Source organism: Salmo salar, chromosome ssa21 (assembly GCF_905237065.1).
Source record: "Salmo salar chromosome ssa21, Ssal_v3.1, whole genome shotgun sequence".
NCBI lineage: Eukaryota > Metazoa > Chordata > Actinopteri > Salmoniformes > Salmonidae > Salmo > Salmo salar.
This window is the reverse complement of record NC_059462.1, coordinates 20,868,362-21,012,540: the sequence shown is the minus strand read 5'-3', so window position 1 is coordinate 21,012,540 and position 144,179 is coordinate 20,868,362. Positions and strand designations below refer to the sequence as shown.

At 42.0% G+C, this 144,179-nt stretch overlaps 2 protein-coding genes across 4 annotated transcripts; one reads left to right on the top strand and one right to left on the bottom strand.

Annotated features, from left to right (window-relative positions):
• Positions 1-23,640: 23,640 nt before the first annotated feature.
• igfbp-2b2 (insulin-like growth factor binding protein 2 paralog B2) lies at positions 23,641-137,328 on the top strand. Of its 3 annotated transcripts, none has more exons than XM_014164311.2 (4): positions 23,641-24,038; positions 38,344-38,519; positions 39,950-40,090; positions 137,052-137,328. In XM_014164311.2, exons 1-4 carry the CDS (start codon positions 23,675-23,677, stop codon positions 137,184-137,186), a joined length of 816 nt encoding a protein of 271 aa, XP_014019786.1. In that variant the 5' UTR covers positions 23,641-23,674; the 3' UTR covers positions 137,187-137,328. The 3 variants fall into 3 exon arrangements, with proteins under 3 accessions (XP_014019786.1, XP_014019788.1, NP_001266089.1); XM_014164313.2 differs by lacking the exon at positions 137,052-137,328 and adding an exon at positions 41,241-43,666; NM_001279160.1 differs by lacking the exon at positions 137,052-137,328 and adding an exon at positions 52,743-52,922 and having other exon boundaries at positions 23,675-24,038.
• Positions 74,660-88,197, bottom strand: igfbp-5b1 (insulin-like growth factor binding protein 5 paralog B1). Its single transcript, NM_001279142.1, has 4 exons — positions 87,864-88,197; positions 75,277-75,500; positions 74,976-75,095; positions 74,660-74,797 (listed from the first exon to the last, which is right to left on the bottom strand). Exons 1-4 carry the CDS (start codon positions 88,195-88,197, stop codon positions 74,660-74,662), a joined length of 816 nt encoding a protein of 271 aa, NP_001266071.1.
• Positions 137,329-144,179: the final 6,851 nt, after the last annotated feature.

Here is a 144,179-nt window from a genome sequence, read left to right as displayed (position 1 = left end):
AAAATATTTTTTATTATGAAACAAACAAGAAATAAAACAAAACAACAGAAAATTTGAGCGTGCATAACTATTCACCCCCCAAAGTCAATACTTTGTAGAGACACCTTTTGCAGCAATTACAGCTGCAAGTCTCTTGGGGTATGTCTCTATAAGCTTGGCACATCTAGCCACTGGTATTTTTGCCCATTATTCAAGGAAAAACTGCTCCAGCTCCTTCAAGTTGGATGGGATCCACTGGTGTACAGCAATATTTAAGTCATTCCACCGATTCTCAATTGGATTGAGGTCTGGACTTTGACTAGACCATTCCAAGACATTTAAATGTTTCCCCTTAAACCACTCGAGTGTTGCTTTAGCAGTATGCTTAGGGTCATTGTCCTGCTGGAAGGTGAACCTCCGTCCCAGTCTCAAATCTCTGGAAGACTGAAACAGGTTTCCCTCAAGAATTTCCCTGTATTTAGTGCCATCCACCATTCCTTCAATTCTGACCAGTTTCCCAGTCCCTGCCGATGAAAAACATCCCCACAGCATGATACTGCCACCACCATGCTTCACTGTGGAGATGGTGTTCTCGAGGTGATGAGAGGTGTTGGGTTTGCACAAAACATAGCTTTTTCCTTGATGGCCAAAAAGCTCAATTTCAGTCTCATCTGACCAGAGTACCTTCTTCCATATGTTTGGGGAGTCTCCCACATGCCTTTTGGCGAACACCAAAATTGTTTGCTTATTTTTTTTCTTTAAGCAATGGCTTTTTCTGGCCACTCTTCTGTAAAGCCCAGCTCTGTGGAGTGTACGGCTTAAAGTGGTCCTATGGACAAATAATCAAATCTCCGCTGTGGGGCTTTGCAGCTCTTTCAGCGTTATCTTTGGTCTCTGTTGCCTCTTTGATTAATGCCCTCCTTGCCTGGTCCGTGAGTTTTGGTGGGCGGCCATCTCTTGGCAGGTTTGTTGTGGTGCCATATTCTTTCCATTTTTTAAAAGGGATTTAATGGTGCTCTGTGGGATGTTCAAAGTTTCGGATATTTTTTTATAACCCAACTCTGATCTGTACCTTTCCACAACTTTGTCCCCGACCTGTTTGGAGAGCTCCTTGGTCTTCATGGTGCCGCTTGCTTGGTGGTGCCCCTTGCTTAGTGGTGTTGCAGACACTGGGGCGTTTCAGAACAGGTGTATATATACTGAGATCATGTGACACTTAGATTGCACACTGGTGGACTTTATTTAACTAATTATGTGACTTCTGAAGGTAATTGGTTGCACCAGATCTCATTTAGGGGTTTCATAGCAAAGTGGGTGAATACATATACACGTACAAATTTTACAAGTAAAAAAAATACATTTAAACAAGTAATTTTTTTCATTTCACGTCACCAATTTGGACTATTTTGGGCATGTTCATTACATGAAATCCAAATAAAAATCCAATTAAAATTACAGGTTGTAATGCAACAAAATTGGAAAAACGCCAAGGGGGATGAATACTTTTGCAAGGCACTGTACTGCTTTCTCCCCCACTTTTAAATGCCTTATATGTTTTTGCTGTAGCATGACAATTAGAGGACTAGACTGCTGTAGACATTGCTGTAGCAGGATAAAAATTCAACTGTCCTCAAAAGAAGAGTATTGAAAAGTAGGTTGGAGGACCAAGTCAAGCGAAGTAGTGTAATTGTTGCTCACGTGCTAAGGCCATGTGGATCACAATAAGGCAGGTCAAAATAGTCTGTCGATTTTCCATCTGTCAGAAATAGATACTGTCCATAGTTAATCAAACAATGACAATTCAGTAATGGTAATACATCATGTTTGCACCTGAAACTACCTATCAGGTGTGCAGATAGTGCGTCCTACTGAGTATCATCACCATCAACATGTTGTTTCCCACCATTTGATCTTCTAGATTACAAGGCAAATGTAAAGTAAAGGTCTCTGGCCTCAGGCTGGCATCATTAAGACCACATGGTACACTAGCAATAGGGTTGAAAACCGGCTGATGCCAGAACCAGGCTACAGATGACTACATTACAGTCTGGCAAATGCATGCCAGCAACTGCTTTTACACATCATTTTCCAACAACTTGTAGCAGTTTGAAAAATTACTTATTAATCCATGCCCTGCCAGATTAACACCTCACTTCGCCCTCAATAATCAACAAAAAATGGCTAGCATACTTTCGGTGCAGATAAGAGTGACTCAAATGGGTAACGGCTTGTCATGTCATTTTTTTCTTTTAAAAATAGATGACTGAAGAGGGAGAGAGAACATCCGCTTGAAATATCAAGTTGCTTTGTATTGTTTGACACTAAACATTTGTATTTTTATCTCTAACAGCTGGTAAAAAGTGAATGGCCAGCTGTTTACTGAATATTTTCTAAATTAATGAATTTATCTCTTGGGACATGGGAGTCACTAAAAACAGATGTGGAGAGGAATGCAGACAAATGTACTATCTAAATGTTCTAATATACGGCTTGTGTCTACGTATACTGTCAAAACTGATACAGTGGTACAACCAGGATGGATTTGTCATTTAAAGCTAAAAGTTATACTGGGAGTTGTGAGTAGATATAAAAACACCAAACAATTAGTTAAAAAGTACAGCAATTGACAGCACCCAACCGATTTACTTAAGTAAAAGTAAAAAATAATATATAAAGCTATATATCATATTCTTTATATTAAGCAAACCAGATGGCACGATTTTCTAGTTTTTTAAATTTATGAACAGACAGGGGCACACGCCAGCACTCATTTATAAACACACTCTTTGTGTTTAGTGAATACGCCAGATCAGAGGCAGTAGGGATGACGATGTGTTGTATTAATAGGTGCGTAAATTTGACAATATTGCTGTCCTTCCTGAGCATTCGATATGTAACGAGTACTTTTGGTTGTCAGAGAAAATGTATGGTAGTAAAAGGTAAATATTTTCTTTAGGAATGTAGTGTAGTAAACTAAAGTACATATACACAACTACAACAACAAAATACTTAAGTAAAAATACTTGAAAGTACTAATTAAGTACTTTACGCCACTGGATACATTTTTTATTTATTTATTTCACCTTCATTTAACCAGGTAGGCTAGTTGAGAACAAGTTCTCATTTACAACTGCGACCTGGCCAAGATCATGCAAAGCAGTTTGACACATACAACAACACAGAGTTACACATGGAATAAACAAACATACAGTCAATAATACAGTAGAAAAAGTATATATACAGTGTGTGCAAATGAGGTAAGATAATACCTTGACTTATATCTGTAGATTAATTCATCTTCTGTCCCTGGAAGGTCACACGCAAAATCTGGAGCCCAGTCGGTCTCCTGTGAAGTAGAGTCGCTGCTGAAAACCAACTAACCGAGGAAACTTTGTTTCACGGATGCAGCGAACGAGAACCCCTTTGGTGATTCAGGGTCTTATCAGTCCGTGGGACTGGGAGTTGTGCTTATGCAATCTCCCAGCTCTAAACCACTGTCAGGCTGCTTCCTTTCCCATGCTTCTATATTTAAAACCCCATGCTCCGGCTATTCCCAAGTGAAACGGACAAGCATGCCTTAAATTTTGGTATGTTAAAATGTACAGTATATTAATGTTTGGGTGGGGTGGAGGGCCTAGATTGGGGAAGAAGGGATGGGGAGAGAGGGTACAGGCTTGGTGATCCGCTCTCTACCCCTAACCAGCAACATGTATTGGGATAACCGACACACACTGTACACCAGACAGACACAAACAGTACACATACAGTGACCACAACACATCCCTATTGTAGGCACACAGAAGTGCATACAGACACACAGAGATGCACACACATACACACACACATACAGACAGCATCCAATTAAATAGTTTTGTTAAGTTGTAAATTGATGACCCTAGTTCCACTAAAAAAGTCACCCTCCCCTCATGTCCATATTTTTTTTTTGTTTCAAGTATTGTATTACAGTTCTATATTACCTAAATAGATTGGACAGTAGGGAGAGGCAATAGATTTATCTGAGAGTAACACAGTGTCGAGTTTTCTCCCCCTACTGATATTTCCTGAGTAATTACACGCCATAAATCTGCTCCCAGACCTGCTCTTGACCCCTCTGTGTCTCCAGGCTAATAGCAAGCCACAAGACAATGGGTAGTATTGTTGTTGTGTGTCATGAATAAAACGGTGTGAATTGTGACGTGATTTCAACTTGAACTACATTTTATATGGCCTAAATAGGCCCAAGATCTATCTGCAGTAGTGGATGAGGAAAAATACGGTGTGTAGATTGTTCAATTCAATTTAACGCTACGACCGCCACCATCATTGCATTACCTTTTTATTCGATTGTCTACTATGAGATATATATTTCATGCACACACAGCATTAGGCAAGCTGTTTCTCGGCACACATACCACACTGACAGATATGGATAAAGTCCTATTACACACCCAAGAGTTTCTCAATCCTGATACTGGAAGGTACCAAATGCAACCCAATCCTACAATCAAGCAAAAAGTTTACTTGTAATTATAAAACCTTTTGTTTATCTCTCTGTAGTCAATATGCTCCAGAGAAGCCTTTAAAAAAGGGTTATAACTTAACCATGTAATTTATTTAGAAACTCTCAATAATATATATATTTTTTATTCTGTGACTTTTTAACTACTTGTTAAAAATTCTCATGTCCTATAACTTTTAAGACAACACTCCTGTCGTTGTTTTTGATCGACTACTATAGCCAAAGGAGCAGTACTGCTATGTGAAATAGCCACCTTTACTCATGAGCCTATGTTAATGTCCATGCCGGTCTGTCTCTTTCTTTACCTTATAAAACACTGAAAACCGATGTAGAGCTGTGTAAACAGAAAAGCTTTTAGATGTCCTGCAGACTGTGACACTCGCCTCTCAACACGTTGACAGGGCCCAGAGCCAGTGCAATAGGAGTGACTTGTAGCTATCACACCCCTATGGCATTGCTTAGTGACAGCATGTTTAAGCCTATAGTTGCCAGAGTGAGGGAGACATATTTATGGCTTGGCAGCCACTAGCACAATAATATAGTACCCTCTGTATGTAATGTATGTCAATGTTATTCTTAAATCCCAAAAGGTAATGTGATCTGTTTCATAAACTATGAAGGATATGAATTAAATTACAATCTGAAGTGTCCAAACAAGTTTGAAAAAGGCACTGTTTAGGGTTGTATGGCTGTGCCAGTAGTTGTTTCCTGGAGAGAGTGGTTGAACTTTTCCAAGTCTCTCTTGTTCTAAAAACATCTCGGGTCTCAGGACAATTTTTCTGGAATGCAGCACTGGGAATGTTCCCGAGATGGATTGAAGAATGGCAAGAGGCCTGGATTGCAGATCACAACTGTCAGAATGTTCTGATGAGCATCCAGCCCTACCACGGTAAGGCATGGACACACACGGAGGCTAAGACACACAATCACACACATATTTACTTACCTTTTTAATTCCTTTTTTTAAGCCTAATGGCCACTATTCCTCATGAAGCCTTTAGACTTGGAGGCCCCCACTTTCTTTACAAGCAATTAAAGCAAAGCTGGAAAATTTCACCCTCAAATCTTTCATCTCATCAGTCAAATGTTTTGTTTTGGGTGTTAGCTTTTGTCAAAACAGCACCCTTCTCTTCACTCTGCTCCTTTCAATTAAACTCAAGAATGAGCAATGGAAAATTTGAACACCATTGTGCGGTGTTTCATTTGCCTCGACTAGACGACCACTTGACAGATGAATCTTTCAGGAGTCCTGTGAAAATACCTTTCAGCACCCCCGTCATGTATTTTTTCCCTAAGTGCAAAATGTAATGATTCAATGATTTCGCTAATGCACATCCATCTCGAGCTGCTAAGCAACATACACATAATATAATAATAATCAATTAGCGACTTGTGAAATGTGCAGGAATGGTCATATGAAAACATTTCCATTTCACTTAGTTGTCTGCATAATATCGTTAGTGTCAGGGCAAACATACAGATGGCTCAGGGTCCGCACTGAAAATACTTGTTTGTGAAAGTGAAAAACTGTGTTGTTTGGACAGTGTCTTATTGGTGTAATGGAAAATGTTGCCTCAGATAGGTGCTGCTAGATGGGAAAGTAGAAACCATGGATAACCTGTACACCTGCCTCAAGAGAGAGAGAGAGTGCCTCATTCCAGGACCATGTCCAACACTGCAAACACTCCTTCAATATGAACGCTCTTCAGTCAGTCTTGTGTGCCCTGACCATGAAACTCCAGGATGAATCAACAGCTTGGAGCAGCTGTGGGTTCTCTTCTCCGAGGTTAAAGAGGTGCTTGTGGTGGTAGTCAGTGGCTACAGAGGCTCAGACACAAAACACTGCATCATGTGGCTTCTCTCTTTCGTCGAACATCTGGGCGCCATGAAAGAGACCGTTGGCGAGAAAGTGATAGTCCCTCTCTGCAAAAACATGCACGTCATTGACGAAGACGAGCGCACTGCCACTTCTGATTGGAATGTCCCTTTGACCTCTGACTCTTAACTTCTCTGGGATATCTAGCGTCCCACCTCGACAACAGCCAGTGAAATTGCAGGGCGCCAAATTCAAAACAACAGAAATCTCATAATTAAAATTCCTCAAACATACAAGTATTATACACCATTTTAAAGATAAACGTCTTGTTAATCCAGCCACAGTGTCTGATTTCAAAAAGACCTTACGGCGAAAGCATACCATATGATTATGTTAGGTCAGCGCCTGGTCACAAAAAAACATACAGCCATTTTCCAGCCAAAGAGAGGAGTCACAAAAAGCAGAAATAGAGATAAAAAAATCACTAACCTTTGATGATCTTAATCAGATGGCACTCATAGGACTTCATGTTACACAATACATGTATGTTTTGTTCGATAAAGTTCATATTTATATCCAAAAATCTCAGTTTACATTGGCGCGTTATGTTCAGTAATGTTTTGCCTACAAAACATCCGGTGATTTTGCAGAGAGCCACATCAATTTACAGAAATACTCAACATGAACTTTGATGAAAGATACAAGAGTTATGCATAGGATTATAAATAAACTTCTCCTTAATGCAACCACTGTGTCAAATTTCAAAAAAGCTTTACGGTGAAAGCACACCATGCGATAATCTGAGTACAGCGCTCAGCCACCAAAACAAGCCATACAGATACCTGCCATGTTGTGGAGTCAACAAAAGTCAGAAATAGTGTTATAAATATTCACTTACCTTTGATGATCTTCATCGGAATGCACTCCCAGGAATCCCAGTTCCACAATAAATGTTTGTTTTGTTCGATAAAGTTCATCTTTATGTCCAAATACCTCCTTTTTGTTCGCACGTTTAGTCCAGTAATCCAAATGCACAAAGCGCGCTCACAAAGTCCAGACGAAAAGTAAAAAAAGTTCCATTAGAGTTCGTAGAAACATGTCAAACGATGTGTAGAATCAATCTTTAGGATGTTTTTATCATAAATCTTCAATAATATTCCAACCGGACAATTCCTCTGTCATTAGAAAGGAAAGGGAACGGAGCTCGTGCTCACGGCCGCGCGTGCGGTCAACAACTCAAGGCTTTCAACCAGACCACTGGTTGAAACAGGTCTTATTCGCTCCCCTTTCACAGTAGAAGCCTGAAACAACGTTCTAAAGACTGGTGACATCTAGTGGAAGCCTTAAGAAGTGACCCCAATCTGACCCCATTTACACTGTATATTGGATAGGCAATCAATTGAAAAACTACAAACCTCAGATTTCCCACTTCCTGGTTGGATTTTTCTCATGTTTTTGCCTGCCATATGAGTTCTTTTATACTCACAGACATTATTTGAACAGTTCTGGAAACTTTAGACTGTTTTCTATCCAAATCTACTAATTATATGCATATTCTAGCTTCTGGGCCTGAGTTGCAGGCAGTTTACTCTGGGCACCTTATTCATCCAAGCTACTCAATACTGCCCCCGTTCCCAAAGAAGTTAAGGTCCACCCCCTACGTCTCTGACCAAGGTGGCCAATTAGCCCTTTGTTTTCCAATGCAGATGGCCTTTGATGTTTGTCCCTGGTCCAATCAAGGCAGAGAAGTTCAGTCTACTGACCAATGCTGATGGGGCTGAGTGGTTTGTCAAGGTTCAATGGCTTATAGCGGATATCCTCTATAAGAGCTCAAGGGCTGCCCGACTTGCCTACCAGTGGGTAGACCTGCACCAGCATTGACACAGGGGTAGGAGAACTGGGTGAAGTGGGTTGAATGCTATCCAGATATCCCCAGAGGTCTACCGGAGAGAGATGAGAAGGGAATGATGAGCATATCCTGGTTGTGAGGAGAAGGGAGGGAATGGCCAGAGATGCCCAAACCAGACTGAGGAAGTCTAGGAGGGAGCTTATGGCTTTGGCAGGGAAAGAGCAGTGGGTGCTAGCTCTGGAGGTGAGGTTACAGAAGGCCACCTACAGGATCCAGGACCTCCAGGCCAAGCTCCGACAGGTGAGGCTGATGTTAGAACATGAGGCCCAGCAGGAGGCCAGTGAGGTGGGGGAGAGGAAGGCAGAGGAGCTGGGCCTCAAACCGAGTCTGGAGCTTGAGAGGAGGTTGAGGATGGAGAGGTACCATGGGAGGAAATTGCTGGGAGACCTGCTGATGGAGCTTGAGATTCACCCAGTTCTCATACGCTACGCTGATATGGTGAGCAGAGAATTGAGACAGATTATTCACATTTTATCTAGCTAGTATCAAATAAAATACAATTGTATTTGTCACATGCGCCGAATCGAAGCAGTGACTTTACCGTGAAATGCTTACTTACGAGCCCTTTCCCAACAACGCAGAGTTAAAAAGTAAGAAATAAAAAAGGAAATAGTTATACAATAAAATAACAATAAGAATGCTATATACAGTATATGGTATCCATACAAGAGTAGCCTCAGAGTCATAATGAGGTGTCAACCTCTCAGGGAGTTGTTGACACTGTAAGCTTAAGCATCTGTCAGTGTTCTATTTTACTATGTTCAATGACTTTGAGGTGATGATCGGTGAGGACAGCAGGAGGAGACTCTACGGGCCATAGATGGCAGTAAGGGCTGCAGGTTCCCCCCTGAGGGTGCCCTTTCCAGCCTGCTAGTCTCAGCCTCTCCATCCAGTGCATCCAGCTCCTCTAGCCTGTTCTCCCTCAGATAGACATACAGCAAGAGGTTTTAATCTTGGAATACCAGTTCAGGTCCGTCTCCTGCTCAGGCTCCCTGGGTGGAAGGAGTCCTTTATCCCTGGACCTCCAGATCGATACCCAACCCAACAAATGGATTGTTGCCTGGGGGATGCCTCCTGATGAATCCAGGACAAAGCTCCAGCCTCACATAAGGCCCATATTTGATTTAGTTTCTAAAGCTTGTCTTTTTTTTCATTCCACCTAATTTAGTCAATGATGAACACACACACACACACATATGCATGTACGATTATATATTGTGTTTATTCCCGGTACAACATTTTTACGACTGAGACATTCTCTATGAATATTTAACTACAGTAGTGCCTGTCCTTAACCCAATTTGGTCAATAACAAAATACAAGAAAACAATGAATGTCCCATTAGAGCACAAACGCACTTTTGTGTCCTCCCCTTATGGAAAAAAACTCATGATTTCATATTTGAAATTTCACATGTGAAATCATTTGAAAACATGTTTTTGGTGAAAAGCATGAGGTGGCGCACCCCTAAAAAGTTATTAGAGGTGCTGACTAATGGCGAGTAAACTGTAGGCTATAAAAAGAGTCGCACACTCAAAGCTCCCAGTAATTTATTGAGTAAAACACCAAAGTTTCAGCATCCCTGTACCTTCTCCAGGGTAATATCATGAATGCTTGAACCAGGTTATGTAGACAAAGAGTGTAATACATTTTTATTTTAGCAGACAGTCTTATCCAGAGCAACTTACACTAGTGAGTGGACAAACTTTCATACTTTTTACAAAGTGGCCCCTGTGGGAAACGAAGCCACAACCCTAGCGGTGTATACACCATGCTCTACCCACTTGAGCCACATGATACACCAATGAGGGGTGTGTAGGGTGATGAGGGATGAAAAAGTGAAACTGTTAATAAAATACAATAATTTAAAGAATGTTTATTATATTAGGCTATTCTTTTGATAATCATATTGCAACATGATTAGATATTGTACATCAAAATGCATTATTATTTAATTTCATATATATATATCATATATATATATATATATATATATATATATATATATATATATATATATATATATATATATATATATATATATACTGCTCAAAAAAATAAAGGGAACACTTAAACAACACAATGTAACTCCAAGTCAATCACACTTTTGTGAAATCAAACTGTCCACTTAGGAAGCAACACTGATTGACAATACATTTCACATGCTGTTGTGCAAATGGAATAGACAACAGGCGGAAATTATAGGCAACAAGCAAGACACCCCCAATAAAGGAGTGGTTCTGCAGGTAGTAACCACAGACCACTTCTCAGTTCCTATGCTTCCTGGCTGATGTTTTGGTCACTTTTGAATGCTGGCGGTGCTTTCACTCTAGTGGTAGCATGAGACGGAGTCTACAACCCACACAAGTGGCTCAGGTAGTGCAGCTCATCCAGGATGGCACATCAATGCGAGCTGTGGCAAGAAGGTTTGCTGTGTCTGTCAGCGTAGTGTCCAGAGCATGGAGGCGCTACCAGGAGACAGGCCAGTACATCAGGAGACGTGGAGGAGGCCGTAGGAGGGCAACAACCCAGTAGCAGGACCGCTACCTCCGCCTTTGTGCAAGGAGGAGCAGGAGGAGCACTACCAGAGCCCTGCAAAATGACCTCCAGCAGGCCACAAATGTGCATGTGTCTGCTCAAACGGTCAGAAACAGACTCCATGAGGGTGGTATGAGGGCCCGACGTCCACAGGTGGGGGTTGTGCTTACAGCCCAACACCGTGCAGGACGTTTGGCATTTGCCAGAGAACACCAAGATTGGCAAATTCGCGACTGGCGCCCTGTGCTCTTCACAGATGAAAGCAGGTTCACACTGAGCACATGTGACAGACGTAACAGTCTGGAGACGCTGTGGAGAACGTTCTGCTGCCTGCAACATCCTCCAGCATGACCGGTTTGGCGGTGGGTCAGTCATGGTGTAGGGTGGCATTTCTTTGGGGGGCCGCACAGCCCTCCATGTGCTCGCCAGAGTTAGCCTGACTGCCATTAGGTACCGAGATGAGATCCTCAGACCCCTTGTGAGACCATATGCTGGTGCGGTTGGCCCTGGGTTCCTCCTAATGCAAGACAATGCTAGACCTCATGTGGCTGGAGTGTGTCAGCAGTTCCTGCAAGAGGAAGGCATTGATGCTGTGGACTGGCCCGCCCGTTCCCCAGACTTGAATCCAATTGAGCACATCTGGGTCATCATGTCTCGCTCCATCCACCAACGCCACGTTTCACCACAGACTGTCCACGAGTTGGCGGATGCTTTAGTCCAGGTCTGGGAGGAGATCCCTCAGGAGACCATCCGCCACCTCATCAGGAGCATGCCCAGGCGTTGTAGGGAGGTCATACAGGCACGTGGAAGCCACACACACTACTGAGCCTCATTTTGACTTGTTTTAAGGACATTACATCAAAGTTGGATCAGCCTGTAGTGTGGTTTTCCACTTTAATTTTGAGTGTGACTCCAAATCCAGACCTCCATGGGTTGATAAATTGGATTTCCATTGATTCTTTTTGTGTGATTTTGTTGTCAGCACATTCAACTATGTAAAGAAAAAAGTATTTAATAAGATTATTTCTTTCATTCAGATCTAGGATGTGTTGTTTAAGTGTTCCCTTTATTTTTTTGAGCAGTGTATATATATATATATATATATATATATTGTAGTGACCCGCACAGACAGCTGTGTGTTATGTGTATGCAGTTAGTTGGTTGTGTTGTACTGTCACGTCCTGGCCAGTAAAAGGGTTAATTGGTATTGTAGTTTGGTCAGGACGTGGCAGAGGGTATTTGTTTTATGTGGTTAGGGGTGGTGTGTTTTCTAAAAGGGTATTTGATTTATGTATTCCGGGGTTTTTGGGCACTGTTCCTTGTTTATGTAGTTCTATGTTTAGTCTAGATTATCTGTTTCTATGTTGAGTTAATTGGGGTTGGACTTCCAATTGAAGGCAGCTGTGTGGTGTTGCCTTTGATTGGAAGTCCTATATTAGGTGGGTGATTGTTCTGCGTTTAGCCTTATGCTTTGCCAGACTGTTTTTGTCGATCGTATTCCTGTTTGTTATTTTGGTGTTCATTTGGTACTTATTAAAACGTTGAGATGAGCATTCACATACCTGCTGCGTTTTGGTCCTCTTTAACCGACGACAAGCATGACATGTACTTACCAGTACCCAGTGTTCGCGAGGTCCGCCATGCCAGTCAACCTGCTATCTGCCAATCACGGGAATGCCTGGAATGTTCTGATGCCGGGCATCCTGGTGGTTGGTGGAGTGGCGGGGAGGGGAGGGGTTTGGCAGGGGGGTGGAGCATTGCAAGTTTAAGGCCATGTTTAGCCATTGTTCTCCCTCTTATGTCTGGTCTTCACAAGAGAAGGTCACGGTTGTTTTATACGGGTATCTTTCATTTATTTGGCGTGGGCTACGGTCAAACAGTAGCCTGTGTGGAGTTGGGTTAATAAACCGTGAATTCGTAAAGTCAATCCTCTGTCTGGACAATTGTTCCTTTATGATCTAGCCAGGTCATTACATTGGTGTCAGAAGTAAAAACGTAGATAAAAGTTAGCCAGCTAGCTAGCTGACTACCGTGGCTAGCTAACGTACATGAGAACGTACATGAGAACGGGGGTTGAAAATGCTTAGAGGGAATCTGAAAGTGAAGGTGGAGCTAGGGGACAATTATGGCCAATGAGGTGCGTGTGCATGGACATCGGAGGATCTGGCTGAGGAGATCAGGGCATCAGAGCACAGAGGCCGCTTGAGGGAGACCGCTAGAATGATGGCGGCTGAAGCGGGCATGAGTGCTCCGTTGACTGTGCTTCGAGTGGATTCTGGTGGGCAGACAGAAGGGGTGACGTCGATCCTGCGGGACAAGGAATTTGGGGCTCAGGTTGTAAACAAACATGCGGCACTCAGTTCCCGATTGCCTCCATATCTGTTAAGAAGCACTGAGGAGGCACTTCGGACAGTGTGTACAGCCTGGGCTGCTGCACTCAGAACTGAGTAATAGACGCAGGCAGCCTGGAGAGCCACTACAGGTGCTAGCTAATGACATTGAGAGCCTCTCTCAGCGGGCATATGCTCACATGCCCCCCTCCGTGCAGAGCGTGCTAGCACGGGACCAGTTCATCCAGGCGCTCTCTCCAACGGAGCTGCACATACAGACCCAGCTGGCTCATCCTGAGTCATTGCAGATGGCTTTGGAGAGGGAGCTCATTTGGGCTGGGGCTTCAGCTGGGACTTCGGTGGGGGTGCAGGGAGACAGACCCACTGGGATGGGGGGCAGAGCAGCCCAGAGCCGGAAAAGCCTGCATGGGTGGCTGAAATGACTGAACGTATTCGTGCTGTGTCACTACAGGCAGCACGACACACATGCCCTAGTATCAGGGTCTGCTGGGGGTGTGGCCAGTCAGGCCATCTGCGCCGGGATAATGAGGTAACCAGGAAGGACTCATACCTCATACCAAGTATTGGTGAGTTGCTGGATGTGGTTACGGGGTCCACCTAGTTCTCCTCACTAGACCTCCGCAGTGGCTACTGGCAGGTGCCCCTCTCCCCAGAGGACAGAGCCAAAACTGTGTTCTCCACTAAAAGGGGACACTGGCAGATCAAGGTCCTGTGCTTCGGCCTGTGCAACGCTCCAGCTGCTTTTGAGCGTTTGATGGACAGGTTGCTGGATGGCATCCCCCGACAGGAGTGTCTGGTATACCTCAACAACATCCTGGCCCATGGCAGCTCCTTCCAGTCAGCCCTTGGGGGCGCTATGGCGTGTGCTGGACAGGGTGGCTGCTGCAGGCCTGAAGCTCCACCCCGAGGAGTGCCACTTCCAAAGGAGAGAGGTGTCCTTCTTGGGCCACCGAGTGGGGAAGGAGGGTATCAGCACCATGGAGGACAAGGTGGGGGGCTGTCCAAGACTGGCCCATCCCCACTGACCAGCATCAGCTGAAGAGCTTCCTGGGCCTGGCGTCGCTGCTCCCCTGAACCGACTGCTGCCGAAGGACAAGGCCTTCACTTGGACAGTGGGGTGCGAGGAGGCCTTCAACACCCTCAAACGTGCACTGATCGAGGCCTCTGTGCTTGCCCCCCTGACCTTACCGTGCCCTTTATCCTGGACACAGATGCGAGCAAGGTGGGGCCAGAGGGGGAGAGAGTGTTGGCATACTTCAGCAAAACATTCAACAAACATGAGCGCCGCTACTGTGTCACCCGGGGGGAGCCCCTCGCTGTTGTGGCTTCAATCAAACTGAGCCACACGTACTGGTCCCATGTGGCTCAGTTGGTAGAGCATGGTGTTTGCAACGCCAGGGTTGTGGGTTTGATTCCCGCGGGGGACCAGTGTGTGAAAAAAAATGTATGAAATGTATGCATTCACTACTGTAAGTCGCTCTGGATAAGAGCGTCTGCTAAATGACTAAAATGTAAATGTAAACACATCAAGTACTACCTGGGTGCCCTGCCCTTTACTGTAAGGACTGACCACTCTGCTTTCCAGTGGCTCATGTCTTGCAGAGAGCCAGAGGGTTGGAGGAGCTTCAGCCATATGACTTCACACTGGTGCACAGGGCAGGAGCACACCACTCCAATGCCGATGCCATGTCCCATCGGCCCTGTACTGCAGATGACTGCTGCCACTGTGAGTGGAGAGAGTGCTGTGAGAGAGAGCTGTGTGTGGAGGAGGGGGGTCTGTGCCACAGTGTGTTGGGCAAGCAGGCCTGTCTGCTGTGAGCTGCAGACTGTCGATGTGGCTGAATGGGGGCAGCAGCAGGGACGGGACACAGACCTACAGCCAGGGCTACAGTGGGTGGAGGTGCAGCTGAGGCCCCCATGGGAAGAGGTGGCAGCACTCTCACTCATGACCAAAGGGTTGTGGTCAAAGTTTGAGAGACTGTGGCTGGCTGATGGTGTGCTACAGCGGGCATGGAAGGAGTCAGCTATGGGAGAGGAGACGTTGCAGATGGTGGTCCCAAAAGCACTGCGGGAGGCTGTGTTCCAGAGCACTCATGGGGGACTGGACACTTTGGGGTCACAAAAACACTCTGCCTCCTCCGTCAGGGCTTTTACTGGGGAAAGCACAAGAGGACTTTTGCCGCCGCTGTGACAACTGCACAGCGAGAAAGGGCCCTCCAAGCCGCTCTCATGCTCAGCTCCAACAGTTTCCTGTTGGGGCTCCCATGGAGAGGGGTGGAGTGGATGTAGTTGGGCCATTCCCCACCACAGACAGTGGAAACTGCTGGGTTCTCACGGCCATGGACTATTTAATAAATGACCCGAGGCCTTTGCTCTGCCTGACCAGGAGGCAGAGACCATAGTTGACGCCCTGACAGCAGGGATGTTCAGCAGGTTTGGAGCTGTGGAGTCCCTCCACAGCAACCAAGGCAGAAACTTTGAGTCCTGTGTGTTCGTCACCATGTGTGAGAGGCTGGGTATACACAAGACCCGCACTACTCCTCTCCATCCTCAAAGTTATGGCCTTGTGGAGCGCTTCAACAAAACGCTTGGACAGCAGCTGGCCATCGTCTCTGCCAAACCCCAGCATGACTGGGACAAGCACCTGCCTATGGTCCTCATGGCATGCCGCTCCACTGTCCAAGACTCCACCTCCTGCCCTCCTCATGCTGGGGAGAGAGATCCGCACCCCTGTCATTGAACTTGCCTGTGCACATTGGGGCTTGTCATGCTTAATTAGATGACTCGGGGGTGGAAAGAATGTGGTAATGACAAAACGACCCTGACAGTGAGAACAGACACAGTCGTTGGATATCCACAGGGGCTCCATAGCCTGTACTGGGACTGCTATAGCACTCTGTCTGAGTATATGCAATTACCCCTAGTTGTTTGTTTCCCTGTCTAATGGTTAGGGTAAGCTATTCAGGAGGGTATAAGCTTATTCTATACCTGTGCCTCTACACTGAGGTTATTATTGTAGAACCTCTTGGAAGTCTCTTCTGTCATGTGCGTTCCTAACTGTTCCTATAAAAGGCCTTTTCACACTGCAATGTTCTTAATGTGCTCTGTTTTCGTCCTCAGATGGAAGGATTAACCTGTTAGGGCTAGGGGGCAGTATTGACACGGCCGGATAAAAAACGTACCCAATTTAATCTGGTTACTACTCCTGCCCAGTAACTAGAATATGCATATAATTATTGGCTTTGGATAGAAAACACCCTAAAGTTTCTAAAACTGTTTGAATGGTGTCTGTGAGTATAACAGAACTCATATGGCAGGCAAAAACCTGAGAAGATTCCTTACAGGAAGCGCCCTCTCTGACAAGATCTTGTTCTTCTTGTCTCTGTTTATTGAAGACTGAGGAGCTTTGCTGTAACGTGACACTTCCTACGGCTCCCATAGGCTCTCAGAGCCCGGGAAAAAGCTGAATGATATCGAGGAAGCCCCAGGCTGAAACACATTATCGCGTTTGGATAGTGGCCGGTCAGAGTACTCTGAGACTCAGGCTCGTGCACGAGGGCACGAGATGTTTTTATTTTCTCTCGCTTTGTACGTATACACGCTTTCCCGGTCGGAATATTATCGCTTTTTTACGAGAAAAATTGCATAAAAATTGATTTTAAACAGCGGTTGACATGCTTCGAAGTATGGTAATGGAATATTTAGAAATGTTTTGTCACGAAATGCGCCGTGCTCGTCACCCTTATTTACCCTTTCGGATAGTGTCTTGTCTAGGCGTTGTTCTTGTTTTACACTGGCTATTTTGGCACCAAGTTTCTGGGGCTAACCGCGAAAAGTCGGTGCTAACCATATCCCTTAACCTCTTACATCTAGACGTTCCGCTAGCGGAACACTTGCTCCAATATCCAATGATAGGCGTGGCGCGAATTACAAATTCCTCAAAAATACGTTGTCCGATTTCAAAAAGGCTTTACAGCAAAAGCAAAACATTAGATTATGTTAGAGGAGTATATCGTAAAAGTAGCCACATAGCCATTTTCCGACCAACCACATGCATCACAAATAACCAAAAACAACTAAATGCAGCACTAACCTTTTACAAACTTCATCAGATAACACTCCTAGGACATCATGTTACACAATACATGCATTCTTTTGTTCGATAAAGTTCATATTTATATATAAAAACAGCATTTTACATCGGCGCGTAACGTTGACTAACTATTTTCCCTAAAATGCATCCGGTGAAACAGTGCTACAATTTACTAAATTACTATTCGAAAACATTTTTTAAATGTAATATTGTCATTCTAAGATTTATAGATGAATATCTCTTGAAAGCACCTGTAATGCCAGATTTAAAAATAACTTTACTGGGTAATCACACTTTGCGATAAAAGGGGATGCGATACTCAGAACAATAGGCTAGCAATAGCAATAGGCTAGCCATCTTGGAACAATCGCATATCACATCTAGTCTTGTATACTATTGTCAATAATCCCTTACCTTTGATTATCTTAATCCTTAGGCACTTCCAGGAATCCCTGGTCCACAACAAATGTATTTTCGTTCGAAAAAGTTCATCCTTTATGTTCCATTAGCTTGTTGTTGTTAGCGCGTTCTGAAGGCTGAACCAAGAGTTCCGACGTGCGCGGGACTACTCTTTCAACAAAATGCATTTTTTTCTTATTTAGGTTCGTTCAAACATGTCAAACGTTGTATAACATAAATCTGTAGGGCCTTTTTCAACGAGAGCTCCAATAAGATTCGAGGGGGACGATTGCATTGTGTTTCAAAACGTTTCGAAAGGGGAGGGTAACCAGGCGCGCCGGCGTCATAATGGTGATGGCCCTCTCCGTGTGACCACGTTCCACAGCGTGTCATTCTGTCAGTTTTCACAGTAGGAGACTCAAATCACTTTGTAAAGACTGGGGACATCTAGAGGAAGCAATAGGAAGTGCTCAATGAACCATAGCTCACAGTGTGATTAATAGGCAACGTGATGAAGTTGAGTTCGCAATTCAGAATTCCACTTCCTGTTTCGATCTGTCTCGGGGTTTTGACTGCCATATGAGTTCTGTTATACTCACAGACACCATTCAAACAGTTTTTGAAACTTTAGGGTGTTTTCTATCCACAAGTATTAATTATATGCATATCCTAGCTTCTGAGTTTGAGTAGTAGGCCGTTTAAAATGGGCACGAATTTTTTTCAAAATGCGCTATCCCTATCCTAGGCGACCGTCAAGAGGTTAACCCAGGGCTAAGGTGGCTCTTAGCCCTGGGCTAAGTGTAGTGGGAATGTGCCAAAAGAGTAACCACAGCCAAGACAGTATATCCATGGCAGACCTGGGTTCAAATTATGTTTTCTTTTGAAATAATTTACTTGATTGAGCTTGACTGGCACAATGGAACCAATGCACGGAATAGTCCCAAAAGTGTAGATCCTGCCCATCTGCGCTCTAGGGAGACTCAATCAGACGCAACTATTTGAAATAAAACAAATGCTATTTGAACCCAGGTCTGATCCACAGTGGCCGCTGGGTGTTAGGGTAGGGAACGACAGACATGGTGACAAGAGAATGGATGGACAGACATACATTACCTCACATGCCGGGCCCAGTGGAGGCCTCCCAGGCTGGTGGTCCCATGTCGCGGCACACAGAGGCATGACAGGTAAGGCTATTCTGTAAGCCGGAAATTCCAGTGCTCATTCCAGGTCAGACGCAGGAAGGTTGTTTAAGTGTGGAAAAGAATGTCAACTGGAAAAGGTACACTAGTGTTCTCCCTCTCACCTGGTGTGCCATCCTGCAAATATGTTGTGGCTATCCTCAGTCGTGATCATAATTTAACCATACACTCATACCTGTCTACAAAGATATGATCAATTACTTAACTATAACAAATAGCGTAAACCCAGCCCTCAAATGATTATTTGAGCCCTCAAATGATAATGTATCATTGGCTCCTAGCTAGAGTTCCCTTGCTTGCCACGTGAAAGCTAACGTTTACATGGGTAAATTACATTTAGTTTCATAGGTGTTTGAGAGATCTCATATATATCTCATATTATCAATCCCATGGTAGGGTGGTCATCAAGTGTAATTAATGGACTATCCAAACTAGCCTTTAAGCTTCCTCCACTACCCTCTACGATTCATTACAGGTAGGCAATCCGCTGACCATATACTGTTGTCACGGTTGTCGTAGGAAGGAGCGGACCAAAGTGCAGCGTGATTATCGTTCCACATTTTATTTTCACTGTGAAACTATGCCATACATATAAATAAACTGAATAACAAAACAAGCCGTGACACAGAGTTGAAACATACACAAACTCAAAAACAATCTCCCACAAACCCAGGTGGGAAAAACACCTACTTAAATATGATTTCCAATTAGAGACAACGAGGACCAGCTGCCTCTAATTGGTGATCATCCCAAACAAAACCCAACATAGAAATACAAAACTAGAACATAACAACACCAGAACCTTCTCATCCCGCGGATCCTCCAGCAGAGGAGGCGGCTGCGGATCGGGGCGTAACCCTCACTCCGCCCGCTGATCCCTCCGCTTTTGTGTCACCGGACTCTGGATCGTCGCCGAAGGACCCGGACCGTGGATCATCACCAGAGGTTCTGGACTGTGGACCGCGGATCATCACCGGAGGTTCTGGACTGCGGGCCGCTGCTGGAGGTTCTGGACTGCGGGCCGTCGCTGAAGACTCTGGACTGCGGGCCGTCGCTGGAGGGTCCAGACTGCGGGCCGTCGCTGGAGGGTCCGTACTGCAGGCCGTCGCTGGAGGGTCTGGACTGCGGGCCGTCGCTGGAGGGTCCGGACTGCGGAACGTTGCTGGAGGGTCCGGACTGCAGACCGTCTCAGGCGGTTCCGGGCTGTAGGCCGTCTCAGGAGGTTCCGGGCTGTAGGCCGTCTCAGGAGGTTCCGGGCTGTAGGCCGTCTCAGGAGGTTCCGGGCTGTAGGCCGTCTCAGGAGGTTCCGGACTGTAGGCCGTCTCAGGAGGTTCCGGACCGTGGACAGTCGCTGCAGGCTCCATGCCATGGATCATCACTGCAGGCTCCGCGCCATGGATCACCACTGGAGGCTTTGTGCCATGGATCATCCCTACAGGCTCCGGGCCATGGATCATCCCTACAGGCTCCGGGCCATGGATCATCACTGGAGGCTTCGGACCATGGATCATCACTGGAGGCTTCTTACGTGGAGCCGGAACAGGTCTCACCGGACTGGGGAACGTCGCTGGAGGCTCCGGACTGGGTGACGTCGCCGGAAGCTCTGGACTGGGAACTGTCGCCGGAAGCTCTGGACTGGGAAGACACACTGGAGGCCTGATACGTGAGGCTGGCACAGGTGGCGCCAGACTGGTAACACGCACCTCAGGACGAGTGCGAGCAGCAGGAACAGGACACACCGGAAAGGGCAGGCACACTGGAGACCTGATGCGTGGGGCTGGCAAAGGTGGTGCCAGACTGGTGACACGCACCTCACGGTAAGCACGAGGAGTTGGCTCAGGTCTCCAACCTGACTCTGCCAATCTCCCCGTGTGCCCCCCCCAAAAAATATTTTTGGGCTGCCTCTCGTGCTTCCCTTGTTGCCGTGCTCTCGCTGCCTCCACCTGTTCCCATGGGAGGCACTTTTCTCCTGCCCCTAAATCCTCCAAAGCCCTGGATATACTCCTCCTTATCTCCTCAATAGTCCACTGGTCCATACCACGCTGCTTGGTCCTTTGGTGGTGGGAGATTCTGTCACGGTTGTCGTAGGAAGGAGCGGACCAAAGTGCAGCGTGATTATTGTTCCACATTTTATTTTCACTGTCAAACTATGCAATACATATAAATAAACGGAATAACAAAACAAACCGTGACACAGAGTTGAAACATACACAAACTCAAAAACAATCTCCCACAAACCCAGGTGGGAAAAACACCTACTTAAGTATGATCTCCAATTAGAGACAACGAGGACCAGCTGCCTCCCTGTCATGCCCTGACATACTCTACCATAGAAAATAACAGCTTTCTATGGTCAGGACGTGACAACTGTACAGTATATATACAGTTGAAGTCGGAGGTTTACATACACTTAGGTTGGAGTCATTCAAACTCGTTTTTCAACTACTCCACAAATATCTTGTTAACAAACTATAGTTTTGGCAAGTCGGTTAGGACATCTGCTTTGTGCATGACACAAGTAATTTTTCCAACAATTGTTGTCAGACAGATTATTTCACTTGTAATTCACTGTATCACAATTCCAGTGGGTCAGAAGTTTACATACATTAAGTTGACAGTGCCTTTAAACAACTTGGACAATTCCAGAAAATGATGTCATGGCTTTAGAAGCTTCTGATAAACTAATTGACATAATTTGAGTCAATTGGAGGTGTACCTGTGGAGGTATTTCAAGGCCTACCTTCAAACTCAGTGCCTCTTTGTTTGACATCATGGGAAAATCAAAAGAAATCAGCCATGACCTCAGAAAAAAATGTAGACCTCCACAAGTCTGGTTCATCCTTGGGAGCAATTTCCAAACGCCTGAAGGTACCACGTTCATCTGTGCAAACAATAGTATGCAAGTATTAACACCATGGGACCAAGCAGCCGTCATACCGCTCAGGATTGAGACGCGTTCTGTCTCCTAGAGATGAACGTACTTTGGTGCGAAAAGTGCAAATCAATCCCAGGACAACAGCAAAGGACCTTGTGAAGATGCTGGAGGAAACAGATACAAAAGTATCTATATCCGCAGTAAAACGAGTCCTATATCGACATAACCTGAAAGGCCGCTCAGCAAGAAAGAAGCCACTGCTCCAAAACCGCCATAAAAAAGCCAGACTACGGTTTGCAACTGCACATGGGGACAAAGATCGTACTTTTTGGAGAAATATCCTCTGGTCTGATGAAACAAACATAGAACTGTTTGGTCATAATGACCATTGTTATGTTTGGAGGATAAAAGGGGAGGCTTGCAAGCCGAAGAACACCATCCCAACCGTGAAGCACGTGGGGTGGCAGCATCATGTTGTGGGGGTGCTTTGCTGCAGGAGGGGCTGGTGCACTTCACAAAATAGATGGCATCATGAGGAGGAAAATGATGTGGATATATTGAAGCAACATCTCAAGACATCAGTCAGGAAGTTAAAGCTTGGTTGCAAATGGGTCTTCCAAATGGACAATGACCCCAAGCATACTTACAACGTTGTGGCAAAATGGCTTAAGGACAACAAAGTCAAAGTATTGGAGTGGCCATCACAAAGCCCTGACCTCAATCCCATAGAATATTTGTGGGCAGAACTGAAAAAGTGTGTGCGAGCAAGGAGGCCTACAAACCTGACTCAGTTACACCAGCTCTCTCAGGAAGAATGGGCCAAAATTCGGCTACCCGAAATGTTTTACTCAAGTTAAACAGTTTACAGGCAGTGCTACCAAATACTAATTGAGTGTATGTAAACTTCTGACCCACTGGGAATGTGATGAAAGTAATAAAAGCTGAAATAAGTAATTCTCTCTACTATTATTCTGACATTTCACATTCTTAAAATAAAGTGATGATCCTAACTGACCTAAGACAGGGAATTTTTACTAGGATTAAATGTCAGGAATTGTGAAATTCTGAGTTTAAATGTACGTGTTTAAGGTGTATGTAATCTTCCGACTTCAACTGTACATGCTTTAAAGTAAGAAGGCACCCACAAAGGCAAATAAGCTTCATTAATATCTGCTAACGTAGGCCCCTGCAGGATATCTTCCTACAGTGGCTGTGCTATCTTTGGACCCCTTGAGTCAACAAACATTGCTCTCCGCGGTGGCCAAGAGACACAGATACCCTGTATGATTTTACAGAAGCCTGCTTGCTGGATAAGCACAACAACCCCTACTCGCTACCAATAAATCAATGGGACATATGGGGGAGATCCATTTCGGTCCTTGGGACAGCTTTAATTGAGTGTAAATGGAAATGCGAGAAATGGAGTGGTCATGTCAGAGACACCCAGCACACGCTGTAATATTCCCTTGGAAAGTTATGTTTCTCTGCTCTGCTGCTTGTTGTTTAAACATACTCTCATGAAGAGCAAAATGATCTTGACATTATGGCTGAATCAGATATTTTAATGCTTAGGGTCCTTTTTCACTCAGGACAGCAGTGCAGCCAAAGATAATATATAAAATGTTCTAAGTAAAGATAATATAATTTGAAAGCACAAAGCAAGCTCTTGCTATAGTGGAAGCATGGCTATTCGAGCATATGCACATATTTATTCAAATATTGACATTTGATCATTTGTTCCTTCAATAATTCGTTATCTATTGCACACTAAGGTTATGCAAGAGACAACTCACTACAAGCTACATGTAGTTAATTACCTGCCTTTTTGACATACAATATCAGAAACATGACAGTTGATAGGACCCTGCAGATTGCACCACTGGGTCTCCCACTTGTTTACTATGCTAACACAGTTGACAGTTCCACTTTTGGGCCCAAAGTTTACATCCTTATCTATTCATGTTACTCATTATTAGACAGCACAGCTAGAGGTAGAATGGTGCTATATTACGGCTGCAGTTTGCTGCTGCTTACATTCCTTGCTCTGCCGGGTCTATTGCTTGGGGACTTGGTATTCCATTGTCCAAGCTGTGCTGCGGAGCGCCAAGCTGCATGTCCTAAGCTTGCTACAACATGTACTGAGATAGTCAGGGAGCCCGGCTGTGGCTGCTGCCCAGTGTGTTCCCGGTTAGAAGGCGAATTCTGTGGCGTCTACACACCGAGGTGTTCCACAGGGCTGCGTTGTTATCCTACTACAGATTCAGATTTGCCCTTGGAGCAGCTGGTTCAGGGATTAGGACGATGCTCACACAAAGTAGACCCGGTACCCATCCTCACTCAAGAGCATCAGGACAAGAGTGGTAAGTAACTAGACTGTCGCTAAGAGAAGGTTATCATTATTGTAGGGTAACAAGTATTCTGTGTTATACATGTCTTTAATCGGCCACAAAGGAGTCCACAATATTGAAGTGCATGGCATCTGCTGAATGTCATAGGCTGGTATACTGGAGATCTATTGCTTCTCTATATGTTTCCATTAGAAATCAGTACCCCAAGACGTCCCCTTATTAGGTGTAAATGGCAAAACATATATTTAAAAATAACAATGGGTCATTATTGATTTCTGGGAATGAATGTTGACATCCGTGGTGTGTTTGGACTAACTGGTAGATCCAAATGCTAGTCATCTATTTTTGTCAAACTGCTAACCATGTTTGGCTGAACCTATTTCTCAGTTTTTTTAAACAAAAGTAAGTGCATGACAATTTTCCCACTGTTTTTAATGCCGAAAGCACAGGTCAAAGATTAATGCTGCCGGGAGTAACTTGGTGCCATCTCACATACAGCATCCCCTTCACATCAGATTTCCATTTCATGAGCCAGTCAAGTGTAAAAGAGGCACTATCAGGTGCCATGTGTCTTGTAAGCTTGGGGCTCTCTAAATGATCTTTAATTAGGTAGCATGTCAGCTCCCCCCTCCACCCTCCATCCATCTCCCTCCATCATGTGTTTGTTTGATAACTGTTGCTGTTATTGGCATTACATCACATCTTGGAGCAATGGGAAAAGCTGTACGAACTCATGTGCTTTCGTACCAAAATACACACACAAAACTTCAGAGTACATACAGTACACTCTTGACTCATTGGATGAACTCATCATTTTCAAGGGATTCTGTGCTTGGGTGGATGTTTGAAGGTTTGTCCTCATCTGACTGAGCACACATTGCATAGGCTGGAACTGCATTCAGTCTCTCAAAAACAGTGGGTTCTGACAAAAAGATTCCCAGATTGGGAAGAGCTAATAGTGACTGTATTAGGTAGGTCTGTTACAACTTTTTGCCTATTTATTGTCTCCTACTTCCTCACTTACTCCTCCTTCTCTATGCGTTGTCTGTGAACTGAGATTGCCCTTGTAGCCCTGCAGGTAATGGTGTGCTCAGACTTGGTGTGCTCACACCCCTACAGGTGGTTAATTACTGCATGTGAGTGATTGATTGATTGATTGATTGATTGATTGATTGAGTGAGTGAGTGAGTGAGTGAGTGAGTGAGTGAGTGAGTGAGTGAGTGAGTGAGTGAGTGAGTGAGTGAGTGAGTGAGTGAGTGAGAGTTACAAATATAGGATCTTAATTTGACCAGTTTCTCACAGCAGGAAAATCATGTGAATTATTGTGTGGCTTCTAATTAAATCAGACATTATAAAGTGGAAATTACAAACTTTAGAAGCCTTTTTAAACCTCAAAACCCTAAAGGTTTGCATTTCTAACTGTGCAGTACATTTCCTGTAACAATAGGGTGATCACATTAAGATCTAACATCTGTAAAGATAGAGAGGGTGCGCTCTGGGTGGCAACTGCATGTTAGTACCTTTATTTAACCCCATTAGCATTAGATTTAACCTGTTCCGAAAGGAAAAGTTATGTGCCTGGAGAACTCTGAAAATTCTGAGCCTTTTAGAGGTCAAAACGGGATGGACACTAGTTGAAAAGGTCAATTTCCAAACGAATCAAATATGATATGAAGGCAGAGCTTGCAATAGTAGCTGTACACTGTAGCAACTTGTTAGCATTAGTTAGTCAAGTTATGCACATCATAATCTTGTTCACCAGACTTCCTCCCAATGCTCAGAATGTCTGGTAGACCAAAGCTTCAAACACAGTCTTCGCTAGCCCAGTGGCAAGTTCTGGAAAAAAATCCAAATGATAATAGAAAGTCAGGGAGAAAGTTCAAATGCATATCCATTAAAACCTGTTGTGGATAGGGGGCAGTATTTTCACGGCCGGATAAAAAACGTACCCGAGTTAATCTGGTTACTACTCTTGCCCACAAACTACAATATGCATATAATTAGTAGATTTGGATAGAAAACACTCTAAAGTTTCTAAAACTGTTTGAATGGTGTCTGTGAGTATAACAGAACTCATTTGGCAGGCAAAAACCTGAGAAGATTCTATACAGGAAGCGCCCTGTCTGACAATTTGTCGTCCTTCTGTAGCATCTCTATTGAAAATACAGCATCTGTGCTGTTACGTGACATTTTCTAAGGCTTCCATTGGCTCTCAGAGGGCGCCAGAAAGTGTAATGGGTGTCTGCAGTCTCTGGGCGGCGAAGTACAGCAGCTCTGTTTGTGAGTGGTCAGGCTGGGAACAGTGACACTGATTCCGCGTCCACGAGACTACTCCATTTTGTTCTTTCAGCCTTTGAATGAATACAACGTCGCCCGGTTGGAATATTATCGCTATTTTACGAGAAAAATAGCATAAAAATTGATTTTAAACAGCGTTTGACATGCTTCTAAGTACGGTAATGGAATATTTTGAATTTTCTTGTCACGAAATGCGCTCGCGCGTCACCCTTCGGATTGTGACCTGAACGCACAAACAAAACGGAGCTATTTGAATATAACTATGGATTATTTGTAACCAAACCAACATTTGTTGTTGAAGTAGAAGTCCTGGGAGTGCATTCTGACGAAGAACAGCAAAGGTAATCCAATTTATTTTATAGTAAATCTGAGTTTGGTGAGGGCCAAACTTGGTGGGTGTCAAATTAGCTAGCCATAATGGCCGGGCTATGTACTCAGAATATTGCAAAATGTGCTTTTGCCAAAAAGCTATTTTAAAATCTGACACCGGGATTGCATAAAGGAGTTCTGTATCTATAATTCTTAAAATAATTGTTATGTATTTTGTCAACGTTTATCGTGAGTAATTTAGTAAATTCACCGGAAGTTTGCGGTGGGTATGCTAGTTCTGAACATCACATGCTAATGTAAAAAGCTGGTTTTTGATATAAATATGAACTTGATTGAACAAAACATGCATGTATTGTATAACATAATGTCCTAGGAGTGTCATCTGATGAAGATCATCAAAGGTTAGTGATTATTTTTGGCAGGGTACTCTCCTGACATAATCTAATGTTTTGCTTTCGCTGTAAAGCCTTTTTGAAATCGGACAATGTGGTTAGATTAACGAGAGTCTTGTCTTTAAAATGGTGTAAAATAGTCATATGTTTGAGAAATTGAAGTTATAGCATTTTTGAGGTATTTGTATTTCGCGCCACGCTCTACCATTGGATATTGGTGAGGCATTCCGCTAGCGGAATGTCTGTCCCTAAAATTAAGTTAGCTAGAGATAAAAGGTAGCTAGCTAGCTACAGCTAACTAGCTACTCTCAAGATTGGGGGAATGTTTTTGCTAGCACACAACACGTTTCTTATTCAGAACCATGCCTCACAGTCATGTAATTCGCTTAGATCAAATAATGACAAATACTTAGAGGAGCTGAACCAAAAACAAAACTACTTCTCTGGTTAAAAATGTTCCATGTGGAATTGATAGTAGTCGCAAACATCAATTGTAGTCCCAAAATTTACAAAAGAAGTGTAAAGTTGGATAATTTATATTGTCAGTATTTTCCAAAATTAAGTTTTGCGAGATTTTTGGAATAAAGGATGTAAATATTTTTCTTGTGTTGGGTTTAGATTTCAGTCCTGCCCACATTCCCACTAACGTGGGACCACTGCCTGTTAGCACCCAAATCATCTGAGCACAGCTGCACGCAATCCAGTTGTAGCAGCAGAATCAACCTATAGCACACCCATTCCTTTACAGACAGTATAACTACCCAATGAGACAACAAACAAGACATAGCTACAATACATCATCATTATGTTGAAAGAACAAGACTTGTTCATTATCAAAGGCTTGTTTTATTCCCCAACTCAAATATCCACACATTCGTGAGTCAACATTAGCATCCCAAACACAACTGTCATTCCTTTAGCCAATTTCATAGATAGCATGGTGGTGCAGGATGTTTGGGGTTTGGGATAACTCAACTACGGTAAGTGAAGAGGAACAAACAACAATACCTGCCAGGGTACAATATATTGATCATAACACATACATATACACATCAAACCACACCCTCAAGATACGGATCTAGTTTTTCTTGAGGAGGAAAAAACCCCAGGTGAAATCAGTTCAGACCCCCATCAGGTTTATTACCACAAAGGCCAGATTTGAGTCGTTGGTGTTTATATGCGCAATTAGCCTGGGGACGATGTTAGGCACATCATTACTATTCCATGATGAGAATTTTCGGACTCTTTATATCTCTACTTGTGAGTTGTTGCTAGTTTTTAGCATAAGTTAGACACATTGCAATTGATACAAAATCTATGGAGGTTGACTGATATGACACTTTTGACTGTAATTCCTTTTGGAATAAGTGCTAAGTCATCAAACACAAGACTAGACGTCATGCCTTTTGGAAGCAGAGAACTTGAGTTGGAAGAGGAAGCAAACCATCATATTTTTGGGCTCCCTGCTTTGACAAAACTTACACAATTATTTGACTGTTTGCCAACTGAACTTGTTTGAAGAGGTTTAGCCTCAAGTGGAAGGAACCATCACAAGGTACGGCCATTATCTTGGCAGAAGAAAAAAGGTGTGATTTGCAACCTATTTACTGCATTTTGAGCACAGTTATACTGTAAATGACAAGCAATGTCCAAAAGAACTGTACCATTTTAATTGACATTGTAAATACTGTATATCACTAATTCAGACAGCTGTGAAAGCATGTTCAGTAGTATTCTCAAAGCCAAGGTTCACATAACTTTCTAACATGCAGTTGCTATGCTGCCAAGATGGGATCAACACTCGTGTTTCAAAGTGAAACTAACAAGCTGACTGTTGTTGGCTGAAACTTGTATAATTCTTCTGAAATTTAGAATTTCAATAGCTACTGCCACAAAGCATTCAATCTGTCCAGAACTCTGAACACTATACTCTCTACTGCTGTGGACATTTTAACCAGAGTGGACAGTAAGCCATTCCTGACATTTTTTTAAATAAAAATACATACAAAAATAGATATGAATACCCCCTCTCATTCTCTCTCTCTCTCTCAGTGACTGTACTCTGTTTGAATACCTTCGTCAAGTCATCGGGTTGCTCTCCCTCCTGGGAGTGGTTTACTGTCTTAGAGCTGCATTCCTCTGTTTGTGCCTCCCTAATTACAGATAAGAGTTAGTGGAGTGAGACACAGAGACAAACGCACAAACACACACACGCTCACACAGTGCCCCCAGGAGGTAGTTCACCTCCACTGAGAAGGCAGGCAGAAAGTCCTTACTCAGCAAGAAAACCAGGCTAAAAATGCTTCCATACTATTCCGTGCTCGCTTCCCATGATAGGTAGTAATGTTCTGATCCGTAGTCAACAATTCTGCACCAGTGTTCTCTATAAGAATAGCAAAATTCAGCTAAGTTATAAACAGCGTTTCTGGTTTTCAAAACTGAGTGATTAGGAAATGAGTGTAACTATATCAGAATGTAGATGTTTTGTAATTCTGAGCCCTCCTGAAAATACCCCATATCCATTGTTGGGCCAATTCAGCCTGATTTTAGTGAACCGAGCGATGCTACAAAAGTGTAGTGTGAAAGACAGTGTAACTGGGACAGCATGGTACAGCTTGTGTTGTAATACAGATAATGCTTTGCCAAAGATTATAAAACTTCAGGTGGACCAAACAAAGATTAACAGTTGGGTACAACTTTATCCACCACCACAATTGTTTTATTTTTTATAATTTTAAATTTTTTAACAGATAGAAGGGAAACAGTGTAAAAGACAGGTGGGACCGGGATTCAATCTCTCTCAGCTAGAGGCTCATATACAGTGCCTTTATAAAGTTTGCATACCTCTTGACTTATTCCACATTTTGTTTTGTTACAGACTGAATTCCAAATTGATTAAATATATGCTTTTTGTCACCCATCTACACTCAGTACCACATAACGACAAAGTGAAAACAAATGTTTAGAAATGTTTTTGTGAATTTTGTGAAAATGAAATACAGAAACGTCTAATTTACATAAGTATTCACACCTCTGACTGTCACTTCCTGACCATAGAAAGCTTTTATTTTCTATGGTTGAGTAGGTCAAGGCGTGACAAGCGGTTTTGTCTAGTTTATTTATGTCTATGTAGGGTTCTAGTTTCTGCATTTCTATGTTTTTTGTTGTTGTTGGGATGATTTCCAATTAGAGGCAGCTGGTCATCGTTGTCTCTAATTGGGGATCATATTTAAGTTGTTGTTTTCCCCACTAGGTTTTGTGGGAGATTGTTTTGAGTTAGTGTATGTTGCACCTCTTCGTCACGGTTTGTTGTTTTGTTTATTAGTTTATTTGTATGTCTTGCATAGTTTCACAGTTAAAATGTGGAATGATATACACGCTGCACCTTGGTCCCATTCTTCAGACAGCCGTGACACTGACTCAATACATGTTAGAATCTTTGTGGGTAAGTCTCTAAGAGCTTTGCACACATGGATTGTACTATATTTGCACATAACTCTTTAAAATTATTCAAGCTCTGTCAAGTTGGTTGTTGATCATTGCTAGACAGCCATTTTAAAGTCTTGCCATAGATTTTCAATGAATTTAAGTCAAAACCGTAACTAGACCACTTAGGAACATTCACTGTCATCTTTTATGGGCTCCTAACCAACTGTGCTATTTTGTTTGTTTTTTCACATTGTTTGTAACTCATTTTGTACATAATGTTGCTGCTACCGTCTCTTATGACCGAAAATAGCTTTTGGACATCAGAACAGCGATTACTTACTTCGAACTAGACAAAGATTTTTTCTTTAATGAGTCCGACGCAAAGGATATACTGCTTTGTCGAGACAAGGCCCAAATCCCCGTCATCCGCGTGAAGAAAAGACAGAGAAAAAGGGGGAGGAGGGCGGAGTGCCTTGTAAGAATTTGGTGACGAGTAGGTAAACCACCACTACCCTCCGTATTAATTAAAGGTTAAATAAAATAAATAAATAAAGATGTACCTAGAGCGTTTTCATCTATATTTCTCGTAGTTGTCTATTTACCACCACAAACCGATGCTGGCACTAAAACCGCACTCAACAAGCTGTATTAAGCCATGAGCAAAAAATAAATGCTCATCCAGTAGCCGGGGACTTTAACCTCTCTTGCGTATGTACTCAACAGCCAGTGGAATCCCGTGGCGCGATATTCAAATACCTTAGAAATGCTATTACTTCAATTTCTCAAACATATGACTATTTTACACCATTTTAAAGACAAGACTCTCATTAATCTAACCACACTGTCCGATTTCAATAAGGCTTTACAACAAAAGCAAAACATTAGAATATGTCAGCAGAGTACCCAGCCAGAAATAATCAGACACCCATTTTTCAAGCTAGCATATAATGTCACATAAACCCAAACCACAGCTAAATGCAGCACTAACCTTTGATGATCTTCATCAGATGACACTCCTAGGACATTATGTTATACAATACATGCATGTTTTGTTCAATCAAGTTCATATTTATATCAAAAATCAGCTTTTTACATTAGCATGTGACGTTCAGAACTAGCATACCCACCGCAAACTTCCGGTGAATTTACTAAATTACTTACGATAAACGTTCACAAAAAACATAACAATTATTTTAAGAATTATAGATACAGAACTCCTTTATGCAATCGCTATGTCCGGTTTTAAAATAGCTTTTCGGCAAAAGCACATTTTGCAATATTCTGAGTAGATAGCTCGCCATCACGGGCTAGCTATTTTGACACCCACCAAGTTTGGCCCTCACCAAACTCAGATTTACTATAAGAAAAATGGGATTACCTTTGCTGTTCTTCGTCAGAATGCACTCCCAGGACTTCTACTTCAATAACAAATGTTGGTTTGGTTCAAAATAATCCATAGTTATGTTCAAATATCCTCTGTTTTGTTCGTGCGTTCAAAACACTATCCGAAGGGTGACGAAGGGTGACGCGCACAACGCGTTTCGTGACAAAAAAATTCTAAATATTCCATTACCGTACTTCGAAGCATGTCAACCGCTGTTTAAAATACATTTTTATGCGATTTTTCTCGTAAAAAAGCGATAATATTCCGACCGGGAAACCCTGTTTTCGTTCAAAGACGAAAAAATAAAAACATGGTGTCGGCTCGTGCACGCGCCCCCAGTCTCATTGTTCTCTGATCGACCACTATCCAAATGCGCTACTGTTTTTCAGCCAGGGGCTCCAAAGTCATCATTCAACGTTTTGCCGCCTTCTGAGAGCCTATGGGAGCCGTAGGAAGTGGCATGTTACAGCAGAGATCCTCAGTTTTCAATAAAGAGAGTGTAGAAGGCCAAGAAATGGTCAGAGAGGGCACTTCCTGTAAGGAATCTTCTCAGGTTTTTGCCTGCCATATGAGTTCTGTTATACTCACAGACACCATTCAAACAGTTTTAGAAACTTTAGTGTGTTTTCTATCCAAATCAATTATATGCATATTCTAGTTTCTGGGCAGTAGTAATAACCAGATTAAATCGGTACGTTTTTTATCCGGCCGTGCAAATACTGCCCCCTACCGTAGAGAGGTTAATGCAGGGAAACTTTAATCCGTTTTACCTCATTTCGACAAGCATGTTACGTGTGCAACAAGACGGGGAAGAAAAATCTAGTCCACATTTACTCCACACAAGAGACATGTACAAAGCTCTCCCTCGCCATCCATTTGGCAAATCTGACCATAATTCTATCCTTCTGATTCCTGCTTACAAGCAAAAACTAAAGCAGGAAGTACCAGTCACTCGCTCAATACGGAAGTGGTCAAAGGACGCAGATGCTAAGCTACAGCACTGTTTCGCTAGCACAGACTGGAATATGTTCCAGGACTCATCTGATGGCATTGAGGAGAATACCACATCAGTCACCTTCTTCATCAATAAGTATATCGATGCCATTGTCCCAACAGTGACCGTACATAAAGTACATACCCCAACCAGATGCCATGGATTTCAGTCAGCATCCGCACTGAGCTAAAGGCGCTTTCAAGGAGCGGGACACTAATCCGGACACTTATAAGAAATCCTGCTATGCCGTCAGACGAACCATCAAACTTGCAAAGTGAACCATCAAACAGACACCGGCTCTGACGCCGAATGTTCTTTATAAATGTCCTTTATGCTCGCTTCACTGAAGCTTGCATGAGAGCACCAGCTGTTCCGGACGACTGTGTGATCACGCTCTCCGTAGCCAATATTAGCAAGACCTTTAACCTCTCTGGGGTATGTGGGACGATAGCATCCCACTCACCAACAGCCAGTGAAATAGCAGAGTGCCAAATTCAAAACAACAAAAATCTCAAACATACAAGTATTATACACCATTTTAAAGATAAACTTCTCGTTAATCCAACCACAGTGTCCGATTTCAAAAAGGCTTTACGGCGAAAGCATAGCATTAGATTATGTTGGGACAGCACCTAGACAAGAAAAACCACACAGCCATTTTCCATGCAAGGAGAGGTGTCACAAAAACCAGAAATACAGCTAAAATCAATCACTAACCTTTGATGATCTTCATAAGATGGCACTCCCAGGACTTCATGTTATACAATACATGTATGTTTTAATCGATAAAGTTCATATTTATATCCAACAACCCCATTTTACATTGGCGAATAATGTTCAGAAATGTTTTGCCTCCAAAACTCCTGGTGAATGAGCACATCATTTTACAGAAATACTTATCATAAACGTTGATAAAATATAGAACTGTTATGCATAGAATTAAAGGTAGACTTCTCCTTAATGCAACCGCTGTCAGATTTCAAAAAAGCTTTACGGCGAAAGCACACTTTGCAATAATCTGAGTACAGCACTCAGCCACCAAAACAAGCCCTACAGATACCCGCCATGTTGTGGAGTCAACAGAAGTCAGAAATAGCATTATAAATATTCACTTACCTTTGATGATCTTCAACGGAATGCACTCCCAGGAATCCCAGTTCCACAATAAATATTTGTTTTGTTCGATAATACCATTTGGTCCAAATAATGGTGCAAATAAATGGTCCAAATACCATTTTGTTTGTGCGTTAGGTTCACTATTCCAAATGCAGAAGGCGCACGCACAAAAGTCCAAACGAAAAGTCAAAAAAGTTCTATTACAGTTTGTAGAAACATGTCAAACAATGTGTTGAATCAATCTTTAGGATGTTTTTATCATAAATCTTCAAAAATATTCCAACCGGACAATTTCTTTGTCTTCATAAAGGAAAGAGAACTGAGCTCATGCTCATGGCCACGCGCGTAACTAAAATAATGGCCGACTGCCAGACACCTGACTCAAACAGCTCTTATCCGCTCCCCATTCTGAGTAGAAGCCTGAAACAACGTTCTAAAGACTGTTGAGATCTAGTGGAAGCCTTAGGAAGTGCAATATGACCCCATAGACACTGTATATTGGATAGGCAATCACTTGAAAAACTACAAACCTCAGATTTCCACACTTCCTGGTTGGATTCTTTCTCAGGTTTTTGCCTGCCATATGAGTTCTGTTATACTCACAGACATCATTCAAACAGTTTTAGAAACTTCAGAGTGTTTTCTATCCAAATCTACTAATTATATGCATATTACAGCTTTTGGGCCTGAGTAGCAGGCAGTTTACTCTGGGCACGCTTTTCATCCGGACGTGAAAATACTTCCCCCTACCCCGATGAACAGGTCAACATTCACAAAGCTGCGTGGCCAGAAGGATTACCAGGACGTGTACTCAAAGCATGCGTGGACCAACTGGCAAGTCTTTTCACTTCCATTTTCAACCTCTCAACTGAGTCTGTAATACCTACATGTTTCAAACAGACCACCTGCCTAAATGATTACCGCCCCGTAGCACTCATGTTGGTAACCATGAAGTGCTTTGAAAGGCTGGTCATGGCTCACATCAACACCATCATGCCGGAAACCCTAGACCCACTCCAATTCTCAATCGCACTCCACACTTCCCTTTCCCACCTGGAGAAATGGAACCCCTATGTGAGAATGCTGTTCATTGACTAGAGCTCAGCATTCACCACCATAGTACCCACAAACCGCATCACTAAGCTAAGGACCCTGGGACTAAACACCTCCCTCTACAACTGGATCCTGGACTTCCTGACGGGCCTCCCCCAGGTGGTAATGGTAGGCAACAACACATCTGCCACGCTGATTCTCAACACTGGGGCCCCTTAGGGGTGCGGGCTTAGTCCCCTCCTGTACTCCCTGTTCTCCCATGACTGCGTGGTCAAGCATGACTCCAACACCATCATAAATTTTGCTGATGACAGTGGTAGGCCTGATCATCGACAATGAGGAGACAGCCTATAGGGAGGAGGTCAGAGACCTGGCAGTGTGGTGCCAGGACAACAACTTCTTCCTCAATGTGAGCAAAACAAAGTGATTGTGGGCTATAGGAAAAGGAAGACTGAACAGGCCCCCATTAACATCGACAGGGCTGAAGTGGAGCGGTTCGAGAGTTTCAAGTTCCACCAACGAACTATCATGGTCCAAACACACCAAGACAGTTGTGAAGAGAGCATGACAACACCTTTTCCCTCTCAGGAGACTGAAAAGATTTTTAATGAGTCCCCAGATCCTCAAAAGGTTCTACAGCTGCACTATCAAGAGCATCCTGACTGGTTGCATCACCGTCTGGTATGGAAACTGCTCTACATCGAACCGTAAGGTGTTACAGAGTGTAAAGCTTCCTGACATCCATGACCTATATACTAGGCGGTGTCAGAGGAAAGCCCAAAAAATGCTCAAAGACTACAGTCACCCAAGTCATAGACTGTTCTCTCTGCTACCGCACGGCAAGCAGTACCGGAGATCCAAGTCTAGGTCCAAGAAGCTTCTAAACAGTTTCTACCCCCAAGCCATAAGACTCCTGAACATCTAATCAAATGGCTACCCAGACTATTTGCATTGCTCCCCCTTTTTACACTGATGCTACTCTCTGTTATTATTTATGCATAGTCCCTTTAATAACTCTACCTACATGTACATATTACCTCAATTACCTCGACTAACCGGTGCCCCCGCACATTGACTCTGTACCAGTACCCCTGTATATAGCCTCCCTATTGTTATTTTACTAATGCTCTTTAATTATTTGTGACTTTTATTTCTTATTCTTATTTTTGTATTTTTTTGTATTTATTTAAAAAATAAATAAATTGCATTGGTGTTTAGGGCTTGTAAGTAAGCATTTCACTGTAAGGTCTTGTATTCGGCGCATGTGACAAATACAATTTGATTTGATTTGAACTCCAGTGTATATTTGGCTTTGTGTTTTAGGCTAATGTTTCTGCTGAAATGTACATTTGTCTCCCATTGTCTGGTTGAAAGCAGACTGAAGGATTTTGCCTCTGCTTAGCTCTATTCCGTATATTTTTATAAATAAAAAAACTCCCTAGTCCTTGCCAATAACAAACATACCCATAGCATGATACAGCCACGACCGTGCTTTAAATATGAAGAATGGTACTCGGTTATGTGTGGAGTTGGATGTGCCCCAAAAATCACACTTTGTATTCAGGACATAAAGTTAATATTTTGCAGTTTTACATAAGTGCGATATTGCAAACATCTGTCCTCAGTTTTCTCCAATCACAGCCATGTTTTAAAGTCACCATTGGTTTAATGGTGAAATCCCTGAGCAGTTCCTTCCTCTCCAGCAACTGAGTTAGGAAGGGCGACTGTATCCGTGTAGTGCCTGAGTGTATTGATACACCATCCAAAGTATAATTAATAACTTCACAATGCTCTAAGGGATATTCAATGTCTCCTTTTTATTTTTTATCCATCTACCAATAGGAGCCCTCCTTTGCAAGGCATTGGAAAACTTCCCTGGTTTTGTGGTTTAATCTGTGCTTCAAATTCACTGCTCGACTGAGGGACATTACAGATTATTTTAAAATGTTTTATTTAAACAATTATTTTATTTTTTAACTAAGCAAGTCAGTTAAGAACAAATTCCTATTTACAATGACTGCCTACCCGGCCGCACCAATGTGTCGGAGGAAACACTGTACAAATGCCGACCATGTCAGCGTGCATGCGCCCAGCCCGTCACAGGAGTTGCTAGAGCGCGATGGGACAAGGACATCCCAGCCGGCCAAACCCTCCCCTAACCCAGACGACGCTGGGCCAATTGTGCGTCGCCTCATAGGTCTCCCGGTCGGAATCGGCATCAACACAGCCCGGGATTGAACCCGGATATGTATGTGTGGGGTACAGAGATGAGGTAGTCATTCTATTGCAAGAAGAGTGAGTCCATGCAACTTATTATGTGTCTTGTTAAGCATATTTTTACTCCCGAACTTATTTAGGCTTGCCATAACAAAGGCAATGAAAATACTTTTTGACTTAAGATATTTCAGTTTTTAATTTCAAAATAATTTGTATAGATTTTAAAAACAAAATTCCACTTTGGCATGATGGGGTATTATGTGTAAAACATATATACATGTGATCCATGTAACACAATTTTTTGGGGGAAAAAGTCAAGGGGTGTGAATACTTTCTGAAGGCACTGTATGTGCTGAGGGCTTTGATTTTAACCACACAACCAATCTTAGGCACCATCTCTCATCATTATTTACAACCTGTAGTACATACAAACTGTCACCAATGAGATTATAGTCCCGACCACTTCTGAGACTCACTGCCCAGCAGGAGAAATGACATCAGGTTGTAAGACACAGGGTGTAAGACACATACTGTACCAGCAGGATGGTGCCTTGAGGGAGCCAATGTGAATCTTTGTCTTCCAAAGATAACACATTGTTTACAGAAACCTGTCATTAGAAACATAGTGCTTTGAAAGCTCCTTTGGGATTAATTAAAGGAGAGCAAACAATTGTGTGTGTATCTATGGGTGTGGGTGTGTGTGTTCTGTCGACCCTGAGAGTCTATAAAGGGAACATTTTCTTCAGCAATCATTTTTTCTTTGTTTGGAACGAGTTTCCGGTGCATATAAACTTTTTATGTGCAGATGTCCTTGTTTGTATTCGGGGCATGTACACTCTTAGAATAAAACGTTCCAAAATGGTTCTGTGGCTGTCCCAATAGGATAACTATTCTTGGTTCCATGTAGAACTCTCTGTGAAAACAGTTCTACAAGGAACCCAAAAGGGTTCTAATTAGAACCAAAAGGGGTTCGTCATAGTGTTCTCCTATGGGGACAGCCGAAGAACCCTTTTTGGTTCTAGATACAGTACCACATTTTTTCTAAGAGTGCACTAAGTCTTTGTTTGTGTGTGTGTGTGTGTGCGTGTGTGTGTGTGCGTGCAGGACCTATAGTGGAGCTGCAGGGCACTGAGGGTCCCGCTCAGAAGAAGCCGACCAAAGATGCCAGCCCCTGGATGTGGTCCAAACAGAAGGCTGTGAGACAGGCCCAGAACGAGCTCAAGAACAAGATGAAGACCAACACCCGCCCTGAGGAACCTAGGACCCAACGGCCCACTCAGGTCAGGACAAACCCTTCCAAAACTAAATAAAAATCCATCTTTGTTCACATCCGCTATCCGAGAGATACAGTTCAGAAACTTGATGAGCAATTAGTATTATGACACTACATAGCTTAGAATGGCTAAACTTAGGGCCTCCCGAGTGGCGCAGCGGTCTAAGGCACTGCATCGCAGTGCTTGAGGCATCCCTACAGAACCGGGTTTGATACCGGACTATCAAATATTGGCAGTATTTTCACCATCAATAAGTAGAAATATTCGAGCTAAGTTGAATTGCGTTAAATTTGCACACTGCCAATAAACAGCACTCATTCAACAGTGTTTATATGCTTCATTCAAGATCACGCGGCTTACAAGGACAACCTTGTTATTAGTTGACTAACACAACCCTAGTTAGCCCTACATTCATTTCCCAAACAACCCATTGTCGTCCGGTTCATGTGAACTTTGTTTAAAGCAAAAATATGTGGCATGCTAATAAGCGTGGCCCCCGGGGCCCACAGAGAAGAGCCATAAGTGTTGCGACCTAGGAAACAATCATATACATGCCCAGATCTTCTCCCTCATTTAACTCTATGTATTGCCACAAAACAAGAGGGGAACACAATTGATGAGACCATTAGAGACAACAATGGATATACTAATGCAGTAAATGGGGGTAGGCAAATGGGGGAGTCAGTTCTGGGGGTTGGTAAGTTGTGGGTTGTGGAGGGACAATTAAAATGACAGTTCAAAAATGTTCCAGCCTGGGGTTTGGTGAAATGGAGTGTTAAAGATGTGTTTTCTGTTAATGTGAGTGTTTGGAGTATGACGTAGATATAGTGAGATCATTATTTACTCCAACTAGAGATGAGAAGTCTTGCTAAGTTAAAAGCTTGCTTTTTCTACATCCTCCTTCCCTCAATAGAATGTGTGGGAACTTAGCATCCATATGTTATTGTAAGGTCCAGATAAGAACCCTGGCGGGTCATGCCCCCCTCTTGTCCCAGACCAAACCGTTGGAGGACACACTGATCCACTTTGATAGCTGTCGTACACTCCTGTATAGTATAAATAGGCCGGCAAAACACAGCCTTCAGCTCTGTCACGCTGTGCACCCGTCATACAATTCAATCACTTATGTAAGGAAAGGAAAGGAAAGGGTAGGGGTATACCTAGTCAGTTGTACAACTGAATGCCTTCCGCATTTAACCCAACCCCTCTGAATCAGAGAGGTGCGGGAGGCTGCCTTAATCGACATCCACGTCTTTGGCGCCCGGGGAACAGTGGGTTAAATGCCTTGCTCAGGGGCAGAACGACATATTTTTACCTTGTCAGCTCGGGGATTCGATCCAGCAGCCTTTCAGTTACTGGCTCAATGCTATGTACTGGGTGGTGCTGAGTTTAATGTGTATTAGTTCAACAGTCAGCATTTTGTCTGTGCTTTTCAGAGCCATTGTCAACAGGAGCTGGACAAGGTGCTGGAGGAGATCTCCAAGATGACCTTCCATGACAACAGGGAACCGCTGGAGAATCTGTACGAGCTCAACTTCCCCAATTGTGACAGATGGGGCCAATACAATCTCAAACAGGTGAGCCTCAAATCATTGATATGGTTAATGTAATATACTGTAGCCTCACAGCATATTGGCCAGTGTTGATTTTTCAGTGTATCATTTCTAGAAGAAACACAGTGTTGATGCTAATAACCAGTGTTGACTGTGAGATTGTGATTGTGTCTGTTTTACTCTGTGGAGAGTAAAACATTTCTATCAAAACTATGGCCATCATTATCATTATCCCCAGCATGCTCTACTGCAGCTCGATTTTTCCATGTACATTGATTGATTCATTAATCTTATGCTACATGAAGATAAATAACTAACTACTATCAGTTAGGTAGATTTATTGCACCCTTTACCGAAATGGTTGTTCTAGTTTAAATGTTTTAGGTAGTCCCCTTTATCAATATTCCTAACTCTGGGTGTCATTAAGAAATGCAGGTTGTGGTTGAATAAAAATTCCAACTGTTGGATGTCATAGCTCTGTCTGGATTCCAATAGGAATCTATTGGATTCCTATTGGACTCACTTCGCAAGTCAGCATAATGTGACTTGCAGGCCTGATGTGGCCTGTAAACCAGTAGGTTCCTAACACCCCTATGTTGGGGTAAACATGGGCATCAAAGTAAGGCCTTATGATATTATTCATATGTAGATTTTGGTTGAAGCTCAATGTTAAATTAAAATCTACTTACATTCATGGCTATGCCAATATTGTCGATGAAATTCGCAAATCACCTTGATTGTAGGTACACACTCCCTGCCCCTCGTCATGAGCCATCCGGCCATTTCCAAGAACTGGATTTTTAACAGGCTTGTTAGCATTAGGGAGAACCCCCCCACCTAGCTCAATATCGCGCTGTTGGATAAGAACGAGACTACAGCATCCACCGTGACTATTAGACTTGCCGCCATTCGGACTGAATACATTTTAGGGGCAACAGTTTTGATTCAATTTATAATTTATCGGTTTCAAGTGCCAATAGATAAGCAATGATGTACTATATTTTTGTAGCATTTCTGACAATACTGATATATTTTTCAACCGAATCTCAGAATTCTAACACTGGATGGAGCAACTCGGTTGCTCAGCAATAACACAGCTGCTCCTTCACCAGGCGGCCAGTCATCAGAAGTGTATTTATTTGTTTATTTATTTGTTTATTTGATTCTCCATTAGCTTTTGCAGAGGCTGCAGCTATTCGTCATGGGGTCCATAAAAAACACAAAACATGAAAAGTAACACTGATATGGCCGAAGACAACTTCCCTCGAGGGACACCGCATTGTATATGTGATGTTAGAGAAGCTTCCATTGAAGAACACTTTGGGTTCTATTGGATAAATAACTCTCCAACCATGTGATGGCAGGTAATGTAAAGCCAAAACAAGTGAGTTTTTTCAATACCAATGTATGATCAAAAACATAAAACGCAGCACTGTAATCTAACAATACAGCTCCAAATATAATCTTATTATCAATTTATTTTCACTAATCATCTGTCATCTGAGACAGTCAGTATAAGTTGATTGCCCTTCTCTATGTGTATGCTGAAAGTCAGAAGTGCACTTGTTCTCTGAAAAATAGCATTGCATTTGGTCAAACACATTTCTCTCCTTCTGTTTACTAAGAAGAGGCAGCAAAATGATTGGGCAGCTGTTAAAGCCAGCAAAGGGTGCTTTACTATTTTTAGGCAGTGGGATTACTTCAAATCAAATTCTTCCACCTCTCCCACACTAACTTGACAAAATTCAAAACAGCAATCCTTCTCTTTCATTGTTAGATATTTTTTTACCAAAATATGATGGTTCATCGTTCGATGTTGTGATTTCACTTCTGAGTTTTACCACTTTACTAATGAAATAGTAATTGAAATGATTGGCAATAGCTAAAAGACCCATTAACTTCAATGAACGATGGAAATGAATTGGGTTTTCCTCCCATGGTATCATTCAAGGTACTCCAAAGTATTGTTAGATTGTGTTTTATGTCATTTATCTTAGTTCTGTAATATAATGTATTCTTCATTTTGGTAAGTTTAGGTACAACATTTCTCCATTTACAGTTTGTTAACCAATCAGCTGAGCAGCTTGACTTGTTTGCCACCTCTTTTCCATAATTTCTTTGAACCATACAATTTTTATTAATCATCAATCCAGAGGGCTCTAAGAGTTCTTAGCCCTCTAAATCTTTTCAGGGTACCTAAGTCTACATTTGTGCCAAATTGGGTGTGTCAAAATAACTGTATATTGTATTACCGTCTGTGGCCATTTCATAAGACGACTGCTAAGGCACTCAGGGGCCAAATATGTCTTGGCTCCATATCTTTTAAAAAAGTCCTTCAAAACATTAACATTTTATTACCAACAGTGGCCATTTTGTAAAATGGCTGCTACAGCCCCAAGGGTGTGAGTCCATATCTACATCTTTTGAGGCTACATAAACACACCTAATGTGGTACAGAGGTAGATTTATCTAAAAACAGGCATTCAGAACATTAACAGTGTATTACCAACATTGGCCTTTTTTGTAAAATGGCTGCCACAGTCCCCAGGGGCCAAATCTGTGGTGGATCCATATTTAAAACTTTTCAGGCTACATAAATGTACTTCTGTGCCAAATGTTGTGTGTTTATCTCAAAATAATCCTTCTGGATTGTAAAATAGTGTTATAAAATGTGGCCATTTTGAAAAATGGCTGTCACACCCCCCAGGGGCCAAATCTCTGGTGTTTCCATATTAACATCTTCTCAGGGTCCATAAACCTATCTCTGTTCCAAAGTTGCTGCCTTTATCTCTAAACAGTTCTTCTGAATTGTGAAATAACGGTACCATTGGTGGCCATTTAAAAACAAGATCTGTCACACCCCCCAGGGGCCAAATCTGGGGTGGCTCTATATCTGAATATTTTCAGGGTACTTAAATCTACCTCTGTGCCGGATTTGGTGCTTTTATTGCAAAATGTATGATTTTTTTCCAGATTTGTTTGTTTATAAGCTTGATGAGAAGATACAATTATTTAAGATTTGTTGTAAATAACAACCGCCATAAGACCTGTAACAACATCTGGTTTGTTGTTAGGCATAATAAAGACATCTCAAGGAAGACGTCTTAAAAGGTTCATAATTTGGTCATATGACGTCGAGACCAGAATATACCCAGACTAAGACGTCAAAATGATGTTGTGTGCCCATTTGCAAGTGGGTGACTGAAGCATGCTTCATTGATGTGGGGCACATGGGTCCCCCCCCTCTTCTGCTCCCATCAATATCTGTAGTTGGTCGCATTTCCTAAAGCCTAAGTTATTCACTTTTACGTGATGTCATATCACATTTTGTAACTTTGTATAGTTTTTTTTCAAGCATTCAGATAGGACATGAGTGTTACAAATTGTACGAATCATTGGGTCCTGCACACTGGCTGAAATGTTTTAAAATGTCAAATGTCTCACCATTATTTCTCATGAGTGTTCATGTTGATCAATATTTCGGCTATGCTGGCCTATTATAAATGATCAAATAAATGTCTGATCAATAGATACAATTCTTAACATTTTGTCATTTATAATGCTAATGTAGAGGTACCAATAAATTGTCCAGTAGACTTATTGTATGCTATTTTCATGTATGTTCCCTTATGTCTAAGCTTCTAAGGTGACTCCTGCTTTACTAATTATTGTGAAGAAGTGAACCAACCATATTCTGTAATTAGTTGCAAAACAATAGAAATGCAATTGTGTATTGCTGCTGTTTATCTGATGTCTAACAGTCCATGATCAGGTCTGTTGATCATGAGAGCATTTAGCAGAGAAAATGAGTTGAGACATACTATTAGCAGTGTTGCATTCGAGACCACCTAAAGTGAGACCAACTCAAGACCAAGACCGCAGCAAATCGAGTCCAAGTCAAGACCGAGAACTGGAGGGGAACGAGGGATCCGACACTGTCACGGCTGTTTGAAGGATCGGACCAAAATGCAGCATGTTCGTAGTTCCACATATTTTATTTATTGTGAAACTAAATGCAATACATAAAAAATACTTGAATACATAAAAACACCAAACCGTGACGCAGCGAGGAAAACACACTACTCAAAAGATAATAACCCACAAAACAGGAAGAGAAAAACCCCCTACTTAAATATGATATCTAATCAGTGGCAATGAGGATCAGCTGCCTCCAATTAGAGATCAACCCAAACAATCCCAACATAGAAATAGAAAAACTAGAACTTAAACATAGAAATAGAAAACATAGAACAACCCAAAAACACACCCTGCCCTACTCTACTATAGAAAATGACATCTTACTAGGGTCAGGACGTGACAGACTGAGCAAGAGAGAGACCAGAAAAATGTGAGTCCAAGTAAAGACCATGAATGTAATTTTCTCCAATTGCCACCATAATAAGAGATCAAAATGTCAACTGTTTCTGTGTTCATATTTCAGAAGAACTCTTTAGACATTCAGAATGGTGTCGTTTTAAAATGTACATTTCGTGTTAATTTCTATTGAATCTTTTCAATAATATTTTAACTATATTATTATTTTCAATTATATTCTGATTTAATCTCTTCAGTTTTTGTTGGAAAGGAATGTGTGAACACTGAAGAGAAAAAAAGATCCAGTGAGGATTTTTCTTTGGTGGTCTCTGGGGAGATAATTCTAGATAGCTAAATCAGCCATTTGCTAAGCCATCAGAAGTTAGATAGAAAGTTATCTGCTCCATGCAACCTTGGTGTCCGGAAGTAATTTAGCCATTCATTATAGCCATTGCGATCTGTCGGGTTTCTATTTTCTCTAGTTTGTCTCATGTCAATTAACTTGTGACATTTAAACAACAAATACAATAGTCAGTTGAAAAATGTTAAGGGTACAAGACTGTTAATGACTGGAGCGGCATGAGTGGAACAGTATCAAATACATCAAACACATGGTGTCCAGGTGATTGATGCCATTCCATTTGCTCCGTTCCAGACATTATTATGAGGTGTTCTCCCCTCAGCAGCCTCCTGTGCTGTGTACATATCTGTCTGTGTTGGCAAAGTCACTACATATCCCATCAAGCCAAGCGGGGAGAGGCTGCTCGTTGTCACAGTTCCAAGACCAGTCAGAAACGTCCAGCTAACTTGGATCTGCGGTTGGAATTTGGGGGTGGTTGGAATTTACATAATTATTACCGGAGGAAAATGGGGGAGGGTCATGCTTTTTCAATTTCAGTCAGGGGGAGGGTTTACAACTTTTTTATTTAGTTCAGGGGAGGGTCATCTAGTTTGTACTCGGTTAACAAACCTAACTCAATGGTAAATCTAAGCGTTGGCGGTAGCACTATAGGTTTGGTGGAGTGCCAGAAATATATTTGCTATTTTCACAACCAAAATAATCAGTGCAGTGCTGGTGGTGGTGGTGGGAAAAGGCTGGGTTTGATGAATAAACCAGTTGTGTCAAGGCTTAGCCCCTCATCAAAATGTGCTCCATGGCTAAATATGTGATTGCTTCAAGTTGTGAATTTAGGGTATTTTATGTGTTGCCTTGGAATCAATTCAAATTCCAATGTTAGTCCGTTATAGATTGTTAAACAGTTTACAGAAACAAAATAACAAAATGTAGACCCATCCCATCTTTGCTAAATACGTTAACTTGAACCTGTTTGCAGTCAACATTGTTCTAAGTAATTGCATGACTTTAATGTGGAAATATATACAGTACAAAGCATTCACACTGATATAGGGGCTAGGCCTACTGTAAATTGCATTATGGCTGAGCATGGACATGCCAAATGTTGTTGATAAGCAAGATACAATTAATTATTGATAAAGCCTTTATTGATAAAGCAGGTTTTCATCAAGGATCTCTCTGTACTTTGCTCCGTTCATCTTTCCCTTGATCCTGACTAGTCTCCCAGTCCCTGCTGTTAAAGAACATCCCCACAGCATGATGCTGCCACCACCATGCTTCACCGTAGGGATAGTGCCAGGTTTCCTCCAGATGTGACGCTTGGCATTCAGGCCAAAGACTTCTATCTTGGTTTAATTAGACCAGAGAACCTTGTTTCTCATGGTCGGAGAGTCCTTTGGGTGCTTTTTGGCAAACTCCAATCGGGCTGTCATGTGCCTTTTACTGAGGAGTGGTTTCCGTCTGGCAACTCTACCATAAAGGCCTGATTGGTGGAGTGCTGCAGAGATGGTTGTCCTTCTGGAAGGTTAGGGTTAGGAAGGTTCGCGCTCCTGATTGGCATAGCGGTCTAAGGCACTGCATCTCAGTGCAAGAGGTGTCACTACAGTCCCTGGTTTGTATCCAGGCTGTATCACATCTGGCCGTGATTGGGAGTCCCATAGAGCAGCGCACAATTGGCCCAGCGTCGGCCATCATTGTAAATAAGAAATGGTTCTTAAATAACATGCCTAGTTAAATAAAGGTAAATAATAAATAAATAAAAAAGGTTCTCCCATCTCCACAGAGGAACTCTGGAGCTCTGTCAGCGTGACCGTTGGGTTCTTGGTCACCTCCCTGACTAAAGCCCTTCTCCCCCAGTTGCTCAGTTTGGCCAGGCGGCCAGCTCTATGGAGAGTCTTGGTAGTTCCAAAATTCTTCCATTTAAGAATGATGGTGGCCTCTATGTTCTTCAGGACCTTCAATGCTGCAGAAATGCTTTGGTACCCTTCCCCAGATCCTTGCCTCGACACAATCCTGTCTCGGAGTTCTACGGACAATTCCTTCGACCTCATGGCTTGGTTTTTGATGTGGGACCTTATGTAGACAGGTGTGTGCTTTTCCAAATCATGTCCAATGATTTTAATTTACCACAGGTGGACTCCAATCAAGTTGTTGAAACATCTCAAGGATGATCAATGGAAACAGGATGCTCCTGAGCTCAATTTCGAGTCTCATAGCAAAGGGTATGAATAGTTATGTAAATAAGATATGTTTTTTATTTTTTCATACATTTGCAAAAATTCTAAAGAACTGTTTTTGCTTAATCATTATGGGATATTGTGTGTAGATTGATAAGGAAAAATATGTATTCAATACATTTTAGAATAAGGCTGTAACATAGCAAAATGTGGAAAAAGTCAAGGGGTCTGAATACTTTCCAAATGCACTGTCTAGTAGGGTAATTTAGCTCAGCAGATGCTCTAATATTCACATTTCCTATTTACAGTCAACACAAGTCAATTTTGTAACAAGAATATCATGGAATAAAATAGAACAATAATAATTTCCAGAATGTAAAAAGTTACAAGTGCATATATGCCTAACTGCTGTGTTAAAAAACAAATGGCCTTTTCTTGAATAGATTTATGATCAGATACTTCAGTTGTAACTGGTTTTGTTGCTCTACAATTTTTTTCATTGATAGTCTATATTTGGAACAGTGCTGAAGTTGTCTATCCTCTTTCTTAACAATAGCCTATATAGAAATCACAACCTCTTTGGTGCTACAGCAGGCACTCATTCGTTGCCATGCTCTGTTGTGGTATTAAAAGATTCTGCTTATCTCCAGTCATGTAAAATTATGTAGAATTGCATTTATATAAAGCAATTTTTTCTCGCACCGCAAATAAGATGATAGATTCATGCAGTGCTTTTATTATAATGGAGATATTTTCCCCCCTTCCCTTGTCAAAGGTGGAATGTGACTCCACAATCTCCTGGCTACTTTGCCATGTAGGCTAATGCTTACAAAACGAAGAACAGTTTCTGTTATGGTGTGGACACTATATAAATAATTACATTGAATATGTTATTGTACTTACCTGCAGTATAGTATGATTACTATTCATGTGTTCATGGTTATTATTGGCATTGGCTTTGACTGTGACCTTTCCCCTTTGATGATGTCATCACCCAGAGTTGGACCTGTTCAATGCAACTCTACCACAGGTTGAGTGGGCTGTGTCGCTTTGCTGTGTTTGTACCGCTTGTACATGTCTGTACACCTTTTATTTATTAGGTTGAAAGTAAAGGAAAGTAATATTGAATTGCGTGTGGGCATTCCTTGTCAAGTTACTACAGTTTCTAAAACAGCATATCTAAATGCTCTGGTCTGTCCTAGGAGTGTGGGTAAATGGTAGGCATGTTCTCTGGGTATAGGGGACGGTCACTTAGGGGACGGGTTTTTTTCAGACATTCAGGGAAGGTCAGGTAAAAATATACATTATTTTACTGAAGGGAGGGCCGTCTATTTTCATTTCAATTTTTCTCCCGGTATCACAAATTTTAAATAACATAGTAGCGATACTATCCTTCACCACCATCGAACCAGTCATGACTATTCAACAAAACAATAAAACAATACACCATTTTCAAGTTTCTTTTCAGAGTATTTCTTAGTTACATAATTGTATAACTACCAAATGAGTTTTGAAGTTGAGGGTGCAGTATTTATGAAGTTTGGCAATGAGGACAGCTAGCCAGCTAGTTTAGCCAGGGAAAAGCAGGGATAATGAGCTCGGGCCTAGTGGGCATGTGAGCCAGCCTAGTGCGCATCTGCTCCCAGCTAACTCAGGAGACAGATTGCAGTTTTTATGCCCTGATATCAGGAACTGGCGGTGAAAAGTTTGATTAAACAATTCAGAGACTGAAACGAATGAAACAGATGACTTATATTTAAGGAGAGCAAATCAATATACAATCCCAAAATCAGCTGTAACTGTCAGTAGTTAAACAAAGCTTAAATCGATGTTTGAGTGAACCCTTAATACAGAAAATAAATGATGGATTTTCTTCCGGACACGATAGACTCATCCTCAACTCTTTTTTGGGGTCAGAATTTGGGAGTGACAGTGGAATAAACTGGTAACACTTTACTTGACACCCAGTGTCATAACATGTATAACACATAACACGTTATGACATGGTCATAATCATGTCATAATGTCATAACAGCTGACATAACATGTCATAACCTGTCATAATATGGTCATAACACTGTCATGACATATATTTACACCTGTTGTGACATATTCCGTTATTTTATAGCTGGTTATGATACATAGATAACATGGTCAAAACCCACAAAACCTATCAAACAAGGCAAAACATTCCATTACACCATAGCCTACTTGTCAACAGTATGTTTATGTTATTACGTTTTCTAAAATGTACCATATTAAAGTATCATTGTAATTGCGCACACAATGATGTCAGACATGCACCTTCCCCAATGCTCTGTTTCTGATGACTAAGATGAATGCAGGAGCAGATTTCAGGAGCAGGACAAGACACCCTCTTCATGTACGTGATAGGCCTATCTGGTTTGTATGAATATGATGGTCATAATGCTTCTTGACAGTCCAAGTAAAGTGACACAGGATGGTCATAATGTTCCTTGACAGTGTCATAAAATGCATTTTCTTTGTCCAAGTAAATTGACACAGGATGGTCATAATGCTTCTTGACAGTGTCATAAAGTGTATTTTCTTCAAGTTATTTAAAATATGATGGAAAAAAATATGACTGTAAAGAATTCATTACAACATCAACAAAGAATGTGGGTTTTGACACTCTTATGTAGGTGTCATAACCAGCCCTAAAATAACGCAATATATGTCACAACAGGTGTAAATATATGGGTCATGACAGTGTTATGACCATATTATGACAGGTTATGACAAGTTGTCAGCTGTTATGACAAATTATGTCATAATGTGTTATGACGCTGGGTGTCAAGTAAAGTGTTACCAATCAACCAATCACATTTTGACTGGGTGGTACCGTTTTTACAAAAACGTATGAGAACTTATGCCTCCTCGAAGGCCGACAGGTCACTGCACAATAGCGAGCAGTAATTTTCCCACAGTCTAGCTAGCTAGCTTTTTTGTAGGCTAGTTTGCAGCGGCTGCAGCAGGTGTTATCAAAGAGGATATTGCTGCTCATTTGTTAGGTTTGCCTTTTTCAAGATGAACTTTCACAAGAAGTTAAGTTTCAAACTATCATCACCTGGTGAGTGGAACTGTGGTTTTTATTGCAGCTCGCTTGCTGTTGTTAGCTATCTCTTTAAAAATGGCTTGCATTAAACTTGTTGCATTTAAACTTTGGATCACCACTTAATTTGTGTGCTGAAGATAAAAAATATGTTTGCAATGCGAAGGAAGAGTTATACATTTCGATTGGGAAATCCTATGCCTAATGGTTGTGTTTTTGTATTGCTATGATTGGGACCTACTGTACTGGCTTATTATGTCTGAGTGAATAGGCTGCTTATCCTTTATCATCATGCTGTGTGTGAGTGATGTCTTTCTATTGGCCCCAGCTATGTGTTCTACAAAAAGTGCACTCACCTGCATCACAAGCCTGTCACACACAGCCTTTGATGTGTCACTGTTGTCACTTTTGGTGATAGTGTGATAGTGATGGCGTTAGTCTACCATAGGTTGTGTAAGCAGTGTGGTTGTTGTTGCTGGTAGTATTATCCGTGCAGGTACTGTCTCTGTGTGAGTGGCAGCCTGAAGCTTGGCTCAGCCTCAGGCCTGTTTGATTCATTTCGGCGCATTAAATTATGCTACCTTTCTTCATATTTGAGTTTGGTACAACGTGTTGGAAGATTTATTTTTCTCCAAATGAAGTTCCAGTAGCGACGGTTCTCCACTGCGCAAACATGTCTATAAAATACATAAAGACTGTTACAACTTCTCACGGTCTTCCTTTACTAATAGTGAGCGTTCAACTTTCAAACAATTTCCCTACTCTTCCAAACCAATGAATCAAGGAAATTCTGATGATTGCGACAAAGTTTGAGGATTTTCTTAAACGAATGGACAGTAATGTTTGAGTAAAGTAGAAAGCCCAGTTTCAATAAGCAATAAGATATTAAAGGGATACTTCTGGGTTTTGGCAATAAGGCACTTTATCTACTTCACCAGAGTCAGATGAACTTGTGGATACCATTTTTATGTCTCTGTGCCCAGTATGAAGGAAGTTATAGTTAGTTTCGCTAGCCAATTCTAACTAGATTTAGCAAAATGACTGTAAGTCTATGGGTATCTGCTAGCATGCTAGTAGATACCCATAGACTTCCAGTTATTGTGCTAACGATAGTTAGCATTGGCTCTCGAAATTACCTCTAACTTCCTTCATACTGGACATCCCAAAGTATCCCTTTAATGATTCATGATATAGCCTGGTGAAGTGGTTTTATACACTCACTGAATGGAAGCTGATAATTATGATTTTTTTACTCTGCTAGTCTTGGAAAGAAATTATGAGTTCTCACTGTCCGAGACAGAGTCAAGGCCAAGTAAAAAGATCAAGATCAAGACATTCAATATGTGGTCTTTAGACCGGACTCAGGTACAACAACACTGATATTTAGGCTTGGAATGACATGTGGCCCATTGTTTACCTTATCATCAATGACATGTGGCCCATTGTTTACCTTGTTACCTGGCAACCACAAGGCCGTTTCAAAGAGCTGGCAGTCAAGGCGAGCTCATGATTATACGCTCCCTGCCCACTCAGCCTGTTCGTTCAGGCTTCCTGACAGTTACAGATAAGAGAAAAGTTACAATTTCTTCAATTCTGAGCATTTAAATAGCATACAAATATTATGGGTGATGTTTAGGTAATTTAAAGGTTATTTTTACTTTGGAAATAAGATGACTGTGCAGGACCATTAACTCAACTCATACTGTTAAAAGGGGTAATATAATCTGCACGCACACATTCTGTACACAAGCACACACACACGCACGCATGCACACACATTTATTTTCAAGAATGCCTTGAAAAGCAGAGTCAGTGGGTAGAGAGGCCCAGCAGGAAAGTATGACCCCTTATCCACCACCCTCCCTCACACACATTCTCACCCGCCCCATGCCCGAGAATGGGGCGATTTTTGTCAACATGGGGGCGACAGCGTCTGTGTCCAGAGTTACAAGGTAATAAAACTGTTCTCAGGCAGACCTTGGGAAGATTTCCACACAAAGTCGAAACAATTTTTCCCAATGAGGCTTTTCCCAGTTTCCTCTGCAAACGTGTCTTTGCTGCTGGAAGGACCCACTTATTTTTAGAATGTGGTCAAAACAATGATATGACATATCTGCATCCTGAAAATACTTCATCTAGGCATCTGTGTGAGGTAAAATGAGGACAGGGGAGAAAGAGAGTGAGAGAGAGAGAGGCAAATGAGGGCATTGTTTTGATGACAAAACTCTTCGGTTCCCAGGGCTCAAAAAACACTGCACCTCCAACAACACTTAATCGTTCGGTAATCATTTTGTTCCTCTTGCAATTACTGTAACTGTCACTTTTTGTTCTTTCTCATTGAAGGAAAAAATGGAAAGTGTTTTTTTTTTCTCTCTCGTCCCCTAAGGCCCTGTCACCGTGGTCCTTTCTTGCGTGGCCTAAGAAGTGTCCAGTTAAATCAGTTCAATTATAACCTCATTCTCGGGATAGGGGGGAGGGTCTCAACGGGGGGTCCGAGGCAAGCTACCATGCTGGAGGGGACAGCGGGGGGATGGGGGGTTGGGGAGGGGGGAATGTCCCGAGGATGGGCTGTTATTGCGGGCCAGAGCCCTACCCATCCACCTCATCTCAGCCAATCCAAATGCAAACGCCCTCTTGTTATGCCGCCTACGCCCCCCCAAACGCCCCATCTCTGACTGTATCCAGTGCCTCATTAACCCCCACCTCTCCCCCCTCACCCCCCACCCTTCTCTCTCATTTCCCCCTCGTGTGTTCCAGTGCCACATGTCCACCCACGGTCAGCGGGGCGAGTGTTGGTGCGTTAACCCCTTCACGGGTGTCCAGATCACCCAGTCCACGAAGGTGCGGGGGGACCCCAAATGCAGCCAGTATGTGGAGGAGCAGGAGATGGCGACTGGGACACTGCCCACTGTCGTCCTGCATATGGCAGAGATATAGCAGCACTTCACCCACATCCAGATATCCCCAACGGTAGAATGGTCCAAATTGACTGACAGCTGATATTGTTGTCATGTGCATGGGTTTCTTTCTATGTAGCCTACATGCTTTTGTTTAAGTGTGTATATAGGTGGGGTGTTGTCTTTATATGTTTATGTGTGTGTGAAAGGGACAGATAACGAGTACTACTCTTGTCTTAGGACAAGTCTCCCTTGTGAAAATGATTTGTGTAAATCAAGATGTTTGATAAAAGGGGTGTGAGAGCAAGGCAAGGACATTATCCATGCTACAATTCAAAGCAGGTTTCATGAATATGTATTTACTGTGTGGGCATATGCACTGTACCTGCGTGTGTGCCTGCCTGCTTGCTTGCTCGTGTGTGTGCGTGTGTCTGTATATATATATGTGTGTGTGTGTGTGTGTTTGACTGGCTGTGTCCCCTGCTATTCATAGGTTAGGTGCTGCGAGTAGCATGGATGCCGGAGATAACACTATGCTAATCACGGGGCTGTCACTGCATCTGGTTCAATTGATGTATCAGGCGGCATATAACCTCCCATTTATGCAGCTGCTTGCCTTCCATGCCACGTTCCATATCTATTTATTCAACCTTTCTCTCATCACACTAAGTCAATATGTGTGGTGGACTAACAAAGCCTCACATTAAGCCCTTGACATATAGAAGATCTGTACCAAACTAACGAACCATGGGTGACGCTTTATTTTGGTGTCTACATACAATACACACTAATCTGTTATTAGTGCATCATTCCAATGATGATGATGTACTTACATGCTAATGCTAATTTGAATTGTTGGAAACACTTTACCTTTTAATAACCTATACCGCCACACTCTATTAAACGCTATTACATAGCAGTTCCTATGTAACTACAATGCTGTCACTACAGTTACTACTGTGTAGTTACATAGGTAGGCTACAGAAGCCACTTAAGGTACTGTGCTACCAAATTGTTTCATGTTAATCGAAGTGTTCAGAGATTTCTGTAGGGTAACTGTAATGTAAATTATTTGTCTTCTTTAATACACATTTTTCTGTCCTCTTCTCGTTCTGATAAACAGTCTCATGTTTTTGTTATTGATATAGCTCTGTCCTTTAAAGATATTGAGAGAAATAGCCTGTGCATGAATGTATCCTGTAGGCCCCTCACATCAACAAGGTTAGGTCATTTACGTTCAGATAACTTTCATCTTTTGAGTATTCCTTGATTAGTCAATCAAATGTAGGTACATCTCTTGTTGAATAAAATGTCTGAAAAAAATTTACCCAACGAAGCTCTGTCTCTCTCTCTTCTAATGTTTTCTACTCTGCCTTCTTCTTTATCCTTCACCTCATTACATTTTAGTCATTTAGCAGACACTCTTATCCAGAGCAACTTACAGTAGTGAATGCATACATTTCATTTCATTCATTTTTCTTTTTTTTGTACCGGCCCCCCGTGGGAATCGAACCCACAACCCTGGCGTTGCACACACTATGCTGGCGTTGCAAACACCATGCTCTACCAACTGAGCCACAGGGAAGACATGTGGACACCTCATGTGTCCTCTCCCTCTTGTTGATCCTCCAGAATTCTGACCCCCTCCTCTCTCCCTTTCTCCAATCTATCCATCTTCTGCACTCTCTTCGTCCACTCCTCCCACCTCTCTACCAATGTTGTTCCATGATGACACCAGTCTGCAGTGGAATTTGGGTGGTGGTTTGTGTGTGTCTCTTTGCCCTCTGGTACTGTCATGCATCCTGCCCATGTGGTGACGCCCCTGGGCAAAGGGTGGTGGGGGTGGTCGAAGGGAAAGGTATATGGGGATCGGTGGTGGTTTGTAGAAGGGGGGTGTTGGAGGAAAGGGTGAATGTGGGTCGGGTCGGCGGGTGGTTTGAAAAAGGGGGGTGTCGGGGGGGTGTTGCGGGTTACTAATGAAGTGTTGACAGTGGTGAGAGATTAGAACCCAGGGCTGACATTGACAAATGTGATACTAAGTGGGCTAAAGTGTCTATAAATAAACACAGGTTCCCAAATGTATGTCCGCTATGCCAACGCTGAGGCCTGGCTGCTACACCTCCAGTCCACACGCTGCTAGGCAGAGAGCGAACAGAGAGAAGGGAGGTAAGGGTTGGTGGGAGGAGGAGGAGGAGGGTCTTGCACTCGTGTGTCCTATCCAACCCTGGAACTGGATTTCCCATACTTTTCTATGGGCTCTTTCCACAATGCTGAGAGCCAACCACTGACTGTCTTAGATGGCCCACTGACCGAATGAAGATATGAATACAAACATGCAAGCACGTCATATCAATGTATCAATGATTTACAATTAAAACATTACAAAAAAGGACAAACTAACATATGAGACTGTCGTTATGGAAAAAAACACATTCATTTTAGGTGATCACGTGAATGGGTCCAAAAACACGTTTTCATATGATCACATGATCTTATTTAAAGTAAATGTGATAACATGTGACAACATGTAAAGCAACATGTGATAACATGAAACTACATGTGAAAACGTGATCACATGTGAAGTGTTCCAAAAATACATTTTCACATGTGAAGTCATGTGTTTTTTCTGTAAGGGTGTGACTGGGCTTTGACCTTATGACCTTATGTGTTGCCAGTCTGCCAGCAAGGTGCTAATCCAGTCACAATGCATCATCAACCATGCCACTCTCCATGTGGAACTGGAGCTAGTATTTTCATATTTCCTTTTTGTTACTGTTTTCGTAGAGTAAATTAGTTGTGCTTAGTATGATTTCAGTGCTTTGAGGATGTTGGCAGTTCGTTTCCTGTATAGATCCCCCTGTACCCTCTGGTATTGCACTAAATTTAACGGTAGTTTGAGGCTGGCCTACTTTGAAAACAAAGAGAAACCAATCCCTGTGGTTTTTGGGTATATTGATTTGTCAGAGTGGGCTAAAGTGGGTGGTGTGTGTGTTGATGGAGTGTGTATGCCGGTGTGTGAAGAAGGGGTAGGTTTGGCTAAGAGTGTGCATATGTATGTGATCCTGGGGGGGAGTGGTTTAGCACAGAGTGGAGTGAGTGTTTACCATATGCTGCAGAGCAGGTCCTTGTGTTTGGAGAAGCTCACTCTGGGTGACAGAGGGAATTCTCTGAAGCAAAGCAAAGCACCATGTGCTCTGCCAAGAACATTCACCGGGTGTTCTCCCTCCTTGTTTTTACTTCATGTTTAATTTTAAGGTAGCACCTTCTAGCATTCTTTCTGATTTGTGTAAGCTATACTGAACCAAACTATAAACGCAACAAAAACGAATTTCATATAAGGAAATCAGTAAATTGAAATACATTCATTAGGCCTTAATCTATGGATTTCACATGACTGGGACGGGGCGCAGCCATGGGTGCGCCTGGGAGGGCATAGGCCCATCCACTTAGGAGCCAGGCACACCCACTGGGAAGTCAGGCCCAGCCAATCAGAATTAGTTTTTCCCCACAAAGGTCTTTATTGCAGACAGAAATCGCTCCTCAGTTTCATCAGCTGTCCAGGTGGCTGTTCTCAGACAATGTCGCAGGTGAAGAAGCCCGATGTGCAGGTCCTTGGCTGGTGTGGTTACATGTGGTCTGTGGTTGTGAGGCCGGTTGGACCTACTGCCAAATTCTCTAAAACGACGTTGGAGGCGGCTTATGGTAGACAAATGAACATTCAGTTTTCTGGCAACGGCTCTGGTGGAAATTCCTGCAGTCAGCATGCCAATTCAACGCTCCCTTAAAACTTGAGACATATCTGGCATTGTGTTGTATGACAAAATGGAACATTTAAGAGTGGCCTTTTATTGTCCCCAGCACAAGGTGCACCTGTGTAATGATCATGCCATTTAATCAGCTTCTTGATATGTCAGGTGTATGGATTATCTTGGCAAAGGAGAATTGCTCAATGACAGGGATGTAAACAAATTTGTGCACAACATTTGAGAGAAATACATTTTTTGTGCGTATAGAAAATGTGTGGGACCTTTTATTTCAGCCCATGAAACATGGAACTAACACTTTACATGTTGCGTTCATATTTTTGTTCAGTATATATGCAGTATTTTATAAACTGTTGATGTGGAATATTGAAAGATGTGGAACATCGTGCTTCACTGAATGTGTTAAAATTAGGTTTTGTTTTCCACCCGAGTGGCGCAGTAGTCTGCGGCGCACAGTTGGCCCAGCATCGTCCGGGTTAAGGGAGGGTTTGGCCAGTTGGCATATCCTTGTCCCACCACGCTCTAGCGACTCCTGTGGCGGGCAGGGCGCATGCACGCTGACATGGTCGCTAGGTGTACGGTGTTTCCTCCGAAACATTGGTGCGGCTGGCTTCCGGGGTAAGCGGGCAGTGCGGCTCGGCTGGGTCATGTTTCGGAGGATGCACAGCTATCGACCTTCGCCTCTCCCAAGTCCTTATGGGAGTTGCAGCGATGGGACAAGCCTGTAACTACCAATTGGATACCACGAAAAAGGGTTACTTTTTTTTGGGGGGGGGTTGTTTAACATTTTCACTATAACATCTCACAACAAATCATTAACCCGACTCTGACTGTTTTACTCTAGGACGAGATTTGATCAGATGTTCTGGGATTCGCAGATGTTAATCATACAGGACCAGCATTGGGGGATACAGCACTTTAAAGGAGTGTTTTGCTTTATTACAACTAAATCTACATTTTTTATGCAAATGGTGTGTTATATACTGCTCAAAAAAATAAAGGGAACACTTAAACAACACATCCTAGATCTGAATGAAAGAAATAATAGTTGAATGTGCTGACAACAAAATCACACAAAAATAATCAATGGAAATCCAATTTATCAACCCAAGAAGGTCTGGATTTGGAGTCACACTCAAAATTAAAGTGGAAAACCACACTACAGGCTGATCCAACTTTGATGTAATGTCCTTAAAACAAGTCAAAATGAGGCTCAGTAGTGTGTGTGGCCTCCACGTGCCTGTATGACCTCCCTACAATGCCTGGGCATGCTCCTGATGAGGTGGCAGATGGTCTCCTGAGGGATCTCCTCCCAGACCTGGACTAAAGCATCCGCCAACTCCTGGACAGTCTGTGGTGCAACGTGGCGTTGGTGGATGGAGCGAGACATGATGTCCCAGATGTGCTCAATTGGATTCAGGTCTGGGGAACGGGCGGGCCAGTCCATAGCATCAATGCCTTCCTCTTGCAGGAACTGCTGACACACTCCAGCCACATGAGGTCTAGCATTGTCTTGCATTAGGAGGAACCCAGGGCCAACCGCACCAGCATATGGACTCACAAGGGGTCTGAGGATCTCATCTCGGTACCTAATGGCAGTCAGGATACCTCTGGCGAGCACATGGAGGGCTGTGCGGCCCCCCAAAGAAATGCCACCCCACACCATGACTGACCCACCGCCAAATCGGTCATGCTGGAGGATGTTGCAGGCAGCAGAACGTTCTCCACGGCGTCTCCAGACTCTGTCACGTCTGTCACATGTGCTCAGTGTGAACCTGCTTTCATCTGTGAAGAGCACAGGGCACCAGTGGCGAATTTGCCAATCTTGGTGTTCTCTGGCAAATGCCAAACGCCCTGCACAGTATTGGGCTGTAAGCACAACCCCCACCTGTGGACGTCGGGCCCTCATACCACCCTCATGGAGTCTGTTTCTGACCGTTTGAGCAGACACATGCACATTTGTGGCCTGCTGGAGGTCATTTTGCAGGGCTCTGGCAGTGCTTCTCCTGCTCCTCCTTGCACAAAGGCGGAGGTAGCGGTCCTGCTGCTGGGTTGTTGCCCTCCTACGGCCTCCTCCACGTCTCCTGATGTACTGGCCTGTCTCCTGGTAGCACCTCCATGCTCTGGACACTACGCTGACAGACACAGCAAACCTTCTTGCCACAGCTCGCATTGATGTGCCATCCTGGATGAGCTGCACTACCTGAGCCACTTGTGTGGGTTGTAGACTCCGTCTCATGCTACCACTAGAGTGAAAGCACCACCAGCATTCAAAAGTGACCAAAACATCAGCCAGGAAGCATAGGAACTGAGAAGTGGTCTGTGGTTACTACCTGCAGAACCACTCCTTTATTGGGGGTGTCTTACTAATTGCCTATAATTTCCACCTGTTGTCTATTCCATTTACACAACAGCATGTGAAATGTATTGTCAATCAGTGTTGCTTCCTAAGTGGACAGTTTGATTTCACAGAAGTGTGATTGACTTGGAGTTACATTGTGTGGTTTAAGTGTTCCCTTTATTTTTTGAGCAGTGTAGAAGGGTCCAGGCACTTTTTTGCAATTTCACTTGTGTTTGAGAACATTTCCCCAACCAACAATTAATTTCCTCATCCTCGTTGTACAGTACGGGGGCTCCGAAAAAAACATGAACATAGGCTCCAGAAAAGCCCAAATAAGCACAAACTCTCAGTATAGTGATGCAGGTCTTTGTTGTACACATGAAATTGTGTCATTCAGAACTTTATCTGCAACGTTGTATTCCATTTTGTTGCGACTGGAGCGATACCGCTCTGTCCATTCTAGCAGCGGGCTACACATCGAATTGAACAGCTCGATAGGGAAACTGTCTCGAGTCGCACAAAATGAAATATCGCGTTGCATATAAAGTTTGGAATGGCACAATTTCATGTGTGTAACATGTAAAGACCTGCATCACTATACTGAGAAAATATGTATTTGGCTGTGTTTTTGGGGCATTTGTAAAAAAAAAAAATTTGAGCCCACGTACTGCACAACGAGCATAAGGAAGTTAATCGCTGGTTGTGGTAAGTTTCTCAAAAACAAGTAAAATCGCAAAAAAAGGGTCTGGACCCTTCAATAACATGTAATTTACCTCAACAATAGAGATTTGGTTGTAAAAAAGAAAACTCCCATGCTGCGCATTCCTCAATTCTCCTTTCATCTTTATTCCAAATGGAGAAGAACCCCTATTACCCTTTGAGAGATGGAGAGAGTAGTACATGTAGTAGAACACAAGCAGTAATTTGGTATTTGTAGGTCTTGTAGTAAAGTATGGGGTGATTAAAGGCATATTACCTCCAAGGTCTGTGTTTCATTTGTGTTGAAGTTATTAATTATGTTTTCGACTCTCTTATCTATGCATATCACTATGTTCTGAATTTGGGATGCTCTCTGCAGAGTGAGGCTGGTTTCGGATTGAGTAGTACTGAGGAATTGAGATTAAATCTGTTTATTCATTCCATCAGTTAGTAGAACGTTATTCAATATTGCTAGGCACATTTTAGCAGACCGACATTATATACGTTTCACAAAACTCCCTGTGCGACTTTGTGGGCCGATAAACCTTTGAAACCTCAAATACTTGGCATAAATCACCTTGTTCTAGGACAGGTTTGGTGTAGCGAGGCCCATGTTGTGATTATATGTAGCCATCCATAATTGTTGGCCTAATACTGTAATAAAAGGGGCATGAATGCTTTGAAGCCCTAAGTGCACTTGTCAGTTTCTTTGAAGGCAATAGTAATTGTCATGTTCACTATCTCACAAATCAAATCCTCTACACATGTTCCTTCTCCACAGAGTCTACCCGGCTTCCCTCTTATATTACTGATGCCTTGATCCGACTATACAGGGGAACAAAGTTACAAAGTCCTCCTACCTCAGTGTCTGTGTGCCGACGCTGCGTCAATCACACACATCTGAAGTTGGTCAAGTCCTACTGTCCCCAACATCCCTGTCTCGTCATGTTGTTTCCTGGAAGTCGTCGGCAAACAATTCCTCTTACGCCCTCTCCTTCTCCCCCAAAACCGAAAAAAGCCAGACTACCTTCAGAGGAAGGTGTGTGATAGATGAGCTCATAGTACCCTCCTCTTTCCTGTTATTGAGCCCAAAAATGTTCTCTCTCTCTGTGTGTGTGTGTGTCTGTGTGTGAGAGAGAGACAGAGAGCAACGAATTATAACACAGTTAAATAACTTTGTCCTTGGAAAACTTTGACTTGGCATAACTGTCATTTCTTCCATACACTGTAAGCCGTTTTTATTTAATCAGTAACTTACAATATTAATCAACAGTATGATACTGAATACAGTAGAATGCACAGTAAAATACTGTTCATTTGTTTTACAGCAAACTAAGATCCTTCTGTAATTTCAACAGTAAAATACTGTAGAATGCACAGTAAAATAACTATAGTGCATTTTGGGAAAAAGTTGTCAGTGGGGAAAGAGTCTCTTGCTCATTAATGTTGAGATGTGTCTGTTACTTGAACTCTGTGAAACATTTATTTGGGCTAGAATCTGAGGTGCAGTTAACTACTGAACTTATCATCTGCAGCAGAGGTAACATTTCCTGTGGCGGTCCTCATGAGAGCCAGTTTCATCATAGCTCTTGATGGTTTTTGTGACTGCACTTGAAGAAGCTTTAAAAGTTCTTGAAAATGTCCAGATTGACTGACCTTCATGTCTTAAACCTCTTGCATCTAGACGTTCCGCTAGCGGAACGCCTCGCCAAATATCCAATGGAAGAACGTGGCGCGAAATACGAAAACCTCAAAAATGCAATAATTTAAATTTTTCAAACATATGACTATTTTACACCATTTTAAAGACAAGACTCTCGTTAATGTAATCACATTGTTCGATTTCAAAAAAGGCTTTACAGCGAAAGCAAAACATTAGATGATGTTAGGAGAGTACACAGCCAAAAATAATCACACAGTCATTTTCAAAGCAAGCATGTGTCACATAAACCCAAAACACAGCTAAATGAAGCACTAACCTTTGATGATCTTCATCAGATGACACTCCTAGGACATTATGTTATACAATACATGCATGTTTTGTTCAATCAAGTTCATATTTATATCCAAAAATTGCTTTTTACATTAGTAATGTGATGTTCAGAACATGCATTCCCACCCAAAACTTCCGGTGAATTTACTAAATTACTCATCATAAACGTTGACAAAATACATAACAATTATTTTACGAATTACAGATACAGAACTCCTTTATGCAATCGCTATGTCAGATTTTACATTTTGCAATATTCTGAGTACATAGCTTTGCCATCACGGCTAGCTATTTTGACACCCGCCAACTTCGGGGCACACTAAACTCAGAATTACTATTAGAAAAATTGTATTACCTTTGCTGATCTTCGTCAGAATGCACTCCCAGGACTGGTACTTCCACAAGAAATGTTGTTTTTGTTCCAAATAATCCATAGTTATGTCCAAATACCTCCGTTTTGTTCGTGCGTTCAGGTCACTATCCTGAACGCACGAGCGCATATCGAGACAAAAAAATTCAAAATGTTCCTTTACCGTACTTAGAAGCATGTCAAACGCTGTTTAAAATCAATTTTTATGGTATTCTTCTCGTAAAATAGCAATAATATTCCAACTGGACAATAGTGTATTCATTCAAATAGGAAAAGAAAAAACAGCATGGTCGCGGGACAGCGCATCTCCAATCTCTTTGTCACCAGGCAGACCACTGACAAACTGGGCTAGTATACTCTGCCCAGAGACAGGAGACGCCTCAATCCGCTTTCTGAAGGCTTTAGAGAGCCAATGGAAGCCTTAGAAAGTGCTTCGTAACAGCTCAGATACTGTAGTTTCGATAGAGAACCAAAAGAAGAACTACAATTTCACAGACAGGCCACTTCCTACTTGGAATCTTCTCAGGTTTTTGCCTGCCATATGAGTTCTGTTATACTCACAGACACCATTCAAACAGTTTTAGAAACTTCAGAGTGTTTTCTATCCAAATCTACTAATAATTTGCATATTCTCATTTCTGGGCAAGAGTAGTAACCAGTTTAAATCGGGTACGTTTTTTTCATCCGGCCGTGAAAATACTATCCCCTATCCCAAACAGGTTAAAGTAATGATGGACTGTCGTTTCTCTTTGCTTAATTGACATGTTCTTGCCATAATATGGACGTGGTCTTTTACCAAATAGGGCTATCTTCTATTTACCAGCCCTACCTTGTCACAACACCACTGATTGGCTCAAACGCATTAAGAAGGAAAGAAATTCTACAAATACATTTTTAACAAGGCACACCTGTTAAATGAAATGCAATCCAGGTGACTACCTCATGAAGCTGGTTGAGAGAGTGCCAAGAGTGTGCAAAGCTGTCATCAAGGCAAAGGGTGGCTACTTTGAAGAATCTCAAATATATTTTGATTTGTTTAACAATCTTTTGGTTACTACATTCCATATGTGCTATTTCATAGTTTTGATGTCTTCACTATTATTCTACAATGTAGAAAATAGTAAAAATAAAGAAAAACCCTTGAATGAGTAGGTGTGTCCAAACGTTTAACTGGTACTGTATATCATAAAACAAATTGTTGTAATTACAATTATTTTGAAAACCAATGCGTACCTAACTACAACAACATTTTCAGTAACAGTTACAGAAACCTTTTAGTTTCTCTGATTTATCAACCTTGAAGGAACTGACTGTAAATTTCTAAGGACAACCTCAATACTGTTTACCCCTTAACAAGCTCTGCCACTTAAACATCCCCTCAATTTCTATGGGGGCTGTGACTAAGGGTTTCCCAAAGTTGGTCCTGGTCCCAAAAGAATCCCACCTTGTCTAGCGTATTTTGTTATGTCTGCATTTGGAGTTTACCAAATTTCATAGCACCTGGTTTATGACTGTGATGTCTCAACTAGCTATCTTCAGATGAATGCACTTACTGTAAGTCGCTGTGGATAAGCGCATCTGCTAAATAACAAACATTTACATTATTTGGCGTGTGTATATATGTGTGCGCCCATGTGTGTGGACCTTTGTTTCAGTGTGTGTGTGTGTGTGTGTGTGTGTGTGTGTGTGTGTGTGTGTGTGTGTGTGTGTGTGTGTGTGTGTGTGTGTGTGTGTGTGTGTCATATAAAGGTTAATTTTCCATAACATGATGGGGCTCCTTAGGCTACCCTTTCCCCATTTGAATAGCTAAGTTAGTGCCGCCAGAGTTCTCCCCCCTTGAAGTTAGTTCAAACCCCATGTTAAATGACTTCCTAGTTCCTGGGCAATATCTTTGATTTGTGTTGAAAACCAGGTGACTCGCCCCCCGGGCAAGCCTTTAATAAAGTAATATCCTGAATACTATTCTCATCCTGTGGGCCCTCGTCTTCACGTCTCTATCTTAGTCTGCAAGCGTTATTATTAACATGCTGATCATATTGGTCCACCCAATTATTTTTTTAAAGACCAAATGCTATCATCTTAAATAATCCACCTGTCTTTTACTACTGGTATGCTTTCCTACACACTTCTCAGTATTTGTTATTCAGATTTACCTTATTCAGTCTCATAACAAGCTCTGCAGGTGTGGCTACCTTGCGTGCTCTGAATACATTTACAGTGCCTTGCAAAAGTATTCATCCCCCTTGGCGTTTTTCCAATTTTGTTACATTACAACCTGTAATTTCAATGGATTTTTATTTGGATTTCATGAAATGGACATACACAAAATAGTCCAAATTGGTGAAGTGAAATTAAAAAAATAACTTGTTTTAAAAAGTTCTAAAAAATTCAAAATGTAAAATTAGTGCGTGTACGTGTATATGTATTCACCCACTTTGCTATGAAGCCCCTAAATGAGATCTGGTGCAACCAATTACCTTCAGAAGTAACATAATTAGTTAAATAAAGTCCACCAGTGTGCAATCTAAGTGTCACATGTTCTCAGTATATATACACCTGTTCTGAAAGGCCCCAGAGTCTGCAACACCACTAAGCAAGGGGCACCACCAAGCAAGCGGCACCATGAAGACCAAGGAGCTCTCAAAACAGGTCAGGGACACATTTGTGGAGAAGTACAGATCAGGGTTGGGTTATAAAAAATATCAGAAACTTTGAATATCCCACGGAGCACCATTAAATCCATTATAAAAAAATGGAAAGAATATGGCACCACAACAAACCTGCCAAGAGAGGGCCGCCCACCAAAACTCACGGACCAGTCAAGGAGGGCATTAATCAGAGAGGCAACAAAGAGACAAAGATAACCCTGAAGGAGCTGCAAAGCCCCACAGTGGAGATTGGAGTATCTGTCCATAGGACCACTTTAAGCCATACACTCCACAGAGCTGGTCATTACAGAAGAGTGGGCAGAAAAAAGCCATTGCTTATAGAAAAAATAAGCAAACACGTTTGGTGTTCACCAAAAGGCATGTGGGAGACTCCTCAAACATATGGAAGAAGGTACTCTGGTCAGATGAGACTAAAATATAGCTTTTTGACCATGTCTGGTGCAAACCCAACACCTCTCATCACCTCTAGAACACCATCCCCAGTGAAGCATGGTGGTGGCAGTATCATGCTGTTGGGATGTTTTTCATTGGCATAGACTGGGAAAACTGGTCACAATGGAATGATGGATGACACTAAATACAGGGAAATTCTTGAGGGAAACCTGTTTCAGTCTTCCAGAGATTTGAGACTGGGACGGAGGTTCACCTTCCAGCAGGACAATGACCCTAGCATACTGCTAAAGCAACACTCGAGTGGTTTAAGGGGAAACATTTAAATGTCTGGGAATGGCCTAGTCAAAGCCCAGACCTCAATCCAATTGAGAATCTGTGGTATGACTTAAATATTGATGGGATACCAGTGGAATCCATCCAACTTGAAGGAGCTGGAGCAGTTTTGCCTTGAAGAATGGACAAAAATCCCAGTGGCTAGATGTGCCAAGCTTATAGAGACATACCTCAAGAGACTTGCAGCTGTAATTGCTGCAAAAGGTGGCTCTACAAAGTATTGACTTTGGGGGGGTGAATAGTTATGCACACTAAATTTTTGTTGTTGTTGTCTTATTTCATGTTTGTTTCACAATAAAAAATATTTTGCATCTTCAAAGGGGTAGGCATGTTGTGTAAATCAATTGACACAAACCCCCAAAAAGCCATTTTAATTCTAGGTTGTAAGGCAACAAAATAGGGAGAATGCCAAGGGGGGTGAATAGTTTCGCAAGCCACTGTAATTAAATCACTGGCCAACAGAATTTCTCGTGAATAGGGTTTCAGAATTTTCATAGAATAGGGTTTTCAGTATCTTAATAACCCTATAAGTCTGGAGATTCCAGCAAAAATTGACTTTTCATTTATAGAGTGCATTTGGAAAGTACTCAGACCCTTTTACTTTTTCCACATTTTGTTACGTTACAGCCTTATTCTAAAATGGATTAAATAGTTTTTTCCCCTCACCAATCTACACACAATACGCCATAATGACAAAGGAAAAACTGCTTTTTAGAAAATCTAGCAAATTAAAAAAAATAACGGAAATATCACATTTACATACGTTTTCAGAGCCTTTACTCGGTACTTTGTTGAAGCACCCTTTGCAGTGATTAGAGCCTTGATTATTCTTGGGTATGACGCTACAAGTTTGGCACAAATGTATTTGGGGAGTTTCTTCCATTTTTCTCTGCAGATCCTCTCAAACTCTGTCAGGTTGGATGAGGAGCGTCACTGCACATCTATTTTCAGGTCTCTCCAGAGATGTTTGATCGGGTTCAAGTCCGGGCTCTGGCTGAGTCACTCAAGGAAATTCAGACTTGTCCCAAAGCCACTCCTGTGTTGTCTTCGCTGTGTGCTTAGGGTCGATGTCCTGTTGGAAGGTGAACCTTCGCCCTAGTCTGACGTCCTGAGCTCTATGGAGCAGATTTTCATCAAGGATCTCTCTGTACTTTGCTCTGTTCATCATTCCCTCGATCCTGACTAGTCTCCCAGTCCCTGCTGCTGAAAAACATCTCTTTAGCATGATGCTGCCATCACCATGCTTCACCGTAAGGATGGCGCCAGGATTCCTCCAGGCGTGACTTTTGGCATTCAGGCCAAAGAGTTGAATCTTGGTTTCATCAGACCAGAGAATTATTTTTTCTCCTTTAGGTGCCTTTTGGCAAACTCCAAGCGGGTTGTTATTTGCCTTTTATTAAGGAATGTCTTCCATCTGGCCCCTCTACCATAAAGGCCTGATTGGTGGACTGCTGCAGAGATGTTTGTCCTTCGGGAAAGTTCTCCCATCTCCACAGAGGAACTCTGGAGCTATGTCAGAGTGACAATCTGGTTCTTGGTCACCTCCCTGACCAATGCCCTTCTTCCATGAATGATTGCTCAGATTTCCCGTGTTTGTAGCTCAAACCATTCAAACCATTCAGACGCCACATAAATGTTTGTCTAAAAGACCCTCCCCCAGCCCTCTTCGGGATCCGTCCTTGTCTCAAAAACACCGCTCTGGCTCAGCCCCCATTAATCAATGGTGCAACCCAGAAGTATGTAGTTCAAACCCACAATGTTTAAAAGGGGTTAGATGAGTCCCAGTGTTAGAGTAGGACTCATTGGGTTAAGCCATCCCTTTAAATAACATGTACCCTTTAGTTAAGATTTTGTCAACAGACTAGAATATATTGAGAGGACGGGTTCAGAATATTAGGGATCAGTGAATGAAATATATTTAAATATATGCATATTCATCTCTGTTTCAGCACCAATTGGTAGATTTTAAAATACTCTGATTTTACAGATTATTTAGGTTTAGGAAAGTAGTCATGAATCATAAAAAACAAGTTTGGAGAACCTTTACGCATGAAAGAAAGAGAAACAGTGTTGTGATTATTTCAGAAAAATGCTACATTCAGTTTTTTTTATTTAATTAGGCAAGTCAGTTAAGACCAAATTCTTATTTACAATGACGGCCTACACCGGCCAAACCCAGATGACGCTGGGCCAATTGTGCGCCGCCCTATGGGACTCCCAATCACAGCCGGTTGGGATACAGCCTGGATTCGAACCACGGTGTCTGTAGTGAAGCCTCTAGCACTGAGATGCAGTGCTTTAGACCCCTGCACCACTCGGGAGCCCAAAGCCTGAGCTGTTGTTCAACCAATGGTAATGTTGGAAAATGTGTGTACATAGAATTACAATAGGGCGAATAGTACACTATACACAATAGTAGACTATACACTTGTCTATTGCCTGCACTAACCATGGAACTGTGTGATGACACAGCCAAGTAATGAACCATGCGTCGGGTTCAAACTGTTATGGCTTGGTCTGTGCTCGGCTCCATAACAATTTAATTAGCCTACTTGTTACTAATCATCCTCATCAATAATAAAATGTATTTCCTCAAATGGTATTGATATGAGATCTAAAAGTGTGATGGACAACAAACTGAGGAGTGCTGCTAATGGAAAAAGAATGGTTTCCACCTTATACAAGCTTGTTCTCCTCTCCTCCACTAACAACATCTCTACTCAGTTACATTGGGAACAGGATTTGTCTCACCGCACTAACGTGGGATGCATTATGGAAAAACATGACAGCAATGTCCAATTGTGTAAGATATAAAATTAATCAAATGAAGATCTTACATAGGGCTTATATTATACCACACAGGTTGAAAAAAAGGGATCAAAGCCTTTCAGATTTGTCTTGGCGTGGCTGTGGTGAGGTTGGTACACTAATGAGTATGTTCTGGAAATTTCCAGCTGTCAAAAGATTTTGGACTGAGGTAGTTGATATGTTGTCTGGAATTTTGAATCCATATATCCCAATATGTCCTGTAGTGTGCTTGCTAGGAAGTAGGGTGGACAATATCCAACCTAGAACCATGCAACACATAATTGCACTGGCCTTCCTATCAGTCAAACGAACAGTACATATGAATCGGAAAGAGTGTAAACCGCAGTGCTTCAGCATGGACATTTGACTACTGCCAGGTCACACAGGATGCCTGGCTTGCTGTGGTGGGGCTTGCTGGGTATCCTGTGTTTCCTGGTTGGACCCAGGCTACCTACCCTCGACCTCCCCCATCTACTGTTTATTGTCATGTTTGGATGTTTGTTGTCACTATGTTGTTGTTTTTGTTCTTTGTAAATGGAAAATAAAGTATAAATAAAAAATAAAATAAAAATAATGATCCTCAGCAACAACCACACAGCCGTGACAGCGTTTACAGAGGAAGTAAACTAAGCAATTTAATTAACTGGAATGATAATGTAGGCTATACCAACTGAAGGGAACAGTAAATTGGCAGTTGAATATGTGTGGTTATTAGGGCTACTGACGGTCGACACTCATAGTGGCTAATATATAACATGATAGAAATAGAAAAGAGAAAGTAGGGGTATGTTATAATTTAGACATTCGAGAGTGCCCTTGCAAGTTAAAAGGGTGGCAGGTACCCTAGTGATTAAGAGCATTGGGCTAGTAATTGAAAGGTTGCTGGTTTGAATCTTTGAACTGGCAAGGTGGAAAAATCTGCTGTTCTGTCCTTGAGCAAGGCAATTAACACCCCAACAACTGCTTCCAGGGTACTGATTTAAGCAACCCCTGCAGTGCAACTGACTAGGTATCCCCTTTCCCTAAAAGTCTATACAATTTAAATTATGGAGAATGGTGTTATATCAACAAAACCAAAAAAATTGCAAATGCTTTTTCCACTTGGAACCGGTAGGTACCCTAGACTAGGGTTTCCCAAACTCGGTTTTGGTTTTTTCCCTAGCACTACACAGCTGATTCAAATAACCAACTCATCATCAAGCTTTGATGATTTGAATCAGCTGAATCAGACTGAATTTTGGAAACCCTGCGCTAGACCTTATTCAAGGGTTTCCTCACAAGTAAAATTTGTGGAGTTATTAAAAAATGTAATCAAGGTCAGAATACGGCGCAATTGTAGACTCACCTTAATTTATTTGATCTCCACCTCGAAAGAAATGCGAGTGAATAGCATGCTATTCTCATGCTTAATTTAAGTTTAAGGTCAGAATACACAGTGGGAAAAGTGTGTAAAAAGGGAATTACGTTCCATTTACACTCGGTTAATTCGGGTCTTGAATCGTCCCCCAAGTCTTTACATTGGATTGTAATAGTTTGTATACAGTTAAGTTTATGGCATCTGATTAAATTTGCATCGACTGTATGGATTTATTCAGCCAGCCAGTATTAATTTGTACTGTTTATATTATGGGTAACCAGAAATGTAGTCTTTACAAACCCTGTAATACTTCTTGGCCTTAAAGCAGCAATCTGCAGATGCTACATCATTTGTTGGACAATCATATATAACCATTGATTCTTGAAAAATATAAGCAGAGTTCAACTGTCATATCCCATCAGAATCCAAAATATAAGCTTGTTTTTTTCTCCAATGTTTGTCAACAACGTAAATGTAAACATATACAGTAAAGCCTCAAAACATGGTTAAAACTATTTGATATCATGGACGGTCAGTCCTTGCATCCGTACTGTAGCTCTGTTTATACATTTCTCCAACCCCATCCCTCAGCTTTTTATCAAAACATTGGTGGGGATAACTTTTTCTCATTGTTTCAACTGTGGATTTCCCCTTTTAAATATAGATTGTATTCATCAGCATTGGGTATATATATGTATGTTATGGGATGGGGTATTGTGCTTTGAGTCATTTCCATGACTAGGGCAAGTGTGATCAATCCTCAGTCAAAAGTGATATCCCCATTGCAGTATACAAAAGCAAGACCACAATCATGCAGCTGATATCATGGCCAGTGTATGTAGATACAGTATGTCCTCATCATGTCATATCTGATCACCACACCCTTAGGCCCCATACACACTGCTCCTGGTAACAACATGGAAGTATTTTCATTGGTTCTAGCCGGCTTAATCTGGGGGTGTGTCGGCACAAGGAGTGAACTATTTGTATGGGCTCATTTGAATAGCTAGGATTACTCTGAGAACCTAAGTTGTTGTGGTCAGGTTTTTCAAACCTCCACTAACCCACATACAGTATACTCCCTATATATCCCTCTTGTATGGCTGTACTGTATTTTTGGTATATGACTATATGTTAGTGCCTTGGAATAGCCTGAATATTATTTGAGATAAACCATTTTTAGAAGTAGGTTTCGAGGTCTTGAGGCCACACTGCACATCAAAAAAACACATCACTACTAAGTCTTTAAATGAATACATAACTTTATTTAAATAAATGCTTTATCATAACAAAAAAGACAAAGGTTAAAAGAGTACATAAATTACAAGTTGAATAAATATTACACAGTGATATTCACTTTAATAATTTGAGATTTTTTGTCTTTTTTATATTTGTTTCATGAAGAGTTCCAAATGCTGACCATTTCTTGTAACTATCCTCCGGCACCAATGGGTCTTTTTTCACAAGCCAGTTAACACTGCATGTTATTAAGATAACCAATTGATTTTGTCTCGTTTCATCCATAAAAACGTTATGCATTCAGAAAAAAAAGCTGTAGTTACTATTGTAGTATGAACTGTATGAGTCTATAACCAGGTCGGAGACTAGGAATCTGAAGAAGACACTTTAAAATTCAACCTCTCCAACACCTCAATCTAATGCCATACCACAAAGAAAATGTATTGAGAATTTGCACAATTCGCAGCTTGGTTGAAATGTGTCAATTTGTTGATTAGACCTCAAATTATTCAATGCCCTTATCCATATTTTCTTTGAACCAGGATAGCCTTGGCAAATCTTAATTTTGAAAATGCCCAGTTAGACTGCATCATTATGGCTGGCCAAGTACTTCAATAGGCTTCTGATGGACTGCTCTTAAAATGGAAGGTGAACATTGAAGTTGGAGAGAGAGTCACATCTAAACATCTGCCGCTAGCTGCGTTCCTGTTCCTCAGATTCCCAGGTCTCCTTGTGTCTGTTCCTAACTGTATCTACTGTCATGCGATTGGTGACCCCTCTGGGATGGGGTGGTGTGTGGCTAGGCCCTGAACACGACCCCTGTCCATGGTGCTCTGTCTCTTGCTTTCGCTCTCTCACTCTGTCATTCTTTCTCTCTCACTCTCTGTGTGCTAGAGTCCATGAGAACAGTTAGATCAAAGTGGGACAGTTGTGTGGTTGCTAATGTATGGTACTGTGTGTTATTATCCCCTTTTCCTTATTGGACATCGGTGATGGTCCCAGGCATGGGCCACATAAGCCCCTGTCAACGATTACCCAGAAGGCCTTGCAGAGGCCTGATTCTGAATCACAGTAAATGTTTAGCTTGTTCTGTTTTTATACACAAGCAACACTATTACAGGACATTGTATGTCGGTATTAATATTGTAGTTGTTTTAAGTTCTATACAGTAAGTGCAAGCTGCTTTCTTTCAAAGTGGACTGGGGTGGAGGTGGGGAAGGGTGCCAAGCTGCATTGTGTATAGGAGGACCTAGTGATTTGAGATTTGCCACAGGGGCTGAATAGTTCACCTCCATGTAAGAAGGCATTTTGGATGTGAAGGGTATCAGGGTATAGTGACTTTTTTCCCACTAATTCTGTCTCATAGTAAATGAGGGTATAAAGCTATAGGCCTGAACGTATTGACCCCATTGTTAGTGTTACAGCATCTCGTTGCTATTATGAGCCATGAAAAACAAGAGTATCCTATCCATCACATCTGTATGTCCAAACGGATAATATTACGTAATGGTTGGTTCACAGACTCAACTGAGGCTGGAGTAAAAGCTCTTTCATTTGTTGTCTGCTGATGGCCTTTCCCCCTGCCTCCCACTCCCTGGCTAGAGTAACTATGACCACTTACGCTGTGGAATAGGATCTGATGGCTAGTAATGCCTTCTACATCTCTTCTCTGACTACTGGGAGAGAGAAGCAGCAGCAGTTTGCTAGTGCTAACTCGGTCACATCACTTGGCTTATATTTTCTGGCAATCGAATACATTGGCAGTCAACTTTGAAAGCAATGTTGTAGCTTATCAGTGCGTTTGAAAATAAGAGACAGAAGCGGTATTCTGGTCTGCCTTGCCCACAGAGAGGGATTAGCAACGGATTCATATGTGATTGTGACACGATTACAAGGGCTATGTCACATCCTATAGAGTTACCTTTTGTCTGTACTAGACCAAAAACTACTAATCTGGGTCCTCTCAGCATGAGCAGGGTTTCTGTCCCTTAGACAGCTACCACGTTGCATTTGCGTCACTATTCAAATGTGGATTTGCATGTAGGAAGGCACTGCGACTTGCACACAGACGGACATAAACTCTTTCAACTGACCCTGTAGGTAGTGTTCAAGGATGCCCCCTTCAGCGGAAGGTAAATTGCTCACCATTTCCAATGCAAGTAATGTTGTGTTGTGTTGAAAAACAAGTTGTCGAGAAGGAGGGAACAATTTTGGGGTGCGACATGCAAGCAAAGGGGGAAGGATATAGATAGGGTATAGCTTTTTTTTGACTGTCTCATATTCAAATAAGGATGATGTCATGGAACTATTCAAATTGTTTACAGGCTAAAATACACACGTCCTTTTCCAAGCACCAGTACATTGTAGTTGTTTGTTTAAAAAAAGAACATTCATTAATCTATAGGTAAAAGTAATACACCAAGGTTACACCGCAGCAGTGTTAGGGGACCACTTGGTTAAGGAACATGGCTCAAAAGTGGGCGGTTGTTACTTCACTGAAGGCAAAGAAAACAGTACAAACAAAACCATACAAGACTACACCCTCGAGCAACTGAGACACAAAGAGTAAACATCTAGCCTCACTGGTGAATGCAAGTCTACAACATGCTTTTTCCCCCTCGTTCTCCCAATTTTTGTCCAGACTTTAGCAATAAAATGCATTACTGCTGTTAGTTATTGGGGGACTGCATGATTGTTCAGCCACATTCAATATTCTTTAAGTCCAGGTAGTTGGACCAATGGAGTCTTGCTGAGCACAGCTCTGATCAGATGAGAGAATGGGCACTTTGTGGCAGTATTCCCTTCACCAGTAGGGGCAGTGTTCTCCATTAAGTTCTGTGTTACCCTGTATGGCAGTGTCTGTTAACAATAGGCACAGTTGGCATATCAGGCTAGCTACAGAGTCAAAGAGTCACTTACATAGGTTCGTCTGTAATGAGCTGCTTATTATGTCAAACACTCCATTTTCCCAGATACATAGGTTTCATAGGCTAGTGGGAGAAATCCATCCTCAAGACAACTTCAAGCACCAGCAATAATGCTTGTTATGTTGTTGTTGTGACAAGACGAAAAGAGAAAGAAAAATGACATTCTTGTGTTAAAGGCTCACTCCCTCTCTCTCTCTCACACACACACACTCAAACACACATACATGCACGCCCACACATACTTAGTGAAGTTACACATATCCAAGTAGGTTCCCCTATTCATAAGTGCTGTGACAGAACCAAATACCCAAATAGAGTCAACTGTCTCAGAAAGACCCTATCACATGCTTCTTTTTTCTTTTTTGGAAAGCAACCAAACAAAAAAACAAATACCTCTGCCAATAGAAGGTCCAGCTATCTCCTCTGACACCTCAATAGCAATAGATGTGAAAGATCAAAACAGTCCTGTTTATAATCAGCATGCCTTATTTTCGTTTTTTCATCGCTTTTATGTTAGCTTTACATGATACAAAGTTTGGTGCTTACACCCCAGCTTCTATAAAAATATATCAACACAAGTATATATTTTCATGAATCATTAGTGTGGTTCCCAGCTCTTAGTGGGGGAGGGGCCCGAGGGTCAAACAAGGGCTTAAAACCTCCTGGGTTCCGTCTACTAAGAGATGAGCACACAGTCACACACAAAAAAAAGAGATTTCAGGTGTCCTTTTTTCAAGCCTGTCCTTTCGTTCATTTGATGGTTTTATTTTTTTTTTGTATTGAAAATCTCAAAAAGTGACTGGAGGGCGGAGCAGACAGGCAGGAGGGAAAGGAGGAGGCAGGGCCCTGGGTCAGGTGATCGGGACGGGGTTGGAGCAGCCTATTCACTCATTGTTGATGCTGCTGCTCTCTAGGTCCTTGCATTGGATGTCTCCCCCGCTGTAGTCTGTACCGGGCAGCTGCACGCCATACTTGTCCACGCACCAGCAGATGCCCCGCTTCCTGCCGCGAGAGGGTTTGCACTGTGGGAGCGATCAATGTGCAGCAACACAAGGGAGGGAAAGAGAGAATGAGAGAGAGAAAGACATTTTAACAACAAATATCATTTTGGAGCCAATGTGGATCTGAAGAGGCACATCAGTATACAACGGGTCTATGTTAAACCATGAATAAGGATGATGATGGAGGGATGGTTCTCACCTGTTTGCGTTTGAAGAAGCCCTTTCTGTCACAGTTGGGGAGGTACAGGGACAGGGCCATGACACGGGATGTGTCCTTCATTCCCTGGATGATCCCATCCAGCTTCCTCCTGCAAGGACCCTGTGGAGGAATGATACAACTAACATTAGTTCCCAGTGCTAGCTCCATGGGTGGAACAAAATCCTGCACAATCAGTTCTCTCTCCTAGGACCAGAGTTGAAGATGCACACTAGCAAGCATCAGCATTAACACAATATTAGCGTTAGACCCCATCTCTCCTACTCTCCACTCTTGTACTTACAAACTCTGGCTCGTGCTTGTCAATGGGGAGTGGGGAGTAGTCCATGGGCCCAATGGAGCGCAGTTTGGCCTGCGCCCGCTTGCGGTCCTTGTCCTTGCGCATGGCCTGGATCTTCTTGCTGTTGATGACGTCCTGCTTGGGGAGGAGCGGCACTTTAGCAGGCTGCAGTTGGTCCTCCATTATTTCGGTTGTCAGGGTGTCCTCGTGTTCCCGAGACTCATGATCTACACATGGAAAAAATATTTGTATCAATGGGTGTGTCATCAACATGAACTAAAACAGCACATACTTGTCATATTACCCCCACCTAAAATGTTCAAACAGCTTTTCCTGCACAAACGAAAACGTGGACTCCCAGATGCTTTTCCCAGAGTTTGGGCCACCAAATGTTGCTCTTGCATTGTTTACAAAGGAGGGGTCAGGATCAAGGATCAACAGCTGATAAACTACTGTACCTCCTCCACCACCTCACCCCTCCCCCACCATACAAACAGCCATCATCAACTAATGGAGGTCAAAGGAAAGAAAGTAAACATGTCTGAACGCTGACCAAAAATGACAAAAGCTTATCTCAGTCACTTCTGTATCATGCTGGCTACATGCTTGTCCTTGTCTCCAAGACATCTCTACAACAAGGTGTGTGGCATTTTGGGTGACACAATGGCTTATTTGGTTGATCATAAGCCATTTTGGCAATAAAATACTTCTCTGGCAATTCTTGCAGACTTTCACATCTCTCACAGATCAGATGTTGATGTCATGGTAACTGAGGATCCATGGCAACTGAAGCCTATGGCAGAGGTGGACACATCGTAGGCTGAATGTACAGTATAATTTCATATCAAGAAACATAACATAATAATGTAAAATAGCCTGGAGGCAGGCAGAAAGACCAGTGCTCTCCCCCTACCCCATCCCACTCCCCAGGGGGCACTACAGTCCTAGAGGTACATTTGAAGTTCCCACCAGGCTAGAGATTTGGGGTCCTGATCCCTTATCCCCTCTCCTCCAGTCCCTCCTCTGGGCTCAGCCCCCATAAGCCAAGAGCCCTAGCCTGCATGAGGTTCTCTGAGGCCAAAGAGATGAGCGCTCCTCTCCCGTCATTGCTTAGTCTATCGTAAGCACACAAGGCTCTGTTATGGGACTTTGCCAGGCCCCAACTGGTGAGCGGCCACAGTGCCAGTAGATGACCGGGGTTATATTTATCCAGCAAGGAAACCTACAGGTCATTGCAGCGGTGGCAATGAGGAGGGCTGGCCCAACCGGAGTAGTGGTTGAATGTGCAAAGTATTGTTGGGGAGAGACAACCGCAAGATATCGAAAGACAGCTGAAGTGGGGGACCATTAAAAATTATTGAAACATAACCACGTTTTAATGTTATCTTAATTAAGTATAGGCTAGTGGTCTGGACTTAGTACATGGCCACCTTGGGGAAAAAAGAGAGGTATGTGACCACTGAGCGGTATATTCCCGAGAATTGATGTCTGAAGAGTCTGGACACAGCAGGGGTGTCTGGGAGGAGGTGAGTTGGGGGATGAAGGGAGGAGGGTGATTACCGGAATTGGGACCCTGGCTTCTGAACTGCCGTCCTCGCTTTGAAAGTAATCTCACAACTCATGACTTGGCAGGCGTCTCTGTGTTTGGATATGTCCTCGACTCTTCCTGCTCAGACCGCCAGGGCTATAAAACGCTATAAATAAGTATGTCAAATGAGCTTTCCTACGTGCTCGATGCCTGGATGCTGGGGGAAGAATCCTCAATTTGATCAGTATTCAAAGTACCACTGATGACAATGCTGCATATATGTGTTTCAAGCCTTCATGAATGATTCTGTGATTTTGCAAACCATTTTCAGGGTTACAACAAACCGGAGAACGTATCCCCCTTCCATTTTACAAATGCAACACATCATTGACCTACTTTACATGTGAGATCCCAAACATTTCAGTATCTTCCAGAAAGACTGCTATGTCTCATGATCCACGACATGTATTCACATTCAGCCTAATATGATTTGGGTGGAGAAATATTAGATTGAGAAATGTCAGCACACTGACATCATTGTACTCCAATTACATTAGCAGTAGGATTTGTGAACAAGCTCATTAGCTCAAGTGAGGGATGAGAGTTTGTGTTACTTGTGTGTGTATAAGCTTGTGAGGAAATATTGGACGTTATATTGGATGTTCTATTGAAATATGGGATGGTAGAAGTTTGCTTCATATTTGATGGCGAAAATGAACATCCATCAACCGTTTAAATTGATATTATTATTATTACAAAACGTAGTGTTTATTTTACTACATCATACTCCTTGCCCAGAGTAAATAAAGTGCTGTTGTGCTTCCAATTCACAAGCTGTGTCTGCAATTCAAAGACATGGAGACAGAATGTACCCATCTTTAGCCAACAATACCCAGAGTGTAGCCTGTTTGCAGACAATGGAGTCTCTCTCTCTCTCCCCCGCTCTCTTTTTCTCTCTCACCCTCTCTGTTTCTAAACCACCAAATTTGTATTTTCTGAAGTGGGCTCTTCACTGCAGCGGCAAAAACTCAGTTTTTCCATGCTTAGGGTCCCCAGCTTGTAAAGGAGGCTTAGTAGGCCTGTGTTTAAGTACTGAAACACTGCCAGGATGCTGGCCTTCAGCCAAGACAGCACGGTCACATGCAGCCCCCTCCATTAAGCCCAGGCTGACAAGGTATTGGTATCTCTCCCCTTGTTCTCACTAAAGTTTTCATTAAGACAAGAGGAACGGAACAGGCAAAGGAGGTGCAACCGATACACCTCTGTTTAAAAATGTACATGTGTGCGGGGCAATTATGCTTCATGAATATCCCAACCCACTGGGCACACTGGTTGAATCAACATTGTTTCCACATCATTTCAATTAAATTACATTGAAACAACGTGGAATAGATGCTGAATTGACGTTGAATTGACGCCTGTGCCCAGTGGGAAGTTTCTTTCAGCCAGGAAGCCTAAGCGTGAACGATAAGCCACTCTTCTTTCAGTTATTTTTCTCTCTCTCAGCTGGTCTTTATGAGTTCACAGTCATGCAACTTGGGGTGGAAAATGCACCAGAACAATGAGTTGTTCAAATTCTTATTGGCTCACACACCTTACACCACTGAATGTACCCTAGTCCATGAACTAGCACAGAACACCCTCTGAAATTACACCTTTACAAGATCCTAGGTGTTGAGTAAAGGTGCTGCTAATCCGGGGGTCAGGGGGTATGCGATAGCATAGTGATAACGGAGCAGGAAGTCCTCTGTCATCTTTTAGCCATGATACTGGCCAACCATGGGTTCCTCAGTCTGATTCTGATGCTTAATATTGCAAGGCTTCTGGACAGAGTCCATGGCCTGATATCCCTGCTGCTGTAGCATAGAGAAAGAGACATGGAAAAATCTTGGACCATCATTGTAAATAAGAATTTGTTCTTAATTGACCTGCCTGGTAAAATAAAGGGTAAATAAAATACAAATAAAATAAATGGAACATTGCACTTGAGTAATTATATTACAGGTAGGAATACATGATCCAGACCAAGAGCCTGTAGGGATCTAAACAAAATGTACAGTCATTGGAGCACATTGAATTCCACAACGAATGGCCTTAGAAAATGCTTGCTCATTGGGGCACCACTCAAACACTGAACTGCCCTCCAACACAGCTGGAGGGAATGCAGTGTAAGAAGAACATGTTGATTTGTTATCAGTAGTCCTGTAACAACCTCAACTAAAATATATGTGGAGATAGTGCCACTATACAGTGCATTCGGAAAGTATTCAGACCCTTTCCCATTTTCCACATTTTGTTACGTTACAGCCTTATCCTAAAATTGATAAAATAAATGTTTATCCTCATCAATCTACACACAATACCCCATAATGACAAAGCGAAAACAGGTTTTTAGAAATGTTTCCACCTAAAAAAAAGAAGAAGAAATACCATATTTACATAAGTATTCAGACCCTTTGCTATGAGACTCAATATTGAGCTCAGGTGCATCCTGTTTCCATTGATCATCCTTGAGATGTTTCTACAACTTAACTGGAGTCCACCTGTGAAAATTCAATTGATTGGACATGATTTGGAAAGGCACACACCTGTCTATATAAGGTCCCACAGTGCATGTTAGAGCAAAAAACAAGTCATGAGGTCGAAGGAATTGTCCGTAGAGCTCCGAGACAGGACTGTGTCGGGGTACCGTACCAAAACATTTCTGCAGCATTGAATGTCCCCAAGAACACTGTGGCCTCCATCATTCTTAAATGGAAGAAGTTTGGAACCACCAAGACTCTTCCTAGAGCTGGCCACCCGGCCAAACTGAGCAATCGGGGGAGAAAAGCCTTGATCAGGGAGGTGACCAAGAACCCAAAGGTCACTCTGACAGAGCTCCAGAGTTCCTCTGTGGAGATGTGAGAACCTTCCAGAAGGACAAACATCTCTGCAGCACTCCACCAATCAGGACTTTATGGTAGAATGGCCAGACGCAAGCCTCTCCTCTGTAAAAGGCACACGACAGCCTGCTTGGAGTTTGCCAAAAGGCACCTAAAGGACTCTTAGACCATGAGAGACAAGATTCTCTGGTCTGATGAAACCAAGATTGAACTCTTTGGCCTGAATGCCAAGAATCACGTCTGGAGGAAACCTGACACCATCCCTAGAGTGAAGCATGGTGGTGGCAACATCATGCTGTGGGTATGTTTTTCAGCGGCAGGGACTGGGAGACTATTCAGGATTGAGGGAAAGATGAACGGAGCAAAGTACAGAGAGATCCTTTATGAAAACCTGCCCCAGAGCACTCAAACTGGGGCGAAAGTTACCTTCCAACAGGACAACGACCCTAAGCACACAACACAGGAGTGGCTTCGGGACAAGTCTCTGAATGTCCTGGAGTGGCCCAGCCAGAGCCCGGACTTGAACCCGATCAAACATCTCTGGAGAGACCTGAAAATAGCTGTGCAGTGACGCTCCCCATCCAACCTGACAGAGCTTGAGAGGATCTGCAGAGAAGAATGGGAGAAACTCCCCAAATACAGGTGTGCCGAACTTGTAGCATCATATCCAAGAAGACTTGAGGCTGTAATCGCTGCCAAAGCTGCTTCATCCAAGTACTGAGTAAAGGGTCTGAATACTTATTTTATATTTTTATAAATTTGCAAACATTTCTAAAAACCTGTTTTCTGCTTTGTCATTATCGGGTAATGTGTGAAGATTGATTTTAATCCATTTTTTAATAAAGCTGTAACGTAACAAAATGCGGGAAAAGTCAAGGTGTCTGAATACTTTCCGAATGCACTGTAAGTGCTGGTGGATAGTCGAATCATAGTCATGTAAAACTTATCCAGAATTACATTATTTCCATACACTTTATTGACACGTTTAGATGGCTACTACCAGTCAAAGCAGATTTTGATTCCACCATTAATAGGAGATGTCTTTATTACATCTTCAAAACAAAGGATTCAGAGGGGAAATTTAGCAATGTCTTTAGCGCTTTTCTTCCCGCTTTAAATAAAAATGCTGGACCTCATTATAAAAAGTGTAATCATATTCAGGTGGTATCATTATTAACACACCCTTTTGTACTGCTAAATGACAGCTTTGGTTAGACAAGGAGACCATGCTACTGCTTTGTTCAATACAGTATGTATTGTTGGTTCCTGTTTTGAACCTTGTATCTGGGCCGTACAATTGCAGTCTCCTCTGGCACTGAATTCAATCTCAATCAGCAACTTACAGGAAATAACTTTTTCTAAGGTAGAATGTGCAACAAATATGTATAGTGCAAAAAAAAAAAAAACAAGAGCTAAAAATAGCAGCAAATAGCAGCAGGAACAATTCAGGGATTGAAAATTAAAGGAACACTTGTTCCGTAGGGATGAGATTCCCTTCCAAGTAGGGCATAGGTATACTGACCCCACTCCCCCTCTCGCAACTGCTGCACCAAAGACATTTCTCCTTTGAGGTAAAATGTTATGTTCGACAGCAGTTGAAAGCACACTATCGCGATGCTACATGCCGCTGCTCTCCTGTGCAAGCCTAATTTTAGTCTGAGGTCTCATTACACATCTGAGTTTAGTTTTTTTGACAAGCCACATGGACAGACGCTGCCTTTTTCTGGGTCAACCTTCACCACTACACAATTGCTGGGTGTGACATAATCCCCGGGGGCAGAGGCTGCTACTTTGGCTCGCCATGAACGTTCTCTGTCCACTGTCCAAAGCTCAACTTCAGACACTGAGGCCAGAGACGAAGATGAAAATGACAAAATCCACATTTTGGAGCTGAAACTGGCACCAAAGTTGCAGACAAAAGATAAGGACCTCTATTGTTCCTGTTCTGCAAAGAAACTTGAGGCAGGCTTTTTTGTTGAGCTCATTACAGTGACTTTCAACAAGTTAGGTTCTTCTGTGGGAAGTGATTAGTTGATTTTGAGCCCAATAACATCCTTATGCTGTTCTGGGTCGTGTCCAGTAGGGAGAAAATGTATTGAAACAGGGTGAAAAGGAAAGTACTAAACAATCATTTTCATTGTTTGTTGCAGAACTTTTGGTGTTCTCTACTGAGCATGACCCTAGAGTTGAAGCGGTAAATGGTGGCAGCGTTGGGGTTAACAGGGCTTACACAGTTTAGGTCAGATCACGCCGGTTTAAAAGCTAGCATGTGGATGTCACTACCTTTGGAGTCACATGTTTCTGATAGAGGAGACTACTGTGTGAGCTGATTCTCTCCACAGCTGTTACCCACTAGCCTTCCAGGTGTAAGTGACAAATGCTAGACTGATTGCTATAAAACTTTATTGGAAGAACTCATTCAAGCGTGCCAACTCCAGAGTAGGTTCTTTAGCTTTAACACATGGGAACAATGCCATAGCTTGACCATAGAGCATGTTTGCGTGTTCTTTTGGAGACCTTACATTAGCAATTGGTTTCCCATGATTAACACTTGCAATGGCACAGCATTCTAGAAAACCAGAACCTACACCAAAGAAGACTACATATTGTACGCCGAAGACGGCATGTCATTGATAAACTGTTTCACATCGGATGAGGTTGGTTATATTTAGCATTCAACAACATCCAGTTCTGTGAGGAGGGGGTTCATGGTGAGTGAGTTGTAAAATCCCCGTCAGCAATGGTCTTCTCCCTATGACCTAGCAATGTAACAATCAAACAGTTGGGGCCATCTCTGAGTCAACTGAACTGTCCATAAAGGATAGAGCCATGTGTGTGCAATGTCTACAGTACAGTAAGTGTTCAAGTAGACCATTTATAGTAGATAGTCCAACCAAGATGCCTAACACAAACGTGTATTGTCAGTGGACTCTCTGTTGAAGAAGACTGGCTTGTCTGATGTAAAATAAAAATGAAAGGATGTTTTCTCGATTAGGTAATATAACAATGCAGTAGGGATGTGCAACGTCAACTAGCCCATACTGGCATTCTGCTGGTCTGTCTGATCAGTTCAGACGAGGAGAATTGGTGTGGAAATACTTGAAGTTGACCCTGCTACCGTAAAATATTTTCTTTACATGGCTGGGGCTGTATTTTATCTGTAAAAGAGAAGGGATAAAGAAAACGAAATCTTCCCCCTAGTTCTAGCCTTTAAAACAACAGAGCCACAAATCACTTGACACATGGATTAAGTTGTCAAGCTAAGGGAGTAAACTTTATTTATAATAAAGGTTACATGGAGAAAATCGGACCTCTCTGAAATGAAAATGGATTACCCTCCCTTGAGCAAAATAAATTTGACCTAAACCCTCCCTTAACGCTTCAACAAAAAAAAAACAGGTAACCCTCCCCTATACCCCAAATAATAATTAAAATAGCAGAGAACATGTCTACCGTTTACCCTGGACAAGAGTAGGGGAGGAAAGATCTCCTTTATTACAAAGCAATGCATGAATCTATGATCGTATTTGCAGGTCCGAGAAAAAGTTGCATTTTATCAAAATGTAATGCAATTCTACGTCATTTTACATATTAGCAGAATACCACACAAATTACAGGCTAAGAATAGACAGAGCGGTAGGCCTATGTGTTCATCTGATCATATTACTCCAATGCCATCAGTGTGTCTTGTTTGCAATGAAACTGTCCCTATTTGCAAATAATTAAATCTGAGACATCATTAGGAATCTGAGCATGGTACTTTCAAAAGTTAGGCCTACCTTTCCACCCCAGACAGAGTAGGCCTACAGACGCAGAAAAGTTTAACCTTTAACTGCTGACTACTCTTCTTTCGTGGCTTAACCCAACAAGATAACAAGTGTTTCCCTAAAAGCTGTCTGGGTTTAAACATCTTCTATTGCACAGAAAGTGAATAGCTTAATCAATTGGTAGTGACAGAATTAGATTACTTCCCAAGCAAACTCTATTTATTGTCTCCTCAGCCATAAAAGGTTGTAGCTCAGCCTCTGAATGTCAAAGCAACAAAACGATGAGAGTCACCTCTTTCCCACAGATTTTACAGCTTGTTTCTAGCATAAAGGATCACGGACCAAAGCGCTGTTATAGATCATGTTATATAATCGAACGGGTTTTATTTTCTTCAGAATCTTAAGCTAACAAGGGGTAGGCCTTTGATTTTTGCCATTTTCTTTAATAAAAGGTAGGACTATGGCATACACTCTCATACCCCCTTAATTCAAGTCTTGGTTTTAACTTAACAGCCCTTCACTGACACGGGCATAGGCTATTTAAAGAGTGCATTGTGGTCGAAGGAATTTACCGACAAATCTATGGATATAGCAGCCTATAGCAACATTTTCTATAATAGGAAGGAATAGGCTCCAACACAAAGCCCTCTTGTTGTTAGTAACGTCTAATTAAAATGAAGACGGTTTAAATTAATTATGCCTATTCGAATGTGCCTACTTTCAGCACCATGAGCTGTCCATTTCCGATTGATTGTGCCACAGCTGATGTTTCGAGTTTCAGCACCACAATGTAAATTACTCGAATCTGTCTTATTGTGAGGTCAATAGCTCTGATAAATACATCATGGCAACAAACATGTTGTTGTTAATAAAATCTATTATAGTAGTAGCAAGCTATCAAAGTTACACTCCGGTCCTCCTCATCTTCGTGCTCTCCTTCTCAAACTGAACCGAACATAGGCTATAGGCTAGTCTGCGTACAAGATAGTGATTTTTTTTAGGCTAGGCCTAATCAAAAAAAGTATCATCTGAGGAAGCTTTTGACTCTCCTCCTGAACTGCCACCATAGGCCTACACGGCACAGCCATTGGTTAGGTAGCACACAAAAACGTATTTGATCAGCTAGAGCAGAGCAGGCTGGGGCTCAGGGTTGGACTATCCACTGCAGTGTGTCATGCACCCTAGTTTAATTTAGACCGTCCCGCTATCTTCGAAATATAACTTTGCTATGTGCTTCTCCCAGCATGCACTTCGTAGCTTATAACCTATAGGTTATGGATCATTTGATTGAGACGACACTAAATATCCTGTAGGCTCACTTGATATTGCGCGCCCAGCGGAGAATCAGAGATGAGGTGCGGCATTCGGACACACAACGATATAGCCTAATAAACAACTAATTCTAAAACACATCCATGTCAAATTACATGACCCTCCCTTGGACTAGATTGAAAAAAATGCTAAAACCATGGCCCTCCTCCATTTTCCTCCAGGTAACCGTTCTGTAAATTTCGATCCATCCCTAACACCACAGTTAGGGTGCGAGCATTTGTTTTGTGCCATAGTCATTGTAAATTGTGTTAACAAGGACAGGTGACCAACAATTGGCTTCTTCGCATTGGCTTGTGATTGCACTAAAACGTGTAAATGTACCACGAAGGCAACAAAAAAATCTTGGATCACAAACACAAACTCCACATTTTCTGTTCTTTTGGTCTTTGGCAGAAGCTGCATTTGTGTTGATGCTGTGCTTATAAAGCACAACGTGCTTGTTCATGTGCAAGTCAAGCTTTCTAGATTTGTACGCTCTCTTTAATCATCTTCTTGTTTCTTGGCAAAGAGCAATCTGTTCAAACATAAGGCTCTTTCACAAGCTCAGAGAGCAAGGGGCCTTCTGCCATGGAGTCATATCTGTTGGCAGGCGTTCCAGGATCCTATTCTTCTGGGCTAACACAGTGCACTGAGAGGCCAGCAACACAAACCAGCCTCATATGCCCAGCCATCAGAGCTAAGCACCATTTCCTTGGAACACAACTCAACAGTCAACAAAAGAGGGTGACACCAGACTTATGCAGAGATGAGAACGAAACAACAGAGTCGTGTGTAGTTTGGCAACATTGTATTACAGTGTTATACCCATGTCATGCCAATACATATGTGAGAGAGAAATACATAGATAATTCAATGTCATTCTCTCTCTTCAAGATACTTATCCTGATCTGGCAGTCCCACTTTAAACAAACTACAACTTATTAAGACCTTACATATGCTATATATAGCCTTTATAATGTGTATATTGTTTAAAGTGGGTCCACTTTTCTTGCTAGGATGCTGTAGAATTGCATGAATGCAGCCGAGAGATGGAAGCTATTGGGTCCCCTGAGGATCTGTCTTTGGACACTTGACCTGTCCTCTCTCTGTCTGCCTTGCTCAGCTGGTCAGAGCAGGTTGAAACCCTACCCAGCAGGAAACCAAAGGCTTGTGTCTAATTCCAATCGTAGCCCTTGATAGACAGCCCTTCAGAGAAGAGCAGCCGGAGGCATTCTGCTGAATCACTGTGCTGTGCTTGAGCGCCCACACTGCCTAACCAGGGGCAGGAAAACGGACGCACTCCGGTTACCACCCAGTGCCAAAGGAGAAGTCTATGTTCACACACATACACAAATGCACGCACAAACGCCTGCACACACACACATACACCCACCCACCCACCCACCCACCCACAGGCTTCACACAGAGTGCGTGTTGGAATTCAATCTCCTAGATCAGAGTGACACTTATAGCTAGACAAAAGTACTTGGGTTTATTTCAGTTATAGCTGCAAGTATTCGTTGGATGTTATGTATAGCCTTGCTGCCATTACTACAGACAATGGTGACCTCTTGAATGGTCTGAATTCCATTCTAATGTTGTTTAATGCATGTCCTCCAAGGGAGTTACATGTAGGGTGTATCCAAAGCCCAAATAGCCTGAGTCTTTCAACCTGGCCAACCGAAGAATAAACCAATAGCATTAGTCAAATTTAGCTTGTCACCAAAACTTGTATGTAGCCTAATATAGTTTGCCAACAACTGAAAATCTAAATCTTGAATCATCTAATAACATGTGTCCATCTCTGACCTCTAAATGTTGATGTTTGGTTAATTTATACCGAACTTGTCTTGCCCGTGCACACACACATTTAAGAATTAGAAGTGCGCACAGACTACACACACAAAAATACACACACACATATCATCAGATGTAATATTTGAGCAGTAATCTGACTCTCAACACCACCCACAGGGACTAAACCTAAATTCAGTTTTCAAAAGATCTGTAGCCTCAAGAGCAGAGCCCTCTTCAGTCAATTAGGCTACAATAAGAAGAACCCGATACTATATGTTGGAAAATATATATTTTCTTCAGGGTGGCAATTGTGTTTGTGAGAAATGCAAGTGTCTAACACAGTGAAAAGGGATATAACAAATTTCCAGAGAAAAAAAGAATAGCAGCAATTAGTATTACCACATACAATATGTTCTCACGTGAGAAAGAGAGCACAAGAATGGAAGTCCAGGCAGGCACTGCGACAAGGGAGGGACACAGCCATGTAGATAAGCATGCAGAGGAACGCTTTAAGTCAGTCTACCATACTGTATTCATAACAAACTCCATACAGCAACTGCAAATTAGAGCAGGGTTTCCCAAACTCTGTCCTGGCTGTGCTGCTCTCTAACTCAGGGTTTCCCAAAGTTAATAATCCTGCAGCAACAGGACATGTGAATTATTACGTGGATTATAATTAATGGACATTTTTTGTAGGGGTTGATACATTTTTCGTAAGGGAAAATCAATTCTGAAATTTCAAAGACGAAATGACAAACTTCAGAAGCCGTTTTAAGCCTCAAAAACACTACAAGCTTTACATTTCCTGCAACGCAGGACAGTTCTCCTGCAACAGGGTGATCAAATTAAGATCCTACATCTGTATGCTATAGCACATGTATTCTGTGCATGTGCTGTTATTGTGGCATGTGATGAATCCGACTGTGTGCAATTTAATAACGACCCAGATTCACAATTAAGCCTGCTGCAATCTCTGACAAATCGGACCGTTTGCTCATAGGAGCCCCTCATGCATGCTATGCAGTTATTTCAAATGTGGATTCCAAAACGTCAGTGTGCTAATAGAATTGCTCACAATAACATGACTTTACAAAACTGAAACATCATGCAAGCTCGTTTGCGAGGTTTTTAGCGAGGGGTCATGGAAGCACCAAATGAAAAGTGCTGCTAAAAACGAACCAAAACGTCTATAATGCAGTTTACCGGGGCCGGTATAGCTGGAACTGAATTTCAACTCTGCGACAATAATCATGCTGTTGTATTTTACACAGCCCCTAAGCACACGCATTCATTGCGCCTTCTTACCTATGGGTGGATGGAGGGGTTTGTATCCTTTCTCGTTTGTGCACACTCCCCTGCCATGGAGAAGCGCGTGGAGTGGCTTCTCTTCTCCATTTCGCGGCAAGCAGCGCAAGCCATGGGTGCATGTTCCGGTGTAAACGCCGCACGCCTGACCTTCCGATAAGGCACAGGTTAGGCAGCAACCGCAGCCAGGCTCCTTCACGAGTTGACAACCGACGGGGACTGGGGGGCACATAGAGAGCGCCTTCTGGTCGCACGGCTCGCAGGGAACATATGAGCCCAAGCACCCAGATAGCCCCAGGACAAATGTCACCAGTAGACAAAAACTGAGAAACATATTCGTCTCGCAATTGTTAAACCTCAAATGTGAAACGAATTGACCGACAATGCCCGTGCGTTAAATGATCCGATTTATAAAGCAAAAAAAAACAAAAAAAACTGTCAGCATCCAAATGTATAGTGTTTTCAGCACTCCAGTTTAAATAAACTGAAAAAAAGATTGTTTGTATTTACAAATAAAAGTATTCACAGAACAAGTAAAAAAATCATGAAAAGACTACACTTCGGGATGCAATGTTCTTCTTAATTGACAGAATTGATGTCCTCTCACGGTGCAATGCAATTCTTTGTACAAAACCTGGACCTTTCCCCCTTTGAAACCGATTCCAATACTTTCCCCTGCAGAGAAGTTTCTTGAGCAGACTGATCAACTTCAGGCCAGGCTTGCCTTTTTAAAATCAGCCAAACCCCTAACTATGAATACGCCTAACAGCAGGGAAGGGAGGCGCACTTGTTCCAGGTCTTGGCAAGTGGCCAACCTTTTACAGCAATAGGATCAGTCTTTCACGCTGAACGATGAGTAATGCCAAGTGCGAGGAGCAACACAAGAAACCAACGCAACCTCAATCAAAACAGATCTTTTTAAACACTTCATCTGGAGGCGTAATTAGAATCCACGGTTACTGAATACGTGCTTTTGCTAATCGAGCAAACACTCCTTTCTTACCCCTAAATGTTTTCCACCCCGTCTCAAGCGGTGCACATCGATTGACTTAAAGAAAAGAAGCTTAAGCACGAAGCTACGAGCAAAATGAATGGAAAACCAGTTTTCTTAAATCATAGTTGCATTATAGACAGAATTGGTAAAATGCATGATCATGACAGAATACACCACTGTGCTGCATCAACTACAATCTGTCGGGGTGAGAACCGGTATGAGCTGACACATACCCATCAATGTCAGTCTGGCTCCAAACTGCCCGGTGGTTGATGCTTCTAGGCCTGATCAGCTCTTAGTGACATGTTGTGCTGTTTGTACCTTATGTTTTACATTTTGTAATGGTGGATTGACTGCTGCTTCTTTCTTGGCCAGGTGTCCCTTGCAAAAGCGATGAAGTGTCACAATGGGTCATTTTCCTGGTTAAATACAACATATGTATATATAAAAGAATGCTACATTCTGCGTAAACGAAGTATGTGAATAGGCCTTTACTATAATGAAAATGCATGCAATGTATTTTTTTTTGTAGGCTACTGTAAGCATTATCAGGCACAATATCGAACTTGGTATAGAGAGTGGAGGGGTAATGAAATCAGTGTTTATTGTCATAGCTAATCAACATTACATTTCCCAAATATGTTGTATAAATGTGTTAAATCACAGTCAAATCATGCTGTTGTAAAAAAATTAAAATAATTATGCTTAGACCCAGTAGATCTTGAAGAATATATGGCAACAATCAGGCAATGCTTGAAGACTCTGTCTAAGATCATCTCTGTTTTGTATTTAGATAACGCTGGCTGTGGATGCCTATTTCACTCTAAAAATAGGCATACTTTAAAGCCTGCACCTGTTCTCTCCATTGGACACCATTTCTGATACAAAGGTAGCCAACTGACTGATTTAAATACATGCATGCCTCTCAGTGTGTGTGTGTGTGTGTGTGTGTGGGCGTGAGTGCGGTTTGTCTGCGTGTTACTCTCTCAGAGGGAGTAGAATATAGTGGCTCAGACCCTGATGCGTAATAGCCTGACATCTTCAATTCAACATGGGACCATCATTTGTTGTTCTCCTTTCACAGACTCTGGCTAAGTGAAGCCTGCTATCTTTTTTTCTGAATTTGAAAACATTCTATCTCATTCAATTGTTCATCTCCAGTTAGTGGGAGATTCTTGCTGCAGCCTTGATTAAGCTCAGGCAGTTTGACAGTTGACCACTAGAAGGAGCTGTTGCCAATGACAAGAGCTCACTATGGGAGTTCCCACAAATAATCAACCATCAGCTTCATCGTTGAAAGTTCACGACCACTGTGTGCAAGGCTGACAATAAAATGGCTTGCTAGGGAATATGAAGGTAGCCACAGGCTGTTCCTTGAATGTTGGCTTCTGTATGCAGTGTATGTATGTTATGTTCCATATCTTAGCTTTTATATGACCTATTGAACTACATAGTTTAGTGTGATACATTAATATGAACTAAACATTACAAATAAGGAACAGACATATTGTCACATACACCAGATATGTCCTGTGAAGTGTGTTGTTTTACAGGGTCCGCCATAGTAGTATGGCACCCCTGGTCAAATTAGGGTTAAGTGCCTTGCTCATGGGAAAGAATGACAGCTTTTTCACCATGTTGGCTCAGGTATTTGAACCAGGAACCTTTCAGTTACTGGCCCAACACTCTAACCACTAGGCTACCTACAGTACAATGACCATGCAGAACTACTAATATCATTTTTCTTGATTATTTTGAACATTCTGTACAAACACCACACACATGCTTTACTATTTATTCATCATTATACTATTGTAATTTTGTCTGTGTGTTTTTAGTGCAAAGATGTGTCAAAACCACGTCATTTTATCAAACTGATTACAACACACTTCGCATAATATAGTGTCTATTCCTTTGGAGCATTCATGAATGTTCTGATCCATTCATTAAAGGATCTTGAACATAGTGGTGTGCTCACTGGCACTGCCCAGTCTGCTTCTGTATCTGGGCACAGGTTTCCCATGCATGGCTCTTGCCTCCTTTCCTTCCCATTTCTCCTTTTTTTCCCATGTCTTCCTCCTCTGCGTTAACCAGAACCCACAGTTACTGCTGTCTGAACTTGGCTTCCATTCCCATCGTATAAGGTGTCGGATTGCTCCTGGTCTGCCTTGCTTGATTTTTTTACACTGGAAAGAAACTGAAACTTGCCAGAAATTCCCTAGTACAGAAGTCGTTGAAAAGACGCTGGAAATGTAATCCAGTTACTAATGAGGAGATAAACTGTCACAAATTACTTGAGGCCGGCTCTGTGGTGTGCAGTGCTGCTGCCACGGTGATTTTTTTTTTCCAGGAGTGGTGTCCACTCACCGCAACATGCAAGTCTGATATGGCATCAAACTGCCCCTACGTCATGGGGGAAGAGTAGTGGTCTGAGAACAGAGCGTTGAGGAATACTGAAACATTCAGTAGATTTCTAATATAAAGCCATTTCCATCTACAGAAATTATTTGACACCTATTGAGCAGATTTAAACCTGGCAAGAGCCTGTCGGCATAGATTGTTGAAACCACTGTTTAATAAAGTACATGATAGAGAAAATGCCTTAGGACTGAATGCTATTTGCAGCAAACCTTTTCACTTTTCAAGATTTCACATTTGATCCCCATTTTTATGACCCTTTAATGGTGCACCTTCAGCACCTAGGTCACTGTGAATTAGTTTCATAAACCACAAGTCTTTCACCTTTGTTGAGACAAAGTCTTGAACATACAGTAATATATGGACCACCTCAGTACCAAAACTGCTCTTACCATATTTAGGTGTGAAACATTGCAACTGTGTCCACATTTGAATCATTCTAGTGTAGTGCTGCACGGGGGTGGTGTTTTGTCAGTTAGAAAATATTTACTTTTCTTTCATTTCTCTGTGTATACAGTCACCCACATACTAAATAGATGACTTATTTTCAACCAAAACAAAGAAGAGAACCACGTATTTTTCCAAACCATTTTAATAGGGAATGAGGTTGTGGGATAGAAGTGGGTGAAACTGATTTTCTCCATTAGTCAGCTGTGGATGAGTGTTCTAAGATTTCTTGGGTATTTGGCTGTATTTTGTTGGTCATTTCATGTCGTGCGGCAATGGGGTCATGTGAGTGTCTAAATATCTGGGTGTTTTTAAATGTTAATGGTACATCTGTGTCTTATTTAATCCAAATAAATACCAACAATTTTGGCCTTTGCATTGTTTACAAAATTGGCTCACCTAATGACTAGATCATATTAATCCGGGCTTGATCTGAGGGTGACACTTACCTCTCTCTTTCTATCGTGTGTGTGCTGTAAATGTATGTGTCTGAGCTGTATGCATGGAGTTTGGATGTGTGGGTGCCGTGCATGAGATGAGTGTGTGTATGTATAAGCTGTGTGTGTGTCCTGTGATACCTCGCCCCAACAGATGGAGAGGAAAGACTTTTACAGAGCTGAGCCTTTAATGCTTTCCTGTCCTACTTCATCAGATACTCATCTACATACACATGATTCATAAACATACACAAATACATACTGTGCACAAACACTCACACTAGGGTTGAATGGTGGGAAACCAGTTACAGAGATTTACCAGGATTTACCGCCCCAAAACCACTCCCTTTTCCCCGGGATAAATAACTGCGAGAAACCGGTAAATTCAAAAAATTTATTTATATGAACAGCATGGCGTGAAATGGCATTCAATTATATGCGATGTCTAAATATGGCTTTCTATGGCCTCTGCATGATGAATCAACGCTCAGGGTGGGGTCAGACAGCCCATCTCAGTATGGAGCGCAGTTCACAATGCATGTAGATTTACACATCATCTTATCATGGTCACTTTTTTTCTAGTGACAGGTAGACCTACATTTGCTGCAGCATAGCCTATGCTACAGTAATATAAAGACCAAATGCACGTCTAATTTACCCATCTCAATCTGGCTTTCAGGGGGTCACTTTGTTTTTTCATTGGAAAGATACTTTTTCTAGTTGCAGCTGCAGAGTTTTAACACTCGAATATCGTTGCTTTAAAGCAGTGCACACGCAAGCACTCTCACAGTCTTTCTCTCTCAACTCCATTTACATTTCATCCAAAATAGATAATCCTGTTCTAGATTGACAGATAGCCCTACAGTGGCAAGAAAAAGTATGTGGACCCTTTGGAATTACCTAGATTTCTGCATAAATTGGTCATCAAATTTGATCTGATCTTCACCTAAGTCACAACAATAGACAATAACAGTCTGCTTAAACTAATAACACACAAACAATTATACGTTTTCATGTCTTTATTGAACACACCATGTAAACATTTACAGTGTAGGGTGGAAATGTATGTGAACCCTTGGATTTAATAGCTGGTTGACCCTCCTTTCGGCAGCAATAACCTCAGCCAAATGTTTTCTGTAGTTGCAGATCAGACCTGCACAATGGTCAGGAGGAATTTTGGACCATTCATCTTTACAAAACTGTTTCAGTTCAGCAATATTCTTAGGATGTCTGGTGTGAACCGCTCCCGAGGTCATGCCAGGGCATCGCAATCGGGTTGAGGTCAGGACTCTGACTGGGCCACTCCTGAAGGCGTATTTTCTTCTGTTGAAGCCATTCTGTTGTTAATTTACTTCTGTGTTTTGGGTCGTTGTCCTGTTGCATCACACAACTTCTATTGAGCTTCAATTGGCGGACAGATAGCCTTACATTCTCGTGCAAAATGTCTTGATAAACTTGAGAATTCATTTTTACGTCGATGATATAAAGCTGTCCAGCCCATGAGGCAGCAAAGCAGCCCCTAACCATGATGCTCCCTCCACTATACTTTACAGTTGGGATGAGTTTTTGATGTTGGTGTGCTGTGCGTTCCTTCCAAACAACTCAACTTTAGTTTAATCTGTCTACAGAATATTTTGGAACATCCAGGTGCATCCAGGTGCTCTTTTGCGAACTTCAGACATGCAGCAATGTTTCTTTCGGACAGCAGTGGCTTCTTCTGTGGTGTTCTTCCATGAACACCATTATTGTTTTGTGTTTTACGTAACGTGGAATTGTCAACAGAGATGTTAGCATGTCCCAGAGATTTCTGTAAGTCTTTAGCTGACACTGTAGGATTCTTCTTAAACTCATTGAGCATTCTGCGCTGTGCTCTTGCAGTCATCTTTGCAGGATGGCCATTCCTAGGTAGAGTAGCAACAGGGCTGAACTTTCTCCATGTATAGACAATTTGTCTTACCGTGGACTGATGAACATCAAGGCTTTTAGAGATACTTTTGTAACCCAATCCAGCTTTATGCAAGTCAACAATTCTTAGTCTTAGGTCTTCTGAGATCTCTTTTGTTTGAGGCATGGTTCACATCAGGCAATGCTTCTTGTGAATAGCAAACTCAAATTTTGTGAGTGTTTTTTATAGGGCAGGGCAGCTCTAACCAACTTCTCCAATCTCATCTCATTGATTGGACTCCAGGTTAGCTGACTTCTGACTCCAATTAGCTTTTGGAGAAGTCATTAGCCTTGGGGTTCACATACTTTTTCCAACCTACACTGTGAATGTTTAAATGATGTACTCAATATAGACAAGAAAAATACAATAATTTGTGTGTTATTAGTTTAAGCACACTGTGTTTGTCTATTGTTGTGACTGAGATGAATATCAGATCAAATTTTATGACTAATATATGCAGAAATATAGGTAATTCCAAAGGGTTCACATACTTTTTCTTGCTACTGTATATATAGATGTCCTAGCCTACCTCTTTCGGGTAATACATTCAATGCAGTATTAGCCTTAAATTTAGCTAATTAATGATGTGTTATGGATAATAAGCTTCTAACTTACAGCCTCGATTAACCTACTGGTTAGTTTAATTTATTTACCCAAGATAGCATATAGCTCTAGACCTATGGGCTTTTGTCTTTTTATGTTGTGCGTAATGTGCAGTAGCCCCTATATGTATTGGATAACGGCACAATCATTTGGGCTTTTTTGAGCTTGAGCTCCTTAAATGTCTTTAACCTGTTAGGGCTAGGGGGCAGTATTGACACGGCCGGATAAAAAAACGTACCCGATTTAATCTGGTTACTACTCCTGCCCAGTAACTAGAATATGCATATAATTATTGGCTTTGGATAGAAAACACCCTAAAGTTTCTAAAACTGTTTGAATGGTGTCTGTGAGTATAACAGAACTCATATGGCAGGCAAAAACCTGAGAAGATTCCAAACAGGAAGCGCCCTCTCTGACAAGTTGTTGTTCATCTTGGCTCTTTTTATTGAAGACTGAGGATCTTTGCCGTAACGTGACACTTCCTACGGCTCCCATAGGCTCTCAGAACCCGGGAAAAAGCTGAATGATATCGAGGCAGCCTCTGGCTGAAACACATTATCGCGTTTGGATAGTGGCTGGTCAGAGTACTCTGAGACTCACGCTCGTGCACGAGGGCACGAGATGTATTTATTTTCTCTCTCTTTGTACGTATACAGGCTTTCCCGGTTGGAATATTATCGCTTTTTTACGAGAAAAATGGCATAAAAATTGATTTTAAACAGCGGTTGACATGCTTCGAAGTACGGTAATGGAATATTTAGACATTTTTGTCACGAAATGCGCCATGCTCGTCACCCTTATTTACCCTTTCGGATAGTGTCTTGAACGCACGAACAAAACGCCGCTATTTGGATATAACAATGGATTATTTGGGACCAAACCAACATTTGTTATTGAAGTAGAAGTCCTGGGAGTGCATTCTGACGAAGAACAGCAAAGGTAATAACATTTTTATTATAGTAAATCTGACTTTGGTGAGTGCTAAATTTGCTGGGTGTCTAAATAGCTAGCCCTGTGATGCCGGGCTATCTACTGAGAATATTGCAAAATGTGCTTTCACCGAAAAGCTATTTTAAAATCGGACATATCGAGTGCATAGAGGAGTTCTGTATCTATAATTCTTAAAATAATTGTTATGTTTTTTGTGAACGTTTATCGTGAGTAATTTAGTAAATTCACCGGCAGTGTTCGGTGGGAATGCTAGTCACATGCTAGTCACATGCTAATGTAAAAAGCTGGTTTTTGATATAAATATGAACTTGATTGAACAAAACATGCATGTATTGTATAACATAATGTCCTAGGATTGTCATCTGATGAAGATCATCAAAGGTTAGTGCTGCATTTAGCTGTGGTTTGGGTTTATGTGACATTATATGCTAGCTTGAAAAATGGGTGTCTGATTATTTCTGGCTGGGTACTCTGCTGACATAATCTAATGTTTTGCTTTCGTTGTAAAGCCTTTTTGAAATCGGACAGTGTGGTTAGATTACCGAGAGTCTTGTCTTTAAAATGGTGTAAAATAGTCATATGTTTGAGAAATTGAAGTAATAGCATTTCTAAGGTATTTGAATAACGCGCCACGGGATTACACTGGCTGTTGAGTAGGTGGGACGATTTCGTAAGCGTCCCACCTAGCCCATAGAAGTTAACGTAGGGCTCATCAGGTTGGAAAATGTCTCGCTAATCAAAGCTCTAACCAATTCCAGACCTATTTATATGCTTTATAATGCTTTTGAATGACACTTACAGTTTTGGTGGGAAATACTGGGTTACCCGGGAGAAAAGGAATTTATTCTCGGGATAGAACATTTGTAAAATACTGGGAAAATATTAAACCCTAACTCACACCTACCACACATCCATACACATATATAGTACCAGTCAAAGTGTGTACACACCTACTCATTCAAGGGTTTTTCTTTATTTTTACTATTTTCTACGTTGTAGAATAATAGTGAAGACATCAAAACTTTGAAATAACACATATGGAATCATGTAGTAACAAAGAAAGTATCAAACAAATCAAAATATGTTTTATATTTGAGATTATTCAAAGTAGCCACCCTTTGCCAAGTTGACAGCTTTGCACACTCTTGGCATTCTCTCAGCCAGCTTCATGAGGTAGTCACCTGGAATGCATTTCAATTAACAGGTGTGCCTTGTTAAAAGTTCATTTGTGGAATTTCTTTCCTTCTTAATGTGTTTGAGCCAATCAGTTGTGTTGTGACAAGGTAAGGGTTGTAAACAGAAGAAAGCCCTATTTGGTAAGACCAAGTCCATATTTTCAGTTCAAATTTTCAGCTCAATTAAGCAAAGTTCTTTCAATCTGGAAAATTGAAAGAACTTTCAAAGTTTCTTAATGTGCCATGGCAAAAACCATCAAGCGCTATGATGAAACTGGCTTTCATGAGGACCACCACAGGAAAGGAAGACCTAGAGTTACCTCTGCTGCAGAGGATAAGTTCATTAGAGTTACCAGCCTCAGAATTTGCAGCCCAAATAAATGCTTCACGGAGTTCAAGTAACAGACACATCTCAACATCAACTGTTCAGAGGAGACTGCGTGAATCAGGCCTTCGTGGTCGAATTGCTGCAAAGAAACCACTACTAAAGGACACCAATAAGAAGAAGATACTTGCTTGGGCCAAAAAACACGAGCAATGGACATTAGACCGGTGGAAAACTGTCCTTTGGTCTGATGAGTCCAAATTAGGCCGTTTTGGTTCCAACCGCCGTGTCTTTGTGAGACACAGAGTAGGTGAACGGGTGATCTCCGCATAAGTCGTTTCCACCGTGAAGAATGTAGGTGGAGGTGTGATGGTGCGGTGGTGCTTTGCTGGTTACACTGTTTATGATTTATTTAGAATTCAAGGCACACTTAACCAGCATGGCCACCACAGCATTCTGCAGCGATACACCATCCCATCTGGTTTGCGCTTAGTGGGACTATTATTTGTTTTTCAACAGGACAATGACCCAAAACACACCTCCAGGCTGTGTAAGGGCTATTTGACCAAGGAGAGTGATGGAGTGCTGCATCAGATAACCTGGCCTCTACATTCACCCGACCTCAACCCAATTGAGATGGTTTGGGATGAGTTGGTCTGCAGAGTGAAGGAAAAGCAGCCAACAAGTGCTCATCATATGTGAACTGTTTCAGGAAGCTAGGTGTATGTCGTGGTTCACTACTTAACACGAGAGCCATTTGAGTCTTTTTTATTTTAATTTTATCAAATGCGTTTTTTTTGCGGAAATGCCTTCTGAAACATGTGAATTTTCATGTGCCTTAATAACAAACTTGTATGCCTGTATCTGTAAATATGAATACAATTGTTAAATTTTGAGTCTAGTTGGTTTAACCACAAAAAAGTTAGCAACCTTCCTGCTAGCCATTATTGGCTGAGATAATGAGTGGGCTGGACATGCTGAGAGATGAGTTTGGTAGGGTCTGCCATATAGCACGCTTTTGTCTATTTGAGCTGGTTAGTATGTGTAAGTAATCCTGTCTAATGTGTTTTAAAAAAATATATATTGCTTAGTAGAACTGCATAAGTGTTGCTCTCCACTTTCTCGAGGACCGAGTTTTGAAATCAGTGGAATTAGAGTATGATAGCTAAGGAGATGGAGAAAACACATGTCACTGGATTACATCTTCAAACTAAGGGCAACCATGGCACCGTGACCAACCATGATGTATATGGTTAAGATAGTCTAGCTAGCTACATTTCAGATATTATGCGTTTCTAATTTTGACAAAGTTGTTTTAATTTCAAGTTAAATAGTACTGTTAGCTAGCTAGCTAACGTTCCGTCTTATTATTTGTATTTCAGAGCCATTTGCTTGGCTAGTCATAGCCTAATATTAGCTAGATAACATTAAATCTGGTTGGTTAGCTACCTGCAGATTCATGCAGGGTAGTAACGTCATGAGTTGGGATTATGGTTCATTGTTTAGCTAGCTAGCTACATGTCTTAACAAAAGACTCCACTATGCAAATATCCATTTCAATAGAATGTCACTGTGACAACAGTTGATAGACGTAGCTAATGAATTTGCTTTGTATATCTACTCCAATTTCAGACCACGGGTAAGAGAGTCTAGCTTGCTACATTTTCAGATATTACATGTTTCTAATTTTGACATGAAGTCTTTTCATTTCAAGTTAAAGTGTACTGTTAGCTAGCTAGCCAAGGTTAGCTGGCTGGCTCGCTAGCTAATGTTACATGTATGATCTTATTATTTGTATCTCAGAGCCATTTGCTTGGCTAGTTATAGCCTGATGTTAGCTAGCTAACATTGTACCTGGTTGGTTAGCTACCTGCAGATCCATGCAGGGTGGTAACATCATGAGTTGGGATAATGGTTCATTGTTTACCTAGCTAGCTAGCTACATGTCTTAACGAAAGACTCCACCATGCAAGTAACTATTACGGGTTCATTTGTAAATTCAGCCAGGCCATCAACTCCAATTTCAGAGCACTCTCGTCTGAGTATGCCAGAGCATAGAATAACTGATGAATTTACGAATGCTCAACTCCCGTTGAATATGGCTGGTGTCAGTAAATGTGTGCAAAAAAGCATAATTATATTGTTGCCAGCAGCACAGTTACAGTCACCAACGCTCTGGATAACATGAAAACAGCCTAACCAGCTCTGCTAGGGCGAGTAATGTTCAGTGAGCTGTTCTCTCATTTGTGTCTGGAAGTAGCTAGCAAGTTAGCCAGTTAGCTTGGATGCTTGACTGCTGTTGTTAGAACAGAACGCTCGAATCAAACCTTAAAGAGATGGGTCGGGCTAAAGCTTAAGAGGGTGTGAACAATGTTGAATGGGTGTAAACAAAGAAGAGCTCTCCAGTTGGTAGCAAAACTTACAAAGGTAATTTTCTCAAAAGTGAGGTTACAAGTTTATCAAAACACAATTTCAAATTTTGACACTTCAGACGGAATCAAGGCGGTCAGTCGCATATGTCAGCACTCCTTCAAGACTGTTTGAAAAGCATTCCAAGTGAAACTGGTTTAGAGAATGCCAAGAGTGTGCAAAGCTGTCATCAAGGCAAAGAGTGGCTACTTTGAAGAATAAAATATAAAATATATTTTGAATTGTTTAACACTTTTTTGGTTACTACATGATTCCGTATGTGTTATTTCATAGTTTTGATGAAATAACACATAAATAATACAAAAATAAAGAAAAACTCTTGAATGAGCAGGTGTGTCCAAACGTTTGGACTGGTACTGTACATATGTTGTGTGCATGAACATTTGAGTCAGCCTGAATGATGATTGAAACTTTGAATCCATATTTTTGTAAATATTTTTTGTCAGTTAATTTATTTGCACTTTTTGCAAAGTTGTCTGCCACAGAGCACTTGTATGTGTTGAATGTATGTTGAAGTGACCATTTCCCTGTGTGTGTGTGTGTGTGTGTGTGTGTGTGTGTGTGTGTGTGTGTGTGTGTGTGTGTGTGTGTGTGTGTGTGTGTGTGTGTGTGTGTGTGTGTGTGTGTGTGTCTGTTAAGGTGATTTTACTCTGAGGTCTGATCCTTAGCCAGTCCCTTAGTTTGAAAAGACTAACGTTTGGCTCTGTTAAAAGGTGACATATTTGAGTGTTCTCTTTTCCTAAGCTTCAGTTCCAAGAAGACTTACCTGAGGCATCTTTATGTAGGTTGAATTCTGAATCTGTATCCTGTTTCTCCATATTTACATCAGCACTCATAATTCACAAGGTCTCCCAATTCGGCATTGTGGAGAAGGCAGATGGATTGTTATGTTCTCCATATAATGTATTCTCATGGAATTTTTATTTAAATTATTCTGATTGTAGATATAGCCATCTGACAGGCTTGCCAGACTAATGTCACAACAACAGTAATATATACTTTTCACTGCCTGCACAACTTCATTATGAAAAGGCAATATAACACCATACAGTTTTTTTTTGCACAGATCTGTGCTCCTTCACAACATGAAAATGTCGCCATAGAATGTTTGAACATTTTACCTATTAAACTTGTGGTAAATGACAACCCTCTTCTTTATTGGAATGTTGAATCAACAATTCTATACAAAAGCAGAGGAGAATTAAACTGATTATATACTGCCTCTACACAGAACACACAGTACAGTGTTGTAAGAACTCCCTTTCCTGTAACTCCTTGGGGTGGAATGAATACAATCTGATGCCCTGTGGTACCCTTCATCTAAGTTATGGTGATGTGCCCATCTCTGTGTCAACGCCAGCTTGCTGTACATTACAGTAACAGTGGCAAGCAGAGCCTTGATACTGGGCATCTCAGGTATGTCCTACCTTTAGACCATGACTGGCGTTTTGGACCGCGTTCTTGGCCAGCAAGACACCCCATCTGCTGCCTGGCATGTGTTCCAGAACGTAGGGCTCCACTGGAAGGCAGATCAGACGCATTACCGTAGCAATGAAAGCCAAGACAGAGATATGTGTGTGTGTGTGTGTGTGTTTGTGTGTGTATTTGTGTGTGTGTCTGTCTCTGTCTGTCTGTCTGTCTGTCTGTCTGTCTGTCTGTCTGTCTGTCTGTCTGTCTGTCTGTCTGTCTGTCTGTCTGTCTGTCTGTCTGTCTGTCTGGTACCACTGCACTATGATTTAATTGTGATTAGATAATACATATCATGTGCATACCTTTTGGGGGAGATTTACTAAGTATTTGCACCTGTTCAGACTTTTCATTTTGTGGCTCTTTTTCTTTCCAAAGCTTTGGTTGTCATACAGTCTAGACAACTCATTGGATGGTGATATGGACCATAGCTCTGCAGTCTTGAATTTCTGTGTTGTCTGTTTGTCAGTAGTCTGTCTGTGTGTCTGCATGCCTGTATCTCTCATTCTCTGTCTTTCTGAAATGACAGAGAAGCCATTTTTTTTACAGCTTTGGTCACACTTTATTTGGATAGTCCACTATATTCTACAGATGGTGATACTATTAACAAACCATCTGTTGATATGCAACTGCTTGCTAAGTTCATGGTTTAAGGGTTACGTTTAGAATATTGGTTAGGGTAAGGGTTATGGTTAGGGATAGGGTTAGGGTTAGTGGATAGTAAGTTGAAATGTTGTTGACAGTTATTGAACTTCTACTGACCATCTACAAACCAACTACTTGGGACTGTCCAAATAAAGTGGTACCGTAGCGTCTCATACCTGGTCATTGCCTTTTTGTTCTGTGTTGCTCTTCATTCAGACCTGACACATGTTGGACATGCCAAGCTGCCACTCTCAGTCTCGTTACTATTTCAACAAAATATGTTTCTCCTCACCCAATTATCTGTCTACAGTGCTCTGTAGAAAATATGCAGAGACCTATACAACAATGGTCATATTGTTGGTGTCCTATTTTCTCCTACTTATCTAAGGTACTGTGACTTCCCAAGTTCCCATACACCACAATTGGGACTTTGCTACAGCTCGTTTGGGATTTTCTCAGCAAAACCAGCCAAATATAATTATGGGACTTCTCTTCACCAGTCACAATAGAGTTCCTTCAGCACAGCGCTCGTTTACCATGGATCGAATGAAAACTTTTGACCAAACTGCAAATCACAAATTACACCCCGACTGTTGGTGTAAGGGTATTTAGTGAACTGTAGACATAAAACTTTGCCTCTGGATGTGTGTTTTCCAGTTTTTGATTAGAGGGTTTGTTTGAATTTCGATTTGGTCAATCCTCTGGTTGTGTCTATAATACTACAGAGACTCCCAAATGGACCCGGAGGCTCCCAACCAAAACAAAAAGGCACTCTTACAGAGAAACCACATGATTTCACATTTGGAAATGTCCTCATGTTTTGCCCATGTAAAAATGTATTTCACATGTGAAATACTTCACGTTATAATATTTCACATGAAGTTTCACATGTGGATTTTCACATATGATCATGTGCCCTTTCACATTTAAATCATGTGAATTAGGACACTTCACATGTGGTTACTTTTCACCAAAGATTTCACAGGTGAGGCACTGCAACACTCGAGTGTTGCTTTAGCAGTATGTTTAGGGTCATTGTGGAGTGTACGGCTTAAAGTGGTCCTATGGACAGATACTCCAATCTCTGTGGAGCTTTGCAGCTCCTTCAGGATTATGTTTGGTCTCTTTGTTGCCTCTCTGATTAATGCCCTCCTTGCCTGGTCTGTGAGTTTTGGTGGGAGGCCCTCTCTTGGCAGGTTTGTTGTGGTGCTATATTCTTTCCATTTTTTAATAATGGATTTAATGGTGCTCCTTAGGATGTTCAAAGTTCATGAAAAAAATGTATAACCCAACCCTGATCTGTACTTCTCCACAACTTTGTCCCTGACCTGTTTGGAGAGGTCCTTGGTCTTAATGGTGCCGCTGCTTGATGCTGCCCCTTGCTTAGTGGTGTTGCAGACCCTGGGTGTCACGTCCTGGCCAGTATAAGGGTTAATTGTTATTGTAGTTTGGTCAGGACGTGGCAGAGGGTATTTGTTTTATGTGGTCCGGGGTGGTGTTTTGGTAAAAGGGTGTTTGATTTAGTATTTCCGGGTTTTTGGTTTATGGTCTATGTTTATGTATTTCTATGTGTAGTCTAGTAAATGTGTTTCTATGTAGAGTTAATTGGGGTGGACTTCCAATTGAAGGCAGCTGTGCGGTGTTGCCTTTGATTGGAAGTCCTATATTAGTTGGGTGTGTTTGTGGGAGATTGTTCTGTGTTTAGCCTTGTGCCTTGCCAGACTGTCGGTATATCGTTCGTTCACGTGTTTTGTTATTTTTGTACGTTATTTTTGGGAAGTTAATAAATGTTCAAAATGAACAAACACAGTCCTGCTGCATTTTGGTCCTCCTTCACCGACGATAACCGTGACACTGGGACCTTTCAGAACAGGTGTATATATACTGAGATCATGTAACAGATCATGTGACACTTAGACTTTATTTAACTAATTGTGTGACTTCTGAAGGTAATTGGTTGCACCAGATTTTATTTAGTGGCTTCATAGCAAAGGATGTGAATACATAGGCACGCACAACTTTTCTGTTTTAATATTTTTTTTACATTTTAAACAAGTAATTTTTTCAATTTCACTTCACCAATTTGGACTATTTTGTATATGTCCATTACATGAAATCCAAATAAAAATCTATTTAAGTTACAGGTTGTAATGCAACAAAATGGGAAAAACGCCAAGGGGGATGAATACTTTTGCAAGGCACTATACATATCTGACATACATTGTATGTTTTTTTGGATTCATTTGCACGGGAGGATATTTCACATGTGGATTGACATACATTGTGTATGTTTATTTATACAATAACTAGTATTCATCATGCCCTCGCCCTCACCTTGGAGCACAGCATTCTGACCTTCCTGCTGCACCACTATTTCTGTGTCAATAACTGATTTCAACTGTATTCCTACACTCTGGACTTCAAAGTAAATCTCAGTTTTGCTAAAAATAGACTCAAGAAAAATAAAATGTAATTAGCATTTTTATATGTGAAAGTTTCCTGTAAAAATCGAATTTGCACTTTCATATGTGAAAAACATTCACGTAAAAATTAAATTTGTGAAAAAAATGTGCATCCCCATGTTGTCACATTTGTCACATGAGATCATGTTTTCACATTCTCAAATGTTTTCACATGTAGTTTCATGCTATCACATGTTGCCCCATGTTACCACATTAACTTCAGATAAGATCACATGTGAAATTCATGTGGTTTTTCCTTAAGAGCAGTCATTTCTTAACCCAGTTTACGCCACGACTTTGGACTAAAAAGCCTTAAAGATGGAATCCACAGTAGGGACAGTTTGTAACTTCTTTGTTGTTGTAATATCGCAAACTGACATGGCAGTTTCATGTTAGTTCATGTTATGTGTGTTTAATGTGTAGCGTACCATTGCAAACATAACTAAACAATAGTAGTTATGTCTTGCGTCATATTTGTAGTATCTTACATATTAGCAATTGATGGCAATATCAGTCTAAGGCCTACCATTTATCCTACCATGTTGATCTTCATACCTTTATATATTACATTTACATTTAAGTCATTTAGCAGACGCTCTTATCCAGAGCGACTTACAAAATGGTGCATTCACCTTATGATATCCAGTGGAACAACCACTTTACAATAGTGCATCTAAATATTTTAAGGGGGGGGGGGGGTTAGAAGGATTACTTTATCCTATCCTAGGTATTCCTTAAAGAGGTGGGGTTTCAGGTGTATATATGTTTATACCAGTATCCGTAATCCATTCCAGGACAGACTATACAGGTTATTTTTCATATGCTGTTTTTAATATTGGTTTATACTTGCCAGCCAATAAGACACTGATATTAGCAACACAGTTGTTGAAAATAAGAAGAGACAGTAATTTATGCACAGTATCAAAACAGCATCTTGAAACGTCTTGGCACCAGCATCAGCCGAACAGACAGGGTGTCTCAGTGCTACTGTCAAAGTTGTTTGTTATTTTTGCAGCCCAAGCAGTATATCAAGCCCATCATCCCCACTCTCAAGGTTTCAACCAAGCAAACACTCTACATATATTTTTCTAATCAGTTGAGGGGAGTTTGGCAATACAATTCTAGTCAGAGAAACTGAAAAAGACAGATGAAGGGGGAAGGGATAAAAGGATAGACAGGAAAAGAAAGAAAGAAATGAGTGTGAGAAAGAGGAAAAGGGAGACTGAGAAAAAAAGGATAGCTATGAAGAGAGCTTGATGGTTTAGCTATGATAGCGATAATATGTTACAGGAGCCAACCTGTGTGCTTAGTTAGACACAGAAATGCAGGTAGCCTAGTGGTTAGAGCGTTGGGCCAGTAACCGAAAGGTTGCTTAATCGAATCCCCAATCTGACAAGGTAAAAATCTGCCGTTCTGCCCTTGAACAAGGCTGTAAACCCATTGTTCCCTGGTAGGTGGTAATTGTAAATAAGAATTTGTTCTTAACTGACTTGCCAAGTTAAATAAAAAATTGACTTATATTACCCTTTAAAAAAAAAACACAAAAAAAATACCCAAATTAACTCTGCATACATTCAGGATTCTTATAGCTTCCACACCCTAGCATTTTGTTAAAGGGTAGTTCCTGAAAGTGTGTGTGTGTGTGTGTGTGTGTGTGTGTGTGTGTGTGTGTGTGTGTGTGTGTGTGTGTGTGTGTGTGTGTGTGCACATGCATGTGTGTATCAGTGTCAATGGTGCCTCACCCAATAAAAAAAGTGACCAGTAAACCGGTAACCATGGTTTGCATTACGTGCCGCTGAATAACTCACCTCAATTCTAGCTGAGAGATGAGCAAACTCAAGCTAACAACACCGTCAATAGGATTTACTTAGTGATGGTCTTTGACAGTGGTTCCAAGCTCTCCTACTTTGAGATGTAAGACCCCCACTTAGAGACCCCCCAGAGAGAGAGCAGAAATAAATATAAAAAACGGTGATGATAAAAACAGTGAGGTGCAACCTCAAACTGCTCCCCAGAAGTTCTCAATCTGAAACCTCTGAGTGAAAGCTTGAAGTTCAGGCTTCATTTACTGGAATTGGACCCTGGCAAATGGAGAAAATGGAGAAGCAATCACGCTTTTTGGCTGCCCAGAAAATGCCTTTTTGTTTGTGCATGCTTTCTACCCAGTGGGGGGAACTTGTAAGCTTTGGGAAGCAAGCTGCATTCAGGCCCTATTTAGAAGGGGCACAGGAAGGGGGGGGGGGGGGGTTAAGGGGGCATTTTTGAACTCATCTACGGTAGTCATGGTCACAAATGTTTGTTGGACCACTTTATTGGAGTGCCAATGAATTTTGGCACGTTTTCACATTAACATAGCAGTATCTATGGGGACAGGTTTTGTTACCACGGGGACATTGATGATTATTTAAAATGTTTCAAACTATCAGCGTGACACGTTTCAAGCCCATCCAACGCTGCACAAAAACATCTAGTTCTTTATGTCTATGGCAGTAGTGTTGTCATTGCGGTAGTGAAAGTGGATTTCCAGGCTTTTGTTTAAAGCTTGAATTTGATGGCAAGCACTGTCCAGTTGGCGCCCCACGTTGCCAACCGTAATGTTTACAGCACACATCAGATGATCAGGTTGCCTGTTACTCTATGGCTGCCAGAGCTGGGCATTTTCTATGCCAGCTTCCCTTTTCCCTATAGCCTTTGCCCATGGTCGCCCATGGCTGGTCAATGCATTGTGCCATGGTTGCCCATTGTTGTTAAAGCATTGTGTTGCCTTGATCCATCATTTATTTTGCCCTGAGTGAACATGTGCATTCCCCAACCCCCCTTACGGAACAACTACATGAATTTCACATATGATCACGTGTTTCACATGTGATCTCATATGACCACATGTGATCTTATGTGAAGATAATGTGATAACATGTGTAAACATGTAAAAGTTCCCATGAATGTAACACAAGTCAAACTTTGGGGGGGATTCTAAATAATGCTAATGGAACCATTCTCCTAATTGTTTAAAATGCAGTGGTAAATATGAAAATAAAAGCTTCCAAATGAAACGATTATGCCCACCTTTCTGTCATTGTTTAAACCATTTATTTATATACCTGCCTGCACAAACCCTCTCCCTGTCCACTGCGCTGTCCACTCAGTAATGATGAATTTGGACTCAGCCAATATTTGTTTACTTTCCTGGATCAGCTGATGATGGTCACCAATATCACTAGACAACTAGCCAACAGCTAGACACCAATGCACATCCAATCCATCGAACATTAATGCCATAGGCCTATAGTTGACTCTTTCGGTAAGTAGCATTCGATTTTGCAATGGCATAGGCCTACATTCTTTTGGATTTGTGTGCCCAATGAGAACTGTTTTCATGGCGAAACATAAAGAAATGTTATGTAGGCATAGTTACACTTACAGTGCATTTTCCGAGAACTCCTAGAATCCAGGAATCACGCAGGGTTTAAGTTCAACGTTCTAATTCAATTGTTAAATGCTTAATAATTACAAATAACCCTGTCATAAATGTCATTAATGTAAGGAAAGAAAGGTAGTGTTCATGTGACACGATCTGTGAAGACTCCGAGAATTCAACTCATGAATTATGGACCATTCATGAACTAACCTGTAACCCTGCACATTGACTCGTTACCAGTACCCCCTCTATGTAGCCTCATTATTGTATTTTTTACTTTAGTTTATTTAGTAAATATTTCCTTAACTCTATTTTCTTAAAATGAAATTGTTGGTTAAGGGCTTTGTAGTAAGTATTTCACGGTAAGGTGATTTGATTTAAAACATGTTTTGATTCAACTTATGTATTATATTGAATGCAGGCCACCTGTTCTGCATGTGTTCATATGTGTAAAATTACCTCGGCTGAGAGCGTAGCCTACCGGCAGTGGTGTAGGCCTAGTGGAGGGTAAACGCAACTAAAAGCAGTTTACCCACCTTTTTTAGAAAAATGCAATGAAAGTATAGGGCGCATTACTTTTTTCACTGCGACAGGCAATCAGAGTTTACCCACCTATTTATTTTTTTATCACTGGCTACTGGTAGGCCTATTTAAACTTTATGGCAATAGGCCTACACAATGTAGTCTAGTCTAGTAAATTTATTGTGTTAGGGTGACCATCCCATTGTACCCGGCACGGTTTCAGCCCTATTTCAGGCTACAAGAAAGGTCAATTTGTCAGCAAAATGCATCAATGAATGTAGGCCTAATCAATGGCAATCGCTGAATGTCATTAGGCACACTTTTGTAAACAGATGTCTATTTCCATTCATTGCACTGTTTGGATTATTTTGGACTCAACGAACATGCACAGGTAGCCTACTTTTTAAGTGATATGTTTGACAACCAGATGAAAGCATCATGGCTGGTTGTGTTCATACCACATTAAATAGTGATCCATTTTTACAGTGAAATTGCATCTTTATTATCAGGGTTTGTGCACCCAACAGAGACTCTCATGAATATCATTGTGTAATTCACATTCTGCACTTAGTGCTGACTTTTACAATATCACCCCACCTGGGATTTGAACTGATTTTTCTGCTGCTCCACAAAATCTGTAGCTTTCTCAGAAGTCCCCTACAGATTAAGTACCTATAATACATCTCTGCACTTCTATTTTATTAAGCAGTTATTCTGACTATTTTCTCATCATTGATTTAATGTACATATTTCAGCAATTTGAGGGTTTTCTGTATAATTGTCTAATGTTGGTGGGGCATATTATTCTGTTTAAATGTTACTCCTGAATCACAATGATGAATATAATAGTTTTTCTTGAGTATATTTATAAAAAAGCTGAGATTTAATTTGAAGTCCAAAGTGTTGGAGTACAAGTGAAATCAGTTATAGATTCAGATATGGTGGCATAGCAGGAAGATCGGAATGCTGTGAACAAAGAGGTTTTGAGTTAAAATCCCAGGTGAATACACATTGAATAATAATACTGTATAAATAAACATATACAACATAATCATGTTTGTCAAATATGTACATTGAAAGACTGTGTGATGTTATCATATCACATGTGAAATGTTATGGGAACATGGGAAAATCCACATGTGAAACTTCATGTGAAATATTATCATGTGAAGTGTTCCAAAACCACGTTTTCACATGATTTCGCATGGGATTTTCCTATATGTATATAGGCCATTCAACTTATGCTGAGATCTTAACTTCAGCTCTGTGCCAAAATAAACTTTTGTAATACAGACTCTAGGTTAAAATTCAACATTTGATTTGAGATGTAGGCAGGTATATAGTTTCTTCAAAAGCTTATGTAATATATACAGTATGCATATAGCTCATTAGTTGTATTAACACTGTAATTTACAGTATATGGAGTATGATCTCTGAGGATCTATTTACCTATTCCCCATGATCCTGTTCTCTCTACCTCAGTCCTACTCAAATGTGACTTTGATAGAACGCTTGCCATAAACGAAACTAGACGTTAATGGCAAAGGCCTCGCTTTCTCTGTGGAAAGAGAGAAAAATGATCCCCATTTTCGTGACATTTTAAGAGGCAGCTTTCGTAAGGCGTTCATTAGGCAGAGGAAGAGAGCCATAATGAAAATACTATCCAGACTTACAAAATGACCCTATTAGTTTTGACTGACGGTACTTAAATTACTTTCATTATCCTCAAATTGTATTAGGATTATTTACTTGGGATTTTGGGCATACTTTATGGACACAACTGGAAATGTTGAAAAGGAGTCTTGAGGGGAAATAGTTTGTTGGATTCATCATTCTTAACCCCAAATGGAGGATATTATTTATTTGATATGGTTTTGCTGCCCTCATCATGTCAGACACATGAGCCATTGGCATTGATGTAGTTCACCCAGTGAGAATTTATAATAAAATATTTGGTATGGCAATTCACTGCTTTATTTGCTGTAGCTATAAAATATAGCCAAGGGGGTAACATATTATACCCCACCACCCAAAAAAGGGACAATGACATGTCCTTCTACTGTGTAAGACTCATCCTGCACATTTCAGACTTTCAGACAGACAATCAATTTGAGTAGGTGCAAGCGAACTGTTCCAGCAAATAAACGGTGCAGCAATCTGGTGTTGACATTATTGAGTCAGAAACTATTTAGTGTGGTCGGGCTGTCTTTGCGTGTTTACAGTACGTCTGTTCTCCCTCAGTCTTGAACCATTGTGAAAGATTTATGTCACAGACCGGACATTAGCTAAGCTTGTGATCGGTTGCCATGGAGCTCCTCAATTAGTGGTTACACATCACGTCACTGCAGATATGCTAAGATAATAGATTTGGTCCACAGCTAAGTAACCATAAAAATTAGGACGGAAGCCAATGAGCTCAATTCTCCGTCCAAGTATTACAACATATTTTTTTATAAATTCAAGGCCAAATAAATCTCTAATGAGGGGTAATTGAGTGAAGACATTCTTAAAAGATCATGTGGTTATTAATACGTTGCTAAATAGAGGAGAGGAGGTTGCACATATCAGTAGATCATGTCTGTCAATGCTAATCACATTACAGAGGTGTTCTTTAGGAAGTTATTTTCTGCAGTTCATGTAGATTTATAGGCTTGCCTTGGAGAAGTGGAGTTCTGTCGTCAATCATCTACTGAGCGGTGTCTAGCACATAACCAGGGGCTGTGTTAAATAAGTATAAAGCAGTACTTGAATAACAGGATCTGTACTTAAAAAGTGTCTATGAGTGGGAGTGCTGATCTAGGATCAGGTCCCCCATGTCCATATAATCTTATTTATTATTATCAAAAAGGCCAAATTGATCCTATATAAGCACTCCTATAAAGCCCAGGCATTTATGAGTGTGAGACATCCTCCATGGGTCTGGCTGAAATTAAGCCTGTCTAAAGAAAATGTACAGTCCAATGGGTCATTCCAGCAGCCGAGCTGCTCGCTTGATTGGCTCTCCTTGTCACCCACGAGCCTCTTTGTGTCCCATGAGAGCCCGTGTTCCCCTCACGCCATCACCGGGGGGATGTCGATGGACATTAGACAACACACAGGCTTGGTTTCAACATGTGAGCACTGACCCCTAGTGCGTATCACTTTGCACTCATTTAAAAGGTCGGGACAGGTCAGGACACCGGGGAGACCTCATGCCTTTTGTCTACCCTGACCTTTGACCCCAGACGGACACTTGTTCAGTCTTCAGACCAGACAAAGGGCCCTTTCAGAGGAGGGCAACCTGTAGAACATCTGCTGCTGTTTATAGGGAGAGGGACATGGCTGTGATACAGGTAATGGTCACAATGAGAAGCCATATTGAATTGGTTTCTGATTTTACAGTTCCTATAATCTAGTATGCAATATTTGATATACTGTATAATGAAGGGGTTATTTATATGTTGAGTAAAGTAGTAAAACAGTATGTTTAATATGTTGTTGTTTTATAGAAACCAACATGCTGCATTTACTATTTTCAGAATACTGTTTAACCCAGTCTATGAAATGACTGTATGGAGGCCAATTTTGATATATCCCATATGTTTTTTTTCCAGATATAAAAATGATCATAACTGCCTAAGGCTAAAGCTTGGAGTTCTTTTCTGTAGTTTCAAACATTTAGACAAGCATTTTGAGCACATGGTCTGAATAAGACCAGCTGTATTGAAATGCTTTCACCAGTTGTGGTATCATCACAAACTTGTTTTGATTATCAATAAGCAGGATATCATTGCATATTGTAATGGTCTATGGTCAAGCAGAATATCATTTTTTTTTTTTTTCAGAAATGAAAAGTCTTCGTAAAGGTCAAGACCCTATGGCAACCACATTTCAGATTTCATTTAATGTGAGTGTTTCGTGTCTGTCTTTGTGGTTACACAACACATTTGAGCTCTTTAAGGATATCACATGCATGCTCGCTTGCACACCTACTACACACACACACACACACACACACACACACACACACACACACACACACACACACACACACACACACACACACACACACACACACACACACACACACACGTCATACTATTTACATTGCAATAAACAATCTCATCTTGTCTAATCAAAATAAGAAAAAGACCCTGCAGACTTCACGCAAGGCATATCCAGTTACACCAGTCAGTGTGCTGCGTGATATGTACAGTAATTGGCCCCTGTCGTGCCAATCTATTTTCTGCTGATCCAGGCGCAGTGGAAAGGCGTGACGTGACAGGCGTCTCTCTATCCTCAGGCGTTGCATCGATGGTAGACAGGCAGCAACAAGACGTTGAGTCACAGCAAAATAGTGCTGACACGCTCACTTTCTGCTCTCGTCTCCAGTAGAAAAGGGGCCAGAGTCACTCGGCCTATAAAATGAGTCAGCAAAACTCTTAAACTCTGCCCTAGAGTTTTCATGTCAGTTTTTTAAGTGTGCCTTTTTTATTGTCCTCGAGCAGTCGTAAATTTGTGGTTTTGGATCTATCAGAGAAGATGTATTCCTTTTTGAACTGGCGGTAGTGGTTGGGGAAGGGATGGCTGAATGGTTGGTGAAGACGTGGAAGAAACATACAGCACCAGTCAAAAGTTTGGACATACCTACTCATTCAAGGGTTTTTCTTTATTTTTACTATTTTCTACATTGTAGAATAATAGTGAAGACATCAAAACTATTAAATAATACATATGGAATCATGTAGTAACCAAAAAAGTCTTAAACTAATCAAAATATATTTTATATTTGAGATTCTTCAAAGTAGCCACCCTTTGCCTTGATGGCAGCTTTGCACACTCTTGGCATTCTCTCAACCAGCTTCATGAGGTAGTCACCTCGAATGCATTTCAATTAACATTTGTGCTTTGCTAAAAGTTAATTTGTGGAATTTCTTTCTTTCTTAATGTGTTTGAGCCAATCTGTTGTGTTGTGAAAAGGAAGGGGTGGTATACAGAAGATAGCCCTATTTGGTAAAAGACCTAGTCCATATTATGGCAAGAACATGTCAAATAAGTAAAGAGAAACGACAGTCCATCATTACTTTAAGACATGAAGGTGTTGATGTCTTCACTATTCTACAATGTAACAAATAGTCAAAATAAAGAAAAACCCTTGAATGAGTAGGTGTGTCCAAACTTTTGACTGGTACTGTATGTGTTTCAAATGTATGCAAGTTAAAAGGTAAATGCATGTACATTACTTTGTGTGTGTGTGTTTGTGTGTGTGTGTGTGTTTGCTTGCGTGTGAGCGTGCATGTAATGCATGGGTGGGTAGATGTGTGTGCGTGGGTGAGAGATATGTGAGACGTTCATTCTCCACATTTACAGTGTGAATGGATATGATCAATAAGCAGTGGAGAGGGTCACTGTCAATGATGTCACAGTGGGTGTGTATGCCCAATCCAATTACTACTCCCTGTGTATATGTGTGTGTGTGTGTGTGTGTGTGTGTGTGTGTGTGTGTGTGTGTGTGTGTGTGTGTGTGTGTGTGTGTGTGTGTGTGTGTGTGTGTGTGTGTGTGTGTTATTACTGATATCATAATCCTTTATACACTGTCCCTTTCAATCGGCAGTTGTTTTCATGGATTTGGTCTTATGTAGCAACATTTGAAAGTAGAGACAACAAAATGGTATATCATACACTGCATTTCTGAGGAACAATGGGAAAGTAATTCTGCTTTCAAAATGGATAAACTTCTAAACTCACTTTTGAGAAAATGGCCTTTGAATGTTTTGGTATCTAGTGAAGAACTCTTCTTGTCTACACCCATTCAGCATCGTTCACATCCTCTTAAGCTTTAGCCCCACCCATTTCATTTCGCTCTCAGAGCGTTCAGAGCCCACACTTGATGCTCTGGTCAATGATTTGTTTACCTTTGGATAAGATGAAAACAGCCTAACCAGCTCTGCTGGCAACAACAACAATTTTTTGCAGACGTTTACTGACACCGGCCATATTCAACGGGTGTTGTACACTTTAGATGAAGACATGTAACTAGCTAGCCAGATAAACAATGAACCTAGCTTGGTAAACAATGTGTAAGATCACACACGTTACGTAACGTAAGCTAACAAGCCAGCCAGCTAACGTTAGCTAGTTAAACAACAATGAACATAGTGCCAAATCATGTCGTTACTACTTGCATGAATCTGCTGGAAGCTAACCAACCAGGTTCAATGTTAGCTAGCTAACGTTAGGCTCTAACTAGCAAAACAAATGGTTCTGGGATGCGAATAATAACGTCATACACGTAACATTAGCTAGGGAGACAGCCAGCTAACGTTAGCTAGCTAGCTAACAGTATACTTTAGCTTGAAAGGCAACCACTTTGTCAAAATTAGAAACATGTAATATCTGAAAATGTAGTTAGCTAGACTATCTTAACTGTTTACATCATCATGCATGACGGATGCCTCTCCCTGTCACGGATGCCATGCCTTAGCTTAAAGATGTAATCCGGAGACAGATGTTTTCTCCATCTCCTTAGCTATCATACTCTAATTCCACTGATTTCCAAACTCGATCCTCCAGAAAGTGAAGAGCAACACTTATACAGCTCCACTACACAATAAAATTTTTAAAAAGCTGCGCTCGATAGGATTACCAACACAGACTGACCAGCTCAAATAGACAGAAGCCTTCTATATGGCAGATCAATCATCTCTCGTCATGTCCAGCCTACTCATTATCTCAGCCAATCATGGCTAGTGGGAAGGTTGCTGACTTTTCCTGTGGCTTAACCAAAAAGGCTCGTAATTTAACAATGTTATTCATATTTACAGATGGCATAGAGGTTTGTTATTAAGACACATGAAAGTTCACATGTTCCAGAAGATATTTCTACCCAAAACATTCAAATGGCTCTCCTGTGAAGTCGTGACTTGCGACATACGCCTAGTTTCCTGAAACGGTTCACATATATTCCACTCACTTTGCCAGAGCTTGGCTATACAGTGCGAAGTGATGCGCAGGTACTGTGAAGTAATGGCACAGTGGATGCTATTACGATTAGCCGTGATGATGCTATGTGGGCGAAACATAACCAGATGACACATTAATGACACTTACAGAGAGTCCTCACAATCTGATTCATTTTCCCTCTGGTCTAGATCATATGAAAACAAAAATAATAATTCCAAAAACACATGAGAAAATGTGTGATTTATTGTATTTTTTCTTAGCAAATAATGAAGGATGCATCGGAAAACCAAAGCCTTTGAGTAGTTCCTTTCTGACGCCTATATTCTCATTGACTCATTTGATCATGCTATGATGTGTAATGGAGATGTTGCAAAGCTTTTCCATCCCCTCCAATGTTCTGTCTTATTGCAATGCCCTCCTATTCTCCCCAGAACCGGACACTACATCTTCCCCCATCTGGCCAGGGAATCTTCTCACATCAGCCGGCACGTGTAGCCCTCAAACGATACCCCACTACCAAAGGAGCCCTGGCGCATAAGTTCCCTATTTGTGTGTCAGAGATGGCGCTGCAATGGTTAGCTGCCATCTTATGGGCTCTGACCAATTCTGCTATTTTATCTTTTTTTTCTGTGTTCTTTACTTTTTTGCCATCATATCCTACGATTGATAAACAGCTTATGGACATCAAAACAGCGGTCACTAACCTAAATTTGGATATAGATTTCTACTTCAACGAGTCGGCAGCTCTGGGTGTTATGCTTACCCGGTACCAGGCCCTGATCCCAGGGACTCGAAAGAGGGAGAGGCGGTGAAAGAAAGGCAAACGAGGCGGTGTCATGATTAGACTACGTCGGCGAGCATCTAGGCCGCCATTTCCCTCTGTTTTGTTTGCGAACCTACAATCACTAGAGTACAAACTGGACGAGCTCCGTTCGAGACTATCCTATCAACGGGACCTGAAAAACTGTAATATCCTATGTTTCTCAGAGTCGTGGCTGAACAAGGACATTGATAATATATACCTCGCTGGCTTTTCCATGCACCGTCAAAATCAGATGGCAGCCTCGAGTAAGATGAGAGGGGGAGGGGTGTTTCTTTGTTAACAACAGTTGGTGCACAATCTCTAATGTTAAGCAAGGCTTTTTTAATTTAGGCAAGTTTTTGCTTGCCTAAATTAGAATGCCTAATGATAAACTGCAGACCATAATATTAATAATAATACAATAATATTTTATAAGATACGGCTATTTCATACATTTCTGAGAGGAATGGGAGATTCGATATAGGCCGATTAGTTTTTTATATTTTCTCAGTCAAGCTTTGGCTTTTTCAAGAGAGACTTTATTACTGCCACTTGTAGTGAGTTTGGTACACATCCGGTGCATAGAGAGCCGTTTATTATGTTCAACATAGGAGGGCCAAGCACAGGAAGCAGCTCTTTCAGTAGTTTAGTTGGAATAGGGTCCAGTATGCAGCTTGAAGGTTTAGAGGCCATGATTATTTTCATCAATGTGTCAAGAGATATAGTGTTAAAAAACTTGAGTGTCTCCCTTGATCCTAGGTGCAGACTCAGGACATCTGAGCTTTGGAGGAATTCGCAGATTTAAAGACGAGTCCGTAATTTGCTTTCTAATGATCATGATCTTTTCCTAAAAGAAGTTCATGAATTTATCACTGCTGAAGTGAAAGCCATCCTCTCTTGGGGAATACTGCTTTTTAGTTAGCTTTGCGACAGTATCAAAAATATATTTTGGATACACCAAGTCTGGTACCAACAGGACACTAAACAGCTTCAACCCTCCAGCCATAAGACTAAAAAACAGTTCACTAAATACTGTAGCTACCCAGACTATCTGCTTTGACCCTTTTTTGCAATAACTCTTGTGACTCATCTCATATGCTGCTGCTACTGTTTATTATCTATCCTGTTGCCTAGTCACTTTACCACTACCTACAGTATATGTACATATCTACCTCCATTACCTCTTACCCCTGCACATCGACTCGGTACTGGTATCCCGTGCATATTGCAAGGTTATCGTTACTCATTGTGTACTTTTCTCTCTGCATTGTTGGGAAGGGCCCTAAGTAAGCATTTCACTGTTAGTCTACACCTGTTGTTTACAACAAATAAAATGTGATTTGATTTAATTTGATTTATTGTCTGACACATATCATTTGTGGCAACCCTTTCAAAAAAAGCTAATGACAAGTATCTATGACAAGTTAGATGGGGGACACAAGAGAAATTAAAATAAACAATTGGGCATTGAGCTGGACAGGCCCCTGAGTTGGGTATACTCTTACTCGTCTCGGGGAGAACGCACAGGCTAAAACACGCTCTGGATAAGATCTCTTCAATGCGTTGTGAGGACAAAGGGAGGAAGCTGTGAAGATAATCAGACACTTCGGTGAAAACACTGGCCCGTTGTGCCTCTACACATCCAGCTACAACGTTCTGGAGGGAAAGAGGGTTTATGTGAAACTGAGAGCAGAGAGGGAGAGAGGGATTACAATCTCCCATCTGATAATGTTAGGATCCTGGTTCAGACAAGTTACCAGTTGAGTGTGGAGAGGTGAAATGGTTTGATGTGGTTTCCACACTGCTGCAGTCATTTTCGGTATGCCTCATTGGAACGGCCGTGCAAGATGCAGTGGCCGCCAAGGCACTTGACAATTAAACACACATGAAAGTCGACAGAACATGACAAAAGACACTGTTCTGCTTGTACATGCATATCAGTGTGTTTGTTCAACTACACTGAACAAAAAATATAAATGCAACATGCAACAATTTCAAAGATTTTAATGACTTACATTTCATATAAGGAAATCAGTCAATTGAAATAAATTCATTAAGCCCTAATCTATCAATTTCACATGAATGGGAATATAGCTATGCATCTGTTGATCACAGATACCTTAAAAAAAGTAGGGAAGTGGATCAGAAAACCTATCAGTATCTGGTATGACCACCATTTGCCTGATGCAGTGCGACACATCTCCTTCACATAGAGATGATCAGGGTGTTGATTGTGACCTGTGGAATGTTGTCCCACTCCCCCACTCCTTTTCAATGGCTGTGTGAAGTTGCTGGATTTTGGTGGGAACTGGAACACGCTGTTGTACACGTCGATCCAGAGCAGCCCAAACATGCTCAAGAACTGGGAAGAACTGGGGACATTTTCAGTTTCCAGGAATTGTGAACAGATCCTTGCGTTATGAGACCGTGCGTTATCTTGCTGTAACGTGAGGTGATGGCGGGGAATGAATGGCACGACAATGGGCCTCAGGATCTTGTCACACTATCTCTGTGCATTCAAATTGCCATCAATAAAATGCAATTGTGTTCATTGTCAGTAGCTTATGCCTGCCTGCCAATACCATAACCCCACCATGGGCCAATCCAAAACATTGACATCAGCAAACCGCTCGCCCACACAACACCATACACGCTGTCTGCCATCTGCCCGGTACTGTTGAAACCGGCATTCCTCCGTGAAGAGCAACACCTCTGGTGGACATTCCTGGAGTCAGCATGCCAAGTGAAGGCTCACTCAAAACTTGGCATTGTGTTGTGTGACAAAACTGCACATTTTACAGTGGCCTTTTATTGTCCCCAGCACAAGGTGCAGCTGTGTAATGATCATGCTGTACAATCAGCTTCTTGATATGCCACACCTGCCATGTGGATGTAAACAAGAAACAAGATTTTTATGAGTATGAAACACTTCTGGGATCTTTTATTTCACCTGATGAAATATGAGACTAACACTTTACATGTTGCGTTTATATTTTTGCAAAAATGATCTAAGTGAAAGTACATCTGACAGTATATAATCTCTACTGTATTAAAGGGGGATGAACTCACCAATTCCACATGTTTTCCTGCTGCTCATTAAGAAAAACAAGATTTGAGTCTTGGGAGATAATTTTGATGTTTTTGCTGAGGTCTTTGTGCAATTTTACATCTAGCTAAGGTGTTTGGTGCAGTATATCTCAAGTAAAAAAAAAAGTAATTGGACTGCATCATCTGCTGCTGGCTGCGCTCAGGACTAATTTCGTAAATAAAGCACAAGCTATTACACACTGTTTATCAGTGCCCAAAATCACTAGTTAGCTAGATAAGTTCCATATCTGTGTTTGTCAATGAAGCCAACTAGTTGTAGCTAGCAGGTACATTTGAGCAGGCAGGCCACGTTAGCTGAATCAACTTATCAAGTCACTCGCGAGTGGCAATGTGTGTTTCGGTGCCATTTTGTCTTTTACCACATACTCACTATTACCAAAGCGTGCATCTGTTTGCCAGTATTTCATTGTGAATCATGTTACAAAACAGGCCACGGTAGGACACAAGATGCTTGAGAAAGGGTTTTGAATTTTACAATATGGCAGTTGGGATGGCCAAAATTATCCTACTTACACATTTTAGTCAATTTTGGCACTGGAATAAAAGTTTCTGACTAATATTGATGCCACATAGGCCATTTTCAACCAGATAAATTGGTGTTTGCCTTCAGTTGCTCTTTAAGGCACGGACACACTGGTAGAGTGCTGGCTGTAATTTGCTAACTGGACGCAAACCTATTTTACATGTAGAAACATTCTAACATTTTGTCAGTCCAGTTCGGTAGGCTTCTCTGCCTATGTTGAGTAAATGATTGGACTGCATGCTATCTGCCTTGGCCCTAAGGCATTGTGAACCCTCATGATCCAAGTCACCATGGATCCCCCCTTACTCATGAACAAATACTATGTTCATCCCAATGGAGACACAGGAATCCTATGCACCTTGACACTCAAACATTCTCTGAGTCGTTAGAGTTACAGTACCTTTTGCCCCAACATGTAGAGCAGTATTTCTAATTGTTTATTTTTTTTAGTTCTCTTCTTTCTGGAGTCAGACATTAACATATTGGGTTTCTGTGTCTAAGGGCAGATAGGTCTGTGCACTGACTAATCTCATTTTGTGGATTATGCTACAAATGGAGGCAACACAATCCCCATTATGCTCTAGACAGTTAGAGTACAATGGGCGTGAATTAAACCTTGAGTTTTTCAATTTTCATGTATAGTCATTGCTATATTGTTTTACACCACGGAGACAGAGCTACAGAGCATAAGCCCTTTGGGTAATAACAATTTATGGTGGATAATATAAGTGAACTCCGTTTAAAATGTCGACAACAGGTATAATAGTTGGGTCCCGCTTAAAATGACGTTCAGCTTATAAAGGCTTCATAAAGCCTTCATAATGCCTTCATAAGCACTACATACATGTGTTAAAGCATCTATAACCATATGTCATGCTTTATAAATGGTTCATAAATGTGGCATAACTGTTTGACATAATTACCAATGTCAAATGTGACCTAACCCACTTTATAAAGGGTGACATGCTGTTCTCAAGGATGGCATATGCTCTAAAGTGAAGTCATATTAGTCACATTACACCTAATCTCATTCCCAGACACATCTGCTCTAATGCGCACAAGGTCTGGTGGCCCAACGCATCAAACTTGGCCTTCATTAGTTAGGGTTAGGTTTAAAATCAAATTTTAGGAAGATCAATTGTGGAAATGGGCAGGGTTTAGCCATAATTCTGACTTTTTGACTGTGTTAACTAGTGACGATGACAAATACTTTACTCAGGTCACTCCTATAGATTTCTATGGTCACTCTCACTAAGGCCAACTTTGAATGGTTGATATCCCAGGCTTATATGTGCTGTGTGTGCAACAGCCTGGGGATGACGTTACACCAAGAAACACTTACCTTGATGAAAGCCCCCAACCTAAAGAAATTGAAAGTGTCTTTCTTCTGGAACCAAGTTGCATGTTCCTCAGTACACAAACATGCACACAACAAAAACGAGCCAATCCGTGCGCTGCTGGGCCCAGTCAGGTCTTTGATACATTCACCTACTCCCCTGCTGAAAGAATAGCCACAACATGTTGTCACTATTGTTAACAGGTTGTAACCAAGCCCTGGTCTCCAGCATGGGAACACAAGAGGAATACCTGGTGTGGTTCTGACACACACACAAACCCAAGCTTTGTAGGTCCATCAACACCCTACAGTAACCTGTGGATCATAAGAGAACCTTTATAAATCAGCAGAACGTTAATAACCTATTTATTGACATTTTATGTAATATTCTGTAATACTTAGTGTGAAGTGAGATGCTTTTGGTTGTTCATGATACATCTATAAAGACACTGTACTTAAATGAAATTGAGACCCCTTTGGTAATTTATAACACATACATAAATGCTTTGTATCGTATGACGCTGTACTTACTATAAAGTCAGACTCCTTTGGTCATTGATAACACACACATAAAGGCCTAATGATGTAAAACAAAAATGTATTAACGCTTCGGGAATTATCACTAACAGCTAAAACAAATAAACATTAAAGACTTGTTTAAACCATACATTTCCTTTTATTTGTACATTTTTAAAACAATACAAATATATAAAGTTTAAAAAAGTCCAGCAGTGCAATTACATTGAACATTACACAGGGCTGTGAATAGTGTAGCTTGACCCTGAGTTGGCAGACAAATTATTCTTGCCTCTCTTCCTGCTGGAGGTACTGCATGTTGGTTCCAACCTTAAAAGTAACAAAGAAAGTTAGCAGGCCATTGAGGAAATGTCTTTGTCACACCATCTGGATAAGGCATTTCTGTTCTGCGCCAGAAACTCTAAATGGGGAGATGGAAAATTCCATTTGATTCGTATTATTATATTCCTCTTTTAATTACAAATCTTATGACGTGACAAGGAGATGTGGCTGTATCTAGGTGGATTTTTATTTAGGTGAGCCTGCTAGCTAGCAAAATTTCTGCTGGATAGCAATTGCTCTGAAGTCACTGGAGTTATTTAAAATAATGATTGAGGTAGCTACAGTATGTAATCTAACACAACACTCAACTACTACAAACTAATTTAAATTACAATAAATAAAGGTTACGTTACTTGATTTTAGCTGTCCAGTGGCACCACAAGTGGTCATTTGATTTCCAAACTTATCACATGATCAGCGTCTCGTCATCAACACTAAAAAAGTGATTCCGTGTCATGGAATTTCTGAAATGTTAAAAGTTAAAGTCCTCCACGTAATAGTATAAAAGTGTCAATAACCTGTATTTATTCATGATATATTAAGAGTTATTGTCTAAACATTATCAATGATTAATGTTTGTTCATATTTAAGTGACATTTGCGTAAAATGTGGGTTTTAAAACATGTTCCAAGGTCAAATAAATGCCCCAATCAGAATCACTGTATATGGAATACATATTGGCTTAGAGCAAGAACTACTCTTGGTGCCGCAGTAAAAGTATTGTAGGGAATACTCAGTAAATCTGTAGAATGTATGGTTTCATTACATGGGGCTCTGAATAATATGGAGTGTTGCTGGCCTTTTACTGTATATGGATATCAATGTATATGGAATACATAATCATTACTTATATATACTTACTGCACTACAGAAAACCCGCTAACCAAACATTAAAGGGAAGACCTCTTAATGTCATCCCCTGATGTGGTTTAAGCATTGTTGGGAACACATAAAATCAAGTGTTGTTGTTTTTCTATTAAAAAAGTGTGAAAAACTGGAAAAACCAGAAAAAGATGACTTCAATTTAGAGCGTGTGTCATCCTGCAGCACAGCATTTTTATGGAAAAAGTTGAGGTCAGGTCCAATTTTGACTTTGCACTCAAGAGGGAAAGAGGTTGGGCCATCCTAGAAATGTTTTAGAGAAATATACAGCGCATTTGGAAAGTATTCATACACCTTGACTTTGTAAAAATGTTGTTACGTTACAGCCTTATTCTAAAATTGATTAAATTGTTGTTTTCCCTCATCAATCTATAAACAATATCCCATAATGACAAAGCAAAAACAGGTTTTTATAAATGTTTGCAAATGTATTAAAAATAAAAACTGAAATATCACATTTACATAAGTATTCAGACCCTTTACTCAGTACTTTGTTGAAGTACCTTTGGCAGCGATTACAGCCTTGAGTATTCTTGGGTATGACGCTATAAGTTTGGCACACCTGTATTTGGGGGATTTTCTCACATTCTTCTCTGCAGATCCTCTTAAGCTCTGTCAGGTTGGATGGGGAGTATCGCTGCACAGCTGTTTTCAGGTTATCTCCAGAGATGTTCGATTGGGTTCAGGTCTGGGCTTTCGCTGGGGCACTCAAGGACATTCAGAGACTTCTGCGTTGTCTTGGCTGTGTGCTTAGGGTTGTTGTCCTGTTGGAAGGTGAACCTTCGCCCCAGTCTGAGGTCCAGAGCGCTCTGTAGCAGGTTTTCATCAAGGATCTCTCTGTACTTTGCTCCATTCATCTTTGCCTCAATCCTGACAAGTCTGCCAGTCCCAGCCGCTGAAACACATCCCCACAGCATTATGCTGCCACCACAATGCTTCACCGTAGGGATGGTGCCAGGTTTCCTCCAGATTTGACACTTGGCATTTCAATCTTGGTTTTATCTGACCAGAGAATCTTGTTTCTCATGGTCTGAGAGTCTTTTAGGTGCCTTTTGGCAAGCTCCAAGCCGGCTGTCATGTGCCTTTTACTGAGGAGTGGCTTCCGTCTGGCCACTCTACCATAAACGCTTGATTGGTGGAGTCCTTCAGAGATGATTGTCCTTCTGGAAGGTTCTCCCATCTCCACAGAGGAACTCTGGAGCTCTATCAGAATGACCATTGGGTCCTTGGTCACCTTCCTGATCAAGGCCCTTCTCCCCCGATTGCTCAGTTTGGCCATGCGGCAAGCTCTAGGAAGAGTCTGGTGGTTTCAAACTACTTCCATTTAAGAATGATGGAGGCTACTGTGTTCTTGGGGACCTTCAATGCTGCAGACATATTTTGGTACCGTTCCCCAGATTTCTGCCTCGACACAATCCTGTCTCGGAGCTCTACGGACAATTCCTTCAACCTCATGTTTTGGTTATTGCTCTGACATGCACTGTCAACTGTGGGACCTTATATTGACAGGTGTGTGCCTTTCCCAATCATGTCCAATGAATTGAATTCATCACAGGTGGACTCCAATCAAGTCGTAGAAACATCTCAAGGATGATCAATGAAAACAGGATGCACCTGGGCTCAATTTCGAGTCTTATAGCAAGGGGTCTGAATACTTATGTAAATAAGCTATTTTCTGGTTTACATTTGTTTTGTAAATTAGCAAACATTTCTTAAAAACCTGTTTTCGCTTTGTCATTATGGGGTATTGTGTAGAGATTGATGAGAAAAAAAATAAACTCCACTATCCTGGCGTTGCAATGCTCTACCAAGATGCATTGTGAATACTTTGTGAAGCCTCAATTTAACATGATTTATAAGGCCTTTAGTGCTTATGCCACCCTTTAGAAAGCACAGATTTATGTCATATGTGACATAGTGGCTTATGTCGCATTTGACTTTTGGTATTTATGTCACAGTTATGCCACATTTATGAACCCTTTATAAAGCATGACATATTGTTATAGATGATTTGTAACACAGGCATGTAGTGTTTCTGAATGTTTTAAGAAGGCATATGAAGCCTTTATATGCTGCACTTAATTTAAAGCGAGACCAATAGTTGTTAGATACAATTTAACAATGTGCACCTACACTGACTGCACTTATATGCGGTAATACATATGTATATATACCTTGGTATGAGGAATAATTATTGTGACTACAGTATATGTCATTTCTAGGTTATTACAGTGTTGTCACAATTACATGTGTTATTCCTCTGTAGTTACTGTGATATAAGGCCTTATTTAATGTAAATGTCTTTATTATATCCTGTTATCTCACAAGTAGGTTTCCTGTTCATGGCAATGAACAGGAAACAGCTATGACAACAGCTATGACAACAGACCATGCTGGTATGGAACCGTTGTTGGGGTCATCCTGGTAACAAGGCAGGAGGTTATGATACTGATACTCTTGCAGGGTGACTGATCAGTGCTGCTTCCACAAATACAAAGAGGATAACCACCTGTTCTACCACCAGAGAAAAGGAAATCATTGAGCATCCACCCTGCGAGAGAGGGAGAGAGGGGGAGAGAGACAATCAAAATCTCTCTTCATACATGGAGATTAACCTGTTCTCTGTGGAGATGGGATGGAGGGATAAGAGGAGTGTAGAGAAATAAAGGTCTGGCACTGAGAATGTTAAGACACATGGAAGCTGTTGCCAAGGAGATGACAAATATTCCCACCCTTGACCCTGGAATGAGTCACCGTGACCAATACTGGAAATGATCAGTGTTGTTATGTGCTTGGAGCAGCACTCATTCACAGTGGCTGAAGAGAAGAAAATATCCTGTTATTCTCGATCACTGTAAATGAAACTGAATACTCCTGGTTATTGTTTTAGGAAAGGGTACGTGTTCGTCTTGCTGTTACGAGGTGGGATCTGTGTTGTGTGTCCTCTGAGTCACATTGGACATTCTCATTGTCTCCATCTGGAGTCAACTCAAAGGGAGATGTTTGGAATATTGTGTTTCCACCTTTCTCTCTGCATTTATCAAACCTTGCACTCTAAATAAAATTTTGCTCTGTGGCCATTAAGTTTCCCCATAACAGTACATTAAAAAACAAGATTAATACACTCTGGCAATAAAGAGGCATGGAACTGTCATATTGTGTAATTTTAACCATTATTTCTGAGAACCCTGGCAGGTTTTAGGTAGTTAATACTTCTCAAAGAGCTACTCATTTCAACTCATGCAAAGAAGGCTGTGCACAAGCATAAATATGGGAATATTGTATTAAATGTCATAAGATTCACAGCATGCCAAAGAGCAGAGGACGTGAGAATCAATCTCAATGTAACAGTTCCAAAAGTTCCAAACAGTTCCAAACTCCTGCTACGCTAGACAAGAGGGTCCCGTTTTAAAGGTCTCCATGCAGCAGGCAATTGAGACGAACGTTCCATCGATTGAACCAATTTAAGTGAAATTTTACATTAAGTATTTCTAAGCATTCTAAAAAAAAATTGCTGAAGCAAAAAGGCTATATCCCTATTTCAAACCCTTCTCTCACTGACTCGGTCAGGAAATGACCAAATCACAGAGTTAAATGATGCACATCTCTTTTTTAGCATAGGCCTCAGTCTTCTCCAAATGGAGAATTGAGAGCAGGCACAGACCTGACCATGTGGAAACAGTACTTAATTGCACAAGAGGATCATTTCTGCAGACATTATATGAACCATTCAAAGGTAAGCGTTGGTCCCGAATGAAGACCCTGTCGAGTTTTATGAGGTGAGAGAAATATGCTGTTCTCCCATATGGGCCATCTCAGTGTCCACTTCAATACATCTGGAGTTTCCTTCTAATTAAAAATAGTGTGTAGAACACACCTGGCTTTCAATCCCCAAGATTCCTTGTCCTGAAACAGCCTGTGCTGTTTTTCTGAACAGCCAATAGGGTTTCTACTGCTGTCCCAGGTCCTTCCCTCGTTCCAATACCCAAAGAAGAGCTTCCAATGTCGTAAGATGGATTTTGTTTGCCAGTTCCCTAATAATATTTTCCTAACACAACACTCCTAACCTACTGACTCACTTGATAGCTATGGACTTGATAACTGGAGGCAAAAAGGCAATGAACCATTGAATAAAAAAAATCAGCACAGAGCACAACCAGTCTGCCATCTCTGGCTTAGGCCTAATTTAGGCCAACACAGCCTTGCACTAAGGGGGCCCTTGTCTCTCAACAAATTGCTTCTGCAATGCATGGAACAAATTATCAGGTCTCAAGCCAGCGAGATCTGACTCACATGAAGCTCTCTGTACAGGAGGACTTGATGAGGTGCTGGGTCCTATAAAGCTACAGGGGAGATTAGGCTTTGTCACGTCCTGACCATAGTAAGTTGTTATTTTCTATGATAGAGTAGGTCAGGGCGTGACAGGGGGTGTTTGTCCGTTTTGGATGTCCATGTTTAGTTTCTAGTTTTGTATTTCTAGGTTGGTTTTTGTTTGGCATGACCTCCAATTAGAGGCAGCCGGTTGTCGTTGTCTCTAATTGGAGGTCATATTTAAGTTGCTTTTGTCCCACTTGTGTTTTGTGGGTGATTATATTTTGTGAGTGTGTTTGTTCCTCCTGCGTCACGGTTTGTTGTTTTGTTCCTTCAGTTTATTTTGTATCGCATTAAGTTTCCCAGTCCAATAAATATGTGGAACGAAACCGATGCTGCATTTTGGTCCGATCATTCGAACAGCCGTGACAGAATCACCCAACAACAAAGGACCAAGCAGCGTGGAATGGAGCAGCGGGAAAAATGGACTTGGGAGGAGATATTAGATGGGAAAGGACTCTGGAGGCAGGCTGGGGAGTATCGCCGTCCGAAGGAGGAAATCGAGGAAGCAAGAGCAGAGCGGCGATACTATGAGGCGCTATATCCACCAAGAGGCAAGGATGAGAGGCAGCACCAAATAATTTTTGGGGCGGGGGCACACGGCAGATTGGCTAAGGCGGTTGTAAGACCTGAGCCAACTCCCCGTGCTTACCGTGGGGAGCGAGTGACTGAGCAAGCACCGTGTTATGCGGTGATGCGCACTGTGTCGTCAGTGCGCACTCACAGCCCGGTGCACTCGGTACAAGCTCCTCACCGTTGCCGTGCTAGAGTTGGCCGTCAGCCAGGAAGAAGTGCACCGGCTCAGCGTATCTGGTCTCCAGTGCGTCTCTTCGGTCCAGGTTAGCTTGGTACCCCCCTTTCACCAGCACAGCCCAGTTCGTCCTGTGCCGGCGCTCCGCCCTTGCTTGGCTCAAATAACCATCCAGCCAGGACAGGGTGTGCCAGCTCTAAGCTCCAGACCTCCGGTGCGCCTCCGGAGCCCAGTATGTCCTGTGCCTCCTTCTCGCACTCGCCCTGAGGTGCGTGTTACTAGTCTGGCGCCTCCTATGCCAGCTCCACACATCAGGCCTCCAGTGCGCCTGCCCAGTCCGGGGTGTCCTGTTCCTGCTCCCCGCACTCGCCCTGAGGTGCGTGTTACGCTCCTCAGCCCGGAACCTCCAGCAACGCTCCTCAGCCCGGGGCCTCCAGCAACGCTCCCCAGCCCGGAGCCTCCAGCGATGCTCCCCAGCCCAGAGCCTCCAGCGATGCTCCCCAGCCCGGAGCCTCCAGCGACGCTCCCCAGCCCGGAGCCTCCAGCGATGGTCCGCAGCCCGGAGCCTCCAGCGGCGGTCTGCAGCCCGGAGCCTTCAGTGGTGGTCTGCAGCCCAGAGTCTTCAGCGGCGGCCTTTAGCCCAGAGTCTTCAGCGGCGGTTGGCGGTCCGAAGCCTCTGGCAAGGATCCATGGTCTGGTTCCTCCGGACATACAGAAGCGGGGGGGATCAGCGGGCGGTGGGGGTACTACGCCCGGAACCAGAGCCACAGCCGTAGACATTAGTCACCCACCCTAACCACCCTTTGTGGGGTTTTTTTGGGGGGGGGTTTGTTGTTTAGGGGGGTTTTGTTGTTTGGTTTTGTAGGTGCGGTCGGAGACCTTTGGGGGGGTACTGTCACGTCCTGACCATAGTAAGTTGTTATTTTCTATGATAGAGTAGGTCAGGGCATGACAGGGAGAGTTTGTCCGTTTTTGTATTTCTATGTTTAGTTTCAAGTTTTGTATTTCTAGGTTGGTTTTTGTTTGGCATTACCTCCAATTAGAGGCAGCCGGTTGTCGTTGTCTCTAATTGGAGGTCATATTTAAGTTGCTTTTGTCCCACTTGTATTTTGTGGGTGATTATATTTTGTGAGTGTGTTTGTTCCTCCTGCATCACGGTTTGTTGTTTTGTTCCTTCAGTTTATTTTGAATCACATTAAGTTTCCCATTCCAATAAATATGTGGAACGAAACCGACGCTGCATTTTGGTCCGATCATTCGAACAGCCGTGACAGGTTTATACAATCATGGTGGGCTCTAGTCCTTCAGTCCCTGCATCTGCCTTGCACAACCCTTAAAATCTGTTATGGCTAGGGGTTCCGCTAGCGGAACGTTTTGACAACATCCGGTGAAATTGCAGAGCACAAAATTCCCCAAAAATTATTTGAAATATTTAACTTTCATACATTCACAAGTGCAATACACTAAATTAAAGCTTAACTTCTTGTTAATCTAGCCACCATGTCAGATTTCAAAAAGGCTTTACGGTGAAAGCAAACCATGTGATTATCTGAGGACATCAACCCAAACAAACAAACACATGACAATCATATTTCAACCCGCCAGGCGCGACGCAAAACTCAGAAATAACGATAAAACTCATGCCTTACCTTTGAAGGTCGGCACTACAATATGTCCCGTAAACATCACAAATGGTCTTTTGTTCGATTAATTCCGTCATTATATCTCCAAAATGTCCATTTATTTGGCGCGTTTGATTCAGAAAAACACCGGTGCCAACTCGCCCAAAATATCTAATAAGTTACCTGTAAACTTGTTCCAAACATTTCAAACAACTTTCCTAATCCAACTTTAGGTATTTTAAAACGTAAATAATCGATAAAATTTAAGACGGGATAAACTGCATTCAATACCGGACGAAAACAAAGTGAACCACAAAAACATTAGAGTGCACTAGGCTGGACCCTCGTTCTGAATAGCCGTACTTCTTCATTTCTCCAAAGAAAAACATCAACCAATTTCTAAAGACTGTTGACATCTAGTGGAAGCAATAGGAACTGCAAGCAAGTGCCTCAGAAATCTAGGTTCCCATAGAAATCCAATTGAAAACAGTTCCTGGATGGTTTGTCCATGGGGTTTCGCCTGCCAAATAAGTTCTGTTATACTCACAGACATTATTTTAACAGTTGTAGAAATTTTAGAGTGTTTTCTATCCAAATCTACCAATTATATGCATATCCTAGCTTCTGGGCCTGAGTAGCAAGCAGTTTACTTTGGGCATGCTTTTCAGCCGGACATGAAAATACTGCCCCCTATCCCAAACAGGTTAAAGTTCTGATCATGTCACATTTTAGCAGATCCAAGCTGGGTTCCAGCCTACCAAGTCCTCACTACATTTCTTGGGGAGCAGAAAGGCATACAGAATAGCCTTTTAATGATTATGAATGCTGCCCGTTTGAACTTGTCTTATTCTACGTAACAGATGATGGACGTGGCAAGGTCCAACTGTGATCCATAATGGAATATTCAAGCCCTTAGTCAAACAAGCTGTGGCCAAGCAGCATTAGAATATTAAGCATCTACTATGATTTAGGGCTGATATCCTTGTATCGGAATTAATCTTGGCATCATCTGCTGAGAAGTTCTCCCTGATTGCTTGTGTCTTGTGCACACAATAACATATTGTACATACCAGGGAGCTGAGAGAAAGTGTCGGGACAGGGCAAAGATAAACAGCTGGAGACATGGTCCTCATTATCAAACATGCAATGGACATTCTGAGGATTCGGCTTTGTCACAAAGCACATCGACCGTTTACTGAGTCATTATGCTTGGGTTTTATTTGTCAAGGGTTGGCCCTATACAGGGCTCATTTCCATGTATCAAACAACACGGCGATTGGAGAAAGAAATAACAGTAATTCTTTCAGTTTATAGTTTCAAGGATGTGATCCTTGAAGGTCATAATTCGACATTTATGGAGACCACAATGCGGTAACAGGCCTGCCAAACAGTCTGCCAAGTGATGTGGCCGCAGCACAGTCATTAATGCGACTGTAACTGCTCACATTTCTCGACTGGAGCTGGAATAAAAGACTAATGAATGACACCACAAAGACTTGATGCGTAACGTCCCCAAGAATGTGTCAATGTCTTTAGAAAGCATCGGGTGCAGCTGGTTATCCAGCCCACACATGGGCTTGTCACCAAAGCCAAAGCGGCGTTCTTCGAGCGAGGAACAGTCAGGCGCCTTTGTGCAGGAGTGACGGTGTGGCAATGTGGAACCAGCCTAATGGCGGGCTGGTGATTAACTACCCTTCGCTGACGCTGGAATTTGTCCGCACAAAGCCGAACAACAGTGGGTGCCCAGCCAAGTCAAGTGTTCTTCGAGTCATCACCACCTACCACCATCACTTTCTTTTATGACTTGGACGCTCGCTGGTCACTCTTCAAATAACGAAGAGCCCTTTACTTTCCATTTACGTTGACCAAAGATTAAAGACAACCACCCAAAGCTGTGCTTTTGTCTTCTGAAAACCTTTTGTGGTGTGTCTTGTGAGGGAGCATGACTAAGCGACTCTCCCACGTCATCATATAAACCACCCGGAGTCTGTTCTTCCTCATTAATGTGAAGTTTCCTGATATCTCACCCCTTGGCACTGGGGAAACACACATGCCTGGGAATGGGAAACTCTGTGACGATGGCAAGCCTTCCCATAGGCTCTGGAAAAGTCCCTCTCTGCTCGGCACTGACCTCTGCGTCACTACTGCCTGGCACTAGCCAACCAGGAAATGCCAGATGCCACCAGGGGGAATTCCCCCGTGTGGCGAATGATGAATCAGATAATTGCTTTTGGGAATAAAATGTTCCGCCTAGATAAGATGTCCAATGCAAAGCACTGATGTGTTTTGCAAAAGACTGATGTGTTTCGCAAAATAAGGTGAGATAATTGGTCAGTGTGATTCTCAGCGAATGGATTCCCTCTTCCAAATCGACTATGAAGGAGATTTAAATATATATATATATGTTTTAAGGTTGCCAGTTTGTATTTTCTGTCAGATCACCCTCACTGTCCATAGGTTTGGAGTAGTACTGTATGCTATATCTATAAATGCAGATGTACAAATTGTGAGATATTTCCAAAAACAGTCATTGAAATTGACTCCTTAATACATCAACCTCCACTCTGTTTTTGCAAGTGCATGTCAAGCTGTCAGCTTGGGTCTGTGCTGGTTTCTTTCATAGTTGTGAGATGATTGATTATTAGTTTTTTTCTGTTGAGTCATAACATAACATCAAGGGGGAGATGACGGGCTCAAAAAACTTTAACTAGTGAAAAACTGCAGTATGAGACATTTTGTGCATTCCTCATTTATACTCACATCATTCATTATATATAAAGAAAAGGCCATCACATGTAATATATCGAAGAATGCAAATAAGAATATCTGTTGCAGTAAACATTCTGAGAAAACTGTCAGGGGGAAATTATAAACTAAATGTTTGGAGAATTTCAAACAACAAACTGCAATTCAAATATGCTCTCTGATGAATTGCTTTCAAACTGAAATACTTAAAAATTAGAAAATGAATAAAGGATAAATATCGACATCACATCAATGATACCTTTTGGATAATCTCAGATTTTAAACTTTGACACAATGGTTTGATAAAATGCCTTCCATTTCCCCCTGTAATACTTCCTACATCGTAGCAATGCCCAAAATAAACCAGTGTAGAGATTTGGCATCTGACGCACATCTAACTCAAGGACTTCCTGATGAAATCTAAACTCACTGTGACAAGCAAAATGTGTTATGCAAAACCGTTTCACCCCTCCACAAATCCAAAGCCTTTTTATGGAAGAAATCTGTGAAACAATCCAAATATTCCAAACAGGTTTGTTCTGAATAAACTTTAATCTGGTGGGTTATGTCTCTTCAGACTTTGCTTCACAGACACACCATAAATGGCGAAAGCAGTCAGAGCGGAACAAAATGTCTAATCCTTCATTTTTCTTTTACATTTCCAAACAGCTTCCCTCCTGAATGACATATCATGCCTTCTTCCGATAACTGTGGGCCTGAGCTGCATACAGTATCTCAAAATGACTGTGGCTCCATTAGGCTATATGTAACATGTGTGCAGTGTGTGGTTAAAATCACTGGTGAAGCCAACCCAGGAAAAAAGCCATATTACAACCTATGTGTTATGATATTTGTGTTGATTGCTCTATAACCTTTTAGTTCATATGCCTTGCCACCATGATATATAGGCCTAAGGCTGAGACAATAAGAAGACAGTGGCAGAATAAATTCAACCACACCTTTGTTTCATCACAAAACCAGAGAGCAACATCTGTCCGGTGGAGTCCACAAAGCATATTGCATGTAACAAACAGTTACATGATCTACAGCATGGCCAATCAAGTTAATGTTTCCGACATTTTCGGACTAAACAACTTGATTTAGAACACTGGAGAGTTACCGCAGGTAGCAAAGAAAACAGGTGCAGCCTCCACAATTCCAGCACCATTTCAACTTCAACATTTCCACATCATCAAATCACCCATGCTTAGGTTAATACAATAACAACTAAAAGATTACAAAAACAATTTAGTCCAATCAACGTAAGCTAAACATCATGATTTCTGATTTCTGTGTGTGTATGTAAGCAGAAAAAAAACATGAATCATTCTACTTGTAGAGAACCGTCAAAGCCATCTTCCTCTCTTCCATGTTTCCGAAACTGTCTATGACTTTGTCATAAGGTACACACTTTTAGTTTTTGTTGTCCTAGGCTACCTGGCTAAAATGATTGCTTGCTAGCCTAACTTCCTTTCATGGACAATGATTAGCCAGCTAGCCTACTACATCTAACAGTGGAGGGTCCTCAGAGGATGAAGGGGAAGACCATCCTCTCAGTGAGTTTCAGAATAATTAAAACTATACTAAATATATCCACGTCACCAAATACCTGATTAAAACAATGTTTTGCAATAAAGGTCTACAGTAGTCTCAACAACACACTTTAGACTAGCACCATGGTGATGCCAGAAGACAGCTATTCTCTGTCCTCCTCTGGCTACATTGACTTCAATACAAAATGTAGGAGGCGTGTAGGCCTTACCCCCTTCCATAGACCTACATGGTAATTATGACCACTTCTGTAGGACGTCCTCCAACCAATCAAAGCTTTTGCAATATGAACTGACATGTTGTCGATCCAATCATAGGATTAGGGGCAGAGAACAAATCTAGTGTTGTATATTGGGGTTGTGCCACAGAGCATTATGGAGGTTCTATATGTTGGGAAGCTTGGTGAGATATTGGATAGAGACTGAGAGTGAAGTGTGATAGTTGAGCATTTTAAGGATATTATTCAATTCAACTTAGTTTCTTCAAACTACAGGAAACAGAGGAAGGAGATTATATATTGTTTTCTTGGTTTAAGAACTTTATTTCTGTGTGGAGTAAGTGCAATTTATTTCAATTTGACTTGATAAAGTTAGGAGCAAGCGCTAACATTAGCTAGCTACCAGAGTAGAGTTTTTCCTGACAGAATCTCTAGCTAATGCGAACAACAACGTAGTGGATTTTTTTGTTCAAGAACCCCTTTCATTGCCGACATCAGATTCAAGCTTCTTGGAAAAAGCCACATAGATCCTGTAATGGATGAAGATCTGTGAATTCAAACTGCTCAACACAATGAGAAGGTAAGAAGAAACAGGTTCACAAGTGGCGTATCAGCAAGAGTTGGCTTTTACTTAGCGACACAGTGAGAGGGAAAGTTCAGCTAACAAGGGCAACCACAAGGAGCTTGCAGAGGTACAGTTGAAGTCGGAAGTTTACATACACTTAGGTTGGAGACATTAAAACTTGTTTTTCAACCACTCCACAAATTCCTTGTTAACAAACTATAGTTTTGGCAAGTTGATTAGGACATCTACTTTGTGCATGACACAAGTAATTTTTCCAACAATTGTTTACAGACAGATTATTTCACTGTATCAAAATTCCAGTGGGTCCGAAGTTTACATACACTAAGTTGGCTGTGCCTTTAAACAGCTTGGAAAATTCCAGAATATTATGTAATGGCTTTAGAAGCTTCAAATAGGCTAATTGACAACATTTGAGATAATTGGAGGTTTACCTGTGGATGTATTTCAAGGCCTACCTTCAAACTCAGTGCCTCTTTGCTTGACATCATTGGAAAATCAAAATTAAATCAGCCAAGACCTCAGAAAAAAAATGTAGACCTCCACAAGTCTGGTTCATCCTTAGGAGCAATTTCCAAATGCCTGAAGGTACCACGTTCATCTCTACAAACAATAGTACGCAAATATAAACACCATGGGACCACACAGCCGTCACACCGCTCAGGAAGGAGACGTGTTCTGTCTCCTAGAGATGAACGTACTTTGGTGCAAAAAGTGCAAATCAATCCCAGAACAACAGCAAAGGACTTTGTGAAGATGCTGGAGGAATTAGGTACAAAAGTATCGATATCCGCAGTAAAAAAAAAAGTCCTATATCGACAACTGCACATAGGGACAAAGATAGTACTTTTTGAGAAATGTCCTCTGGTCTGATGAAACAAAATAGAACAGTTTGGGCATAATGACCATCGTTATGTTTGGAGGAAAAAGTGGGAGGCTTGCAAGCCAAAGAGCACCATCCCAACCGTGAAACACGGCAGCACCAGCATCATGTTGTGGGGGTGCTTTGCTGCAGGAGGGACTGGTGCACTTCACAAAATAGATGGCATCATGAGGAGGACAATTATGTGGATACATTGAAGCAACACCTCAAGACATCTGTCAGGAAGTTAAAGCTTGGTCGCAAATGGGTCTTCCAAATGGACAATGACTCCAAGCATACTTCCAAAGTTGTGGCAAAATGGCTTAAGGACAACAAAGTCAAGGTATTGGAGTGGCCATCACAAAGCCCTAACCTCAATCCTATAGGACATTTGTGAGCAGAACTGAGAAAGCATGTGCGAGCAAGGAGGCCTGCAAACCCGACTCAGTTACACCAGGTCTGTCAGGAGGAATGGGCCAAAATTCACTCAACTTCTTGTGGGAAGCTTGTGGAAGGCTACCCGAAATGTTTGACCCAAGTTAAACAATTTTAAGGCAATGCTACCAAATACTAATTGGGTGTATGTAAACTTCTGACCCACTGGGAATGTGATGAAAGAAATAAAAACTGAAATAAATAATTCTCTCAACTATTATTCTGACATTTTACATTCTTAAAATAAATTGGTGATCCTAACTGACCTAAGACAGGGAATTTTTACCAGGATTAAATGTCATGAATTGTGAAAAACTGAGTTTAAATGTGTTTGCCTAAGGTGTATGTAAACTTCCGACTTCAACTGTAATTGCACGTTGCGATGCTTTACTTGCAGAGCATACTGTCTTCTCTGGGATGTCGAAATCAATTCAGAATGATTTGATCACTTCCATTGCATCATCCATTAAAAGTTAGATTAAAACGAGAGGTTGATGCAGCACATTTTTTCCGTGCACACTCAAGTAGGCTTTCCATTTTCCTCCTGTATTTATTTAGCAAAGGTGATAACACATAATCCCTCCGGACAGACACAAGCAAAAACTCATTACATACATGTTGCAGCAGCCTAAGCTACACCTAAACATTAGAGATTTGACATGCTGTATGGGATGGAAATGAGACACTTTTTCAGTCTGATCAATTGTAGGCTACTAATAATAGCAGCTGCATACAGCCTATGTGTCACGTCCTGACCATAGAAAGATGTTATCTTCTATGGTAGAGTAGGTCAGGGCGTGACAGGGGGTTTTGTCTAGTTTATTTATTTCTAAGTTGGTTCTAGTTTATTTTTTCTATGTTGGGGTTTTGTCTAGTTTCTGTATTTCTATGTGGGGTTCTAGTTTCTGTATTTCTATGTTGTTGTTTTTGGGATGATCTCCAATTAGAGGCAGCTGGTCATCGTTGTCTCTAATTGGGGATCATATTTAAGTTGTTGTTTTTCCCACTAGGTTTTGTGGAAGATTATTTTGAGTAAGTGTATGTTGGACCTCTTCGTCACGGTTTGTTGTTTTGTTTATTAGTTTATTTGTATGTCTTGCATAGTTTCACAGTTTTAATAAAATGTGGAACGATACGCACGCTGCGCCTTGGTCTCCATCATACGACAAACGTGACACTATGTGCCCTGTCCATCTGGTCAGGGTAAACAAATTAGTAACCTTATATAATTTGTGAGAGTTCAGTGGCCAGCCGGAGGAAGACGACATGACAGCCCCCTCCTAAGGGAATAAGTACTCAGTGTATAGCGAATGAATACACACCTGGTCCTACTAATTGGCTTGGTGTCTCCCTCCATATAGGTGTGCCAGGAGAAGAGCTGGGGGAGGGATTGGGAGCAGACACAGAGACCTGTGAGGACATCGGACTTTCCTACCTCAGAGAAAGCGTCTTCATCTGATGCACCTTGGCTCTATGTTAAACAAGGCAGGCTATAGATAGAGGGAAGCATTCCCCCAGTAAATATGATGTGCAGTCTAAAGACAAGGGAAGCTGTTTGTTGTTTTGAGTTCCCTTTTTGGCCACGGCCTTTTGGTCAGCTGCTTATGAATATTTTTACGCTGTTTCAGCGTTGGACGCTACCTTGTACTGGACTTATTTTGTTGGGCGAAAGAACCTGTTTAGTGACAATTTAAATAAAAGGAACCACTGCCTTCGGTCTGTTAATTTCATGCCTCCCGCCTGTGGTAGCGTGTTTTGGACTAGCTGATCCGTCATAATTTATAGTACATATTTTTGTCAGGAGAAAATGTGAATGTGATCAAATTTGGTCAATATTCAAACTTGGGTTGGCTAGGCTACCTATATCTCTTCAATCCCAAATTATTAACTGGAATTAATGAATCAACATAATAGTGATGGCATAGACTGAGTTCATTTTTAATTAGGCCTACAATTGCATAAAGCGAGCTTAGCCATGTGAGTTCTATTGTCTCTGTGTCTGTGTAGAGGAAAACCCTCTGTTAGTCTAAATATAATGAATATGACCAAGTGTAAGGTTTCTGTAGTTTGACAGCGTTAAATCCTGGTCTCCCCTCAGTGGAAGAGTTGATCTCTTCTGTCCTGCACTGAAGCCAATGAATGCATCAACCCCTATCCTGCACTGAAGTCAAACCTCTGAACACCTAAACTCATGCCTCATACCCTCATTCAATCACTGTTGTGATCCCTTCTCAACACTGTAAGTAGCCCTCTCATTCCCATTCCCCATAATATTGTAAAATAAATGTAATTATTAAATGCTTTAGGTTAAAATAATTCGTTTTTGACGATTTTTAAAACACACTGTCTTCTTTGCGGTCCGCGCCTATACCGTCGGTCTCCCATGCTCCTTCATTTTTCAAGTCACCAGCCTCCACTGACATCTAGATACACAATGAACTTCCATCCTCTCAGCCCAGAGGCACAATGTATGAATTTATAGTTGGATCAGAATCTTTGTTTTAATCATTGGCTAGTACGTAGATTTAAGTAAAAACATAAGTCCAAAGCCCTATCTCCATTCATGGCTAATTTAGGAAAGGGCTAATTTTAGCTAGCTAGCTACCGGAGGACAGCAACACAACTAAATGCAACAATTCAAGGTTTTTTTCTGTCAAGGACGTTTGGCTTTTGATGTGATGTGATTGGTGTGAAGCCAAATTCAAACTGGCTTCCCTTGATCATTTTTTCTAGTGCGCCAGGGCCATTCACATTTGAGTCAGTTTAGCTCAACGCTGATTGGCTATCATTGTAAACTGTTTCTATCAAGGGAGGCCAAATGCTGGCTGGCTTCCCTTGCATTCAATGCTACAGGTCGCAACAATATCATGCACTTTTTGACCAGACAGGATCAGATAGATGGGTTCACATAGAAAGACAGAGGGGCGCTGTTTCACTCGCTCTGATGCTTTCTCCAATGAGATACATTTAGCCTCTAACAAAAATGATTAAACACAGAGAAACGATATATACACTGTTCAAAAAAATAAAGGGAACACTTAAACAACACAATGTAACTCCAAGTCAATCACACTTCTGTGAAATCAAACTGTCCACTTAGGAAGCAACACTGATTGACAAATTTCACATGCTGTTGTGCAAATGGAATAGACAACAGGTGGAAATTATAGGCAATTAGCAAGACACCCCCAATAAAGGAGTGGTTCAGCAGGTGGGGACCACAGACCACTTCTCAGTTCCTATGCTTCCTGACTGATGTTTTGGTCACTTTTGAATGCTGGCGGTGCTTTCACTCTAGTGGTAGCATGAGACGGAGTCTACAACCCACACAAGTGGCTCAGGTAGTGCAGCTCATCCAGGATGGCACATCAATGCGAGCTGTGGCAAGAAGGTTTGCTGTGTCTGTCAGCGTAGTGTCCAGAGCATGGAGGCGCTACCAGGAGACAGGCCAGTACATCAGGAGACGTGGAGGAGGCCGTTGGAGGGCAACAACCCAGCAGCAGGACCGCTACCTCCGCCTTTGTGCAAGGAGGAGCAGGAGAAGCACTGCCAGAGCCCTGCAAAATAACCTCTACCAGGCCACAAATGTGCATGTGTCTGCTCAAACGGTCAGAAACAGACTCCATGAGGGTGGTATGAGGGCCCGACGTCCACAGGTGGGGGTTGTGCTTACAGCCCAATACCGTGCAGGACGTTTGGCATTTGCCAGAGAACACCAAGATTGGCAAATTCGCCACTGGCGCCCTGTGCTCTTCACAGATGAAAGCAGGTTCACACTGAGCATGTGACAGACGTGACAGAGTCTGGAGACACCGTGGAGAACGTTCTGCTGCCTGCAACATCCTCCAGCATGACCGGTTTGGCGGTGGGTCAGTCATGGTGTGGGGTGGCATTTCTTTGGGGGGCCGCACAGCCCTCCATGTGCTCGCCAGAGGTAGCCTGACTGCCATTAGGTACCGAGACGAGATCCTCAGATCCCTTGTGAGACCATATGCTGGTGTGGTTGGCCCTGGGTTCCTCCTAATGCAAGACAATGCTAGACCTCTTGTGGCTGGAGTGTGTCAGCAGTTCCTGCAAGAGGAAGGCATTGATGCTATGGACTGGCCCGCCCGTTCCCCAGACCTGAATCCAATTGAGCACATCTGGGACATCATGTCTCGCTCCATCCACCAACGCCACGTTTCACCACAGACTGTCCACGAGTTGGCGGATGCTTTAATCCAGGCTCTCCAAAATTCTTTCTTTTCTCTCAAACTCTTGAACGTGCCGTCCTTGGCCAGCTTTCTTGCTATCTCTCTCAGAATGACGTTCTTGATCCTAATCAGTCAGGTTTCAAGACTAGGCATTCAACTGAGACTGCTCTTCTCTGTGTCACGGAGGCTCTCCGCACTGCTTAAGCTAACTCTCTCTCCTCTGCTCTCATCCTTCTAGACCTATCTGCTGCCTTTGATACTGTGAACCATCAGATCCTCCTCTCCACCCTCTCCAAGCTGGGCATCTCCGGTGCGGCCCACGCTTGGATTGCATCCTACCTGACAGGTCGCTCCTACCAGGTGGCGTGGCGAGAATCTGTCTCCGCACCACGTGCTCTCACCACTGGTGTCCCCCAGGGCTCTGTTCTAGGCCCTCTCCTATTCTCGCTATACACCAAGTCTCTTGGCTCTGTCATATCCTCACATGGTCTCTCCTATCATTGCTATGCAGACGACACACAATTAATCTTCTCCTTTCCCCCTTCTGACAACCAGGTGGCGAATCGCATCTCTGCATGTCTGGCAGACATATCAGTGTGGATGACGGATCACCACCTTACGACATGGGGCTGTGCATTATCATGCTGAAACATTAGGTGATGGGGGCGGATGAATGGCATGACAATGGGCCTCAGGATCTCATAACGGTATCTGTGCATTCAAATTGCCACTGATAAAATGCTATTGTGTTCGTTGTCCATAGCTTATGTCTGCCCATACTATAACCCCACTGCCACCATGGAGCACTCTTTTCACAATGTTGACATCAGCAAACCTTGTTTGGGTGTAGGGCCTGATCAGAGCCTGAAGGTACGGAGGTGCCATTCCCCTCACAGCTCCGTAGGCAAGCACCATGGTCTTGTAGCGGATGCGAGCTTCAACTGGAAGCCAGTGGAGAGAGCGGAGGAGCGGGGTAACGTGAGAGAACTTGGGAAGGTTGAACACCAGACGGGCTGCGGCGTTCTGGATGAGTTGTAGGGGTTTAATGGCACAGGCAGGGAGCCCAGCCAACAGCGAGTTGCAGTAATCCAGACGGGAGATGACAAGTGCCTGGATTAGGACCTGCGCCGCTTCCTGTGTGAGGCAGGGTCGTACTCTGCAAATGTTGTAGAGCATGAACCTACAGGATCGGGTCACCGCCTTGATGTTAGTAGAGAACGACAGGGTGTTGTCCAGGGTCACGCCAAGGTTCTTAGCACTCTGGGAGGAGGACACAATGGAGTTGTCAACCGTGATGGCGAGATCATGGAACGGGCAGTCTTTCCCCGGGAGGAAGAGCAGCTCCGTCTTGCCGAGGTTCAGCTTGAGGTGGTGATCCGTCATCCACACTGATATGTCTGCCAGACATGCAGAGATGCGATTCGCCACCTGGTTATCAGAAGGGGGAAAGGAGAAGATTAATTGTGTGTCGTCTGCATAGCAATTATAGGAGAGACCATGTGAGGATATGACAGAGCCAAGAGACTTGGTGTATAGCGAGAATAGGAGAGGGCCTAGAACAGAGCCCCGGGGGACACCAGTGGTGAGAGCACGTGGTGCGGAGACAGATTCTCGCCACGCCACCTGGTAGGAGCGACCTGTCAGGTAGGACACAATCCAAGCGTGGGCCGCGCCGGAGATGCCCAACTCGGAGAGGGTGGAGAGGAGGATCTGATGGTTCACCGTATCAAAGGCAGCAGATAGGTCTAGGAGGATGAGAGCAGAGGAGAGAGAGTTAGCTTTAGCAGTGCGGAGAGCCTCCGTGACACAGAGAAGAGCAGTCTCAGTTGAATGACCAGCCTTGAAACCGACTGATTTGGATCGAGAAGGTCATTCTGAGAGAGATAGCAGGAGAGCTGGCCAAGGACGGCACGTTCAAGAGTTTTGGAGAGAAAAGAAAGAAGGGATACTGGTCTGTAGTTGTTGACTTCGGAGGGATCGAGTGTAGGTTTTTTCAGAAGGGGTGCAACTCTCGCTCTCTTGAAGACGGAAGGGACATAGCCAGCGGTCAAGGATGAGTTGATGAGCGAGGTGAGGTAAGGGAGAAGGTCTCCGGAAATGGTCTGGAGAAGAGAGGAGGGGATAGGGTCAAGCGGGCAGGTTGTTGGGCGGCCGGCCGTCACAAGACGCGATATTTCATCTGGACAGAGAGGGGAGAAAGAGGTCAAAGCACAGGGTAGGGCAGTGTGAGCAGGACCAGCGGTGTCGTTTGACTTAGCAAACGAGGATCGGATGTCGTCAACCTTCTTTTCAAAATGGTTGACGAAGTCATCCGCAGAGAGGGAGGAGGGGGGGAGGGGGAGGAGGATTCAGGAGGGAGGAGAAGGTGGCAAAGAGCTTCCTAGGGTTAGAGGCAGATGCTTGGAATTTAGAGTGTTAGAAAGTGGCTTTAGCAGCAGAGACAGAAGAGGAAAATGTGGAGAGGAGGGAGTGAAAGGATGCCAGGTCCGCAGGGAGGCGAGTTTTCCTCCATTTCCGCTCGGCTGCCCGGAGCCCTGTTCTGTGAGCTCGCAATGAGTCGTCGAGCCACGGAGCAGGAGGGGAGGACCGAGCCGGCCTGGAGGATAGGGGACATAGAGAATCAAAGGATGCAGAAAGGGAGGAGAGGAGGGTTGATGAGGCAGAATCAGGGGATAGGTTGGAGAAGGTTTGAGCAGAGGGAAGAGATGATAGGATGGAAGAGGAGAGAGTAGCGGGAGAGAGAGAGCGAAGGTTGGGATGGCGCAATACCATCCGAGTAGGGGCAGAGTGACAAGTGTTGGATGAGAGTGAGAGGGAAAAGGATACAAGGTAGTGGTCGGAGACTTGGAGGGGAGTTGCAATGAGATTAGTGGACGAACAGCATCTAGTAAAGATGAGGTCAAGTGTATTGCCTGCCTTGTGAGTAGGGGGGGGAAGGTGAGAGGGTGAGGTCAAAAGAGGAGAGGAGTGGAAAGAAGGAGGCAGAGAGGAATGAGTCAAAGGTAGACGTGGAGAGGTTAAAGTCACCCAGAACTGTGAGAGGTGAGCCATCCTCAGGAAAGGAACTTATCAAGGCGTCAAGCTCATTGATGAACTCTCCAATGGAACCTGGAGGGCGATAAATGATAAGGATGTTAAGCTTGAAAGGGCTGGTAACTGTGACAGCATGGAATTCAAATGAGGAGATAGACAGATGGGTCAGGGGAGAAAGAGAGAATGTCCACTTGGGAGAGATGAGGATTCCAGTGCCACCACCCCGCTGGCCAGATGCTCTCGGGGTATGCGAGAACACGTGGGCAGACGAGGAGAGAGCAGTAGGAGTAGCAGTGTTATCTGTGGTAATCCATGTTTCCGTCAGTGCCAAGAAGTCGAGGTGCTGGAGGGTAGCATAGGCTGAGATGAACTCTGCCTTGTTGGCCGCAGACCAACTAACCTCGATAATTACTCTAAACTACACAATTATCTTAGATACAAAGACAGCAAAGACAGCTATGTAGCTAGCTAGCACTACACTGTCGTGTCTTTGGCTATGCCAGATCAAGTGATATGACATGCTAACTTATAAAATTATTTCTCTGTAATTAATATTACCTGATTAAGCTAATCATGTAAATGTAATTAACTAGAAAGTCGGGGCACCACGGAAGAACGTTTATAGAGCTGTTATCTTCCCGAATAAACTCTTAAAATACTTAGTAATATTTTACATCGATAGCAGTCAATATTAACCCTTGTTTTATTTTCAGTCTCATAATGAAAGTTGTAAATTCTTGGCTATCTTCACGAACCCTGGCTAACAAGTTGAATCAGCAATACAAAATTGGGTTTAATTATTTATTTACTAAATACCTAACTAATCACACCGAATTACAAATACACAGAATACAATGATGTCATACAGAAAACGTCCCGGTAGACGGAACAGATATGACGGCTGGTTACACAAAGGAAAGGGGGTTGGGCTTGAATGAAAGAGCGGGAAGATTTAGGAACAGAGAAACAGCAGCTATGCTATCGTAAATACATTATCTTATGCATTCTAAATTACCGCCCATTTGGAAAAGGAAAATGCAATAAATATTTACTCTGAGCTGCGCTTCGGTAGATTGGTCGTAGATGCTGGCTGGGTTGGCCAACAGATCTCCCTGTTTTCGGAAGAATGTCAATGGTGGTCCATTGGATACGTGGTGGTATCTTCGTCTGGTTGTTAGACTGGATCCGTCGTCCGTCCTTTCCTAACCCACGTTAGCAGCGGCCGCTGCTAACTCAACGGCTAGGAAGTAGCACTTCTGTAGT

Bases quoted from the DNA above. Each gene is read 5' to 3' on its own strand.
- igfbp-2b2 (NM_001279160.1), top strand. From the start codon at position 23,675: ATGGTGCTATATTACGGCTGCAGTTTGCTGCTGCTTACATTCCTTGCT. The intron at 24,039-38,343 runs GTAAGTAACTAG...GTGTGCGTGCAG, and splicing joins AGAGCATCAGGACAAGAGTG to GACCTATAGTGGAGCTGCAG. The intron at 40,091-52,742 runs GTGAGCCTCAAA...CGTGTGTTCCAG, and splicing joins GCCAATACAATCTCAAACAG to TGCCACATGTCCACCCACGG.
- igfbp-5b1 (NM_001279142.1), bottom strand. From the start codon at position 88,197: ATGTTTCTCAGTTTTTGTCTACTGGTGACATTTGTCCTGGGGCTATCT. The intron at 75,501-87,863 runs GTAAGAAGGCGC...TTCCATGTGTAG, and splicing joins ACCCCTCCATCCACCCATAG to ATCATGAGTCTCGGGAACAC. The intron at 75,096-75,276 runs GTAAGTACAAGA...ATTCCTCCACAG, and splicing joins ACAAGCACGAGCCAGAGTTT to GGTCCTTGCAGGAGGAAGCT.